We start from the raw sequence: 144,179 nt of genomic DNA on the forward strand, positions 1-144,179 counted from the left end.
TTGGGTGTTTTTCAACTGACATGAGGCAAATAAGTTCGTTTTATATTATTAGATTTTTCTGAGCTATTTTTCTAGTGTTTTTGATTTAGCTGGAAATCTTTAGTATTAAATCTGTCCATATGTAACATTCAAAGACCATTGAATGGAGTTTTGATTCATTTTTGCCAATAGCAACATATTTCCCCACAACTATTACATTTTAGAGGTATTTAGGAGTGCCATGCCTTTAAATATTAGGCCTGTAGTATCAAGAATCTTAAAAATATAGTTCGCAAACAAATGGACAGATCTCTAGGATGAACAAAGACTGAAGATGATTCAAGTAGGCAGAAAATAAGTGAAACAGTAGTTCCACATTTCTAGGCTGAGAAGGGTAAATTATTTTTATTCTTCCTAGATAACACATTTGCTTGCTGAAAGCAGATGTTACCTCTGTTAAGATGTCAAGGCAAGTCAGTTCCAAATTGAACTATTCAAACTCTGATCAATTGGTTAATCTACAGGCCCCAAATATCTCTTTCTCCTCCACAGAGACATGCTAAAGTAGGTTTGAAATTACAGATCAGAATTTTTTGTAAAATACATCAGTCAACATGGTAACAGGGTACTGTCTTCATATTTCTGGGGACTCCAGAGAGACTTTAAAATTAAGTATAAAATGCAGATCCATTCATTTCCTGAGCAAGATTCCTTTCCAATTTGCAAAAGATTGAAAAGTGCAATTTTGTTTTTTATTTGCTTCTCAATTTGAAAGAAAATCATGATGGTTTCCCTCTGCTTTCCCATATGCATTTTAGCTGATTCTAATGAAGATAAATTCTTCTCAATCACAAGTGTCCTGATCATTAAGTGAGACAGATGGCAGCCTTGCCATATTTTCTTAGGATCTAGCCTCTTTAAGTTGGCTGCCTTCTTTATTTAAGTCTATAGGAAATAGCAGGGCTCATTTTTCTGGCGGCAAAAAAAAAAAAGAAGTCAATATTTTGCTTGGGAAAGATGTCAAGTGATCTTCGAACCAGACAAGTCTAAGTGCCTTCCAGAGTTTGAGTAGTAGAGACATATGTTTCTATTAGAGTTTTAAAAAAAATTGGGGGGGGGGGCTAAATTTTGCATCATATTAGGGGAGAGATACATTGGTATAAATTTTTAATGTTTTTATATAGCCATGTCAAAGGCTTCTCTGATCTAGAATGTTTTCTACCCACAGGAAAAAATTCTCAACTTGTTATTTATTCATTTAGGCGTCTCCATCCCTCCAATGCAAATTGTGAAACATTTCATAATTTATTGATATTTATAAAATACAGATCTTATCATATCACTTCTCCTACCAAAAAAAAATCTTCACTGGCCCCTCATTGTTTCTAGGATAAAATAAAAATCCTTGATCTAGCATTTAATGTTCTCTACAAACTTGTTTTTATGAACTTTCCCCAGTTTTATTACATGTTGTGCCAATCCCTCTCTATTCTGTTCAAACTGGCTTTGACATATCCATGACACTCCTTAACCAATCTCTGTGCAGAATGTGTTCTTTCCTTATCCCCATTTCATAGATTTTTGTAAAGTATTGTTGAGCAGTTAATTCATGCACCAGACTTTTTCTGATGCTTCCAGTTCTCTTTTACCTAAATTACTTTTTGTTCACTTACTTGTGTACCTGTCACGTTCCTCTCTACTACAAAGGTAAGTTCTTTGAAGGCAGGGACTATTTCATTTCTTTCTTTTTATCTATCCCTGGCAGAGCACTGTTGCTTAATAAATGCTTGTGGAATTGATTGAATCCTCTTCTCTCTGAATTCCTTGTGATGATTTTGGTTAGAGAGGCAGTTGACAGTAAGGAAAGATAATAATTACAACAACAACAATAATAACAATGGTAATGCAAATAATGCTTTACATCTAGTAAGCACTTTTCAGCTTTTATAAAATATTATCTCTCTTGATATTCACTATAATTCTAAAATCTAGATAAGGCAGCTCTTGTTAGCTGTTGTACAGATAAAGAAATTAAGAGCCATGGAAATTAATTGGCCAGCTTAAAAAATTCATTAGCATACAGACAGAGCCAGGGCTTGATTCCAGGTCTTGTGGTTCCAAGTCAAGTTTTTCTTCTAATTTATAACAGTCCCTTCACTATGAACTGAAAATCAACAACATTCCAGCTTTTCTTAGTCCCAACTCAAAATAACAGGTTTTTAAAAGGAAGCTATTAATGCTAAACATGGAAAGGGAAGGATCCCATTACATAGAAAAGATATCAGATTAGGGTAGTCATAATAGGATATTCAATAGATTTATATTCAATAGATGGCACATAGTAAGTACTTAAAAAAACTTTGTTGTTTTGACTCGACTTGATGGTTCATCTCTTTACATGTAAATTATTGGAAGTAACTGACAGTATTTGTTCTCATGCTGCCTAAACAGCCTGGAAGGAGTGACTTTGGCTTAAATTTGTAGAAGCATTTGTTACCAAGTTCATTGAGAAGAGAATTTTTGACCTTCCTTTCTTACCTTCATTTGCCTAAGATGATGCAGTTCTAAGACTAGCTAGAATTTGCTGAGCTGAAATATCAAATTATATCTCCTATGATTAACTAGTTGGGGATTTTTGGCTTACATTTATTACTTCTATTTTCTTAAAAAGGAAGTATGTTTTATAACTCTGTTGTTAATGGCTAATAAATTTCAGCTCTATTGTATACCAATTTCTTATTTCATGTAACAAAGATTATCTCCTTCTGCTATTTGCTTTTAACAATCATTACTTCCTCCTTCTGTCCTTTATTGTGTCCTTACTAAAACCATCGAAAACCTATGTAATATAACTTAAGACTGCTAATAGGGGCCCACTGGTTTTTGAATTGCCATTGATCTGTGCTCTAAGAATATAATAAACCAGTAGTTATGTTTCTCCATATTGTTAAGAGTAATTAGCGGCAGTACCTATCAATGAATCTTTGGACAATTTTTACATCAAGGGTGAACTTGATTGAATACAAATGCAGGGACTTTGATATCAGAGACACTTTAGTATTTATTGAATTGAATAGAATTTCTCTTTAACTTTCTGACCTTGTAGAATGCAGTGAACATGGCCCATCTGGATCTCTAGTTGGTTAATCCTAATTCTTCCCCCAAATTTTAAAAAATTTCCTTTTTTTAAAGCTTGTGTTCCAATCAAATATAAATTACTCAGGGCTTTTGTATTTGTAGTCCCAGGACTTAGCAGAGTCTAACACATAGTAGGTACTATTATTGGTTGATCTATTGAGTTGGGGTTGTAGATTAGAATTATCCCATAAAAGATCTGGCCTCTGGCAGTGCTGTGTGTGTGTGTGTGTGTGTGTGTGTGTGTGATCCCTGGGGACCGTTTCTGTTACTTTCAAATTCTGTTGAAACAGAGAGTGGAATAAAAAAAGGTTATTTGCAATCATGGGAAGTAAGGGATCTGAATCTAAGACCTGTAGTCCTTCCAAACGGGAAGTTGATGAGAGAGTTCTCAGAGGATAGGGATTTTGAACAGGCAGAAAATGTTGGTTGGTTGGGGGACTGGATTTGAGGGAAGCCTCAAAATGCTAGGATCAGGAGAGTAATATCCTGTCTGTGTTCTTCACAAAGGACAGTCTCATTACCCCTTCGAGTGGTAGAGATGCTAACTTTACTAATACGGACAGTGCAAGTCATCACAATCAAGTACAAGAATTGCTTCAGACTAACAAGTCACAGAGCACAGGTCAAGGGTAAAACAGATCCCGAGGCTACAGTCTTTTGTAGTCAAAGGAATTGGATTTGACTCCCTGGAATTTTGATGTTGGCAAATCACTTAATCTCTCTGCATCTCACTTTCATTATCTATAAATTTAGGGAGATGGACTAGATATGAATCTAGTCCATCTCCTAGATGTAGTCCTATCATCCTTTCTATTTTCACATTAATTATCTTATCATTCAACTTTATTAATTAAATGAAATTAAATGAAACTGCAGTATAAGAAGTAGTTGTTTACTTGGGAAAATTACAGATTAATAGTTACTTATATCTTTCCCAAGTAATTTAAATATCTAGAGGTAATAAGGACCAGACAATCAGGCATGCAACAGCTTTCAATCCTTAACAGACTTCCTTGGAAACAAAGAGTTTTTAAAAATTGATAACTTAAACAAAATAAAACTAAAAGCCATTTCTTTTGCTCACTTTCTTTCATTAGGCTTGTTATAGCACTTGATGTATGAAAGAGAGAGACAGAAAACAAAACTGTGACTCTTTGAGAGCTAAATTCTAACTCTGGTTTTGTCATTAAATAATAAGTCCCTGATATTCTCTGTATCTCAGTTGTACCATTGGGAAAATGAAGGTCAAAACTCAAAGAATATGAAGGTCACTCTCAGCACATTCACAATATCATATATTTTTAGAACTGCCAGGAACCTTAAAGATCATTTGATGTCAGCCCTGATGTCAGTCAGATAATAAAACTAAGTCTCAGAGAAACAAAATGATTTGTCAAGGGTCACATAGCTAGTAAATATCTGGAAAAGGATTAGAATTCTGGGTTTGTCTTATCCTGTCTGGTATTCTTACTATTGTAGAAAGCTGCCTCTTCTCTAAATTCTATTATTCTTCAGCTACAGTGTGTGAATATGAGTGTGTGTGTGTATGTGTGTGTGTGTGTGTGTGTGTGTGTTTTAATAATTATGATGAAAGGAAATTTCCATGACTGTGAAAACTATTTTGTGTTTGGTTGAGTATGGAATAGCAGTGAACTCAAACTAATTGCTGGCAAGGTTTTTTAGAAGTCCACAAATACCTCCCTGTCATTATAATTAACTCACATCCCAAGTAACATCTTCTGAAGTTTGAATTTCTTCGGCTAAACTAAAAATATGGTATATTTAGGCAAGTAGTTAGTGGGCCAAGAAAGTCTGTGATCCAAAAGATACCCTTCCCTCCTGCTTCAGAGATTAAAGATTCCTTTTACATAGGGAATAATAGTTGAAAAGTATGAACTAAGCAAAGGAAAACTAAGATTATTCATGACAGTTCTTTCTACCTCAGGAAATGATTTTTCTAACTCACTTTCTTAGTTATGTTGTCAGAAGCCGGGGAAAGCTATGTATTAAACAGATAATAATTCTTTAGAAGTATTTACAGGAATTTCTCATTATACATACTAAAAGGGTTGTATCCCAAAGAACTTTCAAGATTGTGATTGGCATTGCCTTCAAAACCACATTAGTGGAAGATCGCTTCAGTTTTCTTACCTGTCAAAGAAAAGGGTTGAACCAAATTCCTGATCTATCTTTTCACTGACCAGTGAGTAGAACTAGAACTCAGAGTAGAAAGTGGGCAATTTATAGGTATGTAAGATGTGGCAGCCATGATGTGAAAATATAGTGCCAAATATATTCATTTGACTCTTCTTCATAGATTCATGATTCTTAAACAAAAAACAATTTGAGCAGGAAAAGAGCAAGGAATAATATGAAAATTTGGAACTATAGACTGATGACTATTTGGGGATGGAAATGTCTAAACCAAAAGATTATTTCATGCTATAATAGGGTAGTTTTGACAACATAACCATAGTCACAATGCCTGTTAAGCCATTTTTACACATATGACCTATGTTACAGTGTCTACCCAGCTGCCAATATTCTCCAGATATTCTCTCTGACAGATTCTACTCAACACGGTCCAACCCCATGTCCATTGGGAAATACTGACTTAATATCTTGACAGTACACACATGTAAGTCACTTAGAAGTTGACTGCAGATTCTTTTTGTTTCCATGCCTCACATGAAATATCGTACAAAAAAATTAAAAATTTTTCTTTTTTACAATTTACATGTGTCCATTGAAGATGATGATTTAAAAAATACCCACCTAAGCATCTACAATTTTTCTAGTGACAATGCTAATAATACAAATGCTGTGACTGACGGATTCAGTGACAAGTAGTAAAGGAGAAAGGAACAGTTCAGTCCCCATAAAGAATTCCAGATGTGCTGCATCTTCTGAAGCACTTTCAACTGAGGTGGAAGGGGGCTTCCTTTTGAGATCAACTTCCACAGCTGTAGAATGGAGTCAGTGTTCATTATTTATTTCGACCTGAAACAGAAAATAGGAATTAGTTTAAAGCAAGAAGCTCAACCTTCTTCCTGTTCATTAACTGTCATGAGCCAGTGAGTTCTCCATTGATGGAAGTGTTTTAGCATAGGCTAAATGACATCCCTAGATGTTAAAGAAACCATTCCTACAGTAGATTAGGAAGCTGGAGTAAATAATATTTACAGGCCCTCTTAATTCTAAGATTCCATGGGTAGTACTTTCCTCCCCCAGACTGTGTTTGCTTGATAAAGTCATTGAGTATAAATTTCTATCATTTCTCATATTCAGGTTGAATGAAGACCATATATCTACTGAATTCTTGGGAGAGATACAATAAGTGTAATCACAGCTAAAAAGTGAAGGCAATAGTATAGATATTGGCCCTGGATATGTTACAGGATAGGTCAGTGGTTCCTGATGATTTTTGCTCTGCACATCCTATTCAACAACAACAAAATGTCCCCAGAACAACTAATAAACTAAATATTCATAAGTTTTTTTTTATAATTATTTACTTCTCAATGCACCATTCGAGAATTTTTGCCTTAACTCCTTGGACTATAGTCCATGGTCAACATGGTCAACAGCCGAAATAGGAACCAGAGCTACCTTATATGGCAGGACCATGAGGGCAAGAGAATCAGCAGTCAGAAATGCTATGGTTTTAATTTTCTCACTGATTTCTCTCTGTCTTCATCCATCCCAATCCAGCACCATCAGACTTATTTTTCTTCACTATTACCATGTCCCTCCATTGTTTCATTGCTTTCATCTATTAAGTCTTATGGCATAAAATCTAAACTTCTCTACTGGCTCTTTAAGGAAATTCATAATTTGTCCACATACTACCTAACCCTCTTTATTTCCTCCTCTTTTTCTATATGCATGCTCCTCTTCAATCAGACTGATCTCTTTACAATGCTTACATCTGCTTTTGTTCCTTTCTCATATTGTTCCTTATAGAATTCCCTTCCTTCTCCTCCTCTTCTCAGGCTTGCTGAATAGGACTAATTCTTCAGAGCCTTCCTCATCCAGGAAATGTAATTTATCCTTTCTCTGCAGCTGTAATGCTATCCAACTTGGTATAGAAATATTCTGTAATTCTGTAATTTTATGGGTTGTATGTAATTGGGTTGTCTTTCTAATTAGACACCTTCTTGTGGGCAGATACTAGGCCTGTCATTGGGTTATAATGCTCTGTGTTACCTATACATACTGGATAAATAAGGCATATTCCACAAATAATTGTAAATGAAAACTCAGAAGACAAAGGTTCTTATTTTTGTGTGTGTGTAACATGGATTCCTTGGGCAAGTCAGGTGAACCCTATGGATCCTTTCACAGAATGATTTTTAAAAAATCATAATGGAAAGAAATGCTAAATTTCAGTTAGAGGTTAGTTAAAATAAGATTGTATTTTTTTTTTCTCATTTCACAGATTCCTCAAAAGAGGACATTTTGTCTCCCACAAAGGGCTCCAGATTAACAACTTCTGCCATAGAATATTTTGAGATTTACTAAAATTTATATTTCTATATGTTTATTTGGAAAAGGATATTACAATAATTTCTTAAAAGAAACCTTCCCCAAAAGGTTATTTAACAATACCATGAGTAGAACAGGAAAGTTATGTATATAACTTATTTTGAAAAAAGCATCAAAATTGCTATTATTTATTTCAAGAGCACAGAGTGCTGTACATGAAGCTAGGAAGACCTGAGTTCAAATGCAGTCTCATACCAGCTGTATGAATTGAGAGCAAGTCATTTAATTGATGTCTTGAGCCTCAGTTTTCTTATATTTAAAATGGGGACAATAATTTCATTTACTTTTCAGGATTGTTCTGATGATAAATGATTTAATATGTACGAAGCACTATTCAAGCCTGAAAATGCCATATAAATGCTATTAGTTCTTGCAATTATTCAATCATTGCTCTTGTATAATCTCAGTTGCTCAATGATAGCCCAGTCAAATTGAGACTTAAGCTTCTTTTGATCATCTTTCATCAGAGGCTACAATACTAGTTCTTTAATTCAGGGTTCAGCCAAGATAAAACTGGGAATTAGAATTTTCTGCTTCCTACTGGGGGCATTGCCTTTATTTTCCACTTCAGGTTTCAAGTACTGTCATGTTCTTTGTTTTCATCTCTCCTTCCAAAAATATTTATCAAATCCTTTTTCTAGTACATAAATGATAGTTTATATAATTAATCCCAATATTTGAAGGTATTCACAGTTTAATAAGAACACAAGTTATAAAATAGAGAGTGAATTCTCATGGTATGATTCCAGGGATCAATCAATATAGGTAGAAAGACTTTTTTCAGAGCCTCAGGAACCTCTTGTTCCTAAAAATCACGCCATATGGGTGTTTGCCCATTCCAACTATATGCAATGTTCTGTGTGACTATTTCTTGTGTTAGAGATCAAGATTCGACTAGAATTTTGGAATAGAATAAGAACACATAATTCTGGACAGAATTTCTAAAAATAGCTTAATTGAGAATGGAGGGCTATCTTGTTCTGTGTCCACATTGGCAGGGAGAGTAAGGAGGGAGGGAGAAAAGGGGAGATGCAAAGGGAAAGATAGGATTGTAAATAGAGCTGAATGGGTAGCTGTTACTACATCAATCCATTTCTTTTGAAAAAATGCCAATGGTAATAGATATTTAAATTTGCACTCCACCTGTCCAACACCGTTAGCCACAATCTTGGCTCATAGCATAGCTTACTCCAAAAGTCTTAGTGCAGTTTTAAGCGTTAAAGAGGCAGGAGCAAAATTATAACTAGGAATTTTTGCACTTGGGACAAGCCCCATAAACTATGTCTGAATAAAGTATCAAGAAGGGCATCCAGAGTTGAAAGAAAGGGACTACTCTGTGGGGAGGAAAAAACACCTTAGAATATTAACCCCTGTGGGAGGAAGAATCAGGACATGTTAGACTACTTCCCAGAAGACTTCCCTCTACAATTTCTCTCTTTCTGAGGAACTATACCATTATATAACTAATGATTTTAACTACTAATTCTCAATAACTAGGGAAGGGAGAGGTGAAAGGTAATTCAAATCCAATATTTTCCCTTCAACTCTCCTCCCTCCCCCCAAATCCCCTCAAAGCATCAGGTTAAAACGAATGTGATTATAGGGATAATCTAGTTCTGTTTCTTCAATCTACAGAAGAAAAAGAAGCCAGAGAAAGAAAATAACTTGCTCTCTAACCAGAATTAAAGTTCAGAGATCTCTTCCTGAAATCAAAGTTGAACTAAGGTAGAACAAGTGGAACCCAAATCTCAAGTTTCTTTGACTGTTAGTGTTGGATATGATCTTAGAAACTAACTTCTTCAATCCTCTCATTTAACAGGAGAGAAAAAAAAAGAGGCTGATAGTTTTAGAGCAGGGACTAATATCTAACATTTATATAAAGTTTATAAAGTGCTTTTCATATGTTGACTCATTTGATCCTCACAACAACTCTGTGAAATAGGTGCTATTATTATCTTTATTTTATAAATGAGGAAATGGAGAGGCATTATTAATTAACTTGCCTAGGGAAGAAATTAAGACAGGTTTTGAATTCAGGCTTTCCTGACCCCAAGTCCCAATACAGGTCATTCCCCAACTGATTAAAAAGGCTAACGCATATGAACAAACAGTTTTCAGAAGAAATAAAAGCTACCTATAGCCATATGAAAAAAAATACTCTAAATCACTATTGATTAGAGAACTCTGAGGTACTACCTCATACCTATCAGTTTGGCTAATATGACATAAAAGGAATATGCCAAATATTGGAGGATATGTGGAAAAATAGGGACACTAATGCCCTGTTGGTAGAGTTATGAACTGATCAATCCATTATCCATTAGAACAATTTGGAACAGTGCCCAAAGGACTTGATTCAGCAATATCACTGCTAGGTCTGTTATCTTAAAGAGATGGAAAGAAAAGAAAAGGATCTATTTGTACAAAAATATTTGTAGCAGTTCTTTTTGTGATGGAAACCAAGGGGATATCCATCTGCTGGAGAATGGCTGCACAAGCTGTGGCATATGATTATGATGGAATATTATGGTGCTATAAGAAATTATAAACAGGATGATTTCAGAAAAAAACATGGAAAGTTTTACATGAACATCTGATGCAAGAGCAAATAAGCAGAACTAGGAGAAAGTTGTACACAGTAACAGCAATGTTATACAATGAAGAGCTGTGAATGACTTAGCTATTCTTAGAAAGACAATGATCCAAGACAATTACAAAGAACTCATGATGAACTGTTATCTGCCTTCAGAAAAAGAACTAATATTGTCAGAATACAGATTGGGATATACTGTTTGTTATGATCTTTTTTCTTCCTTCTTTTTTGTTTGAGTCTTCTTGTACAAAATGACTACTTTGGAAATATTTTACATGATTACACATATATGACCTATATCTGATTACTTACCATTTTAGGGAAGGGGGAAGGGAAGGAGGGAGAGATAGAGTTTGGAACTCAACACATTTTTTAAAATGTTTTTTTTTTTCTTCTTCTTCTTCTTGTTTTTTTTTTTTCCTCCTGAGACAATTGGGATTAAGTGACTTGCCTAGGGTCACACAGCCAGAAAGTGTTAAGTGTCTGAGGTCAGATTTGAACTTAGATCCTCCTAATTTCAGGACTGGTATTTTATTCATTACACCAACTAGCTGCCCCCATTTTTTTAATGTTAAAATTGTTTTAACATGTAATAGGGGAAAATAAAACATTATTTAAAAAATACTATATGTGGTAAAGGTTGTAGGGCAGTGGACAGAACACAGGACCTGAAGTCAGAAGACCTGAGTTCAAATGTGGTAAGTCATTTACTCTGTTTGCCTCAGTTTCCTAACCTGTAAAATGAATTGGAGATGGAAATGATGAATCATTCCAGTGTTTTTGCCATGAAAACCCCATATGGGGTCACAAAGCATCAAACAGGACTGAAAAATGATAACAAATATGCAGAAAGTAGCAAAGTTGGAATTTGACTGTGGATTGTCTGAGTCCAAGGCTAGAAGTGCCTTTATATCATTCTCCGCTACATAGTCAAATGGACATTCTTTACATATATTCTGTGGCAAGGCTTTATACATCTTTCTTTTTAGCTACATGTCTCTATATGCTAAACCACATTATGGGCAGATGAACTTTCAGCTACCCAAAAGAATAATACCAGCTCATCCTTGTTTCCTGCTTCTTTGCAACTAGCTATAAATACTATCTATCCTTCATGCCTGGAATGTCCCCCTTATGGAAATCTGTTGAAAGTCTTATACCTCTTGTAAGATTTATCCTAAGCCTACCATAATCCCTTAATATGGTAAACATTTAATATCTTTTTGTTAAAATGATGGATAAATAAATGACACATCCCATTCATAAAGACCTTCCTATTCCCCTTCAGCTGAAATCACTAAATCTCATCTTTCTCAAATATCTCATGACATTCTGTTTCAATGTATAAACATACAATTTTAATTCTAACTCAGTTATCTGTATACATATTAATTTCAGTTTCCTCTTCTCTCTATCTTCTCTCCTAATAGAATGTAAATTCCTGGAAGGTGGAACTAGGACTATATCAGTTTTCATTTTTGTATCCACAGTACCTTGCACATAACTTTATAACTGACTATAAAATAAGGGGCTGAGTTCCAATAATCACATGAAAATCAATCTCAGTTCAATCTTCTTGTTCACATACCACTATAGTGTCCTGAAAAATCATGATTGAGTAATTGTGCCAAAATTAACAGTAGCCAGAGTCAAAGGGAAAGTATTCCAAATAGCCAAATACTGATATAAGCTCTCAATTCATAGGGTATAAGTCAAGCTCATGGGAAGCATTTTATGAATTAACATCTGTAAAATGTTTTTTTTTTTTTTTTTAACAAACATTAAAAACCAATATAAATGCTAGTTCTTGTTAGCTAAGTATTGCAATCTTCAGAAAATATTACTGCTTCAGCATATGGGACTCTCCTGGGAGAGTTAATGAGTCCTTAAGTGACCTTTTTACTTCTAGGGATTGATTTAGACAGCTGGTAATATGCTACTCAATAAAAGATTATGCAGAAATTAATACTGATAATAATATTTAAGTATAAGCAGGCACTACATAGCAAAGAATCAATTTCTCTGTTCAAGTATAAATAGTAAAAACTGAACACAATCTGAAAAAAAGCAGACAGGAATGTCATGTTAGACTCTGGAATCTTGTACTAGTAGAAATAACTGGTAAAAATAACTTTGAAATACTTAAGAACTCTGATCAATTTATTTGAGGAGGACTTCTGGGTCAAGTGACCAAGATGGAGGACTAAATCATTTTTCTAAATCTTAGAACTTCTCAAATCTCTCTAAAGTAAGAATTATATGCAAAATATATAACAAAACAGTTTTAATTGTCTCACCAGTCTAAGATACCAAGTACCCCAATGAGAAAACAATCCAATGAATTAAAGTCTAAGTCTAGAGCAGTTTAATTCCTAATGTTTTCATTCATTACTCTTTTTTCTACTAGCCATTCATTGCCAGGAATATAATCACAAATTGATGCACAGACTTATAAGAGAGCTCAACTCAAACACCTCATTTCCTATGCTAAGAAAAAACCAAAAGGCAAAAACTTGCTTTAACTAGATCTGCAGTAATAATAGTACTCTATGTTGCAGCAATATTGTTCTTTAGAAATGAGGAACAGAAGGAACTGGAGGAAGACATTAATAAGCATGAGATTCTGCCATTTTTAACACAAAAGGACCTGACATTCAACTGGAACAAATTTTATCATCCCTGAAGTCAATTGGAACAGAACTATAAACTGATAAAATGTGAATTGCCCAGTGTTGGAGGGAACTAAAAAAAAAACTTTGAGGTTTAGCCCCTGGAGAAACTTACCTTCAAAGGGGAAGGAGTCAGAAAATGATCAATGGGGAAAGTAAGGGAAAAAAGGACTGAAATTTGAAAGATCTCAAAAGAAAGAAAACTCAATTAAAGATCTTAAGGACTAGCAGATAAACCAATGGAAGTTATTAATATTAACAGGAAAATGGCTTTCAGGTCATCTCAATGAATCCAGATATTTATGAATAACTGTTAAAAGACATAGGAAAATTAACTGGTATTTGATGAAGCGTATAAGATTCTAAGAGTATAGAGATATACCATGATATTCCTAAATAGTTCAAGAGAGAAATAGGCATTATGAAATAAGTATTTTTGACCTATTTAGCAGAAATCAATAGAATAGAAAAAAAATACCAAAATAAAACCCCTTAAACTCATGGTGGCAAATTTCACCAAGAAAACATCAGAAAGAACAACTGATTAGGAATACAAATGCATAAAAGGGAAGGATAATATGAAAGAAGAGAACCAAAAAGAACTGTGATCAATGGTGATCAAACATCATTTCAGAGGACTGATGATGAATGATGATACTCAATTCCAACAGAGAAGTAAGGAAGTCAAGATGCAGAAGAAGAAGCACATTTTTAACAGGATCAGTATGAGAATTTATTTTGCTTTACTATGTATATTTCTTGCAAAACTTTTTTTCTTACTTTTTCTTTCATAGGGGAAAGTGAAGGGTAATTAAAACACTTTAATTAAAAAAAATAAAAAATCAAAGAAAAGAACATAAAAAGAAAAAAAAAAGATAAGGGCAGTTGGAGTTTAGAATTCTGAGTCTTCTTGGCCCTGCTATTAAAATTACTCCCTCAGAGGTCATCCATATCCTCCTTATCTCTCCCCTCTTAATTTAGTTCAATATGTATTTATTGAATTCATATTGTATAAATGGAAAAGTGTATAGAAAGCTGGCCTCAGAGTGAGGGAGACCTGGATTCAAGTCTTGCCTCTGACATTAATTATCTTTGTAACTCTGGCATAAATCCCTTGATCTTTTTGTCCTAAGCAATTCTCATAATTGCAGATGGATTGTCATAATCAGAACTTCAAGTAAGTCTGCACAGCTGAATTGTAAGCTAAATGGAGAGACCAACTGTACAAGAAGACTAGAAAAATAGAAATGAGTTTGTGAAAGTCCTTAAATGTTAAAAAATAAATACACCTGATCCTGGAAGTAATGGAGAGTCATTGGAGTTAATTTAATAGATAGTGTTGTTTTATGGTAAAATTGCATTTTTAGGTTAAAGTCCAGCTCACATCACATGTTAAATGGCAGAGTTGGGATTCTGACATCCTGAGATTCTTGCTAGTAACTAAGTGGAGTGGATATTGCTTGCAACTTTCTGTTACTAACCAGGGTAAAATGGAATCTGCGAGCATGAATAGCCCTATGAAATAAAGAAAATTAATGCAGAATCTTTCCCATTTATGTGGATTATAGATTTTTAGAATTAATAAGTACTATATGGAAAACCTTAAGAAAGGTTAAATATATGGGAAAGGTCCCCTAATGATTATTGTTATGTTATGGATTTCCTAGTGAATTGTCAGCTATATTTAAAGCTAACTGACTTTTCATTTATTTTTATGCTCTACTAAAAGTTATCCTTTTAAAAAATTGAAAAAAATAATAATTAACAGTGGCATGAATTTAAATTTTGGACTGCCAAACAAAAATTTCACAAATTCTAAGATGAAGTAATTATTTCTTCTTGCTACATTTTACCTAGGGTCTCATCATTTTCATTTCAGCAATCAATAGTTCCTTAGTGAAAATCAAATCTACAATAAAAATCCCTTTATCTTGGTAATTTTGACTTTTAAAAAATTACACTATCATTAAGACAAGATAAAGATATTCTTGCCAGAAATTGAACTTTATCATCTGTAGACAATCTTTTTCAATCTGCAAATCTTCCACAAGTATGGCAATATCTTTCGTGAGAACACATATCTTTTCCTTTATTTTTTGTTTATTAGTAATGATCAGAGGATGGTAAGTTTTCTCCATTATGTGTACCAGATAATCTCATATGATATTAATATGGTTATATATCTATACACATACACATGTGTGTACACATATGAAACTCATAGGTAGAGAAATGTTTTAAGAATATAGCTTTTAGATGACATCTAGGGGGTAGTTAAGTGGTACAGTGGACAGAATACTGGTTTTAGAATCAGGAAGACATCTTTAAATCTGGCCTCAGACACTTATTACCTGTGTGAAGTTGGGCAATTCACTTAATTCTGTTTGCCTCCATTTCCTCAACTGTAAAATAAACTGGAGAGGAAAATGGCAATCCATTTCAGTAGCTTTACCAAGAAAACCTCAAACGAGGTCATGAAGAGTCAGACATGACTGAATAACAACAAAAAATCTAGAAGGCATATGGATAGATTTAGAATTAGAGTAAAAAAAAACAAAAAACCTCTGAGTTTAAATCCTGCTCCAGATACCTCCTTGCTGTGTGATCCTGGACAAATCACTTAACCTTTTTGGACATCAATTTCCTTATCTATAAAAGGAAGGGTTTGGATTTAATGGCTTCTAAGGACCTCTCCAGCTTTTCATGTGTGAACCTGTACATTTTGTTCTGCCAAATAAACTTTAAAAAGTCAATAATAATAACAATATCTAACATTTACATAGTGACTACTATGTGCCAAGCACTATGTATTTAAAAAGTATTATCTCATGTGATTCTTACAACCACCATGGGAAATAGGTGCTATTATCATCCTCAGTGATTTTCCCAAGTTTACCCAGCTGGATTTGATCTCAAATATAGATCTGTGGCTGGATTTGAACTCAAATATTTCTATCCACTGCACCATCTAGTTGCCCATAAGCACAGACTTTAAGTACAGTGGGATCTTTCATTTTTAAATATAATCAATCCATCAATCAACATGCATTACTGAGCACTTATGATGTGCCAGGAATGTAAAGAAAGGCAAAAGTACAAAACAATTCCTGCTTTCAGGAATATTATCTAGGGATAATAAGAGGAGGGAGAGGTTGTAGTAGAAATAATATGTGAATAAATAGATGTATACATTATAGAAGGAAAGTGAACAGAGGGAGTGGCTCAATTGTAATAATAATTTTCAATATTATTACTAGTGATTTTTGTGGCAAAACTATGACTTTTATAGTTTCAGGCATGACTCACAGAAACTGATTGAGAAAGTTCCTTAGCCTCTACCAGAATCTGTATTATTTGGTATTATTTTTGATGGATTGTGTCACACATTTAAGTGAATTTTGTCATATAGTTTATCTCACATTGAGTGCATATAGTGACTCACCCATTAGATTTACTTATCACAAATTGCTACTTTATACACAATAAAATGGTGAATTATGTTCAACCCTTTGTTCTTGTATTTTTTTTTTCTTTTAAAGTTGGACAAAGTGTTTTTAAAAATTCTTTCTGAATAAAATATTAAATGAAATCCTTTGGACAAAGAGAAATAGCATGAATAAATAGTATAAGGGTCTTCCTTAAACTAAAACCTTACTCTAGTGCTCAACATGAAAAAGGTGATTTTTAGCTCCATAAAGGCTTTATCACATGGAAATAAGTTCTGATAAGTTCTACAAAGCTAGGAAAAATTCAAATAAGGGCTTATTGATGGATTGTTTTCCGGTTGTTATCTAAAAGCACCAGCTTCAGCAAGTATGAAAATGTTTCAGTATCAGAATATCAGTCTTTAGGGTATATTGCTTTTGCATATCATGAAGCATGAAGAGTTGTGATCTTTGTAGGTGAGAAAAGTAACCATGCCTATAAAATCATGATTTATTCAGATAATACAGTTTTGTCTATGAAGACAGAAGACCTGGGTTCATGATACTGCCTGTTACTTGTCTCTGGTATTTAAACAAGTAAGTCACTTAATCTCTCTGGGCCTCAGTTTCCTCATCTATGAAATAAGAAAGTTGGCCTTTCAGGGGCTTTTTAACTTCAAATCTATTAATCTACAATTTGGCTTGTTCTCATAATCCTAAAATCCCACTTCCCCTTCTGATCCTCCAACAAATTTGACCATTCCCCTTAAAAAAGATGTGTATTTTAATTTCTTCCTAAAAAAAGCAAGTTAAATATGGATTATTTTGTTACTTCAAATGAGTCCTTTCTCTTCTTTCCTCAGATTGTAACCTCTCCCTGCCTTAATGCAAAATCTTAATGAATTTTTTATAGTATACAAATATACATGTACATAAATACATTATAGTACACATACCTATATATACCGACATCATTATTGTGCAGTTCTTTTTGTATCCATTTTTTTCAAAAGGTTAGCCACTAGAATATCTATCAATCTATCCATACCCGTACATGTATAATCTAATTACTGGTCTTTTGAGATATAGATATATAGCTGCACAATAAATTGGTGTATGTATGTGTGTTGGGGGTATATGAATATATATGTATATATGTATATGTATGTATATTATATATATATATATATATATATATATGTATGTATATTATATATGGTGGCTGATCTTTTGATAATCAGCTAGATTTAACTAGGCTAATCCAGGGATGAAAGACACACAATCTGAGTCTGTATGCAGTCTTTTTTAGCTTTGGAGCACCTCATAGGATTTGTGCTCCATCTACAAGACCTTCAACTATTCGGGACCTCTGTTTTGCCATTTTGAGAACCTGAATTAAGACTTTAGGGGAGACGACCATGGAATAACTGTGCTAAATAAGGCTACCTTTCTAATCCCAGTAAAGCTCCCTATTCAGTGGTGCTACCTGCAGGTAAGAAGGAGATTCTCCTGGCCTCATAAGCAAAGACCTAATCTCAGAAAGCCTGGCTTTATGCTTCAAGAAGATTAAAGAGACTTAATAAAAGTTAAAAACCAGTGTTCATTTCCACCTCTGACTATTCAGAACAAAAGATAGGCTTTTCCCTTGAGCTACTGGGTGGCATTATAGCATTACTGGACCATTTACAATTGAGTAAAATAGTAAGTGGCTTATTAAAAGAAACCAAGCAGACAGGCTGATGCAGAATAGATAAATGCTGGCAGGATTTGCATACTGGTGGGTGGCACAGTTCACTGACTAAATTGTTTCCCACCCATTGGCTTTAATTCAGATTTACTTTGATCCTTGAAATTCTTGCTCCCTTCATAGACAAAGGGTATATTCATATTCATTTGACATATAATATACATAATCTGTCAAAACAAAAGCTTGCTTTATTGATTTCCACATCCTGTAGCTGTACACCACCTACAGCTAAGTGGGTGCCTTCCATATCTCAACAATGGATATACTTGTTAAGGAGAATAAGAGAGCTAAATCATAACCTCCTAGGTAACCTTGAGTGGACATTTGATCTCCCCCTAAAACCTCAGGACTGAACAACACCTTAATTATGTCTAATGTGACTCTTTCCTTTTAAAGATGTGTGACTTTTACTTGCAAACAGTACTCTAGGTAAACCTTCTCAGGTAGATGGGTGTTTATTTCCATCAAGCTTTGTAGTGAAAAACATTTCTTCCTTGCTTCATTATTCCCCTTTCATTCCCTTCACTTCCCTTCCATTCCCTTCCCTTTTCACTAGATGTTTCTCTGTCTCACTTTATGATATTTTTCCCATTTCCTATGCATTTGCCAGGGCATATGTACCTGGAATAAATTCTTCCTTATCTCTTCTTGCTAAAATCCTTTTTTCATCTTTTAAGCCTCTCTGCAGATGCTACTCTCTCCATGAAGTCTCTTCAGTTCTCACAGCTGCAAATGAACTCTGATTCCTCATACTTGTTGAAGGAGGATCTTTGTTCCTCTTTGCTCTGATCATATACCACTTTGATTCAGTCTCATTTATGTACATGTCTTATTTCTCCTATTAAATTATAATCTCCTTTAAGGTAGGGACTGTGCCTTTTCATCTTTGTGTCCCTAATGCTTAATAAAGTCTAAGAGGTGAGATGAGATGTGCCCAAATAGCTCTAAGGTACCGAAGAATGTAATGGTACAAAAAATGAGAGACCAAAGTGTTAAGAAAGCTCAGAGCAGTAAGAAATCACTTCTGATATGAAGGATCAGGGAATGATTGATGGCTGATGAGCATAAGATACTCAGGATTGGAGTGGGGTAGAAAGGAGAGGAAAAAAGGGCAGAAGGAATAGCTTGAGAATAGGTAGAAGAGAAGGAGTACATTTAAGAATTATAAGAAATATGATCTAGCAGGAGCATCAATTTTGTGACAGGGGATAGTAGGAAATAACTGGAAAAGTTGTTTAAGGTAAACTGTGGAAGGTCTTGAAAAATTAATTTGGATTTTATTTGGTAGGTAATGAAGAAGCAGGCATCTGTGTAGCTTAGTGGATAGAGTCAAGAAGACCTGAGTACAAATCTGGTCTCACGCACTCGTTAGCTGTAGGATCCTAGACAAGTTTACCTGAATCCATTGGAGAAGGAAATGCAAATTACTCCAATATCTTTAATAAGAAAACCCTATGGACAGAATGGTCCAGTGGGTCACAAAGAGTCCAACCAGACTGATCAACAACAAAAAAGAAGAATCACTGAATGTGTGTGGGAGGCAGAGTAGGTCTGGATAACATAGAATCTTAGTTTCCTGTAATTGCCTGCCATCTTTTCCATGGTGTAATGCTCTAATTTGTAGTGAGCAAAATTCCTGAGCAAAGGTTAATCGATTAATAACATGTTTTAAAATCTAATAAGTGGTTCAGGAGAGTGCAGAGTTAAGATATTCATCCCAGGTTACTTGCTGCCTGTACTTCATGGAGTGTATAGATAAAATGGTTCATAGAACCCCAACTCAAAATCACTGGGCCTGGCATCCTTCTCTGTTGATACATTCATGAGATCAGCCACATAGATTGTTCTTGATTCCTTTGTCCCATCTTTGCCCTTTCATTCAATCACTAAATCAATCAGTGGATAAGCATTAATTGTTTAGTCATGTCCAAGTCTTCCTGACACCTTTTGGAGTTTTCTTGGCAAAGATACTGGAGCAGTTTCCATTTTCTTCTCCAGATTATTTTACATATAAGGAAACTGAGGCAAACTTGCCCAGAGTCACAAGCTAATAAGTGTCTTAGGCTAGTTTTCTAACCCGGGTTTTCCTACTCCAGTCATGGTGTTCTATCCACAGAGTCAGCTAGCTGCCTCCAGTGAGCATGTATCACTGTTTGCTATTTGTCAGGCCTTCAGCACTGTGCTAAGTGCTTTTTGTTATTTGTTCACTTATAGTCAATTTTTCCTCTGAAGTCAGATGTGAACTCAGGAAATAATTCTTCCTCTTGCTCTATCTACTATTCCACCTAAAGGGCTGGTGCCAAGTACTGGGCACACAAAAAAGTGCAAAATCACAAAAAGAATACCTGACTTAGAAGAGATTGCTTGCAAAGTGAGGAGATAATACATAAATAAATCAGTAGGTACAAAATACTTACAAAGAGGAAGCAAGGTAACCTTAGACAGGAAGGGTCAAGTAGATAGGTGGACCAGAAAAGAAATAGGCCTCAATTGGTCTTTCTATTGACCCTGGAAGGAAGCCAGAAATTTCAAACAGTTCTGGGAACAGACCCAACAGACAACACCTTGACTTCTCAACAATTATTGTCTTAGAATCCCTGTGAAGCAGGGAAACTGATGGAGCATCACCAACATATGCCAGAGATGGGACTTTTTCTATATATGAGGAAAATGCTTGTAAACCATTTTCCTGCTGTCAGCCTACAAAATGGACTTCTATATTATGTTTAATGAGGGGAGTGGATCAATGCCTGGTGTAGTATTTAGGAAAGCCATAGGAAATACTTTTGCCCCAAGAAGTCATAGAGAAAACCAGAAGCTGTCCTTTAGCTTAACCATGAAAATCATTTGTAACCCCCAAAATCCTTGAAAAATTTTGCTTCCTATATGTAAGCTTTAAATATGGGATGACCTTCATTCTTGTGGTGACTTATCACAGAATCCCTCTTTTATGATTTGTGTTGCCAAATGATGAGGAAAATAGACAAGAATCCCATCTGGATCCCAAATTTAAGTTAAAACTAAAGAAATTTCAGTTAATTAAGATGTGGGTACCCATAGGCAAATTTGCTGCAACAGTCTAAGAGGAATATATATATATTCATTTGAGCCACTGAGCCATTTATACTCATTGAAAATAGCTAGATATTTTCTGTACTGCATAAATTTAGAAGTGGATAAAACTATGGGATAAGTGGAAATGATATGGCATTGGTAGATATGGATTCCAATCCTGACTCTGCAACTAACTACCAGCATAATGTCGAGCAAGTCCCTTAATGTTTCTGTAAAGTATGTGTAGATCACATTAAGAAAGAAGTTCTTAATCTAAGGTGCTTAAATTTTGTTAATTTGGTAATGGTGTTTCAGTGTAATTTTCCTTGTAATCCTGTTTATTTTATTTTGTGTATTTGCAAACATTATTCTGGAAAGGGGTAGAGAGATTTCATCAGATTCACAAAGTGGTCCATGATATAAAAAAGTCTTCAAATTCTTATTCTGAGTCCATGGGATCATAGAAGTGAGATGACAGAGAATTTAAACATTATGAAATTGAACCCTTTATAGATAAAGAAACCAAGTTACATAATTTACACAGTTACACAATTTGCAAATAGAAAAGCCAAAACTCAAACCTAGGATTTCTTCTAATACCAAATCCATCATCTTTTTCATCATCCCACATATTTGGCTTTCATTTTCTTTTCAATAATTTTTGTTACATACTTCCACATATGAATGTCATTCTCCTTGGCAGAGAAAAAAAAAAAAGAAACAAAATAGGAATTGTTTTCTGTTTTCTGTCATCTTGTCATCATCTTGCCATTATTTTATCTTCACCCCAACCACCCACCCCCATATAGTGTCCCTTTCACTTCTTGGAGTTTCTTCTTGCCCCCAGCATAGCTTTCAAAGGTCATTTATGTGTTTAATATTTTCATTAGTATTCATTGCAAGCCTCATTTCATTTGTGGCTTTGTCACTTCTCACATTATTCTTATAAGATCACTTTTATATTCATACAATTCATCCTTAGTCATCTAGTCTTGCTTCCATATTCTATAAATGTCTTTTTAAAATATGCATTGGTTAATGAGTTCCCTGAGCCACTAAAATGGTCTCTTTAGACAACTCCATCTTTTCTTCTTCATTGGTATCATCTGCATTTATGTCTTCAGATTTTCATTCTTGAAAATCTCTCACTCATCTTGAGCCAACTTCCCTAGCAAAGTTTTGCTACCTATTTTTAACTTGGGTTTTTGATATGCTATCTTAAAAAGTCTACTCTAGGACCAGTTTACTTGTCTACTTATTCACTTACCTTCTTCCCTGCTTCTCCCCCATTTCTCTCTTCTTTCCCTCCTTTCCCCCTGATCTTTTCCATCTCTTTCCTTCCTATTTCTTCCCTTCCCATTCCTTCCCATACCATCCCCTCCTTTCCCAGCCATCCCTTCCTTCTCTTTCCTTCCCATCCTTTTCTATACCATATTATCTGTAACTGAATGGACGGAGTCAGATAAGGTAGGGTGGAAAAATCCTGTCTGTCCCACCTACTGCTCATGTGATCTTGGACAACTCACTCCCTCTCTTCTGGTTTTCACATCTATAAAATGGAAATGTTGCACTAGTTGACTTCTTAGGTCTCTTCTCCTTTAAATCTATGATTCTAAGTATTTCTGTCAGGAAACTAATCACCCCAGGTCTTTATTCTTCCTGTAGTTAAATAAATGATTTAGATAGTGAAATAATAATCTATCCTTTGAAAAATAATACATGCTATATGTGAAATGTCTTGCTTTAATATCAGTGATTATGAGTTAATATAAAAATTAGTAGCAATTTGTCCAAATTCATTCTAGTTCAGGTTAGTTCTGGTCAAGTTAGAAGGATTAAAATTTTTCGGCTCATCACAACCTTACTTACAGGTTTAACAGGCTTTAATTCAACATGATCCTGGGGGGACTGATGGTAGGAGTGTGTGTCAAGTCCACCTATGAAGTCAACTGAAAATATAACAGTCCAATATAAATATGTAGATGGAAATGAAAAGTACACATAAAACTGAAAACTTAAAAAAGAATATACAGAAATAAAAATATCATGTTTGAAATTTATTATAAAATGGGAAAATAAATATTTTTAATACATGACTAAAATCAATAAAGTCAATGAATAAGTAAATGAGTGGTGAAATTTAAGAGATATTCAAAGTATGTAGGAGGTTTTAGCCTGAAAAAAACCCCACCAACATCAAAATATCAATTTACTTATAATGTCCCCAGAATAGACATTTACATATCTTTTCTCCTTATATGCCAAAACCTAGGTTTTTTTTTTTACTACAAATGCCATAATATGCTTTTTCCTAATATGTTTTGTTCATATTTTTAAAAGACTCTCAAGAAGTCTCCTAATAAATCTCTTTTAACTCTTGATAATATTGACCTTAATACATGCCACAAAGGGTTAACTTTGTCTTTAAGATATTCAAGGGAGTTTTCATAACCTACTTAATAAAGTTAGCATATGTTTTACTGCTTCCAGAATTGGAATTTTCCTTCTAAATGTCTGTTCTGGGTCCTCCCTATGTCACTTAAACTTCTTGTCCAATACTCACTTTAACCACTAATTCTAATTGATTTCAACTGCAGCTCAGCTGTACTTATGTTCTCTATCAATTAGCTTGAATTAAGATTATTATATGTACATACGTTATTTAACAGGTATGAAGTCAAAAAGTGCCCCTGCGTATGTCTGAATTAATACCTGTGTGATCTTGGAAAAGTCACTTGTTCTAAGTCTCAGTTTCAATGAATATAAAATGAGAGGGTTGGTCTAAATGATCACTATTTTTCTAACTCTAAATTCCATAAACTCATCATGAATCCCTCAAGTACACAAACCTATTATACACACACACACAATGTGTACAAAGTCAATAATCTATCTGAATGCCAATTACTTAGGTGAATCTCCATTAATAAGATGATTATTAATTATGATTAATAAGATTAATGATCTCCATTAATAAAAATGCAATCAGAGATTAGATTTGGGCTTGGATTTCCCTCAGTTATTCTCTTCTGCTCCAATAATTATGAGTTATTTATTACCATCACAAAATTGTGTAACTGTTTCCTCTGAGCAGATCAAATTCCAAACTAACTATTCTGATTCTCATTAAAATATTAAATACTAATTACAAAAGAAGAGCCACTAAGGAAGGGATTCTAGAGCTGAAGAGATTATACTATAGGGAAAAAAGCACTTTCTTGAATATAATTTTGTACCCAGGGAAACTATCTTGTCTATAGCACAACAGCATCCATGTAATAACAAGGTGCTTTGTTTTATTTCCTTAATAGTATTTTTTTCCTTAGATACATAGAGAAATTTTTTTTTCATTCATTTTTACAAGATTTTAAGTTACAAATTTTTCTCCCTACTCTCCTTTCTTTTAAAGATGGTAGGCAGTTTTGTAAAGCTCACACATGTGCAATCATGTAAAACTTATTTTCATCTTAATCAGAATTGTGAAAGAAGAAACAAAACAAAAGGAAAAAAAAAAACGAGAGTAAAGGAAGTGAAAAAATATGTTTTAGTCCATATTCAAAGCATATAAGTTCTTTATCTGGAAATGGATAGCATTTTCCTTTGTAAGTCCTTTGTACTTGTCTTGGATCATTGTGATGCTGAGAAGAGCCAAATCATTCACAGTTGATCATCACACAATATTGCTGATACTGTGTGCAAGTGTTTTCTTGGTTCTGCTCATGTCATTTTGCATCAGTTCATACAAGTCTTTCCAGGTTTTTCTGAAATCTGTTCATCATTTCTTAATGGACAATCAATATCTTTATAATCATATAACAGAGCTCATTCAGCCAGCCATTTTCCAATAGATAGGCATCCCCTTAATTTCCAATATTTTGCTACCACAGAAAGAGCTGCTACAAATATTTTTACACATGTAGGAATTTTATCCTTTTTATGATCTCTTTGGGATACAAACCTAGTAATGGTATTACTGGGTCAAAGAGTATTCACAGTTTGGTTATTCTTTAGTCCTAGTTCCAAATTGCTTTCCACAATGGTTGGATCAGTTCACAACTCCAACAAAGGTGCATTAATGTCCCAATTTTTCCACATCCTCTCCAAGATTTGTCACTTTTCTTTTTGTCATATTAGCCAATCTGATAGGTGTGAAGTGGTATTTCAGAGTTATTCTAATTTGCACTTCTTTAATCAAAAGTGATTTAGAGCATCTCTTTATATCCTTTGACCATTTATCAATTGGAGCATAACCTATATTCTTACAAATTTGACTCAGTTCGTTATATATTTGAGAAATGAGGCCTTTGTCAAAAGCACTGCTATAAAAATTGTTTTCCAATTTTCTGCTTTTTTCTTTTAATGTTTTCATTGTTATTTTTTATAAAAGCTTTTTAATTTAGTATAATCAAAATTATCTATTTTGCATTTGGTAACACTTTCTATTTCTTTTTGGGTCACAAATCTTTCCCTCTCCATAGATCTGACAAATAAACAATTCCTTGTTCTTATAATTTGATTATATTGTCATCCTTTATGTATAAATCATGTACCCATTTTGACTTTATCTTGATATATGGTATGAAATGTTGCTTTACACCTAGTCTGCATCCTATTGTTTTCCAGTTTTCTATACAGTTTTTGTCAAATAGTGAATTCTTATCCCCAAAGCTGGGGTATTTGGGTTTATCAAACATTAGATTACTATGATTATTGACTATTGTCTCTTGTGTAACAACTCTATTCCATTGATTTGCTACTTTATTTCTTAGCCAGTAAAGTTTTGATGTTTACTGTTTTATAATATAGTTTGAGATTTGGTATTGTTGGACCACTTTTCTTTGTGTTTTTCTTTTCATTAATTCCCTTGTTGTTTTTGACCTTTTGTTCTTCCAGATGAATTTGTTCTTATTTTTCTAGTTCTTTAAGCCAGTTTTTGGTAGTTTGCTTGGCATGGCACTGAATAAGTTTGGACAGAATTGCCATTTTCATTATATTGGTTCATCCTATCGATTAGCAATTGATATTGTCTCACTTGTTTTGATCTTTCTTTGTATAAAGACTATTGTGTAATTTTATTTATGTAGTTTCTGGGTTTGTCTTGGCAGGTTGATTCCAAAGTATTTTATTTTGAGGTTATTTTAAGTCAAATTTCTCTTTCTTTTTTTTAATGCTGGGCTTTATAGGTCATATAAAGAAATGCTAAGGATTTATGTGGAATTATCTTATATCCTGCAACTTTGCTAAAGTTTTTAATTATTTCAAGTAATTTTATAGCTGATGTTCCAGGATTTTCTAAATATATCATGAATATATCATCTGAAAACAGTGATAGTTTTGTTTCCTTATTGCCTATTCTTCATTCAATCTCTTTTTCTTCTCTTGTTGCTCATAATTAACATCTCTAGTACTATATTAAATTATAGTGGTAATATTTAGTATCCTCACTTCACCCTGATCTTATTGAGAAGGCTTTTAGCTTATTCTCACTACAAATAATGCTGGCAGATGATTTTAGATGGATATTTATCTTAAGGAATGCTCTCTTAATTCCAATGCTTTCTAGAATTGAATGCTGTATTTTGCCAAAAGCTTTATATCTATTGAGAAAATCACACGATTTTTGTTGGTTTTGTTATTGATATAGTAAATCATGTTGAGAGTTTTCCTAATATTGAACCAACCCCTAATTCCTGATATAAATCCCACCTGGTCATAGCATATAATCTTTGCTAACATTTGTTTGAAATTTTTGCATCAATATTCATTAGGGAAATTGATCTATAATTTTCTTTGTTTTAGCTTTTCTTGGTTTAGATATCAACACCATATTCATTTCATAAAAGGAGTTTGATAGGACTCCTTCTTTGCCTGTTTTTCCAAATAGTTTATATAGTATTAGAATTAATTATTCTTTAATTGCTTGGTAGAATTCACTCATTAGTTCATTAATGGCTTGTTCAACTTTTGGGGGGCATTATGTAAGTTATCGATTTTTTTGATCTGCTAATCTAGATAATTTATATTTCCATAAATATTCATTAACTTTGTTTAGATTGCCAGACTTAATGGCATATAATTGGGCAAATATTTCCTAATGATTACTTTGATTTCTTCTTCATTGGTGGTGATTTCAATCCTTTGCATTTTTGTTACTAGATATTTGGTTTTCTTCTTTCTTTTTTAAGATCAAATTAGCCAATGGTTTATCTATCTTATTGTTGTTTTACTTCATAAAACCAACTCTTAAGAGTGGGTGATCATCCAAAAAGAATGCATTGAATTTTTTTGCCTTCACCTTTGAGGTTTTTATGTCCTATTACATGGTCTATTTTTGTGTAAATGCTATGTACTGCTGAGAAAAAAACATATTCCTTTCTGTTCCCATTCAGTTTTCTCATAAGGTCTGTAATATATAAATTTTCTAATATTCTGTTTACTTTCTTAGTTTCTTGTTCATTTTTTGACTGGATTTGTTGAGTTTGAGAGACAGTTGAGTTCCTCCACTAGTGTAGTTTTGCTGTTTATTTCTTCCTATAACTAACTTAACTTCTCCTTCAAGAATTTGGATGCCATACCACTTGGTGCATATGTTTGGTAATGATATTACTTCATTGTCCATGGTGTAATTAAATAATAATTTAATAATAAATAATTTGATATTATTTATTTAATATTAAAATTTAATAATAAAAAGTAAGAAAATAAAATTACACAATAGCAAGATATAGTTTCCTTTCTTAGCTCTTATAATTAAGTCTACTTTTGCTTTTACTTTGAAATAAGAATCTCAACCCCTGCTTTTTTTTTTTCACTTCAGTTGAAGCATAAAAGATTCTGCTTCAGTCTCTTGCCTTTACTTTGTGTGTTCTTCTCTGCTTCAAGAGTGTTTATTACAAACAATATATTATAGATTCTGATTTTTGTTCTCCTCTGCTATCTGCTTCTATTTTATGGGAGAATTATTCCATTCACATTCACATACATTTATGATTACTATCTGTGTTCTTTCCTATCCTTTCTCCTGTTTATCCTCTGACCTTGTCTTTTTGCTGGTTCTTCCCTTCCAAGACCTATCTTGGAGCACTATGATGGCCTGGAGGTGAACAATGGGAGAATTACAACAATTCACTGCTCACTCTTCCTGGAAGTAGTTCAGCAAGGTATTTTATAATGAGGCCTAACCATAGTGAAAAATACTATGTCATGTTAATAGAGCAAATTATATGTTCTTAGTTACTGTTTTACTTTTTACATTCCTACTTTTTTCTTCATTTCATCTGGACAAGTGCTTCTAATTCTACCTCCATTTCCACTAATCATATATTCATTATATTTTTAGTTTTTGATAAGTCATTCTTTGAGAGGATACTTGGCAGGCTTTGTGGGGAATGAATAAGGGAAATGACTAAAAAAAGATTGAAACTAAATAATTTAGTGTCAGTTATCTAAAAAAGAAAAGCTGATAATTTAAAATACCCTATTCCTTATCCATTCTAGAAAAGGGAAAAGTTGCATATAAACATTCGTTCAGGAGCCAGAAGAGATCTTTTTTACTTTTTAGATCTTATTTATCTATTTCCTGGGTTAAACTCAAATAGAGCACAAAACTGCCAAGTTACCTCTTAGAAGAAATAATATTTCTTATAATTGAGCCTCTTTGCAATTATCCACTACAATCACCTCAAATTTCTGACAAGGATGCTAACCAAATGAATGGATGGATTGTAATATTTATTATATATTTATAGTGATATCTTGCTGCACAAGAATGTGTTGTGTTTTCTCCTTGTAAAAGATACACAACCACTCAAAACTTTGCTATTTGTCCATAGGAAAGTATAGGTCATAAACTAAAACTTCCTTTGGATAATTCAGTACTGCAGAGCCATATTTAATTCCCCATCCAGTTTTCTCATACCTAGTTTGCTTTATACATAAGCAAAAGAGATCTCAAAGACGATTGATTTCCCCTCTTCCTCCCATGCTGGTCTTCAGGGTAAAAAAAATGTGCAAGGTGAACATAATGAATGCTGCTGATTGCTGACCCTGACAGCTTCACATGACAAATAATTCATCATATGTCCTGTGAACTTATAGGCTTGCACTCCTTGGGAACTAGGAGAGGAATGGCCCACAGCTGAATATTTCTTGGTGTGGTTCAGACCCAATCTAAGTGCTAATGCCTTCCTAGCCCCATGGAAATGAGATTGGTTCTTACTCTACATCTATATCTATCTTACATCTATAAATATGAGAGATCTTTGTAGACTCAATTCTCCATTTCTTTGTTCATTTGCATAGTTCTTCTGTGAGTGAGTCTTCTTCTGCAGTGGATGCACAGAGTAAATATGTGATTTGTGTGAGTGCATGTATGTTTAGGGGAAGTGAACTTATAATGAAACAATCCTATTTTTATTATCTTGGCAATGAGATATCTATACTTTATACTTTTATAAGAGATGGCTATTCTTTATTCTTTAAGAAAAAATTAGGAAGTTCCATTCAATTTGGCTACCTTCAGGATATCTCTGATTAGAAATATGAAAAAAAATTATAAGTGAAAGTATCTTGGAATTTTTGTATTTGCTTTTTAATTTTAATTTATTTGGGAAATTTTATCCAACAGGAAGGCAATTCAGTAAATTTGTACTTAAAGCCTTCCATTAAGGACATTGAGTACTTCACTAATACATCCACAGAAGAGCACTATATTAAGCATTTTCAGGCTGGTGATACATTATGAATTTGTAATCTGAAGGACGGAGTTCAAATTCTGGTTCTGTTACTCATTAGCGATGTGATTTGGGGCAAATTATTTAATTTCTTTGGGTCTTTTCTGTTGCTGTTTTTGTTGAAACTATTCCATCATTTCAGTTGTATCTGACTCTTTGTGACTTCATTTGGGAAGAAATACTGAAATGGTCTACCATTTCCTTTTACAAATAATTTTACAGATAAGAAAACTGAGGCAAACAAGATTAAGTGACTTGCCCATTTGTTTTTTTTTAAAGGAAACTCTGGGGCTTAAGTTTTCATTTTTTGTAAATGAATGGGTTGAAGAAAAGGATCATAGTGACCCTTCAAATTTGAGAGCTTATGATCTAAAGTTTAGGTGAAATTTACTTTTATGAAGCCAATGGTCTGTTAGATAAATATCAAATGTGTCCCAAACAATAAATAATTGCATTAATGAGGTGAAAAAAAAGTGTGGTGTAAGTTTTTGGGAAGGGTGTGTGGGGAAGATCACTTTCACTGGAGTAGAGGGGAAAGAAGGAAAAGAGGTTTCCTCAGGAATTCAACAGGTGAAAAGAGAAAGACAGGATATTCTAGGAAAAAATGAGCAAAGTTTCAAAGATAGGAAAAATGTGGGGTAGGCTTGGGGGGAAGTATCCTAATTTATTTATTTATTTTTAAAAATTTCAATAGCATTTTATTCCAATTACACTTAAAGATAGTTTTCAACATTCGTTTTTTATAAGATTTTGAGTTTCAAATTATTTTTCTCCTTCCTCTTGCCCCAAGATAGCAAACAACTTGATACATTCAACATCCTGGTTTAATTAGAGAGAATAGTATGGATAGAGAGGAATGTGAAATATAGTTGGAAAGGTGAGGTGGTTTCAGATTGTAGAGGACCTTCAATAAATATTTTCAACATGTAGCTATCATAGGAGCATAGATCCTGTGTAAGATCACACTGCTGGCCTCAGTTTCCCCAACTATAAAATGGAGGATCATAATATCACCTCCCTTACAGGGTTGTTGAGAAGATCAAATAAGATAATATTTGTAAAGTACCTTGCAAACCCAAGAGGCCATCTATTTCTAGCCCTAATTTTATGTATGAAGAAATTGAATCTGAGTATATATTTGAACTTAGGTCTTCCTGACAAAATGTGGCAAGCCCTCAAAGGTATGGAAAAGCCAGATCTTCTTATTGTCTTAATGTAGGTTAAGAAGCAATAGTTAGAAACCAATTTGGAACAATTGATTGGTTTAAGATTGGAAAAGTAGTATGACAAGGCTGGATGATTTCACCTTATTTACTTAACTTATATACAGAGTACATCATGCAAAATGCCAGACTGGATGAGTCAAAAATTGGAATTAAGGTTGCCAGGAGAAATAACAATCTCAGATATTCAGATGTTACCACTCTGATGGCAGAAAGTGAAGAATTAAGTATGCACTTAATGAGGATGAAAGAAGAAATGCAAAAGCTGGCTTGAAGCTTGACATTAAACAAACAAACAAACCAAAAAAACCCCCTAAGATCATGGCAACTGATCCCATCACTTCCTTGCAAACAGAAGACGATGAAATGGAAATAGTGTCAGATTTTATATTTTTGAGATCAAAAACACTGCAGATGGTAACTGCAGCCATGAAATTAAAAGATGCTTGCTCCCTGGAAAGAAAATCATGAAAAATCTGGTTGGCATACTAAAAAGCACAGACAACAACTTGTTGATAAGTATATTTAGTCAAAGCTATGGTTTTTCCAGTAGCAGTGAGAGTTAGACTATAAGGAAAGGTGAATGCTGCAGAATTGACACTTTCAAATTGTGGTGCTAAGGAAAGTTTTTGAGAGTCTCTTGGACAGCAAGGAGATCAAATCAGTCAATACTTAAAGAAATTAATTCAAGCCATTCACTGGAAAGGCAAATATTGAAGCTGAAGCTTAACAACTTTGACCACATAATAAGAAGATAGGACTCATTGAAAAAGAACCTAATGTTGAGAAAGATTGAAAAAGAAGGAAAAGGGCATGGCAGAGGATGGCATAGATAGATAGTGCCCCAGAAACAATGAACATGAGCTTGGACAGAGTTTGAGAGATAGAGGAAGAGAAAATGACCTAGCATGCTATGTCCATGGGATCAGAAAGAGTTGGATGTGACCAAGCAACAACAATAACAACAGCTTTCTGACTCTGGGCAAGAGAATTCTATTCACTGGCCTTAACTTATAACTCTCAGAGACAGGATTTAAACCTAGATCTCTGTTAAATAGGATTTAAACACAGTCCTCGGTATATACTATCTGCAAAATCATGCTGACTCTGTTGAGGAAAGCTATCACTGGCATGGTTGCAATTTTCAGAAATGTTGAGTGCAGTAGAACAAGATTGGGAAACAATTAATAATTGAACTTGTCTAGATTGTAGGGCACAAGAAAGGGAATAATATGGGATAAAGAGGGAAAGTTAAATTGGAACCTGGTTATAGAACATTAAAAATCACACTAAGAAGTTTGAGTTTTATCTATTGGTATAAGCAACTCACTGTCATTTGGGTGGAAGGAGTGATGTTGTCAGTACTATTAATTATTGCAATAATTTTGACAGCTAGAACATGTCTGAGGTGAAATTCAAATAATTCCAAAACCAAAGCTATAGAAAAAAGATTTTTATCTAGGGTAGGGAGAGGATTCTGATGTTAGGATTAGAAGGTTACATACTTAGAATTTGCTAGGAAAAGGGCAAAAGAAGTAGGTAGTAATAATAATAGCTAACATGTATATAATGCTTTAAGATTTTCAAGGCTTGTAGAATAATAATACCCTTGTGCTTCTAATTAGAACATTGATATGATGAAACTTTTGCTAATGGCATCTCTTGGGTAATCAGCTCAGGTGATTGTGGTGGGAGAGGGTTGAAACTTATGGGGACCACAGACTTGGATATCCTCATTAAATGCTTAACTAGAATAGAGGTTATTTTTAATCCCCATAGTGTAGAGGTTCTAACCTCTTTTTTTCCCCTCCTTCTTCTTTTTGTGTCATGGACTTCATTGAAAGTCTGGTAAGGCCTGGGGATCCTTTTCTCAGAATAATGTTTAGATTCAGAAAACAAAAAATAGAGATTATAAAAGAAAAGTTATATTGATTAGAGTTAGCACAATGGGGTGATTCAAGGAAATTCCAATAGACTTGTGATGGAAAGTGGCATCCACATCCAGAAAGAGAACTATGAAGACTGAATATGGAAATAGTATTTTCACCTTTTTTCTATTGTTTTTGTTTGCTTATTTTTTCCTTTTCATGGTTTTTTTCCTTTTGATTTTTTTTTTGGTTCATGTCAAATATGGAAATATGTTTAGAAGAACTGCTTAACCTCTATCAGTTTGCTTGCTGTCTTGGGGACTGGGAGGGGGAAGAGAGGTAGAAAAATCTGGAACACAAAGTTTTGCAAAGGTGAATGTTGAAAACTGTCTTTGCATGTATTTGGAAAAATAAAATAACATTAAAAAAAGTAAGTTAGAAAAATATATATTTTTTTAAAGTTCACAGGCTACAGCTAAAGAACCTCTAATTTTGAGGTTATATTCATACTTATTTGTCTCTATACTAAGAAAAAAGCAACAATAACATAATGCTTGTTATTATTTTCTTTTTAAAAAGAAAGAGACTATACTAATAATAGAGACTAATTAGCTTGTGTGTTCCAAGTTCAGTGGAGCTAGTAGAGTGTTCTCATAAGTGCTTATTTTAAAAGTTGCCAACTCTAGAAATAAAGTCTAAAGGAACCATTGTTCATGCTTCTAAGAGCACATACCTATCAAAGCCATTAACATTGCAGTTTAGCTGTTATGTGATATGAAGTCACAAAAAGGAAATGTCAGGTTGAGCTGAGCAGTCAACCAATGTCTTGCAGGGAGGCGCTTAAAAGACTCTGGAGAGAATTTTGCAGCATCCTACTGATAATGAATGACTTCTTACAGAAGAAACCAGTTATTTTATCTGTAGCTGGCAGCTAAAACCTATCGTATTTCTCAAGGAACTGCACTACTCTGCAGGGTCACCTCTTTGGCTGGCTGCTACCCGACCAGTGGAAAATTTTCATTCAAAATGCTTTGCTTGCCCAGTGGGGAAGAGGCACAGTGGCCAGCACTCCTTGCTGTGGACAGGGCATTAAAGATGCTGTTGATTTCTTTTCTGGCAGCTCTGAAGGATGGCGATCCTAGTTTCCCTCAATGGTCAGGCTGTAAAACACTGCTGACTCAAGAAGGTGGTGCTGATGTAAATAATTTTAAGAACTTTCGGAACTGTTCAGGCTGGATAGATGACACCCAAGAGCATGTTTTATTACTTCTCATTTCATTTTTACTCTGATGTGGGGAACTTCAAATCTTTTTCCTGGACCTGGGAAGTTAGGAAAGGTTGAAAAAAAGAGATAGTTTGAAAAGGTCAGATTTTTTGCTTCTGAACAATGGGATAGAGGATCCAGAATTTGAAGGGGCTAGATATATAGTCACCATGGCAGAGGGCTCAGAAAGATAGTGCCATCTGACACGCCTGATTGAACATCAAGAGATTTTGGAGCTAATCCCAGTTCCATCTCTGATTCACTGTTATTGTCGCAAACCATATCCCACCCTTTGTCCAAAGCAGCAGAATTTGTTATAATGAATGAGAGAGGGGGAAGAAGAAGAGACAATAATAGAGGGAATTAGGCAGTGCCTATTTAGACAAGAGATGGAAAATAAGAAAGAGATGAATGAATGTCTGAGTAATTATAAAAGCCAAGCATTGTATAACATGTTGAGGATACAAATGGAAAAACTGAATCTCTGTTCTCAAGGAGTCCACAGCATAACAACTGCTAGTCTTTATATAGTGCTCTAAGGTTTGCAAAGCACTTTCTATATAAACTTCAAATTGCTCTTATGAGGTAGGTGCTATTTTAATTTTCATTTTATAGATGAGAAAACTGAGTTGCCCAGGTTCCCACAAGTAGTGAGTGTTTGAGGCAGAATTTGAACTTGTGTTTTCTTGACACTATCCATTGGGTCTCATAGTTGGAAGAAACAATGGAAGAGAATATTCAGCTGCAGGGTAGATGATAATACCTGGAAATACTAGGGATTCCGGGAAGAGGTGATTCTATAGGATTAAAGATGGTACTGGGGCTCTTTAGGGGAAGAGGCAGGATAGATTGTAAGGCCTGATAAATTTCCATCTCATTGGAAGAAATAGAGCAATGGCACTAACCTCATCTAAGTCATATAACTGGGTGGGTTTGGGGAATCTGGGTTAAAGATGGCTGTGAGGGGAAAGCTAATCCCAGCTCCATTTCTGATTCACTGTTATTGTCACAAACCATATCCCACCCTTTTGACCCACTTGACCCAGTTTGTCTCAGTTTCTACATTTATAAAGTGAGCTAGAGAAGAAAATGGCAAGCCATCCAGTGTTTTTCCCAAGAAAACTCCAAATAGAATCACAAAAAGTCAGATATAACTAAAAAATAACAACAACAACAATTGAGAACTTGACCTCTTTCCTTGAAGGGCCTTTTGTCTTGTTGGAAATTCATAAGTACAATGATTATTCGATTTTTAGAATTTGATCCTTATTATTGAATAGGATCAGGCAAGTGTCCAGAAATGCCCATTAGAGGTTAAATGAACACATAGAGGAAGATATGGCATATAAAATCTATGTGAATACAAAATCATAGAAATACAGAACTTTATAGTTGAAAGGGACTTCAGGTGCTATTGAGTTCAATCTAAATCAGAAAATGTATCTTCTCTACAACATACCCAGAAGAAATCATATAGTTTTTGTATGGGTACATATATGGGTATGTATTCATAGGTCGCATGAATATTTAGATTATATATATACACACATATATATCAAAATACTCAAATGCAAGTGATTCTTGTTCTGGTTTAGATTAGACAAGATGGCCTCTGAGGTTTCTTTCAACTCTGAAATTCTAAGACTATATGATTCTAAATGTACATATTTGATGACTTTCCACTAGTATAGATATGACTATATAGATATAAGTACCACTAATGCATCCCAATATTCAGCTACTAAAGTCATGGGGTGATGAGGAAGGAGGTTGAGGGAAAGGTTGTATACTATGTAGAAGGTAGCAAGGCACTGATATTTGATGTCATTATGTACTTCATGAATATGTGGAGTTGAGAAACATAGAGAAATAATTTCTAAGTGAGTTTTCTATTGTTCTACATCTTTATTTTCACTCCCTTCTCCCCTGTTAATGTTTCTCTCCTTGTAGTATGGGATTTCCATGGCCACATATTACATCCTGCTTCCTTTGGTGTTTCTTATTTTAGAAATAATTATATTATATGGATCTAAGTGTGCTGACTTGATATTTATTTCATTCTTCAAAATTTACTATGTATTAAAAAAGCTTTATTTTTACTTGGCCTCCTTTTATTTTAATTGGGAAGGGGGCATCCATACAAGTAAGTAGAGGGGACAATGGGAAGTTATAAATCTCAACAGTGGTAAACCAGCTTCACAGTTATTTATGGCATTGAATCAGAAAATGATTTTGGATGTCTGGGAGGCAGATAGGTACCCACAGCAGCATCCAGTGGACAAAACAAGGCCAGAGTGGAATATATGTAGTCAGGGTATGAGTAACTACCAAGACTTTAAAACTGTTGACAACAAACCATCTGTGCTAATAAGACATGACAAGATAAAAAGTCTCTGGAGAGAAAACATGAAACATACTTCTCTCACCCCTCCAAAAAAGCACTGAACTTAAAAGCTAGAACATCTGAATTTGAATCCTGTCTTGGCCACATGCTATATGTGTGTTCTAAGTACATGTATACTTAATATTTCTAAGCCTCAGATTCCTAATTTATCAAATAAAAGCTTTTGGTAAGATGACTTCTATTGGCCTTTATTATTATCAATTTATGGTCCCTTCAATTGCTCTAAGATTCAAGGTCCTTAGGTTGAGAAATTGCTCTGGAAGCATGAACTAGGACTGAACTGGGACTGAAACATGAACAGCTGACTTCGTCATATACCACCAGAATGGATGTAATTCTAAATCTTCTTAAGGCTGTACTTTAGAAGCTTTGTATTCTTTGTCACATTCATGAAAACAAATGAGAAATTATTTTGGTTTCTCTAATCTCCCCTGTAAGGGATCAAGAGTGCTGATTTCAAGGTTTACTGAAATATCTACTGTTTTTCTTGATAAAATACAGACAAAAACCAAAAGATCAGATAAGATGAAATTCAGAATTAAATCAAATTGCTGTTGACAAATAAGCCCTAAACTGAATATTAAGAGATCAGTCTGGACTGCATTCAGAAAATTATTTAGTGCTTTCAAGAATTGTAGCGTTCTTGATGCTGCAGTTGGTTTTTAATCATGACCAACACTTTATGCCTCATCTGGGATTTTCTTGGCAAAGCTAGTGGAGTGGATTTGTCATTGCCTTCTCCAGTACAGTTTACAGATGAGGAAACTGAGGCAAACAGGATTAAGAGCCTTGCCCAGCATCACACAGCTAATGGGTGTCTGAAGCCAGCTTTGAACTCAGGAAGATGAGTCTTCCTGATTCCAGTCCTGGAGCTCTATCCACCATACATCTAGCTACTTGATGCTCGAAAAGCCCATCTTTAATACAAAAATTCTTTTAATGAAGGCATACAATCATGAGTGATGAAATAATAGTCTTGTAATCATTAGAACTGTGAATAATCCAAAAGACAATAGAAAGGCATGAATTGAGCAAGTAGGCAGTAGAATACTACCAGAATACTACCAACTATGGTTTGCATATGAGAAAGATTGTGAAAAATATTTGAAAGGCCATGTATAATCAGACACACAAGTGCCTGATTATAAATCAAGAATGAGAGACATCAAAGAGATGTATATTGAGAGGTATATTGGCATATGAAAAAAAAAAAAAACTAAACAGGACAGACTTCTGGTACGTTGGTTAGAGCTCCATAAAGGATTTATGGAAAGAATCACAGAGTATAAAACAGCATGGAACAACTGTGATCTGAACTGCTAGTGGCAAAAGCTTCCACACCATTGAAATCATAGATTCATTAAAATAGGAGAATTGGTTAAACTGAGAAGAAAAATTGACTCTTCTTTCATCCCAGACTTCCTCCACACATTCTTAGCTAAGTCTGTTACTAAATGAGACTAAAATAATTTTATCAGAATATTCTTTTATTTTAGCCTTACAACAACTAGCATAGAGTGAATGGGAGACAGATATTCCATATCTTCTTAGCTTTTGCTCCCATTTCCAGTATGTTTTCATTATATATCAAATGAAATGTGTAATTGGATAAATAAATATAAAATAAATAAAAATAAATAAATATAAACTGGATAAATATAAAATATACATATGTGTAAATATGTGTGTATATATACACACACACATATATATACACATACATATATAAATATATATTTATGAGCTTGGAAGGGAATTTTAGGGAAAACAGTGTTTTATTTTACAGATTTGATATATTTAAAACTGAACTGATGTTTCTCTTTCAAATTGGTTTTAATGGTTCTGGATTTTACAAATCTTTAGCTGGTGGAGTTAGCTACTTAGCTATAAGACTGGATGTGTAAGCAAAGAATTTATGGGAGCACACTCTGGGATATCCATAAAAAGCACTTGCTTGGGGTTGATAACCAAAAGCCAAACCATCATAATAAATAAGACTAATTCTCTTTTTCAATCTGAACTACAGAGAATTGGGCAATCTTAGTTGTAAATGCAGATTCATTCCTGAGAGCCTTTTAAACCAAGATGCCAGGATAGGTATAATAGGTCGCAATGGGAATATTATCTGAGCTGAGATGATCAAACTTCTCCCAAACCTCTCCACCAGTGTATAATCAGGAAAATTTACTGAGCAACCCAATTCTGATCCAAGGCCAGATTAATTAACTTTATAATCTATACTTCTCATTATAGCATCTCATAATGTATTATTACATTGCCATTCCAATCCCATTCATTCTATGTTAAAAACAGTTTTCAAACTTATAAACCACAACTCTTAGAACCCACATAGGGAGATGGGTGATGCTAAGGTCTGTGATTTTTTTCAAGATTCATAAAGACTATATTCAAAGGAATTTCTAGGTACCCAAGAGTATGCAAGTTAATGAGCCTTAAAAAAAGACAGATTCAGCTAATATGTGCTGCTGTTTTCACCACAAACTAGTAAAAAACAATGATCCATTTGTTCAGTAAAAGCCACCTAAAGCAGGATTAAAGCAGAAACATTTGATACCAGCTAAATCCAAGAGCCATTCATTCATCCATAACTCTTGGCAACTGAGTTCTTTGGTGGAAGGAAGCATGGGAGATTCAAACACTGGCTATAGGAACTGGAGTCAGAGAGTGATCATACCAGATATTAGACAGGAATACTAAACTCATAATGAGGAACACAAGTCGAAAAGTTTAGAAATTCAATTCTCACTTGCATCACTACAATTTGGAATTGAGTCCCATGACCTAATATCAAATTCTTAAACATCTCAAAACAGCCTTCTCTGAGGTCAACCTATTCTTCGGCCCTCCCCTTGCCAATTGGGCAGAATGCTGATGATGGGCCATATATGGACTCTTTGGACTTACCAGGTATAGTTACACAGCTCTTGATTTTGCAATGAGTGAGTCTGGGTACGTAAAGCAGAATGCTCAAAATCCCTTTCTTCTTATATCCCTGAGATGGCTTCAGATTTCATCCTTTTCCAACAACCCAGCTCACTGCTATCATTTCTTCTCATTCTAGGGCAGATTGGTGGAGTGTAGCTCAATGGCTTACACAATTTCTTATTGGGATCTTTCAGCAGAACAGAACATTTATCCCATCATACAAACTTCCATTGCACCACGAACACTATATTGGGGTATTTGCTCATCACTGGCAGTTGGTATAAGTAGTTACAGGTCTTGGTTTTTTCAATGGGACAATCAATGTCATTCTAATACTTATCAATCTGAGGGATAGGAAAAGGTATTTTTACCCCCAACACAATGCCCTGCACTAAAGCTGTGTTGTTCTTAGATAATGTATCACTAATTGACAATGTAGGATTCTCCCTTATGCAATTTGCAGGCCTGAGTGGATAGGGGTTCACTTCCAACCCCTGGCCTCCTCCAACCTCAGAGTCACAGTTCATAAAGTAAACTAGCTTGGACAGGTCAGTGACCTGAGGCCCAGGAGCAGTAGCATTGAGCTGAAGGAGCCATAGGCCATTTCCATGGTACAGGAAGAGCAAGGAACCAGAGAAGGTCCTAGTCTATGTGATTTTAATTGAAGACTAAGAATAGAAAGAATTCGTTTGCAGAAGCTAAAAATGAAGGGACAGTATAGTTCTAATGAACCAATACAAAGTTTTCTCACCGTGACTTTAAAAACACAGGATATTTCCTCCAAAAAACAGAAGTCAGGGTCATATAAAGGAGAAAATAAAATATTACCATGGGGAGAAAAGTAAGAAATCGAAAAGTAAGTACAAGTGGAGAAGTTAGAAAGGTGCAAAGTAGAAACAGGTACCCTCTAGGTATTAGATATGATCAAAAAAAGAAACAAAACCTATAAGAGGGAAGCTTTAGCCCAGAGAGATTAATTTAATGAAAGCCAGGGGATAGGATAATATCTATATAAGAGTAGATAAATTTTAAACAGAAAATGTCAGGAGGTGGAAGGTGGCTATTATATCAACTTAGCACATCTAAAGATAGGTTAATAGAATCTGAAAGATTAGCATCAAATCAGCTTATGCAAACAAAAAGCCACATAGAGATGCTGAATATATGAAAAAAGGGAGGTGGCTAACCTTAGTTTAGCTTTATAAAGGTTCTGGGTGAGATTATAGGAGCAAGGATCCAGAAAACTAAAGTTGAGACCAACTAGACAACTGAAATGATGCTGAGAGATGAGATAGACAACTCTTTCATTAAGGATTCTAATTGTCATCACAATCAAAGAAGCAGGGTAATTCGGGTGTCAGAGCTGGAAGGCTGTTGCCACCTTCCAAATATTCTATAGAACGCACCAAGTTCTCTTCCACTTTGAGAATAATGCTTAGGTAGTATTCAATTCCAGACCACCACAATAAAGCAAATATCACAATAAAGTGAGTTACAGGAATTTTCAGGTTGCTCAGTGTATATAAAATTATGTTTATAACCTATTAAATATGCAATAGTATTATATCTAAAATGCACATAATTTAAGTAAAATATTTTATTGCTAAAAATGGTAACTATCACCTGAGCCTTCAGCAAGTGAGAAACTTCTTGCAGATTCAGGGTCTTGTCTCAATGGTGATGATCACTGACTGATTAGAGTGGTGGGGTTGGTGAAGATTGGGTAGCTATGGCAATTCTTAAAACAAGACAACATTGCAGTTTTCTGCGTTGATTGACTATTCCTTTCATTTGAACATCTAATAGGCTATTGCATGGTTATTAATTGGCCTAATTTCAATGTTGTTATGTCTCAGGGAATAGGGAGGACTGAAGAAAGTAAGGTTAGTGAGTGGAGTAGGACGTTTATCAGTTAAGTTTGCCATCCTTATAATAATAATGAAAAAATCGAAATATTGTGAGGATTACCACAATGTGACACAGATATATAATGTGAGCACATGCTGTCAAAAAAATGGTGCCTATAGACTTACTTGACATAGGATTCAGAAACCTTTAATTTATAAAAAATGCAAAATTTGTGAATTACAATAAAGTGCAAAAAAACAAAGTATGCCTGTAGCGAAAGGAAGATAAAGCCTGAATTCCACCATTAGTATTTGTTTTAATTAGCCTTTACACATTAACTATAAAGCTAAAAGGTGGGAAAGCAAAAGAGATATGTGAGACCTCTCTCTGGCAGACCAATGCAACTTTGGGAAGCATAGTAAGCACTTAATGCTTGTTTACTGATTGTTCTTCTATGTTTGGTGCTGCCTTTCTGGAAAGAATATTCTGCATTGGGATATACAGTTAAATGCTTCCTGAGGTCTCAGACACAAGATATTATAAAGAACTGCTCAGCTTGTCACAAAGCCTCTGAAGAATTACAGTGTTATAGAAAGAAAACTCATCATAAAGATCTAGGTTCACTTTTTTCTCTAACATTTATCTGGGGTAAGATCTTGAGTAAGTAAAACAAATGAACAAAACAAAACAAAATCCAACCAGTCTCCATGGACCTTAGTTTTCTTAGATGAAAAATGGGAGAGGATGATGGATTACATGAATTTTCAGGTCTAACATTATATGAGTTTTTAATTCTAAGAATTATAATTTCTGGGTTCTTGTATGTTCTCAGTGGTATAGAAGCTTTGGCAATCAGAGGTTATGGAAGCTCAATGATAACAGAACTGGGCAATCTATTATTTTCATTACATAACCAGTGCTTCTACATAGTCATCCATTCCCTCGCAGGAAACATCTGAGGCCTTTGGTTCCCCATGGAGATGAAATAGTGATTCAGAAGTACTGGGGAAATTCATATAACCTGAGAGTAGAGGTTCCTAATCTGGGGTGTGGGAACTTTTTTTTAAAATTGATTAATATCAATTTTAATTTAATTTCAATATAATGGTTTTCTTTGTATTCTTAAATATTTCATTTGATTCATCAAAAACATTTACAAAATGTGTCCACAGACTTCACTAGATTATTAAAGTAGTCCATGACAGAACCTCATGATCTGAGGGAGGTTATTCATAATGTAACCAAACAGCTCCGGGAACTGCAGAGGGGCATTACCCAGCTTGTGGTAGAACAAGACCATTCCTTTTCTAAGTGATTTGCTCTTAGTTAAGGTAGTTCTGTGGATGATTCACATACAGCAGGAGCGAACACTTATTTTCCTAGGTCAGTGAGACCTGGTTTCTGTGACTTGTGCTGTTCAGTGATTTACCCTTCAGCTTTTAATTTAAATGCTTTCTTCTCTATGAAACCTGCCTTGAATTCCCTCATCAAGAAATGGTTTCTTTTTACCTGTGAATTCTTTGTATCTACACTTAATTAAAATTTAAATAATTATATACAAGTTCATATTATATACAACTATAAAAATGTCATCTACTTTACTATACGATAAATCTTGATGGTAGGAGCCAAGTCATTCATCTTTGGAACCTCAACATCAGCTAGAATAGTGCCTTGGGAGAAGGTAAAGGACAAGTATTTATTAAGCATTTACTGTGTACCCAGGAAATGTGCTAAGTGCTTTACAAATCTTATCTTATTGATCCTCACAACAACTTTGTGAGGTCAGGGCTGTTCTAAACTTCATTTTATAGGTGAGGAAACTGAGCTAGCTAGAGGGTAAGTGGCTTACACAGAATAACACTGCTAGTAAATACCTGAGGCAGGATTTAAACGTTTTCCTGACTGTAGGCTCAGAATGCTATCCTTTGTGACCCTGGGCTACCATTAAATCATAGAATCATAGTTGGAAAGGATCATCAGTCCAGGGATCATCTAGTCCAAATTTGGCCCACATCATGAATCATTGTCTGCAACAATCCACATTAAGTGGACAAAATGTTTGAATCAAAATAATAGGAAAAATGGAATCACAAAAGTAGTTGAATAGTTCTATATGCTCTCTGCCATCTGGTATCATCTGGGTTAAGAAACTTAACAATTTTTTTCTTTTTCAAGGCTTTCTACACATATTTCAAAGTTTTTCCTTTGTTGTTTATGTCTTTTCATTCTTTCCCTATATTGCATATAGAATATCTGTCAATTTAGCCAGTGATAAATCTGATGGGCAAGTCTATACATAAACTTACATTATTCATTGATTATATCCTTGGCACACATTGCTGTTTTGGTTAGAATCTGGCCTAATCTGAGACAATGTGATAGGATGGATAGAACACTGGAGTTGTCAGAAGATTTTAATTCAAATCTTAGATTTTCCACTTATTGGTAATATGGGTAAGTTTATTAATCTTCAGTTTTGGACCTTATCTATAAAAATGGGTGAAGACAAAATCTGACATTTATATTAAACACACATGTGTATCTATCTATCTATCTATCTATCTATCTATATGTATATATAATCTCATTTGATACTACATCATTCTTGGGAGGTAGATCACTAATTGTATTCCAATTCTGTAGATGAGAAAACCTTGGCTCAGACTTGTCTATGTTTGTACAACCAAAAAGTGTTAGAACCTAGCAGTTCAATTATCTTTACACTATATCACACTGGCTACCTCATTTGATTTTTGGCAAGTCCTATTAAAAAAAAAAACCTTAGCTCTTACTATTATTAGTCAGACAAAATTCTTAAATTCATATGTTAGACCCGTTAGCTTATTCTGAGACAAATGTCTTATTTGACCACAGGCTAACTATGGTCAACTATCTTTAAAATGATATATCCAAATCTTGAAAATTTCAGGCACAAGGGAGGGTAGGAGAGAGTTCAGCATAAAGGAATCATTTCTACTGAGGGAAAAATCCAATAAAAAATCCCATCATCCTAATTAAACCAAAGTAATACCAATATCTTGGTAAATATTAGCTTTGAACACTTTGAAGTATCACTTGATAAGGGATTTCAAGGAAAATTTCCCAAGGCTAAACTGAGCCTCATAAGCAGCATCTTATTAGCTGTACATGATAATATGTTCAAGAACATAGGTTTGGATACATAGGTCAGTGGCTTAGGTGGCAGTCTTCAGATGCATTATAACAGCGATAGGTTCACAGATATAATATCTTTTCCTCACAACAACACTTTGAATTAAGTGATTATTACTTTTCAGGAAAGGTAATTGAGACTCAAAAGTTAGGAGACTTGAAGAACTGTGACTATATTAGGTTTTCTGGCTCCATTATATTCACTCTATGATGCTGCCTTTCATATTATGGAATCTCTCAGCTCTGCCATCTATTGCTTGTAAGACCTGGGGCAAGACACTTAAAATCTTGGGGCCTCAGTTTCCTCATCTATAAAATGATTAGATATTTTCTAAAAATTCTTCTCATTCTAAATCTAGAAAACACATGAGAAAGGACAGAAAGAAGAACTTAGCTAATTTTAAAGTTCTACTTTTAGAAAAGGTAGTTTGTAGTAGCAGAAAATGTGCTAGATCTAAAATTAGGAGTCCTGGATTTGAATCTCAGTTCCAGTACTTACCAGCTGTGTGACCACAATGAATTCACTTAAACTTTCTGGGATTCAGTTTCCCACCATGTAAAACTGGGATACTTGTATTACATAGTTTGCAAGGCTGTTTTAAGGAAAGCAATTTGTGAACTTTAAAGTCATATAGAAATGTGAGTTCTGAGTTATTCAGTAGACCTCAAGCATCATTAGCGGCAAGTCAAGATGTTAAAAATGTTTAGATCATCTTCTTTCCTAACTTGTCAATATTTCCTAGTTAATATGAATTAAAAAAGGAGCACTGGGGAATCTATTAGAGTAAATGTGAAATCTGGCAGTCTCCTTCCCCGACGGTCTCTTAAATTTCATCCCTAATAACTCAGAATAAAATTATTACACAAGATACTCATAAAATCCTTATAGCTCATTTTTTCTGAGTATACATTTGGGGTAAGGAGAAATCACTTTTTACATTTTGGCTGTTGCTCCTCCCTCATAATCACATCTGGATCCCAAATCCCTCATCTTCCATTCTGTACCATCTGGATGGTAGTTCATTCATTTTCTTGCCTCTTTTTAGGGACATCCCACACAACCTCTGAATGTAGGGGAGTTAAGAACCCAAATATCCAAGCTCATTGTTTTACATTGGAAATGACTGTAGTTTTGAGATGTAATAACAACAAGGTTATATGTGCCTTTAATAATAGATAGCATTTATTAAATTCTCCTAAGGTGTCCTTCCCTCTCTCCCTTATTCTTTTCCTCTTTTCCTCTTTCTCTCTCTCCCTCCCTCCCTACCAGAGAGGCATTCCTTATAGCAAAGAATAAAAAAGAGGGGGGAAAGTTTGTTAATAATAACATGTTAAGAAATTTAATATTTTATGCAGCAATTCACATTAATAGTTTTCTCCTCCACTACAAAGAAAAGAGGGAGGTCCAACATGCCTTTCACTATTCTACATTTGGTTTCATGAATCAATAACAGTATTATTTAAAAATAATGGTATATCTGTTTGTACAAAGTCCATTTTCTATTATAAACTTGTCTAGAAAACAAATTCCTTATGGGAAAGAGAGTTTCAGAGAATGAACACTTAGGAAAGTAAGTGATACTGATTTTATATACTATGCTTATCCATTGAGCACAGGATCCACTTATCCTCGCAGTTCTGCAAATGCATTAGGAGCCTGGTAATAACAATGTAGTGGCTAGTATATTAGGGATCTTTTAGACAAAAGATATATGTGGGGGGGAGGAGAGGGGAGCTAAGCAGGGAGAGGGATGGATAAGAAGTGAGAGGATGGAAAGATGAGGGAATGGGAGGACAGAGAGAACTTGCTAAAAGTCTCATAGGAAAAGCAGACTCAGGAAAAGAGATTCCTTTAGGAGCCCAAGCTTCATAGATCTAGGCCATATGGTCTTGACAGAGAATGACAGCTGAACTCCACTCCTGGGCAATAAATAAAGGAATCAAACCACACCTAACACCCCATACCAAAATAAGATCAAAAACACCTTATACCAAAATAACGTCAAAATGGATACATGATTTGGATATAAAGGATGATACAATAAACAAATTAGGAAAACAAGGAATAATTTACCTATCAGATCTTTGAAGAAAGGAGGAATTTATGACCAAATTTATGACTTTGATTACATTAAATCAAAAGTTTTTGCACAAACAAAACCAACAGAAACAAGGTTAAAAGGGAAATACAAAAATGTGGAAAAAAATCTTTACAGTCAATATTTCTGATATGTCTCATTTCTAAAATATAAAAATCTGTGTCAACTTTATAATAATACAAGTAATTTCCCAATTGATAAATGGTCAAAGAATATGAATAGACAATTTTCAGATGATAAAATTAAAATCATCTATAGTTATATAAAAAAATGCTCTATATCACGATTGATTAGAGAAATGCAAATTAAAACAACTCTGAGGTACCACCTCACATCTTTCAGATTGGCTAAGACGACAGGAAAAGATAATGATAAATGTTGGAGAGAATGTGGGAAAACTGGGACACTAATGCATTGTTGGTGAAGTTGAGAAATAATCCAGCCATTTTGGAAAGCAATTTGGAACTATGCCCAAAGGGTTATAAAACTGAACATATCCTTTGATCCATCAGTGCCATTACTAGATCTGTATCCCAAGGAAATCATAAAAAAAGGAAAAAATCCACATGTGCAAAAATGTTTGTAGCAGTTCTTTTTGTGGGTAGCAAAGTATTGGAAAATGAATAGACGCTCTGGGGAATAGCTGAACAAGTTATGGTATATGAAAGTAAGGCGTATTATTGCTCTATAAAAATGATCAACAAGCTGATTTTAAAAAGGCCTGGAAATATTTACATGAATTGATGCTGAGTAAAAGAAGCAAAAACAGGAATAGATTGTACACAATAACAGAAAGACCGTGGATGATCAAACATGAAAGACTGAAAGACTTGGTTCTTCTCAGGGTTTTAGTGATCTAAAGCAATCCCAATAGACTTTGGACAGAAAATGCCATCTGTATCCAAAAAAAAGAACTAAAAAGACTGAAAGTAAATCAACAAATATGTTCACTTCTTTTTTTTTTTTTTCTATTTAAAAAAAAAAAATCTCTCTCACGGTTTTTTCCCCTTTTGCCCTGATTTTCTCTCCCAACTTGATTCATAAAGCAATATATTAAAAAAATTAAATTAAATTAAAACACACACACACACATCCTTAAAGGAAAGTACAACTGGGTTGTAAATTCATTTCAGGAAAACCATCTTTGACAGAGAGGAACTCATCAACAGCAAATTAAAACGTCCAGAGACTGAAGTCACTGAGATTTCCAGAAAATTGAAAAAGAAGACTGTTTTGTCAATACGAGGAAACTCTTTTTGGGTAAGAGGCAAACTTTCTGCAAGATAGGCAGTTCCTCAACTAGAGAACTGATTGAGGAAAAAACAAAACTGAGAGTCCTTGCAGCCCTAATAATCTCAATCTATCTCATATAGAATATTTATAATAACCAGATCATAGTTTTTAGAATTGGAAAGAAGCTTAAAGGCTATCATGTTCACACCCTGCCCCCTTATTCTTTACTATATGGATAAGGAAACTGAGGCCCAAAGAACTGAAGGGATACATAAGGATACACAAGTATTAAGTGATTCAATAGTCTTTCTACTGTTCTACTATATCTCCATTTGTCTATCATCCAGTCCAGACAGTATTGAAAAGGCTGATTCCAGAAGCAGGAGATGGAAGAATAAAATTATCCAAGAATATCCAGGTTAATTTTCTGAACATTTATATGAAGGGTGAGGACTTGTTTTAAGACTTCTTTAATTTTTCTCTTTGCAATTTAAAACCTTTTTTTATGCCATTTCTTCCTTATTCTCCTTTTCCCCCTCCTATTCCCTCCACTCTTACCTCCTCTTGTTGTCCTCCCTACCTTTTCCTTTCCTTTTGCAGACCAGTCTCTAATCTATAAATTATAATCTTAAAGAGTTGCCTAGATTGACTAAGAGATTAGATAATGTGCTCAAGGTCACACAGTCAGGGCAAAACAAATCCAGATATTCCTGACTTGAAGAATCATAGATTTAGAATTGAAAAAAGAGTCTAAAAATAATTTTTCTCATTTTACAAATGAACAATTTGAATCAGCACATAGAGATTTAAGTAACTTGCAAAAGGTCACACAATAGGAAGAAGAACAACTTGGTTTAGGCCTCGGGTCTTCTGGTTTCAAATCAAGAATACCTGGCTAGCTTCTATCTACTTTACTGTAATGTCTCTGTGTAAACAGCTGTAAATACTCTTCAATAAAAATATGATTGGGTATCAGTTTAAAAAAACAAAAGGACATGTTCCCCTTGATTCTGGTTATAGGCAAACCTATATAGAATGGGGCAGGGTGATCTCAACAAATAAATCAACAGGGAGAGCTAGCAAATTAAAAAATTTTTAAAAAATCCTAGTGACTATTGTTAGTGGAAGGAAATTGGAGGTTGGGTAAACTCATGATAGGCCTAATAATCCTTATTCTCAAAAAAAAAAAAAAAACAAAGAAACAAACATGTCACTTTTCCCTATTAAGTTTAATAAAGCTTTCAAATCAGCAGACATTATTTCTCCGGAACAAAATAGAGACAAACCCATAAATATGAGTGGGTTAATTCAGTTTTTGAGTAAATATTGTTAGGAATATACTTAGAAAAAAAAGAATAAGAAATAGGACATGTTTACATTTCAGGGACACAAAAACTGTTCCACCTTACTTATAATAAGAAATGGGACAATGAGATGATTCCATTTAAAACATTTTGCAGAAGTCCTTGATTCTGCTTGAGTTATAAGATTTAGGAATGTATTTTATTGTGTAACATCTTGACAGAGATTGTCAATAAAGACATTTAAAAGAAAGAGCTATCCCGCCAAATGCTACATAATTTTTGAAATGTGCCTACAGTCAAGTGAATTCTGATATCATTTCAGGGTCAGCCTGTTGGATTTTTAATCCCTTGGCCTATATCCATTTATAAAAGGAAATGGACAACAATGACTAATTGGGTTTGGATGACTCATCACTGGTAATCTAAGTAAACTGATTAATTCCAATTCCAATATCCAGTGGTAATCTGACATTCAACAAGAATGTGAATTTGGCCATCTATTTTGAATCCTTCTTGTAATGAATTTTTTTGTAATGAGCTATAATTCCAGATGACTGCATTTCAGAAGCATTCATGCATGAGGCAATGATAGTTCTGAAAATACATAATACTTCTTATAAAAAAAGTCATTCATTTAATAAAACCACATAAAATTATACCACCATTCTGTTTGACTAGCGATTTCTCTGACTCATTTCAGTCATGGAAATCTCTAGAGGTGATAAGTACAAATTTTTCTTTCTTTTTAATTGGGTTAAATGTAACAGCAGGAATAAGTAGTCATGGTGTGATTTAAAGGGCAGAACAAGGGTTAACTTGACCCCAAACATGCTGCAATAATCTGTCACTGTGCTCAAAATTCTAGCATTAGAAATTCAGTCCTTTTGCCTAATAAGTATACTTTAAAAAAGAAATATCCTGGATGATTCATGTCTTAGGGAAAATTATTTTAATTAGTTCTTTAAGATCCATAAAATGATAGTATTGATTTAGAAATGGAGAGGAAGAATTCATTTAGCATAAAAGAGGAAGGAGGGAACATTTAGAAATATGGAGATCTGGAGCATTGGGTAGATCTAGTTCAAAGCTTCTAAAATTGTGTAAACAGTTACATAATAATACATAAAAACAGTTACAAAATACACTGTTGTGTAATTGAATGTGGGAATTGTGAAAAATTTGGTAAAAGTAAAAAAAAGTATCAAATATTCTGCCAAGATTTAATTCTTTATGTAAAAGTAAATGAACATATCCATCTCAGTGTGGAAAATTGTCTTTATCTTTAATAAATGGTAAAATTGTACATATAACAAAATTTGTTTAAAATAAATTTCTTTATGATGTATTAGTAGTTAATGTTTGACTTATATACTTTTTAATATATACTTATAAATCCAGGGTCATGTAAAAATTTCTCAGGGAAAAAAGGGTTGTTAGTAAAAAAAAAAAAAGTGAAAGAAGCTCTGACCTAGATGAGGTTCTGCAAAAGGTTACACCTGAGAACAGAAGGGAAGCATTTGATATTCCATACAAGAAGAGTAAAAGGGCACCCCAGGTATGGGAAAGCTCTGAATGAAAAGCAGATGGTAGATCTTCAAAGATAAACTTGCCCTTTTCTATGTTGTCTAGCAGTGAGAAGAAAGTAGAAGACATTATGAAAAGGAAATTATTCAAAATACTTCAAACTTTAAAAAAATATTTCTTGAATGTCACTCAGGATACTTCCCCCCAATATTGCTCCAAACAACCACTACAGTGTAATAGATCACTATTTCCTAGACAAATTATGTTTTTCCTCAAGTCATTGCATCTAGTTGTACTTTTTTTCCTTTTTCCTCCCAGCCTAAACAAATCTTATCTTTCCATCAATTGCAGTTCAAATTCTACTTTCACAAAGACAACTCAAGAATATAAACCAATATTACAAATGCATACACTTGGGTCTAAGTCCTGGGGTATGCTGGTAAATATTTAACAACCAGTTCTCTTGGGGTATAAAAGAAAGTATGTATCACACATTTTTAATTAATTTGTTTTATTAGCATTTTCTTCATCAAGTTCTTAAGTCTCAATAGCAATAAAATAATAAATCAAATTCTGATTTGGAGCATTTACCAATTTCCAACATGTAAAATACACTGACAATTTTAGAACTGGCTTTTATAAACTGATGTAAAGCTGGCTCTAGCACCCCTAGGTCTAATCATATCACTTCTTGGTTCAGTATTTATTGGCTCCCTATGGCCTTTAGGATAACAAACTGCTCTGGTTGACATTTAAATCCATTTTTGGTCTTCTCTAACCTGCTTCCTAGATTGATTACACCATGACTCTTCTTCCCCTGAATGTTTATAATGTTATGTCTATTAGATTATGGACAAGGCTAATGAACTATTATGTTAGAGATATGAAGACACAACAGAATTGATTGATGACATGAAGGAGCTTACAACATTTATTGGCACATTACCTTTTGAATAATTTTTAATCAATTGTTTCTTAATTTGTTTGCATCATTCTCTTGTTTCCATAAGAGTCATAGAATTTCCAGGTTGGAAGAGCCTTTGAGGTCAAGTAGTCTAAACAGGGTGAGACTGAACATCTGAGCAAGACTCCCCTCATTAGCATTCAGGATAAATTGTGGAAGATCTTTAGTAATGGATGATTGACTCCTTTTAAAGCAGTGCATCCTTAACATATGGTGCAATGGATAAAGTGCCTCTCCTGGAGTCAGGAAGACTCATCTTCCTGAGTTCAAATATGGAGAAGGAAATGGCAAGTCATTCTAGAATTTTTGCCAAGAAAACCCTAAATGGGATCATAAACAGTTGGACATGACTAGTTGACTAAACCAAAACAATTGATTTCTTGCCATTCCTCATGCTCTTGATGCACACAAGATTATCAATGATCTTTCTAAAACTTATAATAACACTCTAGCTATGACCTAATCAGGGAAACAACCACTGACGATGCTAAGCAGCTCCGTAATCTTTAGGTTATATATCATTAGTCAAAGCCCAAGTATAGCTCTCAGTCATGGAGGGACTGGACTTTTTAATGAATAAAGGAAGAACAACAAAAACCACATAGAAAAAAAAAGGATTTCCAGAGCAGGTGATATGAGTTAAATCTTTCTATAAATATTTCTTGCATGAGGCTTATTACAATTATGGTCTGTCTACTCCTCCCATAGATGCTCTATGTGTATTTGTGGGAAGGAGTGAAGGAGGTTCTTGGGAGAAAGTTTCGTTTTAACTTTCTTTACCATATTGTCCAAGAATAGTAGTAGCTGGGACCCAATCTGCCAATTCAAACAGAAGTTGGGAGATATGCTGTAATTTCTTTTTCTTCCTTTCCCCCTCCCTCTTTCTCCTCTTTCCTTTGTTTCTCCTCCTCCCTTCCTCTTTTTCTTTGCTCCTCCTCCTCTACTTTCCTCTCTCTCTCCTTTCCTTTTTTCTTCCTCTCTTTTCACCTTTTTGTTGAGTTGAGAAGGATGTGTTTTTCTTCAGATTTGTCAGGCTATTGTTCTCTCTGAGGGCTGTTATTGCTATTGGTATGGGTGTAATCCATAGGAAGAGAACTGAATCACTATGCCTATCTATTTATCCTTGTTGAAAATTTGTATCTAGCAATAGTGGTTTTTAAATTTGTTTTAGAAATATCTCCCTCCTTTTAATATCTTTAGATCCTGCACTTGAATTTGCATGCTCAAGGCATAAAATATTCTCTAGGCCTTCATTCAAAACGTTAAGAAAAACACAAATTGGAACTCATCTGGTAGTCAAGAAAACATTGTATTCCTGCTTCTGACACAGCGGTCCTGCCATCTTATTTGAATCAGTTGACCTCTTGGTGTTCAAGGCTGCTAAGACTGTAAGTTATAGTGATATATACTGTATGTGGCAGGAGTTTTCTCCTCCAGGAGTTCTTTGTATTGATAGAATCACGAACACTGTCTCTGTCCCTATCCCACACTGATTTAATTTCTCTAGATCTTGGCTTTGAATTTGGGGCCAGCATCACTTTGAGGATAAATGCAAGTAAATGCTGTCATTATCTGCTATCTAGACTATAGAGATTTTGTCAAATTCCAGTAAAAATGATAATAACTAGCATTGTAAGGCTTGAAAAACACTTTTTACAAATATTATCTCATTGATCCTGGTAGCAATCCCAGCAAGTACGTTATTCTCCTCATTTTACATATCGGAAAACTGAGGTGGACAGTACTTAAGTGACTTGCCCAGGATCAAACAATTGGTAAATATCTGAGACAAGATTTGATCTCAAGATTTCCTGACTCAAGGCCTGGTGATCTATCCACTGTGTCACCTAGTTGCCTTAACCCATTACTTTATCACTCATATTATTCCTTATGAATCTTCCCTAACTCCTGGTCATAAATTGAGTAAAATTCAAATTTCTTTGCATTAAAAACTCGATATAATCCAGGGATGAGTTACATTCAGTCAATGGGCCTTATAAGGCCTGTGAAAATCATTTGCTAAGGTAACTATAGGTGATGATGAGCTGAAAGTTAGGCAACAATTTCCCACTAGTTGAGTTAAGTTGCTAATTTTGTATGGCCCACAAATAATCTTAGAAATATCCAAATGACTCTTGGCAGAAAAAAGTTATCCACCCCTAATTTATAACTCAACATTATTCTCTTTTCCAAATCTAATCTCAAGCTATTCCCTTCTATAAACTATAGATTCAAGCTGTTTAGAACTGCTTGCTTTCCCTTAAACAGACATTGTGCTTTCTTGCCTTGGTGCCTCTGCTTGTATTCCTTATATCTTGAACATATGTTCCCTCATTTCTTCACTGATTGAATAAAGCTCAACTCAAAACCAACTCATCTATGAATCTTTTCTTTACTTTCTTATTTTTTTAATGACTTTCTCTCATGGGGACCTCACATAGAATTGTATTTGAATTTCTTTAATATGCTTTTAAGACTCAAAGGAATAGCTCCATGGTAGGAAGAGACTCTAGAGACCAACCAGTCTCACTCCTTAATCATATAATTGAGTCAACTGAGGTACAGAGAGATTAGTTAATTTAAACAAGGTCACCACAAGTAATAAGCACCAGAAGTGGGATTTTAAACCCAGGTCTCCTGCACCCATGTCCTGTGCTTTTGTCATTTTTAAAAAAAATTATAGTTATTAGAGTATCATATCCAATATGAGATTCCAAGTTCAAATTGGGCAGAGACACTGATTAATTTTGCATTAATTGAGTAAGTAAGCAACATTTATCAAATGCTTACTTTTTATCAGCCAGGCAACTAGGTGGAGCAGTGGATAAAGCCATGGGCCTGGAGTCAGAAGGACCTGAATTCAAATTTATTATGTGCTATGGTTGCGACTTTTTAGTGAAACAGTCCTTGATCTTAAGAAATTTATATTCTCCAAAAGATATGCACACAAAGAAGTATATAAAGTAAGATCTAAGCAACAAACATGATATGGGGGAGGAGAAATTGAAGTTGGAAAAATTGGGAAAAGTAGAAGGTGAAGTTGAGATAAGTTTTGAAATAATGCGGGCTTCTCAGATACAGAGATGAGGAAGAAGTATATTTGAGGTATAAGAGAAAGTTGGTGCAAATGTGTGGAGACAAGAGATGAAATGTGGTGAACCAAGATTAGCAACAAAATCACTTTGATTGAACCAAAGAATGCTTGAGAATAATAGAGAGTAAGGAATTATATACCATGCCAAACAGAGGCATTTATATTTATCTTCTTGAATATGTAGCCCAGTACTTTGCAGAGTAGGTACTTTTGAAATGTTTATTATATTAATTGAATTGGATGCTTGATACTTGTACTGAAACATAGTAAATTGTAAATAAATATATATTTTTTAATGTAATTGAGATGTTATTTGATTTTAAAGCAAGCAGGGTTTGGGGACAGCCTCTTCTACTTACAAATTCTTAAAATTACCAAAAATGCATCATTCATTTTTAAAAGCCTCAAACTCTTTGTGTTTCATGTAATTTAATAAGTTATTAAACTCTAAATGTAAAATTATATCTAGGTCAATAGACTTGTAATTGAAATGGTTGGTTTATGAGTGGCAAGATAGAATTTCGAAATGAATGGTGACTCATTTATTTTCTGATTTGAGCTTCTGGGCCAAATAGTTAAAAACTAGATTGATTATTAAGGGCTTTTGATAGATTGATAAAGGGGTTTTGTCATTCACTCCTTGGTCCAACCAAACTATCATATTTGGTTTGCTCATTTGGGATACTACACCTCCTATCCTTAATTTTTTTTGGCTTATTTATTTTTATTGGCTGCTTTCTCACACCTTCCTCAGTTAGAATCTTTTATAATCTTTAGTTTCCTCCAAAGCAGTTTAAATGTTATATCCTACTGGAAACCTTTTAAGATTGTCCAGCTGCTACTACCTTTCCTCCTCCAGTACCTTATATTTATCTTGTATGTGTGTATACTTTTTGTCTTCCCAATAGAATAGAGCTCCTTAAAGATGAGGACTGTTTCATTTATGTATTGTTATTCCCAGGGTGTAACACATAGTAAATGCTTAACAAATACTTATTGATTGAATGATTGATCTTCACTTGCCAGAACTAGCATGCATTAGTAAGTGAATGAATTAGCAATGTTGAGTTTGAAGAAGAAAAGATTTAGGGGGATGAATGTGGGACACAATGGTTATTTCCATGTATTTGAAGAGCTATCACATGGAAAAGAGATTTGGGCATCATTGCTATTTCTTTACAGATAGGACTTGAATGTTGTCTGCCATCAAACCAGATTTTTTTGTGTGTTGGTTTTATTCAACTTTTTTTTTTTTACATCATCATGAGGAAGTTTCAGTAGGTGGGTAGGAAGGGTATATTTAGGAATGACTAATAAAACATTATGTATTAATAAAACCATTTTTAAAAAGGTAAAAATGAAAAGGGATTTGACTTACTCTATTTGGGCCCCAGAGTACAGAATTAGGAGCAATAAATACAAATCAAAAAAGGTATATTTAGTCTTGGTGACTTAGAGGATGGTAAATCAGAGGACTGGCTCCAGTCCCTTCCCAAATTGTGGTGGGAAAAAGTCATACTACTTTAGGGACTGGTTGGATAAAACCATAAGGAAACAATAGATGTGGCCAGAAGGAAGTACTGCTGAGACTCTTCCATACATTTGGAGAGTGGGGAAGGAAGGACAGGGCTTCCCAGCAAAATTGTTTCTCTCCTTGTCCACATCTTCTTTTCAGGTTGCAGGTTATCATTGTTGTATCTCCTCCACTTTTCTTCTTTATGGTTGACCTTGATGGTAATTTTTAACCAGCTTTTCCCTTATGTAAAAATGATGATGCAGGTATCCAACTGTGTAATTTCCCTCCTACTCCCCACCCCTGCTGAGTGTAGGAATACTTTAAGGATAACTCTGCTGTTTGCTTCATACCAACAAAGTAAGGCTATATTTAGTTTCATACTATTTATCTATTTATCAAACATAAAATTATGGAGGGAGAGGGACCATATTTTCCTCTGTTTATCACTTTTTTTTTTTCTGAAGCAATTGGAGTTAAGTGACTTGCCCAGGGTCACATAGCTAGGAAGTTTAAGTCTCTGAGAGCAGATTTGAACTCAGGTCCTCCTGACTTCAGGGCTAGTGCTCTATTCACCACACCTCCTATCTGCTCCGGGCCAAACTCTTAATAAGCACAGGTGGGCAAGAGTTTTAATGGCTTGCATGAGGTTGATTGGATGTTTATTGACAGTTCAAGCAGCCAGTGACAGGGATTCAGGAAACCATGGTGATTTAAGGACAAGAAGATGATTACTGGCAGCAATATGCAAAAAGAAAGTAAACCCTGATGCTCTAGAAATGTGAGAGCAATGGACATACTCTGTAATTTCAAATTGTGATTTAGAATCTCCCACAACATGTACACAGCAGGAGTAGGATAGAAGCTACCCTTCTAATTGTTGTTAAGTTGTCCTCAAGTGGGGCACTGTTTCCCAGTTCTCTCATGCTACAATAACCTAGTTCAGGGTCTGCACTAGAATGCTAGATAATGAGTATGCTTTAATCTTAGCTCATACTTCTGGGACCATCATCTTGTGAGTGACTTATCCTGGTCTTTCCCTACTTCCTTTCTAGGATGCAGCACTTGACCCAAGTCCCTCCATTAGACAGTGGGCAAGGGCTAGGAGAACAAAATTCCAATTAGAAAACTTCCTTATTTTTGTGTAGCTCCCCTGAAAGGGTTAGAGAAAATGGAAATTGTTTTTATTTTCAGTTCATATCATTGCCAAGGTAAATGACTTGCCAGGGCCCATCAAATTTATTTGTGGAAAAGCTGGCAAATCCATGAACACTATGCAACAGAAACCTGGGAGGAAGTAGATTTGTAAAATAATTTTCTAATATTCATTCTTCTTCTGAATGCTAAGTTTCCTGAAAATGTCCTGGTTCTTCTTGTAGCAAGGTTCTGACAGTCAGGCAGGAAATCAAGCAGCATTCATTAAGTACTTTACTATAGATCAGGAATTATACTCTATATTTAGGTAACCTAAAAAAAAAAGTCCCTACCACCTATAAATACATATGCTGATGAAGGAGGCAACATGCATCTTAGTGGTACAGTGGATAGTGCACCAGGCTAGGGTCAGGAAAATCTGAATTAAAATCCAGTCTCAGATGCTTATTAGCTGTATGATCTTGGACAAGTCTTAACCCTGTTTTCCTCAGTTTCTTCATCTTTAAAATGAGCAAGAGAAGGAAATGTAAACCACTCCAAAATCTTTGCCAAGAAAATTCCAAATGCAGTGAAGAATCAGACAGCACCTGGGAGAACCAGGAAAGGTCTCTGCAGAAGAAAGATACACCTTGATCTGAATCTTGAAGGAAACTAAGAAAACTGAGAATCAAGGTAAAGAAGCAAATACAGCTATAAAGACAGCAAGTAAAATACCATGGAGGTGGGAAATAGAAAGTTATGTTCAAGAAATAGAAAGGAGGTGTATTGGATCATTAAATGTATAAAGGGGCGTAAAATATAGTAAGACTGGAAAGAGAGGAAAGAGCCAGGTAATGAAGAATTTTGAATAACAAATTTCTATTTAATTCTCTAGGTAACAGGAAGTCATAAGAGCCCCCTGACAGATCATCCTGAAGGCTGAATGGCATATTATCTAGCAATATAAAGAACTAGTGAGTAGCTAGATGATTTGGTACTTGGTACTGTGATAGACTTGGGGACAAGAAAATCTGAGTTCAAATCCCAACTCAGACACTTACTAGCTGTGTGACTCTAGGCGAGCCACTTAACTTCTCTCTGCCTCAGTTTCCTCAAATGTAAAATAGAGATAAGAAAACACCTGACTTTTAGGGTTATTATAGGATGTAATGAGATAATATTTGTAAAGTACTTAACACAATGCCTGGCACATAGTGGCCTCTTTAAAAATATTAGCTATTATTTTATTACTATTGTTCTCTTGATATTTTAGGATGTTGGACTGTGCTTTAGACAGTGCTTAGTTACTGGGATTCGATGTACTTCCCACACCCTGCACAGGGTATGCACTCTCAGACATTCTTCATGAGCTCATATAGAGGCTGTATTTGTGATCTAATACTAGAAAGAGTAATGTTAGCAATTGATCGACCGAGGGAGTCTCACATTAATAACAGTTAATAATTTCTCTTCCCACTATATTTTGCCTCACCTCCATACTCTTCTTTATTAAAGACATTCTTTTTAGTAAGTTTGACAAGTTGGTAACAAGCTCCAGAGTTGGTTTTTAAGAGCAGATGATACACAAACAAGATGGTGACAGGTTTTTATGACTATAGATTTCATAACATCTTGTCTCTCAAAAGCACTTGTACAGATTGATAGAACTACAAAGGAAAAAAAATGGAAAAAAGTGAGAGTATATAAATAGAGTTTTTCATTAGGATGAACAATCCAAAGCATTAACCCTATTCCGGTAATGTGCCTTTCTTTTCAGCGCATTGACCTGCAATCATCTTCTTTATAATAACAGTTAACTATGGGAACAGAAATGTTAAGAAAGAAGTGGAGAAGCAGTTGGGAACTACCTGTTTCCTCAGGCATTCATTACCCTTCAGAAAGTGTCCATCAGCTATAATGTTAATCCCAAAGATCCATTTAAGCAATGCATAGCTGGCAATTGAGTGCCTATATTAATTTTTAAGTCCATCTGACAGGTTTCAGTCCAAGAACAAGGCTTATGCATATGGAATAATACAGTGATTTCATTCATGCCATCTCTTTCATTAGAGTTTGAATCACAATGACCTGAGATGTTTCCTCTGCCAAAATACTATGACATTATAAAACATTTGACATGATTATGAAAATTTGGATTTCTAAAAATATAGAGAAAGAAACTCAGTATACATACAGAAAACAGGAAAGTCATTGCTGCAATTATTTTATATTTATGCTTAAGTACTGGGAAAATGACTCAAAGCACATGTGCTTCTGTCTGCAGGTCAGGAATGCCCTCTTCATATGGAAAGGACAGCTTTAAATTAGTCTGCTTAAAAGCTAACAATTGGTCCAAATTGTCCTCCTCTGTGAGATCATTGCTATTGATAGCAGGAGTCTTTTTTTGCCCACATCCGTCTTCTGGAGGCACCTGAATGATTTAATTATGAAAATGCACTTTGGGTTTCCACTTTTTATTTCCATTTCCTTCAGTAAATTCTGCATTATGACCTTAGCATGAAAAGCACTGAGCAAAAAGATATTTGTTTCTGTTCTTCCTTATCATCCCTTCTCCAGTGGTTAATCATTTCAGGTTTTTCTTGGGCAAACTTATTTTGTTTGGATCATTCCAAGATTTCACTGTTCCTAAATATTTGGATTAATGATTCTGTATCACTAATATATTCAGCTGGTGCCCAGAAGCTTAACAGACCTCATAATAAAATAGCTAGCTAGCAGAGGCTTCAGTACCAGTTAAGTAAGCAGTCTAATCCATTAGCTAGATTAGATATTTCTGTTTGTTGTTTAGTCACTTCAGTTGTTTCCAACTCTTTATGATACCATTTAAGGTGTTTTTTTTTTGGGGGGAGGGCAAAGATATTGGAGTGGTTTGCTATTTCCTTCTCCTGTTCATTTTCCAAGTGAAGGAACTGAGGCAAACAGGATTAAGTGCTTTGCTCAGAGTTACATCATTAGTAAATGTATGAGGTCAGATTTGAATTCATAAAGATGAGTCTTCCTATCTTCAGGCCCTGCTTTAAAATCACTATGCCACCTAAAGGACTTTAAGTCAATGGAAGCTACCAAAATCTGTAGATATCCCCTAATCTATCAGCATCAACACACTGCATAGATTCTGATTGATTCTGATGTTATTACCCTGCAACAATGTCAATTCTGATGTTATTACCCTGTAACAATGTCGATGAAAGGTCAGAGAAAGCCTGATGGATTCAGAAATGGTTTTCTAATTCACTTTTCCTTTTGTTTTATTATAAATCTAAAAGAAATATCATCCGGTTATAGGGCAGTTATATGGAAGAATGACTAAGCTTTTATTCAATGTTCCAGTAATAGAGTAATGCCAAAAACAATGGCATTATGGCAGTAACACTGGTCGCTACAAAGCTTAATTGGAATGTGGAACAGAGAAGATAAATTTGGTGACAAAGTGGTTGATAGATGTAAAGTCAAGAGAAGAGAGTAATGGAGAATTCTAGTCCCAAAGTAATTGCATGGAACACAAGTAGAGAACTTCCCATTTTAAGACATATACATTATGAAGATATTTATCCAAACTAAGACCCCACATGTTACTTATAGAATTTTTAATTCTTAATGATATTTTTTAAAAACTTTTTTTTTTTTGCCAAATAGTAGGAAGGAAAGGTAACAAGACATAGCAGAAACAATAATGGAACTGGTTCATGAGCATATATAGAAGAGCCAAAGTGTTCCTTGGGCATGCTAATATAGTATATCTTGGGATGACTATCTTTGACCCTTAGGAGAAAGGGAAAGGTTTTAAGCACTTCTTAGTTTGGAGTGGGAAGATCTCAGTTTAAACTTTTAGTTTACTCCCTACTACCTATATCATTTTGGGCAAATTAATTTTCCTCTTCCCTTTAAAATAGCATTTCTCAAACTTTTTTGTCCCAATATTCCTTTAAATGTTTAAAATTATTGAAGACAACAAAGAACTTTTGTCTATGTAAGTTTTACTGATTAACATTTACTATATTAAAATCAATTATCCTATTAACATTTGCTATATTAACAAGTATTTTAGTATTATTATAAAAATAGTTTTGGCCTCAAGAACCCCCAGAAAGGGTCTTGGGAATCCTCAGGAGTCCCTAGACCATACTTTCAGAATAGTTAACCATAGCTACATGACAAAAAGGGTAACTAAATGGTACAGTGGATAGAGTGTCCAGACTGGAGTCAAGAAGACTCATCTTCCTGAATTCAAGTCTGGCCTCAAACATTTAATATTTGTGTGACCCTGGGCAAGTCACATAACCCTTTTGCCTCAGTTTCCTCATCTGTAAAGTGATCTAGAAAAGGAAATGACAAACTACTCCAGTAACTTGGCCAAAAAAAACCCAAATGGGTTCATCAAGAGTGGAACACGACTGAAATACAACTGAACAAAATCAAAACAGAATCTGCTCTAAAATGAAGGGATTGGATGAGATGATTTTTCAGACCAGAATCTTTAAGGAGTGTGGAGTAGGAAGGAAACTGTTGAATTGTAGGTACATGAAAACATTTGTGAAGTTGATCCTAATAATCTGAAATATTATTGGCCTTTGGAAAAATCTAATAATGACTTATTTCCCTTCCCCACCCTCCAAGTAAATATAAACATATACAGCACACACATATACAACACACACATACACAACATACACTAAACAAAGACAGAAACTGAAATGGAAGGTGTGTGAGAATGTACTCAAATGACAATAGCTGAATTAGATAACCTAATTTGTTTTATTTATTAAAATACATTTAGAAATGATTCTTGCTTGGGTAATATTAGTAAGCTTAGAAAATCTAAACCTCAAAATGATCTCCAGTTCTTTGAAAAAGAATCGACAAATTAGGATGAAAAAGTTGATCATTATTCTAATAAATTTATTCCCAAATGAATTTTCAACTGATGGAATTTTTTTTAACCAAAAAGTATTATTTATATGGAAAGTACTGTTTGTTTATTCTAAATGGCTAAAGTTGCTTTGCCATTTATTGTGAGAATGTTAAAGTTTTGGGGATAAGTGCATAAGAGTCAAGATGATCATGTAAATGGAGAGGGGAAGGAATAAGTGCAATGCACTGTGCTAATCACTTTATAAATATTATCTTTTAATCTTTTACAACAACTTTGTGAGGTAGTTGCTATAATTATCCCAATTTTTGCAGTTGAGGAAACTGAGGCAGAAGGTAAGTGACTTGCCCAATATCACACAGCTAATAAGTATCTGAAGCCAGATTTAAAGTTTGGAAGAGGAATCTTTCCGACTTAAGGCTTATCGCTCTATCCACCATTCTCTCTTTTTGCCATGTGAGTATGTATGTGTGTGTGTATATGGGGAGAGAGAGAAAGGAAGAGATAGTTTTGCACTTAACCAAAAAAATTCTTGGGGCATGAAGGGTCCTCTTTGGCCCATCTGCATATATATGTGCATATTGACCACTTCCCTTTTGCCTTTCTTTCTAATTTCCTTTTCTCACTTTCCTCTTCCTGCCTGAGTACAATCTCTCTTAGAGCACTCAATAAGTTATAGCGGGGATAGGGGAGAAGAGAGGAACATGAAGCAAATGTATTAAAAACAATTTAATTGTAGAACCTTATCTATCTTTCTGTCTATTTATCTATCAGTACAGTGTTAAAAGCTAATTGTAAATGTGACTCATAATTTTAGTAAAAGACTGCCAGCATATACTTATTCTTATGTAAATTTATAATATAATTATATAAGAGTATGTATATAAGTATATATTTATACAAGAATAAAAGTGGCCAGACTATCAAATTATTTCAATTAAGCACATCTTTCCTTTTCACCATTTGGTTTAGTCTCTATATAATCCCCTAGTTTCACTTATATGGAAGGCCTGGTGGGTAAGGAAATTTTTTTCTATTTCATTTCTCTTTCATCACTCTGTTCCTAACTTTTTCAAGGAAAACAGCATTTTGTGCTTTATAGAGGATAGGGAGTTTTCAATGTTAGGGCTATGGGAAGGGAATTCCTGAGCAATAGCCACAAAATAAGCCCACCTGATAGTAAGCTAAAATTTTGTATTATTTGCAAGTGAACTGTGGAACTATTTCCAAATGTATCTATAAACAGAAGGTACTAACATTTGTGAAATATTTAGCCAAGAAAACCGAGCCTGCATCTTGGTAACATGAATCACCAGAGGGTAATACCCGTTGGGTTGATAAATTGTGTTTTCTCTGACTCTGAAATATCTAGTTATTTGAATAAAAATAAATATTGAACTGCAATAAATTTCTTCATATCCCATCTAGACTTCCATAGAAGTTTGTTGCAACTGGGAAGTTTCCTAAATATAATGTATTTTAAGAGTCAACTATGTGTATTTCTTTCCATGGTTGGCTTTAGGATAAGAACAGTTTCATTTCACCAGTGCTAACTGCTTCTTTTGCACTCCAACTTGGTGAAACCACCATTGATTTAATAGGTTTTCATGATAAATTGGTGATGAGAAGAAGCCATTCTTTTTTCTTGTATTCTCTTCTAATATCAAATGAACCTAATGGAGACAGCATAGTACTGGAGGAAACTCTTGGAATCAAATGATTAGTATCTATATAATCCTGTACAAGTTATTTAACTTCTCTGGACTCAGTTTTTACAACTGGTAAGTGAAGGGCTAGATTTTAAAATCTTGTAAGTTTCCTTGGCTCTAGATCTGTGATATATGGTGATGAGTGTCCAGAGATAAACAGAAACTTCAAAGTGTATTTGAGACAAAGATTTAAGGAAGAGGAGGAGGGAAGGGAGGGAGGGAGGTAGAGCGAGGAAGAAGAAGAAGAGAGAGAGAGAAAGAGAGAGAGAGAGAGAGAGAGAGAGAGAGAGAGAGAGAGAGAGAGAGAGAGACTTGTTTTGATAAAGAGGCTATCTCAAAATTAGACTCTACAAAAGAATTAACTACTTCAATTATTTGCTTTTTTGCACTGATTTTTAAAGCATCAAGTACCTATTTGGTGTTGTTTGGGAAGTTTCACTTAAAACTGATTTGCATGATTCTGTTAAAGTCCTAAAATTACTTCAAATATGGGAAAAAGAGTCATTGTCTATTAGGATCTTATATCTCCATAGTTCAAAGTTACCTTTGCTTCATATTCTGGTAGCTACCTCATAATTTGTTGTGAAGCATTTTTTTTTTTTATTTCCTCTCTTTTTTGGACTTGGCATTGATTTCTCCTTCCCAATTTCCCCATCTCAGGCTGTTAAGTTGTATTTCACTGCTGTCACTTTCTGCTTGGCCCGTAGATCTTTTCAGACAACATATTAAAAGTGTATTTTCCAGGTGTATGTATTGTGACAAATATCCACTGTCCCTTTTTTTTTTTTGCATCCCCCTACTTTTAGTTAATAATGCTTATTATATACAAGTCTCTGTTCTAAGAATACAAATATAAAATGAGATAGTCCTTACATCTACATTCTACTTAGTGGATACAGGTTGGTGGGGTCATTTTTAGATATGTTCTACTCCAAAGATTTTCTTGGCAAAGAAACCATAGTGGTTTGCCATTTCCTTCTCCAGCTCATTGTAGAGATGAGGAAACTAAGGGAAACAGGATTAAGTGACTTGCTCAGAGTCACACAGATAATAAGTGTCTGAGGCCATATTTGAACTCAGAAAAATGGGTCTTCCTGATTTCAAGGCCTGCATTCTATCCACTGTGCCACATACCAGCCCAAATTGCATGTTTGTATGTTAGTAAATACAGGATATATACAAAATTATTTGGTGGGATCATCAATAACTGGGGGTGATCAACTCTATTATTTCTAGATTACCAATGAAAAGGTAATTTTCCTATTTCTTGTAAAAACTTGACTATTAGTCAATGGGACCTATTCAGTACCTATCACAGCACCTTGAACCTAATGGGCACTAAGTGCAGTTATCTGAAAGGACTTGGAACCAGCATTATTCAACACAATATGGTGCATTTCAATACAAACTTTGTATAGTCAACTTTCCACTAGCACATTATGGATCTCTATTTGAATCTTTTTTAATCCCAAGAAAAAAGCAATTTAGTAGCTCAGTAAAAAAAAAAAATAATAACTCTAGGAAAGTGCTTCACTCCTAAAAGCTTCAGAGATCTGAGTGCATTCAATACTTACAGCTGTCCTCTTCCTCCATGAAAACACTGATCACATAACAGGCATACACAAAGCCAATCAACTGTGGAAGAAAAACAAAAAAATGCCTGTCAGAAAGCTGTAGTGAATTTATATAAAGTACCAATCTCAATTACAGCTTGTGCAATTAGCAGATAAAGGATGCCCTGAATTAACTACTACCATTTGATAATAGAAGCCTTCTTGTATTTTTAACTAACAGCTATCATCTTGAAATGCATATTCAATTCCCATTAGTGTTAATAGGATTAGAAAAAGTTACCCAGGTATATCCTGAACAGACTCTTAGGTATTTAATTGAAATCTGATACTATGGTTACTAAACTGTAAATGGCTGGACTTTTCAGAATATTTATTTTGTAATTAACTATTGAAGGAAGTGTACTACTTATCTTACACAGCTGTTGTGAGGATCAATCAGCAGGAATTTAATAACTGAATACAACATTCTATGTATGACTGGTGCTAGGTGATGAAGCTACAAATATTAAAAAAACAAACCAAAATAATCCCTGCACTCAAGTTGAGGGAAGCAACGTTTTCTCATCCATAAATTGAGGGGTTTAACTCAATAATCTCTAAGGTACTTTTTAAATCTAAACCTATGGTCCTATAATCCTGTGTAAACATAAATAAGCACAAAATATAGACAAAGTAAATATAAAATAATTTGGGGGAAAAACCCTGGAAGCTTAGATGTCAGGAAGGGACCTGAACTAATCTTTGAAGAAAGCTAGGAATTCTACAGAGCAGATGTGAGCAGGGACTGCATTCCTGGCATAAGGAAAAGCCTGTACTGTTTTGCATGAGGAACAGCAAGTACCACACTGCTTGACTGAACAAAGGAGTGACACATGTAGGCAACAGCTCAGCATCAAGTTGAAAGAGCCAGGAGGAAGGGGGAGGGAAGAAAAATGGGAAGGAAATCTCTGACTTCTGTGGTTTTCTTTCAGCTTCTTTTCCCTTCAGGGGAATGCTTGTTTCTCTGGCTTAGAGGAAAGTTACAAGTGATACAAACTAGAATTGTGAAGGGATTCAAATGCCAAAAACCAGGACATTTATTATAGAGCTTTTGGGTAGATCTATGATCTGATGATCCTGTGATATCCTAGAGACAATAGGCAGCCAAGGTAGATTTGGGAGGGGGGAGAGTGGTGACATCATCATATCTATACTTTAGAGATATTTCTTTGGCAGATATGGGGAGGATGGATTTTGGAGGGATAAAATTAAGTTTAGAGAAGATTGAGAGACTATTGTTATAGTCTAGGTGAGAAGTAATGAGGGACCAGATTAGGATGGTGGTAACCATGTAACTATGCAAAAAAGAAAATGTAAGAGGTATTGTGGAAATAGAATTGGTCATACTTGCTAATTCTTTGTATATAGGAGGGGAGAAAGAGTGATAAATTCTTGAATATGCCTAGATTTTGAACCTGAGTGATTATAAGAATGATAGTACTTTGAACGAAAACAGAGGCGGTAAGGGAGAATGGTGTTTAAGGGAGGAAAGATTCTGTATTACACATGTTGAGTTTGACAGACCTTTGAGAAATCTTTTTGAGAATGACTAATAGGCAATATAATGTGATTGTCAGGCACCATCTTTTTAAAACAAATGTTCACTTCTGAAATCTTTCTCTTCTGAAGCTTTTATCTTGATTAGAAGCAGTGATAAAACAAAACAAAATAAACAACCCCAAACTCCCACTATCTGTGACCCCAGTGTCTTGCCTAAGACTTCATAATAAATTTGAAGTCAGAAAAACCTGGGTTTGAAGCTTGCCTCTGGCACCTTCTACTTTTGTGATATTTAGCATATCACTTAATGTCTCTGATCTTCATTTTCTTCATTTATAAAAAGGAAAATATTTATATCCACAACCCTGAAAAGTTGTAGAGAGATTTAAATCAATTAACAAGCTTTTTTAAAGTTCTCACTATGGTGTCAGGCATTTTGCTCGCACTAGAGATAAGACAAAAGTGAAATATTTCCTGCCCTCAAGGCGCTAATATTCTAATTGTACATTGTCACATACTATGATCTTAAATAAAGGAGATAATGCATGTAAAGCAATTAGTACATGTTTAAAGATTATTACATAGATGTTAGTTATCTGTTGTTATTCCTAAAGCTGGATTAAAGTTTCCATTAGAAAAAAAGTCTTGACTAATTTAGCTGCCTTGATTGTACAGATTTAGAATTAAGTGATTAAATAATACTTAACTGGGGATGCGAGTGGGAGTGATATTTTGTACATTGGATAACTATTGTACAGTTGTTTTGTTAGTTACTTGATTTTCTCCTCTGCACCAAATTCAGATTGAAGGATTCATTTAGAATGTCAGGAGAACTCTAAAGTCACCATGAGAATTCTAAGCATGCCCCTTATACTGATCTTGGGCTATAAGCAGGAGTACTAAGGGACGATTTATCACAACTGCAGTCACATGGTGTGTTTTTCATTTTGGTGGGAGGGAAATGAAAATACATCAACATGTTTTGGCTATGTGCTAGGGACCTTTTCAATTGGGAGTCCAAGGTCTTGTTAGTACCTTGGTTCTGGGAAGTCTATTAATTTTCTATAGTTCTAGTATAATATAATCTTCAAGTAAAATATAGCCCTCTCTCCTTCACCTTTCTGCTAAGGAGAGTATTTTTAGTGTCCCAGTAAGATGAATTCTTACTCTGTTTTCTTGGCTGTCTCATCATAATTAAATGACAACCAAAGGTACGCAAATGAAGAATTCCTACATTAACTGCATTACTGACTTCTAGTAACTTGCAGAGACCATACAGCATGCAAATGAGCTCCTTTCAAGATCTGAACATTTCTTCAGCAAATCTACCAAATGCAATCAACATTGCAGAATTAGATTCTTAGTGACATGAATGAAGTGTATTCCTTCCTACATTGCTTTTGGAGGAGTATTGAGAAAGAAAAGCAGAAGGTTGATGTAGGGGTCCCCAGAGATGGAACCCAAAAGTGGTTTGCCAACATATTCACATCATGTATCAGTACATACAAGCTGACTCAGAGAGGCACAGATTTTCAAAGTTGCAAAGCACCCCAGAGGCCATCCAATATAACATATACCTGAATAAAAATCTCTTCCACACCCTGCCTGAAAAAATGGTCATACATTCTTCCCTTGAAGATTTCTGATAAGGGAGAACTACTTCAGGGGAACTTGACTTCTAACTTTTAATATTCAAGGGAGTGGCAGTTCTGATTTCATTTGGGGTGATGAGCGGAACATTTGAAAGTACGACTGCTCCTTCACTAAGCTTCTTCCTGACTGGAGGTAACCTTGATTTCTTGAGGCAAGTGGAACTCAAAATTTGACCAAACTAGAAATGCTTCACTATCATTCAAGTACAAGATCATAGAATCAAAAAACTTTAACCCCGGAAGAAATCGCAGTGGCTATTCATCTTATCCAATCTCTACTCTGCAAGGAGCAGAGATTTTGCTTGAAGAAATCTAATTAGAAAGAAACTATTGCCTATAATGGCAGTCCATTCCTCTTTTGGATACCTCTAATTCTTAATCAATTTGCTCCTATGTAATTTTTACTCAGAGCTTTTGGCTATTCCTGGGAGGGTCAAGTTAAATTTTTATTCTACTTTACTACTCTTTAAGCACTTGAAGAAAACTATCATGTCTCAAAGGCAGGTGGGTGGTTCTGGGACTGGAATTAGAAAGACCTGAGTTCAAGTTCAGCCTGAGATGCTTACTAGCTTTGTGACCCTAAGCAAGTCACTTAATCCTGTTTGTCTCAGTTCCTCATTCAAAAATGAGCGAGAAGGAAATGGCCAACCACTCCAGTGTCCTTGCCCAGAAAACCCCAAATGGAGTCACAAAGCATCAGACATGATTGAAATGATCAAACAACAAACACCACAACAAGGAAAATTATACTTGTTCTCTTCTAGAAGCTGGCTAGCATCTCTTCTTCCAGTTGATGCTAACATGGCACAGACTCAAAGTCCTGGTTATTCTATGGTGGATGCTTTTCAACTTGTCAGTGACAACCTAATTTTGAACCATTATCATAAGATTTACCATGAGGTTTTTTTCTTTTGGCTATGAAAATTCATGAAACTTTTTTTTAAAGATGTGAATTGGAGGGATATATTCTACACTAATGGAGAGAAACTCTATGCCAGTGAATCACAGATCTTTTGAAATAAGAAAAAGGCATTGTGGGTGGAAAAAGAAATTGGTAGAACTGTCTATGAATAAGACAAGAGGTACACATTGACATATAGAAAGATACTTTTTCCAGAGGTTTATGTGTGTACACACACACGCACATACACACACACACACACACACACAGAGAGGATTCTTCTAATTTTCCTCTACTACCTTCAAATCTGGTCTCAGACACTTAACACTTTTAGCTGTGTGACCCTGGGCAAGTCACTTAACCCCAAATGCCTCAGCAAAAAAAAAAAAAAAAAAAAAAAATGCATCTCCTTTCCCATACCGAGTGTTTTCCCTCAACAATCCATCCTTCACATAGTTACCAAAGTGGTTTTTTAAAAAGTCTATTTCTAACCATGTAACTCCTAAACTCAATAAACTCTAGAGACTCTTTATGGCTTCTAGATTAGAATAATAATAATACATTTACATAGTTGACTTTTCAAGCTCTTCAAAATCTGGCTCTATCCTATCTTCATAATCCTAATTTATATATCACTCCTTCCCTCAGTCTAATGCAATCAAACTGAATTGTGTTCCCTCATTATGATAGTTCATCTCCTGTGTTTGGGCCTTTTAAATAGGCCTCATCCCTGGAATGAATACACATCTCACCTTAGAATCCTTCATTTTCATCAATACTATTTAAAGTGACTCCTTTGATATTAAAATTTTTCTGACCCTTCCCTCATACCATTACTGCCTCTCTCCCCTAAAATACATTTTGTATTTATTTTGCATATATTTACACTAGCTTCATAGCCATAATATACATATACACAACACACACACATATCTGCATACATACATATGTGTGTTTAAAAAATGATATAGTTTTACATTTATACACATATACTTATTTATTTTAATGTTATATCCCCCTCTGGAATGTAAGCACATTGAAAGCCAAGACATTTCCATTTAATTTTACATCTTCAGTGGTTAGCACATAGTAGGCACTCAAAAAGCATTTGTTGAATAAGTGGTTTTTCCGAAATGACTCATTATTTAGTCTGAGAGGAAGTAGGCAATTTATTTAATTCTTCTTTGTCATAATATGTTATATAAGCAGGGTTATTTGATAGGAGGAAAGTTGTAGCTTTTTTTTGTAGCTTTTTAAAATTACATTGACAGCAGGTAGTTCCTCTCTTTTGTCCTCCCTCTTGTGAACATTTGATATGGAAATTTCTATTGTAAGAAAAATGAAACAATATGGAATTATAGAAGCCTTTAAATTAATACTGTCAGGTACAATGGTTCATTAACGAATGTTGTCTTGAAAAATAATGCACAAAGAATTTTGGCTATGCATCAGGAATGTACAGTAACATTAGAAAAAAACGATAAAACAAAGACTTACCATATTGTAAGTCTTAAATCCAGCTGTCTGCAAGTTCTCAAACTAATTTTCCCTAGTCATAATCTTAATATTATTACAAACAAATTAATTGAAATTTCTGTTTTTATTTTTGTATTATTGATAGGTGCATTAATAAAATATTTATCCTGGCAAATTACTTTTGCTATCTTGATTAACTAAACTGCTATTTAATTAATAATGTTATGCTCATACAAGCCAGTCTAGCCATCATGTTAATCACCAATTTGCTGAGGAATGATTGTTGTGTGGTTCTTGGTTTCTCAGCATCTGAGCTGAAATAGCCCCTGTTGGCCCTCTGCTTGGCGCCAAGAAATAGATTCAGAGACATGTTAGCCAATAGTAAACCCACATGATGTAAATCATCTACGGGATAATTACCCTCATCATCCCCGGTTTTAATAAAACTTTGAGAGAGACATTAATCTTGAAGATATCCTTTTCTTCCCCATTAAATGAAAATGATTATAGCTGTTGTCTTATTCAGGGTGTTTCTCTTCTCTTCCTTTTATTCTATCTTCCCTTAAAAATCTGGGTCTATCAATCCCATCTTCTTTGATATATTTGGGGAATGAAAGGGAAATAACATTAGATACCAGCTCTCCTTCCACTGAGCTATATAGGAGAACATAATTAGATTTTACATGAAGCCTTTGTGGACAGGATTGATTAATTTGCCTGTGGAGTTTGTATATGGGACTGATTAGTTTATTTTCACATTTGCAGATACCAGAACTTGAAAAATAAAGGGCGGGGGGGGGGGGTATTCTGCTATTCAGGATGTGTATTAAGATTGAATTAAGGCAGTGAGTCATGGATGTTATTTTATGAGCCTTAGGGTGGAGCAATATGAGGTTAAATGTAATGAATGAAATTCTCATCCATGCAGGGTTAGATCTATTAATAAACAGATATTTTAGATAAATAGTTTGAGGGAGCAGGGGAAGACACCATTCTCTTCCTGATCCAAATATTTTCCCTTATTTTTTCTGAAGTCCAAAATGTTAAGATCAGTCTTTAAAGACTTTCTTAAGGGATTTATAGTCTAATATGGTTAAAGCATGAAATCAAATGGTAGGGAAAACATATTAGGTGATTAGCATATTGGAACTTTATTAATGGCATATCTATTTTGAAGAGGGGGAGGGGATAAGCATTTATTAATCCCCCTGTGTTAAGAACTTCACAAATTTATTTCATTTGATCTCAATAAAGATTCTGTGATGCATGGGCTATTTTTGTCCCCATTTTAGAGTTCTGGGAACTGAGGCAGACATAGATTAAGTGACTTTGCCCAGAGTCACACAGCTATTATAAGCGACAGACTAGATTTGAATGCTGGCTTTTCAGATTCCAGTTTTAGCTTCTATCCATTGTACTAACTAGCTGCCCAGCAACTTTGAAGCTAATCTTAGATGACGATGATGATTGATGCTATTTGTTTTTACATGATGGTCCTTTCTGAATATATGATTGCTTAATATAGTGTATATAAAATATGGTTTCCTTTTGTTATCTGTGTCATTTACATTGTTGTGGCTATCTGTACTGTCTCATCTAGCTTCTTTTCATTTCCATTCTTTGTCAAATCTTGCTAATTTTGTAGGATGGTATAATGGGAAGAACACTAGTCCCGCTGATGGGTTTCCATTAAATTTCTAGTTCCTTGCCACTACAAAAAGGGCTGCTACAAATATTTTCATACATGTGGGTTCTTTCCCCTATTTTGTGATCTCTTTGGGATAAAGACTCAATAGAGACACTGCTGGGTCAAAGGATGTGCCCAGTTTTATAGCCCTTTGGGCATAATTCTAAATTGTTTTCTAAAATGGTTGGATCAGTTCACAACTCTACTAACAATGTATTGGTGTCCCAGTTTTCCCATATCACCTCTAATATTCATCATCATCTTTTCTTGTTATCTTAGAAAATCTAAGAGGTATGTAGATGGTACCTCAGAGTTGTCTTAATTTGGATTTCTCTAATGAATAATAATTTAGAGGATTTCTTCATATGACTAGAAACTGTTTTAATTTCTTTGTCTGAAAATTATCTGTTCATATCCTTTAACCATTTGTCAACTAAAGAATGGCTTGTATTGTTGTAAATTTGAGTCAATTCTCTCTGTATTTTAGAAATTAGGGCTTTATCAGAACTCTTGACTGTAAAAATTTTCCCCAATTTTCTGTTTCCCTTCTAATCTTGGTTGCATTGGTTTTGTTTGTACAAAACCTCTTTAGTTTAGTATAATCAAATTTATTTTGCGCTTAGTTCTTATTTGGCAATAAATTCCTTACTTCTCCACAGATCTGAGAGGTAGGCTATCCCATGTTCTCCTCATTTGCTTATACTATCACCCTTTATGTCTAAATCATGAACCTGTTTCAACCTTATCTTGGCATAGAGTGTTGTCTATGTCAATGTCTAGGTGAATGTCTAGTTTCTGTCATACTATTTTCCAATTTTCCCAGCAAATATTTGTCAAATAGTGAGTTCTTATCCCAGAAGCTGGAGTCTTTGGGTTTATCAAACACTAGATTACTGTAGTCCTTGACTAGTGTGTCTTGTAAGCATAGGATATTCCAGTGATGAACTACTCTATTTCTTAACCTAGTACCAAATAGTTTTGATGACTGCTGTTTTATAATATAGTTTTAAGTCTGGTACAGCTTGGCCACCTTCATTTGCATTTTTCCATTAATTCCCATCAAATTCTTGCCCTTTTGTTCTTCCAGATGAATTTTGTTATTGTTTTTTTCTAGCTCTGTAATTTCTTGGCAGTTTGATTGGCATGGTACTGAATAAATGGATTAATTTAGGTAGAATTGTCATTTTTATTATATTAGCTCTGCCTTGATATTCTTCCAGTTGTTTAAATCTGATTTTCTTTGTATGGAAAGTGTTTTGTAACTGTGTTCATGTAGTTCCTGACTTTGTCTTGGCAGATAGATTCTTAAATATTTTATATTATCTACAATTATGTTAAATGGAATTTCTCTTTGTATCTCTTGCTGCTGGACTTTGTTGGTAACATACAGAAATGCTAATGATTATTTTGGATTTATTTTGTATCCTGTAACTTTGCTAAAGTTGTTGTTTCTAGTAGTTTTTTAACTGATTCTGTAGGATTCTCTAAGGAAACCATTATATCATTTGCAAACTGTGATAATTTTGTTTCCTTATTCCCTACTCCAATTCCTTTAATTTTTTTTCTTCTCATAAAGCTAACATTTCTAATATAATAATAAATAGTAATGGTGAAAATGGGTAACTTGGTTTCACCCCTGATCTTACTGAAAAGACTTCTAGTTTATCCCCATTACATATGATACTTGCTGATGGTTTTAGATAGATGTTTAGCTTTTTTTTTTTTTAAAGGAAGCTTCTTGAAAAGACCAAAAAAAAGATAGAAAAGTTGGTTTTCAATGACCAGCTAATCCTATGTTTCTGTACTACCCTATAATAGTTTTGATCATGTTAAAAGGTGTAAGAATCAATGAAAATCATCTCAGTCAGAGAAATAATAGACTCTATTTTCTCCCTTATTCTCACCCCATTCTCTCTTTTTCATCATTCAGGGCTTAGAAGCAAAAGTATTTGCAGAAAGATCATCATGAATTTACATGAGTTAACATTAGAGGGTTATAACTTTGCCTCCCCTCTATCCCTTTAGGAAAAAAAAAAGTTTATTTGTTCTGCCTAGAATAAGTTTATATTGACCTTTCCAGAGGGAAGTGTCAGTGTGGTTTTAAAAAATCCAAATAAGCCCCCCAAATAATCTCTACACTAAATAAAATCCATTCACTTTATAGAAGTTGTCTAGGGGCAAGTCTGGCTCTCTGACCTTTCCCAGTCTACTTTGACCCTGCTTTTCTTACATAATGCACACATAATGACCTCAAATCATTCACATTCAACTGGATAGAATTTAGATCTGCTACTGTTTGAGACCCCACATATAACCTTCTTTACACTGAAAAGACTGGTTTTATCAGCCTATAGTTAACACATAAAAAACCTCATACAAAGAGCATCAGTAATGTGATTCCTGGATTCCCTTGATGTAGTCAAAGATGGAGTATTTGATGGGCAAGATATATCACCATCTTTCCTAAATGATAGACCAGCTTGTTTGGCTACTAATTGGTAGGAAGCAGTGACTGGGAAGGGTTTTTTGAGGGCTCTGATTTTTCCCTGAAGAGCCTGAGGTTTGAGAGATCTGTTCCCTTCCTATCTTCTTAAAACCTGCGGATTTTAAAAAACAATGTTCTCAAGCTGTTGTGTAGGTAACCAAGTTCTCTTAGTAGCATCCTTCCAAGGGGAAATTGTAAATCTGTAGAACTGATCTGTGCATTAATATATGCTTGTGTTTCTTAGCAATGGCTTCTTTCAAGGGTATTGGGCTTTTTTCTCTTCTCAACAAAAGAGTCTGCAATTAGGAGCTAAATGAACCTGGGCCTGGATTACTGGCCTGTCCATATTTCTCAGAAGAAGCAGTATAATATAATGGAACGAAATCCCCATGGAAATGAAAATTCTTGAGTCTGAATTCAGACTCAATTAACCATGGTGAACTGAAGTGATTGAGGACATTTCCAGACCAAAATTATATGAAGTTCTCTGGATGGGAAATGAAATTGTGCATTGCATAGGCTCTGAATGAATTTTAAATCAGCAGGAAGAATAACCAGAAAATCTACACCTGATCCTGTGCTGTTGGTTAGGTTCTTATGCTTTCCTGCTTGTCATGTTTAGAATTAAGAGCAATGGAAGGGGATGAACTGATTCATTTCTCCCCCCAATTTCATACAATCTACTTGAATAGATTTCATTCTGACAAGAGAGAATGACCTTAGATCTTGAAATTTGACTGTTTTCCTTGTTCTGCTTGCTGTTACATTCTGCTTTAGTACATATCAAACTTTCCCATTTTTTCTGAATTCTTCATATATATGTATATATATGTTATATTCTTTTTTAATTGAGGAATTATATTCCTATAGCTCAGTTTATTTAGATATTCCCCAATCAATGGGTATTCCCTTTATTTCTATTTCTTTGCTAAAAGTCTTATTATGAATAATTTTTGTTCATACAGATGAAAAATTTCTTTTATTTGAAAGGATACCCAAGAAATATTTTACTTTGATAATTTTTAAATTTGCTACAGTAAGAAGAGCACACAGGATTTAAGACCAAAAGACTTGGGTTCAAATCTAGATAATGCTCTTTTCTGAATGGCATAAGGTATAACATTTAGCTTTTATTAATTGCAGTTTTCTTAGCTATAAAATGAGGGAGTTGGGCTCCATAATCCCTAAGATCTCATTCAACTCTAAATAAGATTCCACAAAAAGGATTAGTTTTCTGATTAGCCCATTACTATCCATTAGAACATAGTAGAAAACACCTGATAGCATATAGAACAAATTGTTTTGATGAAAGGGAGGGGCTTAAAAGAGTGACACAGATGGTCCAAGTAGCCAAGATAGTTGGGATCAAAGTAATAGGTAAGCTTGGACATCAAGGAAAAGTGAAGATATTTTGAACTTGGAGGATCTGTATAAGATAGGAAAATTTGGTGTAAAGCGTGATGAAAGATTTGTGGCAATGAGAAACTTTAAGGAACTCAAAAATTCACCTAGTCTTAGTAACCCTTTGCGTATGGATATCATCCTTTCCCATATCGATTGTATAAAAGAATAGAGAATAGGTAGTGGAAAACCTGCTTGTACTTTTGCAATGTCAGGAGAAGGTAAGGAAGACTATTTGCATATGTGGTGGTCTCTGTGTTAAACACTTGAGAAGACATGGCTGAAAGTTATATAAAATAGTCTGTGATGTATACCAGTGGATGGAACATCCACACCAATGACTCTCCTGAGTTGTGAAAATCTTAAATGAAAAAAATTTCAATTTTAGGGTTGTTGCATGAAAGTATACACTGAAAATCAGAGTAAAGGGAACAAAATCTTTTGGCTTTATATATTTAGCCTCCCGAAGGAGTTCTACCAACTTCCTTTTATGACACCAATATGGTACTGATACCTAAACCAGAAAGAGCCAAAACAGAGAAAGAAAAGTGTAGACCAATTTTCCTTAAGAATATTGTTGCAAAATTTTAAATAAAATATTTGTAAGGAGATTATAATAATATATCGCAAGGACCATATACTATAATCATTAATTAAAGATCTCTTAATATTGGCTTAAATAGGCAAATGGAAAGCCTACATTGTGATTTCTGAAGTTTCCTGATGTAAAATAATAATAAATATTAATAACACACAATTACATATGCAATATATACACTTTTTAAAAGAAAGAAATGACAAGCAGGATTCTCTCAGAATAACTTAGAAAGACTCACATGAGCTGATGCAAAGCAAAATGCACTCTGTGAGAAGCAGTAGTAATATTGTAAGATGATCAGCTGTGAATGACTTATTTTCAGCAAAGGAGGACTATTCATACTTAGAGAATTGATTTTTTTTAGGTTTTCTTTTACAACATGACTAATATAGACTTTTTTTTCACGACTACATGTGTAACCTATATTGAATTGCTTATCTTCTCAATGAGGGGAGATGGGAAGGGGGGAAGGGAGAGAATTTTGATCTCAGATTTTTAAATAGCATTTTGTTTTTCTATGTACATGCAAAGATAGTTTTCAACATTCATTTTTTAAAAACTGTGTTCAAATTTTTCTCCCTTCTTCTCCACCCCTTCCCATAGATAACAAATAATTGAATATAGGTTAAACAAGTGCGATTCTTCTACACACATTTCCATATTCATCATGCTATACAAGAAAAATCAGATCAAAAGGTAAAAGAAAAAAATGAGAGAAAAAAACAAGCAAAAAAACAAAAACCAAAAAAAGGTAAAAATACTATGCTTTGATGGACAATCAGTCTCTATAGTTCTCTCTCTGGATGAGGATGGCTCTTTCCATCAAAGGATTATTGGAACTGCCTTGAATCACCTCATTGTTGGAAGAAAGTCAAGCCCATCATATTTGATGACACATAATCTTCTTATTGCTGTGTACAATATTTTCTTGGTTCTATTCACTTCAATTAGCATCAGTTCATGTGAATTTTTCAGGCTTTTCTGAAATCAGTCTGTTCATCATTTCTTATAGAACAATAATATTCCATAACATACATATACCATAACTTATTGTGCCATTCCCCAGCTGATGGGCATTCATTTAATTTCTAGCTCTTTGCTACTACAAAAAGGGCTGCTACAAACCTTTTTGTACATGTGGATCCTTTCCCCTTTCTTATGATCTTTTTAGAATAAGACTTAGTAGAAATACTGCTGGATCAAAGGATATGTACAGTTTGATAGTTTTTTTGGCATCGTTTTCCAATTATTTAAATCTGATTTTGTTTGTGTGGAAAATGTTTTGTATTGTGTTCTTTATAGTTTCTAGGTTTGTCTTGCAGACAGACTCTCTAATATTTTATAATATCTACAATTATTTTAAATGGAATTTAAATAGAATTTCTATTTCTTCCTGCTGGACCTTGTATGGTAATATATAAAAATGATGATGATTTATGTCCATATATTTTATATCTTGCAATTTTTGCTGAAGTTGTTTTTAATAGTTTTTAGTTGATTATCTAAGATTCTCTAAGTATACCATCATATCATCTGTAAAGAGTGATAGTTTTATTTCCTCATTTCCTATTCTAATTTTTTCAATTTCTTTTTTTTCTGTATTGCTATAACTAACATTTATAACATTATATTGAATAATGGTAGTGATAAGGAGCATCTTCATTTCACTCCGATATTATTTGGAAGGCTTTTAGATTAGCCCCAATTCAGATAATGCTTACTGATGGTTTTAGATACTACATATAATTTTAAGGACCATTCCTTTTATTTCTTTGTTCTCCAGCATTTTTTAAAATAGGAATTGGTGTTGAACTTTGTCAAAAGCTTTTTTTGCTTCTATTGAGATAATCATCTGATTTCTGCTGGATTTATTAGTATATGTGATAGTTGTTATTATGCTGATAGTTTTCCTAATATTGAACCAGCCCTACATTGTATATAGGTGGCATCTGTATATCAGTGCAATTAAACTGATATTGGTTTAGTCTGCTAAAACTAACAAAGTATTTTAAAATAGGCTCTAACAATTTTACTATGAATATTACAATAAACAGAATAAATTTTTAAAAAATCTAGTGACATAAATTACAAAAAGTAGATCATTACAATTACCAGAGTATTACCAGATAATTTGCTTATCTTTTCTTAAAGAGCAATAATATTTTACCACAATAACATAGCACAATTTGTTCCACCACTCCCCAATTGATAGGCATCCCTTCAATTTCTAATTCTTTGCCACCAGAAAAGAGCTGCTATAGGGGCAGCTAGGTGACACAGTGGATAGAGCACCAGCCCTGATGTCAGGAGAACCTGAGTTCAAATTTGGTCTCAGACACTTAACACTTCCTAGCTGTGTGACCCTGGGCAAGTCACTTAACCCCAATTTCCTCAGGAGAAAAAAAAAAGAGCTGCTATAAATATTTTTGTACATATTGACCTTTTTCCCTTTTTTAAAACTCTCTTTTGGAATAACATAGTAATAGTATTGCTAGGTCAAAGGGTGTGCATGGTTTAATATCACTTTGGGCATAGTTCCAAATTGCTCTACAGAATGGGTGAATCAGTTCATGACTCCTATTAGCTAATCTAATTGTTTTGATCTATATTTCTCCAATCAATAATAAATTAGAACATTTTTTCATATGGTTATAGAGAGGCTTAATTACTCCATTTGAAAATTGTTCATATCTTTTTGATCATTTATCAATTTGGGAATGGTTCTTTTATAAAATTTGACTCAGTTCTCTATATGTTTGAAAAATGAGGCCTTTATCAAATAAATTTGCTTCAAATTTTTTTCAATTACTATTGCTAACTGTATTTCCCTCCATCCTATTTCCTGACTGCCCCCCCCCCTTATTCTAGTCTTTCTCTCCTTTCACTCTCTCCTTTCTCAAAAGTGTTTTGCTTCTGACCACCACCTCTCCCAATCTACTCTCCTTTTTGTCATTCCCCTCTATCCCCTACTACTCTTAATTTCTTGAAGAAATCTAAGATAGATTTCTATACCCAATTGTGGGTGTAACTTATTCCCTTTTTGAACCAATTCTGATGAGAGTATCATTCTCTCACTCCCCTGACCCCTTCTTCCCCTCCATTGTAAATGCTTTTTCTTACTTTTTGTGAGATCATTTAACTCATTCTACCTCTCCATTTCCCTTTTTCCCCATTCCTTTCTAACTCCTTAATTTTAATTTTTAGATATCATCTCTTCATATTCAGCTCACATCTCCCTTCCTCCCTCTCTCCTTCCCTTTTTCTGTCTGTCTCCTGTCTCAATTTCTTTTCTTTTTTTCCCCTGAGGCAATTGGGGTTAAGTGACTTACCAGGGTCACACAGCTAGGAAGTGTTAAGTGTCTGAGGCCAGATTTGAACTCAGGTCCTCCTGACTTCAGGTCTGGTGTTTATCCATTGTGCCATCTAGCTGCCCCTCTCTCCTCTTTCTTCTCTCCTTTATCTCTTCTCTTCTCTTCTCTCTCTCTTTCTTTCTTTCTCTGTGTCTGTCTCTTTCTGTTTCTCTGATATTTTTGAATATCTAGAATATGATATATACTTTTATCAAAAATCTTTGAAAATTCTCTATTTTGTTTATTATCCTTTTTCCCTTCTAAAGATTATACTAAATTTTGCTGGGTAAATGATTCTTAGTTGAAATCTTAGTTCCTTTGCTCTCATATTTCAAGTCCTAAGATCCTCTAATGTAGAAGCAGCTAAATCTTGTTTTGACTGTAGCTTCACAATATTTGATTTATTTTATTTTGAAATTCTATTATATTCTCCTTGACCTGGGAATTCTGGAATATGGCTATATTTATCTCTGGGAATTTTAATTTTGGGCTCTCTTTCAGAAGATAATTGGTTAATTCTTTCAATTGCTATATTACTCTATCATTCTAGAATATCAGGGCAGTTTTCTTTGATAATATTTTTAAAAATGAAGATTTTTTTTTTGAGTGGGGACTTCAGGTGATCCACTAATTTTTATTCTTATCTCTTTTCCAGGTCAGTTATTTTTCTAATGAGTCTTCTATTTTTTTCATTCTTTTGGTTTCATTTTATTGGTTCTTGATTTCCCATAAAGTCACTCACTTCCATTTGCTCAATTCTAATTTTTAAGAAATTATTTTCTTCAGTGAGCTTTTGTAACTCCTTTTCCATTTGGCCAATTCTACTTTTTTAAGGAGTTCTTTTTTCTTCAGTGAATTTTTGTTCTCTTTCCATTTGGTTGATGTTTTTTGAGGCATTCTTCTCCTCATTGATTTTTTACACCCCTTTTACCATTTGGCCTATTCTATTTTTAAGATATTATTTTCTTCAGTATATATTTGTACCTCTTTTACCAAGATGTTAACTTATTTTTTCATGATTTTCTTGCCTCACTTTTCTCTTCCAAATTTTCCTTTTCTTTCTCTTAGTTGATTTTCAAAGTCCTTTTTAGTCTTCCAGGGACTAAGACCAATTAATATTTTTTTAGAGGATTAGGGTATAGGAGTATTGACATTTTTATCTTCTTCTGAGTGTGTTTTGATCTTCTTTGTCAGTAAAAGTAACTTATAATCAGAATGTATTTCTATTGTTTGCTCATTTTTTCAGCTTATTACTTGACTTTGTTAAAGTAGGGCTTTGCTACCAAGGTGCAGGGTGTACTGCCTCAAACTTCAAAGATTTTGTACAGATGTTTTCAGAGGTTCTTCTAGGAACCAGTAACTTCAATTCTTCCATGGTAGTAAGATTTAAGAAGAAGTGGGTTGACTACTCTTTTGACCTGTGTTCTTGTGAGTGACCAAAAGCATTTTGTTTTGACTTGGAACTATGATGTAGGTCCCTCCTCCTTGCCCTGGGACTGACATCCAGTATTGTGATTTAGATCCCAGTAGGGGCAAAGCAACAGTGTTTTCCCTTAGTGTTAGCAAAGAGACCCTTATAATCTCCTTCTGATCAGCTGCTTGACCTGCCCTTACCATCTATGGGCTGAGAGCTCAGGAAGTGGTTGCTGCTTTTGTGGCTCCCAAGGCCTCCTCCTCTTTACTAGGGCCAGGTCAGAGCTGGCAAGCCCTGAACTGTCCTAGGTTTCACTCTCCCTCAGGTGTGATAGATCTCTCCTGCTGATCCTCTAAGTTGTCTTTGGCTAGAAAATTATTTCCATCCTGTCCCTTTGTGGGTTCTATTGCTCTTGGAATTGTTTTATGGCATTATTTTAAGGTGTTTAGAGGGGTTTTGGGGAGACCTCTGGTAAGTCACTGCCTGCTTTCCTTCTCCCACTCCTCCTCTGCCTTTGGATAGCTGCAATTTTAAGGAAATTTTTCCTGGCAACAGATATAAATTTACTGCTTTACAATATCTACCCAATATGCACAATTCTGCTTTCCAGATTCAAACAGAATAAATCTAATTCTTCTTTCACATGACAGCCCTTCAACTAAATTTGTCTTTAAAAAACAGTTGATTGAGGATACATTTCATACTGCTTATAGTGGGCCATTTGGTGAATCTTTCTCTAGCCCTAAAATTGCCCCAGTTATAGCTATGACAATGTCATCCACAGGAAGTCTCAGTGTAGCATATTCCTTTGTGCCATATCAGCATGGGGGCCATAGAGTATGGAAGAAGGTTCAATAGTGCTGAGGAGAGAGAGCTTTAAGGGATTAACAGTAACCATCACTCTGTCAGTTGTTCTTTGAGCGGATTAAAATCTTGTACAATTCTTTTAAAGAGTGAAACTCCCCATCCTTTATAGAGGGTGTTTTCTAGCCGTACTTTTAGTCCTACTTTCCAAATAGTTTGCCAGTCCATTCTAGTTTAGGCTAAAGAACAGACAGCAGGTGTGCACTGTCATCAAACAATGCTGTAGCGATACATTTCTTTTTGCATGTCTCCCTGGAGCCTTTTTCGATTGCAACTGTCACCCAAGCCCATCTGTTTTTTCTTGCATGTACAGCAAAGGAGAAATCTGGGACCCACACAATGAAGAGGACCTAAAAGTGACCAATTTCTCATTTATTTTAGGCACAAAGGAAGATAGTGTCAATACCAAAGAATACCCAATTTACTTTAGTCTAAATCAAATTGTTTCTACTTTCCCTTCCAAACTCAACCAGACATAGTTATCACTGCTTATGGAAGGGTCCTATGCCAAGTGAAGCTTGAAATTATTTGAAGACATTTGGTTCACCCTCCTAAGAGTCCCCTTGGCACCCTGGACTCCAAATGAATTAATGAATATGGAAATAAAATTGTTTTTTCAATGATGATCATAAAAATGCACAACAGCAGACAGCATGCCATTTATCCTCAGCCCTGGGGACTTCTTGCCCTAATGCAGACAAGCAGCATTTGTGCAGACAGCTTCAAAATGGAAAACAAATGGTTGGCTTGTTTCTAAAGTCAGATAAGACTTTTTAACCAGGCTCCTTTGTGATGCAGATAGTCTGCAGCCTCATCAGCTCTCCCAGTCTTCTCACAAGGAATCCAAATGCAAACAGATTTCACTAAGAGATTCATTTTCCTTACATTCAGTTAGCCAGGAAAATGCTCTTTTTTTCCTCCAGTGGCAAGTCCTTGGAGAATGGGAATAATTGTTTTTTAAAAAAGAGAGAAGGCGTCTATTAAAATGAATCAGTTCATCTCAGGCTTTATTAAATGTGTATTGTTCAAATACTTGATCATATTTCCATGGAGCTATTGAAATAGCATGTTTAGGAACTGCTAGGTCCATATGTCAAGATGTTTTCAGGTCTTTGGAAGAAAGATGCTGCGTCAGGACAAGATATTACTATTATATTAATATTTGAGACTAAAGTAATCTTTATGAATTATAATACTCTTCCATGTAAACCAAGCCTATGAATTTATGAGATTAGCATAAGCATATTTGGGGAAGAAGGGTTACTTTTTGAATTATCATGTATGTCAAATACATTTAGAATTTAGTTTCTTTGAATGTGATGGACACTCATATCTGTGAGATAGTAAATAATAATGACATTTGACATTTGTACAGCAGTTGATAATTTTCAGAGCTCATTAACACATCTTTTCTTTGATCTTTTTATTTGATCTTTTTTATTTTTAATAAATAGCTTTTTATTTTCAAAATACATGCAGATAGTTTTCAACATTAACCCTTGCTAAATCTTGTGTTTCAGATTTTTCTCCCTCTCTCCCTTTACTTCCTCCTCTAGATAGCAAGTTATCCAATATCCAATAAATTAAACATGTGCAGTTCTTCTAAATATATTTCTATATTTATCATGCTGCACAAGAAAAATCAAAACAAAAAGGGAATAAAATAAGGAAAAAAGCAAGCAAATAACAGCAAAAACAAAAAAGTTAAAAATACTACATTGTTATCCACATTCAGTTCCCATAGTCCTCTTTCTAGATGCAGATGGCTCTCTCGGTCACATGTCTATTGAAATTGGCTTAAATCTCATTGTTGAAAAGAGCAAGTACATTACATAGGCTTCATGTTGCTGTGTACAATGTTCTCTTGGCTCTGCTTACCTCACTTAGCATCAGTTAATGTAAATCTCTCCAGGCCTTTCTAAAATCATTCTCCTGATCATTTTTTAGAACAGTAATCTTCCATAACATCCATATACGATCATTTATTCAGCTATTCTCCAACTGATGAGCATCGGCTCAGTTTCCAGTTTCTTGCCACTACAAAAAGGGCTGCCACAAACATTTTTGCACATGTGGGTCCTTTTTTCCTTTTTTATTATCTCTTTGGGGTGCAGACCTAACAGATCAAAGAATCTGTTGCTGGATCAAAGAATATACATGGTTTGATGTGATCTTTTTAATAGCCTTGTGGGGTAGTCCAAAATCATTTCCATTACACAGATGAAGAAACAAAAGCTTAGAAAGTTTGTGATTTGTCCAGTCACAAAGAGATGAAGTGATAGGTCTGGTCTTAAATTAGTGAGAGTGAAGTTTTACCACCAACCCACTTATTATGCAGTAAGACCTGAAGCCTTGCTAAGGTCAAGAATTGGCGAAGAGGAAGAGGAGAATTCCAGACATGAGGATAGCCACTGAAAATACCGAAAATAGAGTGTATGGTGTAAGGAGTAGCAAGGAAGCCAATGTCTCTGGATCCCAGAGTACTTGGGTAACAGGCAAAAGACATAAGAAGAATGGAAAGGGAGGGAGGGACAAGTTTAGCAATATTTTTAAAAGCTGGACAAATAATTTTATATTTGTTCTGAATAATAATGGGGAGTAATGAGAGATGATTGAATAGAGGTGTGACATGATCAAACTTCCCCTTTTAGAAGATATATTTAATAGCTTAGTGGAAGATGGGCTAGAGTAGGGATGAGACAGGTTGATCAACCAGCAGCCTATTGAAACATCTAAATGTGATGTGGAGAGAACCTATACCAGATACTGTCAGATGCAAGAACAGGACATATAGGGGTTTTGTTATAAAGGTAGAATTGATTAGTCTTGCCAAATGGTTGCATATGAGGAGGTAAGAGTGAGAAATTAAGTTTTGCACTTGGGTTGACTGGGAGGTTCTCTAAAAAAACCCAGAGAATTTTGGAAGAGGAGAGTATTTTGGAGAAAAGATGAGGAGCTTGGTTTGGGATATAATGAGCTGAGTATATCTACAGACTATACAGTTGGAGATGTCCAATAGACAGTTGGAAATATGAGATTGTTAGTTGGAAGAGAAGTTAGAGAAAGACAAATAATAAATCTGAGAATCATCTGCAGTCAGTCAATAAACATTTATTAAAAGCCTAGCATGTACCAGGCCTTCTGCCAAGTGCTAGGGATGCAAAGAAAGCTTGAAGGCAGCCCCTACCCTCAAGGAACTTGAAATGTGATGGGACAGACAACATGTAAACAACTTTGTATAAACGAGCTATCTACCAGACAATAGAATAAAAGCACAAAAATTAAGCAGAATCAGGAAAAAAAATCCTATAAAAGGTGGGATTTTATCTGGGACTTGAAGAAAGATTAAATAAAGTACTTTTTAAAAATGGTGAGTAACTAACTAAAGAGTCCTCACTAGATGAGAAGTATGTGACATAAGCTTTCTTTCTATAATAAATTATACAATTATACACAAAGATCATCATAACAAATGACAAAGGTGATGGCCTAGCTCCAAGTATTGTAAAATCAAATGAGATAATGTACACAAAAGGTTTCATGTGCCAAAGAAGTAACATGTGAGATATTATTATTTTCATGATTTGGCTTTGAATTTAATACATTAATCCTTTTCACTCACTTTTCAGCCTAGGCAAACTGATCTTCTTGCTATTCTTCACAACCTCCCCTCCCTAATCTCCAAATATATTTTAAATCCTCCTTTAAAAATAGATATCTGTTGCCTCTTTTCTCTGGTTTTCCATGACACTACTCTTTTCTGGTTCTCCTACTACCTGTTTTCTTGCTCCTTTCAAGTTATATTTGCTAATTCATCATCTGTATTACATCCTCTACGTTATTTCTCATATTTCCAAAATTATTCCTTAAGTCACCTGCTCTCCTCCCCTCTATATTCTTTATATTGGCACACACACACACACACACACACACATACATTGCATAAACTCTCACCCTCAATGTCTATCTTGGCTCCTTCACTCTAATCTGGCCTTGTATTGGAAGGTCTATCTCATCACACAGCTAAACTCAAACTCTTTTAAGGTCACAGGGATAAGCCTGCTGTAAAAGGATACACTCTCCCTACTGATCACCATAGCTTAAAAGTTTCCACTGGTATGCTTCTATTTTGTACAACTAATATCACAATGATGTTAAATGAAATTTTAAACAATTACTTACTTAACGCTAAGGTGAAAGCAATAATAATGATAATATGACAGGTGCATTTAAGACAAATATAAGAATAATCAGTACATTACAGTACATATATAAATCTGAATCGTGGTCTTCTTGGTAAATTTGTAAGGGAGAATGGGAATATACTTATAAAAACCTGTTGAGAAGATACATGCATGAAGAAAACCCATGGACCTGTATAACTCACAACTCTGGATTTTAAGCCTTAATATCATGAGTCCATTTAGAAATATCTATGGCATCTAAAGTTGCTTTTCTATTAATTACTTTCCTTATGATCCTCACTATTCTTCTGCTAAACAAAGTCTCTTGTTTTCTATACAAATGAATCATCAATGAAACAGTAATCAAAATTTTATGACAATTATCCTTAAAAGGACACAAAAAAAGGGTTTTGCTGCTGTATTGTTTGGTAGTTCCCTTTAAGCCAAAAATCTTCAATGTTTGTCAAATTGGCTGTCCTTGTGCAATGAAGACAAATTCAGTCAGCACTTCATCCAGCCAGATTCTATGTTCGTCCGTCCTTCCTTCCTTCCTTCCTTCCTTCCTTCCTTCCTTCCTTCCTTCCTTCCTTTCATCTACCAATTTATTTATCTATCTACATACCAATTTATTTATTTAACTATCTACCTCTCTATCTATTTAACAATACATATTGCTTCATGGATCATGGTAGGAGAGAAAAATCAGAATAAAAGGAAAAAAAATCATCAGAAAGGAAAAAAAATAGAAAAAAGAAGCAAACATAGCTTGTGTTGATTTACATCCTCCATAGTTCTTTTTCTGAATTCAGATGATATTTTCTATCCAAAGTCTTTGGGATTGCTTGAATTACTGAACCACTGAGAAGAACCAAGTCTTTCATAGTTAATAATCTCACATTCTTGCTGTTATTGTATACAATGTATTCCTGGTTCTGCTTGTTTCACTCACCTCCAGTTCACATAAATCTTTCTAGGCCTTTTAAAAATTAGGTTGTTCATCATTTTTTTTATAGAACAATAATATCCCCTTATCTTCATACACCACAACTTGTTCAGCCATTCCCCAATTGATGAGCAACTACTCATTTTCCAATTCTTTGCTACCACAAAAAGAGCTGCTACAAACATTTTTGCACATATGGGTCCTTTCCCCTCCTTTATGATTTTTTTGGGATGCAGATCCAGTAGTGGCACTCCTGGGTCAAAAAGTATACCCAATTTTATAGCCCATTGGGCATAGTTCCAAATTGCTCTCCAGAATGGTTGGATCAGTTCACAACTCCACCAGAAATGCATTAGTGTTCTAGTTTTTTCATATCATCTCCAACATTTATCATTATCTTTTCCTGTCATCTTAGCCAATCTGAGAGGTGTGAAGTGGTACCTTAGAGTTGTCTTAATTTGCATTTCTCTAATCAATAGTAGAGCCTTTTTTCATATGATTATATATGACTGTAATTTCATCATCTGAAAATTGTCTATTCATAGTCTTTGACATTCATCAATTGGGGAATGACTTGTATTTTTAAAATTTTCATACAGTTCTTTATGTATTTTAGAAATGAGACATTTGTCAGAAACACTGACTGAAAAATTTTTTCTCTAGCTTTGTACTTCTCTTTTAATCTTATTTCTTTTGGTTTTGTTTGTGCAAAAACTTTTACATTTAATGTAATCAAAGTTGTCCATTTTGCCTTTCATAATGTTCTTTAGTTCTTTTTTGCTCATAAATTCCTCCCTTCTCCAAAGGTCTGTCCTAATTTGCTTATGGTGTCACCCTGTATGCCTAAATTATGTACCTATTTTGACCTTATTTTGGTAAGAGGTGTCAGATTCTATATTATATGATCAGCTCATAGCAAACAAAATTCACAATAGAATTCCTTAGGCTTATTCTCCAAGCAGGACAGAGAAGTCCAGCCAGCTCTTCACTCACCTAGATTTTGTTTTTTTCTTGTTAAATCTCAGGATTTGATCTTATAGAGAAGAAATTGCAAAGCCTATCTTTCTTATTTTAATATTCCTTATCAAACCAGGGACACATCAGAAAATAAGTCTCCTTTGAAAGACTTTATCCCTCTCAACATATAAATAGTGTGGAGGGGCAATGGTTACGTTCCAATGAACTTTAGTATTTCTCTAGCTAATAAGCCCTGCTCCAGAAGATGACTTATTCTCTGGTTCTCTGCCTTCTGCATCTTCAACTGAGTTCATTCTCACCAGATTATTTCATTTTCCTCTTGAGGCTTTTTCACCCATTACTCTACTCTTCACTACCTTCAATGGTTTCAATCAGAGCCTCCTGGTACTCAATGATTCATCTTTTCCTTATGAGATTAAAAATTCATACACTCCTGTTTCCTGTGACTTATAAAACCAGTGACCTTTTTCTAATCATCCCATAGTCCCGAAAGAATATTTAATTTATTATTTTTTGAGGTTCTTAAGCCTCAAAACCCATTGCATACAAATGAGTTGAGGAACCACAATTCCCTGTAGTTTCTGATATTCTGAAATCCTCAAAGTGTTTTCTTCTCAGTCTGTGACTCTAAAAATTATTAACATTTATATTTTAAGCTTAAAGTAAACAAATTGTTTTACTGCTCCTTTCAATGACTAAGAAGTTCACACAGAAATGAGAGAGTATCTTATATCCCTTATAAAGTGATATATTGCTTTATTTATGCTATAATTCATGTTCTGCCTTTTTGTAAAACAAATTGCTCATAACTCTTCTGAAAATTATGTTTCCTTATACATAGAGTTTAACATTTTTAATTAAACAAAATCTTTACATGTCCCTTTTAACTACTGCACAGTTCACCAAAGAAAGGAACATTACCTTATACCTTTCTATGGTTGATTTCTTTCCCTTTTTTTAATGCAGAAGTAAATTTTCTTCTCTTGTCAGCAACCAAACACTTTGTGTAATAAAGAGGCAGTACAACACACCCACATGCACACACACACATACATACAAACACATACACAGAGGTATACAGGTATATTTGTTGTCCACAAGGACATATGCACCCATATATTCTTTGTCCTTTTATCTCCAGCATCCAGCATAGTGCCTAGCACATAGTAGATTTGTTTCTTCTCCTTCTCTTCTACAATATCTATTACAGACCAGTACATAAAAAATACTTAATAGATGCTTGTTTGATAAATGGATCAATTAATAATTTTTAAATCAGATGATCTGTCTTAAGAATCAATCCATCAATACTCTCAAAATTATGTCATCCCTTCAACTCCCCTCCCCAGCCCTAACCAGATAAGGACTTCTAGTCCAGATACTCTTCCCATCTTTTTTTTTTCTTAGTATACTTCCTCATGTAGTACATCAGAGACTGTGAGGTTAAACTTCAGATGTTCTGACTTAACTATAATTGATAGAGAAAAAAAAAACTTAAAAGTATTTAAGAAAAATATTTGCAGGGTTCACCCCCTCCCCATTTTGATTGCTTGTTGTTCTCATTTTAGTTTTAGACATAATCGTCCCAAGGATAATCTGGCTTATTTGGGTCTCTCACCAAATTTTGTCTATATCTTATTTTTCTTCCATTGCTCTTGTTTTATGAGTCAGTTTTGCTCATAACCATTTATTATGCTCTCAGATTTGTTAAGCAAGTTTATGTTCTAAAAAGTTGTTGTCTTAGACAGCCAAAGTGATCAAATATTTGATCGAAATGCTTAGGTGACTATTTTGTTTTGTTTTGATTTTTTTTTGTATTTTCATTTTGTCTATATTTTTTAGAGTTCCTTAGGAAATAATAATAATCTTTATTGTAGTTGTTCAGTCATGTGTGACTCTTTGCGACCCCATTTGGGATTTTCTTGGCAAAGATTAATGCATTGGTTTGCCATTTCCTTTTCTATAACATTTTTCAGAGTCACATGATTAATTGATTTACCCTGTATCACATAGCTAGTTAGGGTCTGAAGCTGGATTTGAATTCAGTTCTTCATTACTCAACACCTGGTACTCTATCCACTATGCTACCTAGCTACCTCAATAGCCTTTATAATGAGCCACTATTATTTTCTCTCTTTCCCTTTCTTTTGTTACATCAGCTTGTTAAAATTGCTTCATCTCACCCTGGTCTCACACTGCCACAATTGATAATGATGGATTAAGAAGCAGAGAACCTGGATTTAAACCTTTGCTCTGTACCCAAATATTTGTGAATTTTTTTGCAATTCCCTTCACTTCCAATGTGCTTTAGTTTTTTAAAATGAAGAAGTTGGACTAAAAGTCCCCTAATAGTTCTTTTCAACTCTAAATCTATGATACCATCATCTCCTAATTTCATTATTTAAAAATTTGTATGGTTTTTATACTATATATGAAAGAATTGACGGATCTGATTCTGAAATGATTCCATCACTAACCAATTCTTTTCAGAAGATGTAGGAAAATGAGCATCTTAGCAAGTATCCTGGGAAATAGAAGCTTGGCTTCAAATTTACCAGTTTGGTTGGGAACTCTGAACAGAAAATGTAGATGGTGGAAAAATATCTAGAAGAACTGTGAATATAAATATTATGATTAGCCAAACATTATGATTAGCTGTCTATATAAATATATAGCCAAAAAATCAGGAAGAGAATGTTGGGAAAGGCTATTTCAGCTACAATTAATATCTATTAAAAAGCTGATATTTGCAAAACTTCTACTACAATCTTATTATGAATCTTCATTGTGGCATTGAGCCAGCCCTAATTTCTTAAAAACCCTCAGTAGAATATATACTCTCGTAGATCCTATTAGGCTTGGAAAGATTTGGGGAATAAGCCCATTGTAAGTTCTATGTCTTCTTCTAGGATCTGCTTAGCTAAAGATTGAGAAGCCAAGGCTGGCCACTCTGTTGATGATTTCTTTTTATATCATAGCAAAGAATTGTTTATTTAAGTATAGAGGAGTTTCAATCTACGTCAATCAATCAATATGCCTTTATTAATGCACTGGGAAGTATGAACAAAGATGAAATATCAGTGTTGAAATCTATGTAAAGTATTGCTCATTCCTTGCCCTTGAGGACACAAAATAATATTAATGAGAAAACATACATAAATGATAATGAACATTAATTAACACATGATAAGTAAAAAGGGTAGAGTAAGGATAACCATATGATTCATGGAGATGTTAACTCATATTTCTTCGGGGCTTTACAATTCACAAAGTACTTACTTTACAACAGTGTTTTAAGGTAAGTAATTAAAATGTTATTACTCTTCCTTTATAGATAAAGACACTAAAACTCAGAGAAAAAAAATAACACATATTGAATGCTTTACTTATATTATGTAATTGGAGGCTTCATAGAGCCTTGTGAAGTAGATACTACAATGAATCATCATTCCCATTATTTTTAAACAAGGAAATTGAGAAGTAAAAATGTTAAAGGACTTTCATATGATCACACTTAATATTAGAGAAAAATTGAAACCAAGTCTTCTTGATTTAAAGTGTAGTACTCTACTAAAAAAATTATTTTCAGTGTGAACAGTCCTCTATTTATAAAAAATCTGGGTTCAAGTTCTTAACTGGTAAGTTATAAGCTTTGTGACCTTGCATAAGATATAATCTTTCTGAGACATGGAGTAATCAATTTTCAAAAGAAATTAAGTGACTCACTAAAAGATCAATGGCTAGGAAGGATTTTTTCCTATCTTTCTTCTCTTATGCTTACATTCATTATTACCTTGACACAAGTGGCAACATACAAATGGATCACCTGGGTCTTAAACTCAGACTTTCTAACTTGAAGTCCAATCCTTTCTTTGGTGTGCCAGGTTGTCATTAGCACTTGTGACCTCAGATGTTTAGATATCAATTTGCAGAATATGAATAACAAGTAAATTGTGATCATGACAATGGGGGAGTTTTATCCCTTATATAAAGCAAAGACAAGTAATAGAAAGTGTGACAGAGGGAAACACATTGTAAAAATGTATTTATCTTAGAGGGAAAACATGATAGAGAATATTTAATGAAAGATAAAAGGAGGGGAACAAAAGTGACATCATAAGAGAGAGGGCGTGTTTTATAAAGCAATCTATAAGAAGAAAAGAATTGCTGGAGAATTCTCAATATAGATCATTAATTTGTCATGGAGGTGAGATATAATAATTATGGGGAACTGCAACTATGTAGATGTTATTTTGTCCAAAGCAGAGAAACTGATCAATTGCTGATTTCATCTCTAAGAGAGAGGAAGCAATGAATAGAATTACTTTATTGTATCTTATTTTGATCAATGGGGAGGAAATTTTTGATGAAGTGGGCATAACAAGCTAGGAAAATCATAAAAGAAGGTAACCATGCCATCTTAGAAGTCTGTGACAACCAAGTGGAAAAATACTACATAATTGGATGGGATTAACTTTTTTCTTTTTCTTTTCTTTTTAAAAGGAACATTAAACTAAGAGAACAGAGAGATGCTATAAAAATAGTGTATTAATCTAGTTATCATCTATTAAGTTTCAACTATATATACAGCACTATTATAAGTATTGTGAGTAGAAATGTAGGTAAGACATGGCCCCTTTCCTCATGGTTATTTTGATCTAAAGAGCACTGGATTTAGAGACAAAAGACCTAAATTAAAGTTCATTACCAATTCCATTTAATATATTTATTTGTGGGGGAAAAACCTAAACCCAAAACAAACCTCTTAGTTTCCCTGAATCCCAGTTTTTTTTTTTTGTCAAATGAGCATATTATTAATTATTGTCACAGAATTATTGTAAGACTTAAATGAGATAATGTATGCAGAGTGGTAGGTAAATTAGCATAATCATTAGTCCCTCATTTCCTCTTTTCTTCTTTTCTACCTTTCTTCTCTTATGCTTACATTCATTATTACCTTCACACAAATGGCAAACATCTTTCACTGATTCCTTTTCCTTATGAAAGCAATTTTCATGTCTGGATTTCCTGAAAATGAGTTTTAACATTTTTACTGGAAAACTCAAAGAAATTCTTTGTAAATGTCTGACATCTTCTACTTCACAGTTCTTTGGATTGGAGACCATTTTCCATATAAGTTAAATTATGATAAGTTAAATAAGTTAAAAGCTTTCACTATGTTGATGTTTTATCTTGATAAGAGTAATAGTGAAGAGTTCCAGAGAGAGATTTTATATCTGATGTTTGTGGCATTAACTTTTTGGATCAGAATCTATTTGATCCAAATATCATCATCTACTATAATGCACATTTCTTTCTTAATTACCTAGTGATCTTTAGAGAAAAAATGTCTCTTTCCAAAGGAAGTGATTATAAACTTGACACTATTAATGCTAAATACTGCTATTCATTTATTCAACAAATACCTGCTATATACAAAATATTCTAGTATTGTATCTTCCTAATTTTTTTTGTGTGTGGTATGGACATTTACTCCTGTGGTGCTGTTATTTTCCTGTTTCCTTTCTGAAGTGCAGATGCAGAGGCTGGCAAGAGCTACTGGCTCATTTCCTTCCTGGCACCTATCAAAGAAGCCTCCAGGATAATGAAATTGGGCTGATCCAGCCTCATGGAGGAGAAATGAGAAGGAGAAAAACAAATGGATAGGGGTTAGGAATGTCTTCCAGAACCCCCAAGAATCTTAATGGAAAGTGCTGATCATGTAAGAGGTAGACTGGATGCATAACAGGGTTAAATTCATTTAACAGCCACAGGGAAAAACAGGGACTGAGTTAGGCACAGTGTATACAAAGGGGTTCCATAGCACCTGGCAAGGTCCCCTCTGTAGGATGAAGTGGTAGTTCCTTATGTAAAAGAAACCCTACCATGAGTTACTTGTAGAATCTTCTGACTTCCCATATATTACAGAGAAGATGGGCTGGAACAATAAGCAGAGGATTTCAAACCTTAAAAAGGATTCACAAAGCCATTGAGAAAGAATTAAAAACTATGACTGCAACAACTACAATGTCATTAAGAATCAGAACAATAACTATAGCAAGATTCGTTACTATTGGGAAAAAACTCAGTAAGTCAGAGGAGGAAAAATTCTCCTTGCAAAAGCCTTTTCTATGTGGGTCCTGAGAACCATAGGGATCATGCAGTTCTCTGCATAAGAGGGATGGAAGTGGGAAATAAAAGTTGCATTGAAGGCACAGTCCATTTCATTGTTCGATTAACATTATTCTAGGTCTCATGCCTTGTTTTTTGTGTTTTTTTTACTTGCTACCCAGAAAGAGGACTCAAGTGTGGACCCAAGGACCATATAGTTGAGAGAAATGTTGACTGCCCTTGGGAGAATGATATACTTGGATGTTCCCATATTTCACTTCTCCAAAGGCAAATAAGACAGAGTTAAGAAATCTCTCAATTGTACCACGATATTATATTAGGAAGAATAGTGTGCTACAAGGGTTTCATTATAAAGGTATTACAGAAATGCAAAGTAGTTGCATACCAGAAGTGAACAAATGAACAATAGAACAGTAGCAAGAAATCAAAGAACATGAAGGAGAATGGAGTCAAAGCCAGCATAAAGTTCCCATATAAAGATGACCTCTAGACTAAAATTTCAAGCAAAGAACCCAAAGTTCTTTCCATTTTTTTCCTAGTTGACCCCCAATGAAGCTCTTTATTTCCTTTATTTGTTCTTCAGCTCATTTTTTATATTTTGCCCTTAGGTGAGCCTTTAAATATACATATACTCAGTGATGCTCTGGAACCAGGTAATTTGTAGGAAAATTAATTGTTAAGTTTTCAGTGCAAGTATGTACACTTAAGAAATCAGTAAACTATAAATCAGTGGTTGATTTATTGTTTTATTGGTTTTGTAGAATTAAGAAAGTGATGCAAAAATATTAATAATGAAGATTAAACTTAAAAATGTGTGGTGCAGGTTATTCAAAATTTACTATCATATTCCTACATGTACTACCACCTATCCCTTGCCCTCTACTTTCAACAAAGTTCATGTAGGACATGACTCATTAAAAAAGATGGTCCAATTAAAAACATATATAGCACACAATCTCTTTCCTTCCTTCCTTCCTTCCTTCCTTCCTTCCTTCCTTCCTTCCTTCCTTCCTCCCTCCCTCCCTCCCTTCCTTTCTTCTTTCCTTCCTTCCTTCCTTCTTTCTTTTCTTCCTTCCTTCCTTCCTTCCTTCCTTCCTTCCTTCCTTCCTTCCTTCGTTCTTTCCTTCCCTCCCTCCCTCCTTCCTTCCTTCCTTCCTTCCTCCCTCCCTTCTTCCCTCCTTCTCTTCCTTCTTTCCTTATTCCTTCCTTCCGTCCTTCCTTCTCCTTCCTTCCTTCCTTCCTTCCTTCCTTCCTTCCTTCCTTCCTTCCTTCGTTCCATTCCTCCCTCCCTTACTCTCTCCTGGAGATCAAGGGATTACAATGAAGCAAAAAAGGACATTGAGAACAGAGGGAAAACAAGAAACAAAGAGTAGGAGAAGACAAAAAGGAAAAGGAATGGTTGGCATGGGGGACAGAATGGGTCAGAAAGATTGCTACCTACAGAGGACTTCCATTTAAAGTATGTAATGTTTACTATGTGCTAGACACTATTCTAAGTACTAAGGATTCAAGTACAATTAATGAAGCAATCTCCTCTTTCAAGGAGATTACATTCTACTGATGGAGATAGCAAATGCATGTAAATCTATGTATGTATGTGTAATATAAATAAATATAAAATGAATAAATACAAATAGTTAAATGATTTTTAATAAAAATGAGTTCAGTTTTACACATGTTGAGTTTAAGTTGTTTCCAAGACAAGCAGTTTGAAATACCTAATAGATTACTAATGCTGTGAGACTGAAGCTTAGAAGAAAGTTAAGCTGGGTATAGAGAGTTGTAAGTTATCTATACTCCAAGAAAGAGATTATAGGAGAAGCAAAGAAGAGCCAGTAAAGAACCTTGAGGAACAGCAGTTAGGGGGTATGATATGGATGGTGAGCTGCAATAAAAACATGAGTGTTAAATAGGTGGAGACAAACCAGTATAAAGTGAAAGGTGGTGAGATCTTGAACTAAGAGAGAAGGAAATGGGTACAAAAATAACAAAACGCACTATTCCTCTCCTTAAGGGTATTCCATTTGACTACCAATGTAAGTGAGGAGACAAAACATATAGAACATTGATATAGTTAGGTATTAAGTACCACATTTGTAGCAAAAGATATGAATTCTGAGTGGAATCACAAAGAAAAGGATTAACAGATGTTTGTAAATCAGTGGTGAGTGTGGAGCTGTGGTTAAAGGATATGACTAAGCAAATTATGGTGAAAGGGAGAAGAGAATCTGATGTATTTACAACTTTTGTAGAAGGGATGTCTTTCTAGAGTAGCATATAAATACATCTAATAATATTGTCAGCATTCCTGATGGGGTGACTCCAATTGCACTTGTCTAGCTTGCAGTAAGATCCAGATTTGTATGCAGGATTCAAGCAGAAAATGTTAGATTTCAGAAATATATTTGTGAGAGGGACTTCTAAAGTTGGATAGACAGAAGTGATGGAGTTAGGTTACAGGCTGTTTAAGGACCAACCAAAATTTATCTCATAGCAATGACTTCACTGCTTACTCCTGAACTGGGATTCAGTGTGTATTAGTCCAGATATATAAATAACTACAGCCTGGTGGTCAGGTGTGTTCCCTCCTCCATTACCTTTACCTTCTTCCTTATTTATTCACTTTCTAAAGTGTCCCCCCTCCAGCATCACCATGCAATGTTTCTTCCCTGTATCCTCTGGCAAAAGACTAGGCAAATAGAATTATCACCAACACTTAAGAGTGCTGAGAACACTTTATTTTATGAGAACAATATAACTACACACACACACACACACACACACACACACACACACTTCTGGAGTGTAGGTATAAAAAGAAAGGAAACCCTCTCTCCCCTTAAATACTAATTCTATGAGCTAGGGACATCTAAATGTAGATAAAATGCTGGGCCTTAAGTCACAAAGGAGTGAGTTCAAATGCAACTTCTCACATTGCGATTCCAGACAAATCGCTTAACCTCTACTTATCTCAATTTTCTCAACTGTAAAATCAGGATAAAAATAATACCCACTACTCAGAGTTGCTGTACAGGTCAAATAAGTAATGTTTTAAAAACACTTTCCACAGAACCTAGAACAATAAGTATTTATTTCCTTCCTGCCTCTTTAAAACCAGTTCCACACTGAACAACCACTGGAAGCTTTCCCTGATCTTCCCATTTTCACTCCCAGCCTTCTGTGTGAGAGCTAATCAGAGATGCTGGCAGGGTTGTTAGACATTTTAATAAAGGGAGTTTTCTTGTGTGGGGCTCATTTTAAAGAGCACACAGGAAAGGCCAAGAAGTTTTTCTCTCTGGAAAGGAAAGCATCTTTTTTGGTGTCCTTTCCCATACTAGTCCAGAACCCAATGAGGAATTCAATTGTTAGTTACCCCATACTCCTACTTTTTATGAGACAAGAACCCTTGTAATGGACCCAAGAGAGTTTAATAGTGTCATGCAAAATGAGAAGAGATTGTGTGAATTTTTATTGGTACCATACAAAGTGAGAATAGCCTATGAATTAGTTACTGAGGGATGAATTCCTCTTCTGTTCAAAAGGGCAAATGAGGATTTAATGTCAATGGATTTTCTATTGCTTTTGCATCCCTAGACAGTGGTGAAGTAGTCAGACACTTAGTTAACAAGCATTTATTAAGTGTTTCCTATGTACTATTCACTGTGCTAAGTGCTGGAGATACAAAGAGAGCCAGCCCCACTCCCAAATCCAATCAAACCCAACCAATAAAAAACACCATCCCATAGTCCTCAATCTCAAGGAATGTATCTTTATTAGGAAGACACATAAAACTATTTAGGTACATACACATTATATAATTTGAACGGGGAAAAGTCTAGAAGCCAGGGGACTGTGATAAATTTGAAATCACTGTGGAAAAAAATGTGATCTATTTTTTTCTCCAATCCATAAGAAATTAATCTAGTAATTTTTTGAAAGTTGTTTCTTTTAGTTTCACAGTATTTTATACAAAGTGCCCCTTCTACATTTTGGATTATAGCACGTACGTGGAAATCAAGGCTTTTAAAATAGATTCTAGGAAAAGTATCTTTCATCAAGTAGAAAAAGGAATGATAGGCTATAATTCATTCAAAAGGAATGATTAATCTGAAAATACACATTTTTCCAAGATTATGAACACAGATTTGAATGATGAATGTGCCCAAATAACATAGGCTTATGTGCTGGTGTGGTTATCCAAAGCAGCTAACATAAGGAAAAAGAGAAAGTAAAGTAAAGCTTTTAATATTCTCTGAGTGAGAGAGAGCCAAAGAGACAGTAGGGGGTAGGAGGCAGGAGAGTCTTTTCCACTTCTAACAGAAGGCTACTCTTCAGACTGCCATTAACTAAGTTACAAGAAGAATGTTGCCTTTCAAAGAGGGTTTATTAAAACATTTTTAAAGCTGTTAAAGATCAACTGATTCCAGATGGCGAATGTAGAATACCAATAGCTAGCAATGTCAGTAAAGCTGCAGAGCTATTCAATTGGATAACATGTTTAAATGTATGTTATTTTTATAGTTATTTCTATATACATTATTTTGAAGGCGCTGAATGCACAATAATGCAATATAAGAAGAGCTTCCTAAGTAGGTTTTTAGCTTCTAGTTTTCCCCTGCTCTAATGCATCACCTATACAAATATCAAAAGAATCTTTCTGATCATCATAATAGAATAGCTAACATTTCTATAGCTATGTGAGACTTGCAGAACATTTTGCATGTGTTAACTCATTTGATCTTCATACCCATTTTATAGCTGAGAAAACTGAGGTTGAAGGAAGTTAAATGACTTTGTTGATTTTCATTCTACTTTGTTAAGAATCACACAGATAATGTCTAAATTGAGATGTTAACTCAGGTCTTAGTAAATTTTAGTCAAATATACCATACACTGCATTATTTTGTTATTTCCCTGCTTGAGGATTTTTTGTGAATTCTTGTCTCGAGGAGAAAATATACAATTTTCAGCATGGCAACTAGTTGTAGACTACCTTTGCAGATTTACTTTGTGTGCATGAAATGTCTTACTGTCATTTCTGAAACTGTTCCAGTCAAAATAGACTACAGATACTTACTTCCCTGAGTCCTCTTGCTACAGATCTTTGCATAGACTATCCCTTTTTTCCTTGAAATCCCTCCCCTCATTTCTGCCTCTTAGAATTCTCAGTGTCCATCAAACTCAACCCAGTTCCTTATTATATAAGGTTATTCCAGATCCTTCTAATTGTTAGTGCTGTCTCCTCAAATTATATGTACTTTTTTTTAAATTTAATTTTTTTTAAACCACTCATTTCCTGACCAAGAAACCACATCTGATGGCATAATCTATACTTCTTACCCATAGTCCCATATCTCTAAAAGAAGGGGAGTGAGTTTCATCAGCTATGCTGGACCTGAGGAATTAATCAGAGATTAATGTTTTCAGTTAGTATTATTAAATTATTATATTATATTCAGTTAGTATTGTTTTATTATTATAGCTATTGTGTATTTTGTTTTCCTTATATTACTAACTTTTTACTCTGTATTGATTTATGAAAATTTTTCTCTGAATTCCTCATATTAATAATTTTTATAAAGTAAGAAATATAATACATTTACATTTTACACAATTTGTTCAGCTATTCCTCTGCTAATAGAAACACTTGGTTTCCCATGCTTTTTTTTTCTATTACAAGTAGAGCTGCTGGAAATATTTTGCTACACTTGGGACTTTTATTTTTATCTTTGACTTCCTAATTGTCTAATAGTGGAATTACTGGATCAAAGAATATGAATAATTTAATTGCTTTTTTTGCATAATTCTAAAATTCCCTCTCCCCAATTGATTGAATCAATTTATGATTTTGCCAAGTTATCTTTTAGGGTTCCTTTCTTCCAATTACCTTTCCAGTATTGAATATTTCCATCATTTGAAAATATCTTTGCCACTTAGAAAGGGAAGGGAGGAGGTAGAACATCAGTTGCTCTAATTTACCTTTCACTTATTATTAGTGATTTAAAAGAATCTTTCATATGATTATTAGTGATTTATACGTCTAGAAATTGTTTGTACATATCCTTTGATTAATTAGAGAATGACTCTTGGTAATATAGTTACATAAATTCTATATACATCTTGGGTGTCAGATTTTGATTAGCAATTTTTGAGGCAAAATTTTTTGTTTTTGTTTTCTCCTGCTCAACAATTTATCATCTTCCTAGTTGCACTGATTTTGTTTAAGTAAAAGTTTTTTGTTTTGTTTTGGTCAGTGTATATGATTGAAGTTATTTATTTTATCTTTTGTGTTCACCTTGCTCCTGTTTACTTAAGAATTTTCCCTCTACTCATAATCTGTCCAGGGGTCCTCAAAGTAAGGCCGGTGGGCCAGATGCGGCAGCTGAGGACGATTATCTCCCTCACCCAGGGCTATGAAGTTTCTTTATTTAAAGGCCCACAAAACAAAGTTTTTGTTTTTACTATAGTCAGGCCCTCCAACAGTCTGAGGGACAGTGAACTGGCCCCCTATTTAAAAAGTTTGAGGACCCCTGAAACATTGTCACATTCTATTCTCCTGTATATTCAGTTGGAATTAATTGTAATATGTGGTATAAGTTGCTAAACTATTAGAATGTAGTTAAAAGTTTAGAGACTTAAAGCCAAACTATTTAAGCAAGCCATGTACTTGTACTCCCTGTTTCTGTCTCTCTTGAAGATCTGCTTGCTCCTTTCCACCCTGGACTCCTGCCTTTCAAAATTCCTTTCTCTGTATTGGTTACACTGTCTCCCTAAAGCAAAATTGAGTTCCAAATTACATTTATGTATAGTTACTGAAGATTTTTTTGGCAAAACTAATAAAAATGTAACTCATTAGGATTACAGTAGTTTACACAGCAAGTTCTCTGCACAGAAGTTACCCGTCATCTAGAACAAAATGCAAGAGCTTGCCATGGTCCAGGTCTAAGGAAAAAAATCAAAGCTTTCTTTGAAGAAGAATCTTCTCTTTACTCCAAGGCATTGACCTTATTTAAATTCAAGTGATGAGATATAAACTCTTGATCATAATGATAGGTTTAAAAAATAAATGAATTCTGTATTTTTTTTCAAAAGTGGGGGGATTTTAGGCTTAGTTACAAACAAATTTAAACATTTTCTTGCTTATATGATCTAATGTACCATAGTTGTATTCTTGTTATAACTCCAACTATGTAATAGTGAATTTTCACACACACACACACACACACACACACACACAACACACACACCCCTCTGTATGTTGATGTAGTCATTTTATTATTTTACTAATTTTTAGGGATAAGAAGACAGGAATAGGAATAGAGAATGGAGTTGTGATTTCATTGGTTTAAGTAGCTCCCAGTAAGGAGCTTCCTTTTTCCTTACAATCCTTCCTTGTAACTTAGTTTTAGAGCAGTCTAGAACATGGTGAGGATAACTAGCCCGAAGACATATATTCAGCCATTGTGTTGCCCAAAGGCATACAGCCGTTGTATTTTAGAGGCAGGGTTTGAACTTTATCCTTCAATTTTAATTTTTAAAATTTTGTGTCGTGTGAGGCAATTGGGGTTAAGTGACTTGCCTAGGGTCTCATAGCTAGGAAGTGTTAAGTGTCTGAAGCTGAATTTGAACTCAGATTTTCCTGACTTCAGGGCAGGTGTTCTATCCATTCCACTATCTAGTTGCCCCTTGGTTACTTTTCTAATCACTACACTGCTGCTTTTCTAAATTTTAACTTAGTACAATTTTTATATCATTGTTCATTAGTAAGATATAAATGTTTAATAATTATCTTACTAGGAAAAAAGTATCTATGACACATTTTAAAATTTTATTTATGCTATTTGCATTTCTTTTATCATGCTCTCATGTCTAGACAGTCAACAAAATAAACTCAAGCCCTAGTTTGTAGCAATTGCTTATTTTTGAGTTGTAAATGCTTACACTGAACATTTAACAATCAATTGTCCCAAGCTAATAAGTGTAGATTTCAGTAAACCACTGTTTATAATTCCCTGTGCTTTATGTTTCCCTGGTTTAAGTATAAGAATAATGTTTGATTTGGATGAGAGTTGGGTATTCTGAGATATCTTAGATATTGGGAAACTATGGTTCCCTGTTCTGTAGTTCAGAATCTTTTTTTTTTTTTTTGGCATGCCAGAAGTATAGCTGAGAAAATAATAGGGAAAAAATATAATAATTTAAAAGAATCCCTGTTTTTTTGCTGTTAGAGTGCTAGTTCAGAATATAAAACTATATATATATATATATAATATGTAATATATGTAACATATGTATAATACATATATATATACATGCATACAAATTTACATATGTATGTATATATGCACAAAGAACTATAATAGAAGTCAATTTATGACAAAGCCATAAGAAGAGTGGAATAGAGATGATGTCTTTCTTGGCTGATCATAGCAGGTTTAATACAAGAATTGAGATATGAGCCAGAATATGAAGGGTGGTTTGGAATACTTAAATACAGCAAGGTAGTCTAAGACAGAAATGATGCAAATTAAAAGTCCATGAAGAACTCAAAATTGGAAAGATCAATGTGAGCTAAATTAGTCATAGAAGGTTTTGTAGAGAAGATGGGACTTCAGTGTGTCTTTAAAGGGTAAGTGTGTTTTAGATTTCTCTTTCCATATTTATAAAATGATGAAGTTGATTTAGATAATTTCTAAGATTATTTTTTTACCTCTAATTAATTGTGATCTTGTGATCCTATAATTTGCATCATTCTTTTATATCACTGTTAATATCTTTGTAATAATTCACACAAAGTCTTAGGATTGGAAGGAACTATAGCTAAGTGGTACAGTGAATAGATCTAGACCCCAGGTCAAATCTGGTTTCAGACCAGATTTGTGGTCTGTGACTCTGGCAAATCATTTAACACTGTTTGTCTCAGTTTCCTTATATGTAAAATGAGTTGAAGAAGGAAATGGCAAAGAACTCCAGAATCTTTGCCAGAAAATCCCAAATTGGGTTACAAAGATACAGACATGACTGAAATGACTGAACAAGAGCAATCATTTAATTCAACTCGGAGCTGAATAGGTTTTTCATTTCTATCATCCCTAATGCTATCTCAATCTCTTTTTAAAGACCTTCAGTGTTGGGGAACATTCAGATAGTTCATCAATTTTTTGATTTAAATTCAATTAACAAATAAAAAATTATTATTATTATTTTTGCAGAGGCAATTGGAATTAAGTGACTTGCCCAGGATCATACAGCTAGAAAGTATTAAGTATCAGAAATCCTTCTGACTTCAGGGCTGGTGCTCTATCCACACTTAGCTTTCTCCAAATAAAAAAATTATTAAGCAACAATATTATATGCTAGGAAGTGTGCTATCAGAATTACGACAAAAAAGGAAAGAGATTCTTACCTCAATGAGGTAGGAATTACTTCTCCCTATCCCTATAGGAGAGATGAGTTTCAAAAGGCAAAGATGGTGGGAACATGGGGGAGAAGCATTGGAGGGAGAGGAGAGAGATAGCATGTTACAAAAGAAGTTGAGAGAACTAGGCTGGATTTAAGAAGCATTAGGGTGAATATGGTAGCTGTGTTCACATAGCTAAGATGATGTCATTTAAAAAGAGATTACAGTTGTTTTGCTGGGGGCTAATATTTCATAAATGTTATTGTGTGATTCCATCAAGATTTATAACTATGTATGGGAACTTTTAAATCCATCTTGGTAAAGTGACAATTTGAGCTATCTCAAAATAGATGAATTACCTTGGAAAGTAATGAATATCCTATTCTGGTAGTCTTTATCCTAGAATTTGATGACTATTTTTTGGAACATTGTATGAGAAGTACATGCTTAGGTAGTAGCCAGATTAAATGAGCTCTTAAGAGTCTATTACTCTAAGCTTATAGAGGAGAGGAATTTAACTTTGATAACCAGGTACTTAGGTTGAAGATTTAACTTTAAAACAGTCTTAGAAATTGTTTTTAAAATGGTCTCAGAGAAAAGATAATGAAGCGTGCATACTTCAACATAGATAAGAGAGATTGTTGCATACATTGTCAAATTCAACCACTTGGTTTTGCTTCACTATTTTTCTTTGTTACAAGAGAAAATTCAATTCCAATAAGGTGATATATCTGGAAATTATTATCATATAAAACAAAAGACATTATTAGTAAAAGATTTATTATATCATTTTTAGTTTCTGTTGATACAAGTATTAATATTCCAAAACACTGATTTTTTTCATTTTTGAGAATTGGCTATGTCGGAGGAAGGAAATATCCCATCAATTTGCAGTTCGTATTTAGAAAAAAAAAATAAGGGTACTTAATGCTGACAATAATGAATATTTTTATCCATGATGGTTCATAAATCTGTCTAGTAAGACTTACAAGGGTAAGAATTTCACTCGAGGGAGTGTCCCCAAGATGAAATTATGGATCCTCTGAAGTTCAAAAGATTATTTGGTACCAAGCCTTTCCATTAGTTGTCCCACATTTTTCTATCCTGCTTAAAGGGTATTATGAGTGGGGGACTTGGATTCAACTCCTGGTTTTATAATTAACTAGAAGCAATCATGAAGCATTGAGTAGAGAACTGGCCTTGGAGTCATATAGAGGGGGGTTCAAGGATTGCTTGTAACATACTGGCTGTGTGACTCTGGACAAGTCACTTTAGTCTTTTAAGTGCCACAGGCAGTTACCTAAGGTTTGTATTAGTAAAGAATGTTTCCTTTATGGGAGTTTCTTGAACTAAAGAAATCAGAATTCTAATTTTTAAGAAAGACTAGAAGGTCTGTAAATTGATGTCAGTCTATTATGACATCCTACCTTTTTGTATCTCACTCATACTTTGCAAGGTAACTTGGAAGTTGGGGGCAAGATTTTTTTCTTCCCTACTTATTTATTTTATCTTTTTTTCAAAACACTGAAGCAATTAATTATTTTTCCCCATGTAGTTTTCATTTATGATTTCTTGAAATATAACTCTGAAAAACCAGGTTTTGATAAAATCCACCAAGAATTGAATGGTGCAATTCAACTGTGCATTTAAATCCAAATCACTCTGGTTTTCATGGATTGGCCGATAATAGATCCCAGCCCATGGTTTACTTACTCATTGTTTGGGTTTTGATGACTTGAGTGAGTGTAAATAGTAATTATTTCCATTCCTGCCAGAAACTTTGAGGGTCTTCCCCTCTCAGACGGATTCTTTTGTGAAGACAAACTAGGCCATCTTTGCCTAAGTTCTTACCTAGTTTTTAATTACTCACTAGGTTTTTCCTCAAAGAAACTGAGACTTGGGAGAGGTCTTCTCTTCAAAAGGTCAAGGTCTCCCACTGCATTTAGTGTCATCATCAGTCACTCTAATCTCTGCCTTGCCACTGGATTCCTATCCCACTGGAAGAAAAAGTGAGGCTAATGACTTTGCACAGCCCTGCCTCACTTCAATTCAATTCAGTTGCAAGTCAAGACTTCATCCTCCTACATTGTTCGTCTTTAAGAAAGAAGAATGAACAACAATCTCACTCATAGAATGTCATGGTAAAGTACTTAGCTGTGAATCTGGAGAATAGGGTTCCATTTTTGCCTCTGAAATTAACTGTATGGCATTGGGCAAGTAACTGTAGTTAGTGTTATTCTTGAGCTTAGTTTCCCTGCTTATAAAATGAGGGTTGAACTAGATGATTTTTAAAAAAAATTGTAATGTTAAGGGTCCCTGAGTTCAAAAATCTTTGTAAAGAGAAAGAAATTTTGAAACTTTGTAAAGAGAAAGAAAGAAAGAAAGAAAGAAATTTCCTCTACATCCATGTAGAGGAAAGAAAACAAAATGAAGGAAAAAGGGAAGAATAAGAATGAAAATGACTTAATCAGATAGCATTACATAAAGCTTAATAGGTTTAATAAATATTATCTTATTATAGTTTCACAAAAGTCCTGTGAGTTAGGTACTACAGTTATCATTTTCATTATTTTACAGACGAAAGCCTTAGGTTTCAAGATGATAGATGACATGTCACAGAGAAGCAATGTATGAGAGACATGATTCAACCTCAAATTTTTCTTTAAGTCCAGTGCTTCTTTCCATTCATTATGTTGTCTCTCAGAAAAGTAAAAAATGAAAACAGAACAATTTTTTAAAAAGTTAACACCTATAATCATCATGATAAAATTGCTTTTATTTTTTACATTAGTTTTATTCATTAAAATTTTAACAAATTAATTTTTATTAATTTTGTTCTGAATTTTAGAATTAAAATAAGCATTTCCATAACATTATAGGATAGAAAAAAAGATGATTGAAATTACAAATCTATTATATACAACAATATTCTTTTAAGATATATAATAGTTATCATAACTTTTTTTCTCACTTCCTTTATGTCCTAGCTACCAATAGACACAAATATGTATGTATGTACATGTATATGTATATATGTGTATATGTAAAACCACTTTATACATAATTCTATTTATCATTTCTTTCACTGATGTAACTAACATCTTCCTTTACATGTCTTCTGTAGTTAATTTGGGTATTTATAATAGTAAAAATGACTTATCACTCAAAGTTGCCCTTAAAATTCTTTTTTTTTTTCCTGAGGCAATTGGCGTCAAGTGACTTGCCCAGAGTCACACAGCTAGAACATGTTAAGTGTCTGAGGTCAAATTTGAACTCAGGTCCTCCTGATTTCAGGGCTGGTGCTCTATCCACTGCGCACCATCTAGCTACCCCTGTTCTTAAAATTCTTAAGAATAATTTCTTATTGCACTTCAGAGAGGACTGAAGAAGAGTGTTATAAAACTCTAAATCTTTCTTTTTTTCATTTTTATAGCACCATTTACCCTAATTTTTAATAGAACTCATCCCACTTCTTTTTCTGTTTCATCCTCATTTACCTCCAAGTTTCTAGATGCAATTGCTTTTTTGGTAACTTCCAGTTAGGTCACGAAGGTTTGTCTCAGAACCACATGGTCATTGTCTCTTTAATGATAGTTGTTGGCTTGCTGATATGCTAAAAACTCATTTTATGAATTATTAATTATCTTGGGTATTATGGAGTGAACTCAAAAATCTTGGTATTATTTTAAGCTATTACAGCTATGCCTTTATTTGGGAAAAATATCTTTCATAGCTTTATATCTATATCTATCTATCTATTTCTCATGCCTTCATATATAGCTATATTGTCTTATTAGTGATGTAGCTATCTATATTTTTGGGAGAAACAGAAATACTACCATCAAAGAGTTGGTCAATGATTTGAAATGTTTTTCACAGTTTATTGGAGATTGGTAAAAAATAACAAAGAATAAGCAGATAGCATTATCTTATTAGTTATAAGTGATCAGTTTATTTCATTGGCAAACCAATAAAATATCAGCATTTTATTTCATGTTCTTTGAGCTGAATAAAAATACATCAATAAAAGTACATCAATGCAGGACATGTATTATAATGATCTAATTAGAAAGATATGTGAGATGAATTCAAGTTTTTCATTATCAATTGTTATCACCTACTAACAAGAAAGGTTGGTTCTGTGCACATAACCTAAAATTCCTCAGAATTCAATGTTTCCTATCCTCTGGAGTTTCCATTCAAAGATGACAATGTAGTCAAAATCACCTCAAAAAGAAACATGACCTAGTGGGGCACAACAGAGCTCTGAATTTTCCCTTTTGGTGGTCTTTAAAAATAGAACCATTACTAGCCTATTCAAGATGATTGAATATGCTTTCTAGAAGTGGAAGAAAGATTTCTTAAAGTTCTTTTTCAGATAATAACAAAAAAGTTTGCTAACCTAAGTTAATAAAGTATTTATGAGCTAAAAATAGTAATTGGAATGGAACAGAACTATATTAGGTTAGTCACATTATTTATCATTAGTACTAACTATGCATATATTTCTACTCAATATTTTTTTGCCACATTGGGAGCCTTTAATGTTTTCTATCCTTTTACCTAAATAGCTCACCTATTCTTTTTTTATAGCCTTTTATTATTTGATTGGGGGAAAGAGAGGTGCAGAATCAGAAGGCATTTTGGTCTATTATATCCTAAACTACATTTTGGCAGATTTATCCATCATTTTTATCCATCCATTATTAATATTTCCATAGTTCCTACTCTCTTTCATCTGTCCATATCTTTAGAGATGGAGATCAGGGGGCATTTTTAAAATTACAGGCAAAGGAAAGAAAAACAAAAACAGAGGACAGCTTTTAACTCTTTCACCCTTGCACAGTGCAAAAGTTGATGAGTAAATTTTTTGAGTTCATATAAAACCACAAGTTCATACCTCTCCTTTTCCCCTGAATGTGCTCTGAGAATTAAGCAGGTATAGTTTAATACTCCACTACTGAATGGAATAGTTTTTTCTCCTCAGCATTTTTGCTGAATTTATCTTAAGTGTTTTAATTCACTGTCATTATCTGTTATTCAAAAAGTTATTAACGCCTTACTGTCAGCTTAGAAAGAAGGCTCTAAGGCAGTTTCCCAGAAATCTATCCTTTACCTTATGATGGTTAACATTTTTATCAATGATTAAATGAGAGGCATAGAAGCCATGCAGGAATGCAAGGACTTTAATATAGTAAAGAAGACATATCTATCAAAATTATGGGGAAAACAAAATTAGAATAAATGCTTGACTGATTGGGTATCAGAGGCAGGATCCAAAAAAATTATGGCAAAAAAAATTCTGGGAGGTCTGATATGACTGCCCTTTTACTGAAATCCTATTTTGTTACATATGCTATCAATTCAGGGTTCAAGAGGATACCTACTTTTGTAAAGTCACAGTTTACGTAAAGTATAATATTTGACATATGACTGGGGATCAAAAACCGTTTTACACTGCCAGAAATTATAATGGGGCAGATGCTTAGTTTTAATATTATTTTTCTCACTTTGAGTCCCACAGAGACAAATTCTATTTGTCTAATCAATATTAATAGCAAAATAGAACATTTGCTGTACATACAATATAGGGAATGTAGAAATTTAGTTAGGAAGATAGTAGCTTTTGAATATAAGGAAACAATTGGAGCCCTAAATGTGCCATATGGTTACTAAAATACTCAATTTGTTTCACAAGTTGCACCAAAGAATAGATAAAAGAGTTATTCATGTCAGAATCCCTTTTATACAATTGAGATAAATCGGCTTACTTTATTCTCTGTTCACTTATAGGCCTTTTAGAAGCAGCAGAATAATGCCAACCTGCCCAAGTTTTACCCTGAAGATCTGATACTGACCTAAACATCAAGAAAGTGCTGAATGACTGAGGGCAACATAATGTAATAGCAAATCTGCCAAGGATCTTACTACAATGAGAAATGATAAAATAGCAATAAACTCAATACCATCTGGAAGGAAAGGAAAAATATGTCACAGTCACTAAGCTGGTACCATTTAAATAACATAGTGAACTATCATAATATTTGCAGCCTGATTCAAACTGAAGAAAGACATAAAGGGTATTCTACTGAAGTAATGAGAAGATGTGCCTGTTATTTGTTCTCCAAGTGAATTCATAAATTTATTGGGTGGTTGGATGTCCCGATTCATGAAAGATTTTAGTACTTTGTAGAGGCTGCCACTAGAGTCCTACTATTATGATGTCTTATCACAAAATAGAAGTGATCTTGGGTGCTTGAAACTGATTCTTATAGAATGAAATTTCTGGAAAAATCATACTAAGCTAAAGATGATTTTGAATGTGATCCTGTGACATAGTACATGACTGCCATCTGAAGACCTACCTACAGATGTTTGGAGCTGCTTGTCATTAGAAAATTCATCACTAAATGTTGGATTTATTGAAACACAATTCTAAAATATATTAATGTATAAGATGGATACGCTCTGTATAAGGAGAGAGATTACCTACTTTGTAAAAGTCAAAGATTCTTGAGTTATAGTATAGGCAAGTAATCTGTATTGGTTAATGCAACAAGGATGGATCACTGGGAGATAAGCAGGGAACAACCTTGGAAAAGATGATGGTCTGATAGGGTTATGATAAATATAGTGAACTCTTCTATGACACCTTCTCTTGACTATATATATCAAGTTCCTTCAATTATTACCTATGTGGCCTGAGTTTGAGTTTCTTTCATTATCCTGTTTGCTTTTTTTTTTTAAGCTGCCCTTCAGTTTATCATAGAATATGGTGTTTTGAGGAGGATAAACATTCACTGAGAGTGGTAAAAAATTAGTTGTTTCTTTTTGGGGCCAGAGAATGAGACTTCTGGATGCCTAGGGATGCTATAGATTTGAATTTCTTCCAGGAGGTTGTTATTGTTATTGCTGTTCTTCCTTCAATCTTGAAGAAGACCAGTCACTTGATAGGAAATGTCTTGACTTGTGGATAAATTGGATTTAAATGAGACAGAGTTGAGCAAAGTCATCATCTCTTCTCCAGAGTCATCACAATCAGTGGTCCAAGATGTAGTGGATGATCTTAACTTTTCTGAATTAAGGTTTTCCCAGACTTCAGTTTGTCTAAGGCAATACCCATTCAGTGAATAAGGGTTAGGTAAGAACTGAGACAAGGTTAAATTTCAAGGGGTTAGTCTTCCTGGAATCTTCAAAGTCTCTTTTATTCAAGTCTTCATATCAGGGATCATGTACCCACCTGGGATTGGGACTGCTATTCTGTCAATGATGCCTCTGATATACTAGAACTATATTGATTATATCAAAATTATCAGAAAAAGGACAAATGGGAAGAAAATTTATTATTATTTTTTTAGATTTAAGAAAGTGAAGAAGAAACTGTTTATAATGAAGATTTAGCTTAAAAATATATGTGAGTATTCTGGAGAACAATTTGGAGCTATGCTCAAAAAGTTATCAAACTGTACATACCCTTTGATCTAGCAGTGTTTGTACTGGGATTATATCCCAAAGAGATCTTAAAGGAGGTAAAGGGACCCGCATGTGCAAAAATGTTTGTGGCAGCCATTTTTGAAGTGTCTAGAAACTGGAAACAGAGTGGATGCCCATCAATTGGAGAATGGCTGAATAAGTTATAGTATGTGAATGTTATGGAATATTATTGTTCTATAAGAAACGACCAGCAGGTTGATTTCAGAGAGGCCTGGAGAGACTTACATGAATTAATGCTGAGTAAAATGAACAGAACCAGATCATTGTATATGGCAATAAGACTATACAATGATCAACTCTAACGGACATGGCTCTCTTCAACAATGAAATAACTCAAACCAGTGCCATTTGTTCAGTGATGAAGAAAGCCATCTATACCCAGAGAGAGGCCTGTGGGAACAGAGTGTGGACCCCAACATAGCATTCTCACTCTCTCTGTTGTTGTTTGCTTGCATTTTGTTTTCTTTCTCCAGTTTTTTTTTTCTTTCTTCTTGATCTGATTTTTCTTGTGCAGCAAGATAACTGTATAAATATGTATACATATATTGTATTTAACATATTTTAACATATCTAACATGTATTAGACTAGATAATTGTATAAATATGTATACATATATTGGATTTAACATGTATTTTAACTTATTTAACATGTATTGGACTACCACCCAGCTAGGAGAGGGGATGGGGGGAAAGAGGGGATAATTTGGAACAAAAGGTTTTGCAAGGATCAATGTTGAAAAATTGCTCATGAATATATTTTGTAAATAAAAAGCTTTAATTAAAATATATGTGAGTATATACATACATATATATATATAACATATATATATAATATATATTTCTGGAAAGCCAATTGTTGCACATTTATTACCATAACATTAGGTGAGGAAAATATAGAAGGGAAGGCCAAGGCCAAACATTTTGGATAGAGTCCAGGAGTGAGCAAAATGCAGCAAATATATACATGTGTGTATGTATGTATGTGTGTGTGTGTGTGTGTGTGTGTATAAATATATGGCTTTTGTTTCTTAAAATTAGAATTGCCCCTTCTTACATCTTTGCTAAATCTTGTATCAGTTTTCTAGTTATTAATTTTGAAGTAAAATACATTTGCAATAGCTATTTTAGCTAAGATTTATGCATTTCATACAGTTTATACACTTGCCTGAAGAGTCCATGCTCTTGCTTTTTCTTATTTTTGCTGCTCTTAAAAAAAAAAAAAACTTTTATGTAGTGCTCTACAAAAGTTCTCCTAACTCTGCAAGTATTGCTAGTTTTATCTTACTAATGAGGAAACTGAGGTTTAAAGAGTGAAGTGATTTGCTCCTAGTCATATAGGTAGAACATTATTAATAATATTATATAATTATTATTATAATTATTGTTATTATAATTCAGGAAAAATGAATATTTTCACTATTAAAAGACATGTTTAGACATTTGGTATGACCTATTCTCAAGGGACTATGAGGCCTGAGTATGTGTGTGTAATTAAGAATTACAGATTGGCTTCATTTTACTTTTTAAAATGATGGAGCAAAGAGCAAATAGTGTATTTAGTGAGATAGTAATTTATATCATGAAGAGAGGAGCCAAGAACAAAAGCTGCTAATACTAGCAAAATCTTTTTCTTCTATTAACAATATCTTGCTTTTTTCCCCCTAGTACCATTAATTAACAATCTAATTAATAATTAATTAATGGGTTGTTTTAGTAATGCTTCCCTTGTTTTATTTTCTTAAACTTTCTGGCTAAATCATTTCTTATAGTCAGCATTCTGCATGTCCCATACATTAAAAAAAATCAGTACCCTTTCCATTCCCCCCCCCTTTTTTTTCATGATTCTACATCTTATACCTTTTGAGATAAATATAATAAGGGCTAATAAAAGTAAACATTACATTATTCAGTGAAATAATTTTTTTTGTCTTTCAATGTGTTTTCTTGTCATACTTTTTAGTCTTCAAATCTGCTTTATGTAAATTCACTGTAGCAGTTCTCTGTTTAAATTTTCATAAACAAATCTCAGTGTTTGGTAGCCAATAGTAAATTATCTAAAATAAAAATCTACTTTAATATATTTCTAATTTTCTTGAGGATAAATCAGAACTAGAAGTCAGCTTTATAAGGTTACATAATTATATGGAAGATGAAAATGGAAATAAAGCATTGATTTAATATAATTATAGTTGGAAGAAAGCTTACAGGTTATCAGGTCCAAACTGTAATCATACCCAACCATCTCCTTTATGACATCCTTGACATTTGATCATCTAATGTGTTTTTAACAATTCCAGTGATGGGGAACTCACTACTAGTTCAGGCAGATTACTACATTTTCAAAAAGCACTATTGGTTAAAAAATTTTTTTCCCCTTTGGTAGAAATGATGAGCTGGTGTATTGAGAAAGACTTGGACTTATGACAGAAGGCAGTATGTACCTTAAGAGAAACAGAGGAAAACTGGAAATAAGAATAATACAGACTTGCAAATATGCATATTAATGTACATGTATGTATATATGTGTATGATTATAGATATCTATTTACATGAAGGTATATATGTAGGCATGTATGAGTTCTTGTTTGTCCTTCCTTCTCGAAGAGTACCATGACATTAGGGAAGGGATGCTTGACCTACAAGTGAATTGGATTTAAATGAGGAAGGGCTGGGCAAGGTTACCTGCCTCCCTTTCCCCTCCAGAGCCATCTGGGTCCAATGGCCAGATATAGATCAGGACAACTGGAGATGGCTCCAGATTCAATGGGAGACCTTGGTTTTTTAAAATTAAGGTCTTCAACAGGTCTCATTTTAACTGAGACCTCACCCATTCAGTGATTAAAGCTAGTTGGTAATTGAAGCAAAGAGTCTTCTTTTTCACTAAGTACAAAAAAACCCAAAAAAACCTAACTAACTAACTAAATGAATGAATGAATCTGGAAGGGGAGACCTTCAAAGTTTTTGGCCAAAGCAGAAATGATTGTTATAATATAAATATAAATTCAATCCAAGTCAATCAGTGTATACACACACACACACACACACACACACACACACACCTGCTTAATTTTAGCCTTTTTTGGGGAGGGAGGAAGGGAAAAAAGTTAAAAGTAAAAAATACACAGTAGAGAACAAAAGAAAACCCAAACCCCACAAGGAAGCAAAGAAAACATGGACAGCTCAGAGCATAATGTGTGGTGTTTATCATATAGGCTTTCTTGAAATGGAAATTTATTGTTTTATGTTGTGAATCCTCTCTCATGTTCTGCTGTGCACAGGCAATGGTCTTTTTTCCTTTTCTTATTTTGTATTTAAGTTTGAAATAAAAGATAAAAAGAAAAGTTTTTTTCTTATTTTGGGGCAAATTTTTCTTTTCTGTAATTTCTGTAGAAGTCTAAAAGCTCTTTCATGTAACAATTATTTAAAATTGTTGAAGACAGTTTTTATATCCTTTTTGTATCTTCTTTTCACTAGTCTAAGCATTTCTTGCTCCTTAAAAGGTTCTATATGTGAGTTAAAAAATTCTCCTGCTTTCATTGTTCCTTTTCTGCATACTCCCATTTCTTTAGCAATGCTGAGAACCAGAACTTCATCAGCGATTAAATCTAGCTCAATTCCTATTTCTGGTGATGGGCACTTGTCACTGCATGATACTGGCATGTTTATTCTATTTCAGGAATCAAACATTCTAATATCTTCAGAGGGGATTCAAAAAAACAAGTCCCATTCTCAAAGAATAGCTCTGATTTCATTTCTCATAATTTCCTTCATGTTAAAAAGCTTAACTCTACTTTAAAGATGATCATAAGACTCCTTGTTTTTCCTTGTACTTTATTTTATTTTTTTGATGACTTTTTCTGTGAGTTTGAAGTCACAATATTCCAGGTTTCTTTTGAACTGTTACTTATTCCTTGGTGAATTAAATTAAAGCTCCTCTTTAGATATATTTTTTTTTTACCTATTAAGGTGTACGTTTTTTAAGTATAGGAACTATCCTTTTCTGTTGCTCAGAATAGTGCCTGATATATAAATGATAAGTAAAATGTTCTCCTCTATCTCCTATCTTGTCCAAGAATTTTGTCCTTTTCCAATAAGACATAACATAGGCAAAACCTTTAAATTCATTTTTTCCCTTAATTTGTGTTAATACATCACAAATTGTCTAATGTTAGATCTGAAATAAATGCTATTGTCAGATAAATGCTCTTGCTGGAAACTTTAAGTAAGGAGGACACTCAAGTCAAAAGGTTCAAACTACATCCTTCAGGTCACTGCTTTTCTGCCTGGGCATTGAACATTTATATTTATGCTATAGCTTTTGATGTTGCAATTATTGTAGCTATCATCATTTATTTAGCATTAAAATAACCCAGCATCTTGTAGTTGCAAAGTGGTTCAAATCACTTATTATTGTTAGTTTATAAACCTTTTACATAAAGTCACTGAACCCTAATGAATAATGAGATACTTCTGAAGCTCTCCAACTCCTCTGGCAAATTATTTGTGTGAAGCAGAAAGAGTTTGCATTTATATAGACACTAGAAAGGAAAATCCCAATGCAGAGGTGTGGTATTGATGATTTCTATGTACAGCCTTAGGATATGGTTAACTAGAGACTGGAAGATCAGGGCTTCTACTTACCTATTCAGAAGGAATCATGGATAAAATGTCTTCTAAAGATGGAGTATTCAATATCTAGCTTGTTTTTGTTTTGTTTTGTTTTGTTTTGGAATGTAAGTCTCAGAAGAAAAAGCAAAGTATAATGGAAGACGATATCTAACTGAGAATGAGGGCCCTCTTTCCTTTGTCTTTCAAAGAGAGCTAATGATCATGTCAGTTTCATTGAATTATTAGTTTTCTTCCTATTTTTATATTTGTATTTTTCCTCATATGAAATCAAGGTAAGTTGTATTGAAGCAACCAGGCATTCAGAATGGCAAAGAAATAATTTAGTAGTAAGGATTTGGAGAAATTATCATAGTTATTTCTGGCTTTGGCAATATCATTCCCTAACCATTTGATAATAAGTTCATTGAATCTATCTGCATCTATTCATAATCCGTTTTGGGGCCACTGGAAATTGGAAAGTAGATAAAAATCCTACAAGAATGGGATTTGAACTAATTTGATAAATTATCTCTTTCAAGAGATTTTCTCTCTTTCAAGAAGGAGAAATTTCATACAAGTGAGAGAATAGATAAAGCACTAAAAACAAGGTTGAATTTAGGGAGCTTAATCAATCAAACATTGTGATAGTTTATCTACCCAATATTCAATTTTCCTCTCATTTAACCTTGGCTTCTTAAAGTTCTTTAATAGAATATAAAAAAGTGTAGTTAAAATATAAAGGTTTGAAGAAAAGGAAAAGGAATCTAGGATAAAACACTTAAATTTAAGAGGAGTTTGCCATTTGGTGTACCCTTCCCACCCGTCCTAGAAGGAGAAAATTAAGGCACATAAATCATTTGCCCAAAGCAACATAGATAATACCTAGAGGACTAGAATGGAAACCTATGTCTTGAATTCAATCTAGTGAATTTTTCCTAGTATTCAGATTTCTTGTTTAGGATTTCTGTTTTTTCCCTGACCAGGGGTATGATGTTGGAGCCACTTCTTTGGGTTTGAGAGAATCAACTGTTAAATTTTCAGTGAGACCATCTATACCTCAAAAGTTGGCGAATACCACAATTCAGGGTTTTATTTATTTTTAAAGTGATGGAAAATATTAATAATACAGATTAAACTGTATGTTTATAAGTTTATAAACTTATAAATGTGTTCTATCCATATTTTCTTTGGAAAGTCAGTTGTTATCAGCATACCCTCATCTCTCAAATTCTTAAACATATAAGAACATTAAGGAGAAGGAAAATAAAGTTTTGCTAGGAAAAAAACCCTGTAAAATCTTTGATCTGTGGGAAGAGGGGAAATATGTATAGATATTTCTGGATCCAAGTCCATATCAATAAATCCCCCCCAAAAAATCAGATGAAGTCTTAGCTACTGAGTATAGAATTTTCATCTCCATCAAAAAACTATGGCTCAGCTTCTTACACTGACTTATTTTGAAGCTTATTCTAATATTAAGGGAAAGATTGGGGATGGAAAAGACCTGAAATTAAAAAAAAAATTTAAGGTAATCCTATGACAATTTAGATCCTATGACAATTTTGTGTGAGGCTGAAACATTCAGTGAAGATAATACTTATGAATTTAGACTTTTTGAAGCCGGAGTCATTCATTTCCAAAAGCATTTAAAATTTTGTTCCTAACAAGTAAATTAAAGTATGAGAAATGCTTATTGTTATTTCTTTATAAAACCTGTCCTGCAAGTTCAGGTGTTACTATTCTTGTACAGCTACTAAACAAAGTCCTTTAAATAGATTCATAATATCTCAGAATTGTAAAGGATCTGGGAATCCTTTTTTGTGTGTGTGATTTCATCAGTGTAGGGAATTCCCAATGTGGAAATTAAAATTTTAGAGAAATGAAAATGAAATGAAAAGGTAAGTCACTTTTCCACTGTCACATTTAATCTGTGCCAAAGGTATTTTTTCATTATACCATTCTGAGTTCAATCCAATATATCAGAACATATCTTCCAACATCACCACAGATTTCATCAAGCCTCAACCTGAAGACATTCAGTGTTGGGAACTAATGACTTCTTGAGGCAGTTCATTGCACATTTAGAAATTTTGAATTATTAGGAAATAAGTATTAGCAATATTAGTAATCATAAAACTAAAATAACAGTAATACCCTTATAATTATATGATATCTGGAAGATAAAAAAAAAGCAATTTCTTCACAATAACCAAACTGTAATCTTTTGATAAAGGTAGGAGTTTAAATTATCTTTTTTTATTCTTGTAGGAAAAAGAAGATTATGTGAATGAATATATTTACCTGAGATAAACTTTTTTTTTAATACAGAAAAAACCTCAAGACTTTTTAAAGCAAGAAATTTAGTTATATTTCATGACAAAAAATATTATCTGCCATTGGCTGGTCAGATTACTTGGAAAGCCCTAAATTTAGAGAACTTCTGTATTTCCACTATAATCCTTGAAAAATCCTTGCTTCATTGGTTAAAGACTTTCCTCTGTGGTATTTATCATAGCTCTTTTTATGTGTGTTACCAAAGATTTTAGGATGGTGTTTTTAGATTTGACATTTAAGAGTTGGAGTCTTTCTTATTTAAAACTGATCTTTTTCATATGGAAAAAAGCAAGGCTTTTGAAGCAGAAAATGAAGTCATATTTTATGATAAAATCATTGTTGTCTGTCACTAACCAGTCAGGTTACTTAGAAAGTCTTAAATCTATAGTATTTTTGTATCTTCACTCTGATCCTTGGAAACCTGCTTCTATGATTAAGATTATTTTTTTGTCTGATATTTATCACAGCTTCTTTTATGTGAGTTATAGTAGGAAAGTGATTGAGTTTGTAGAATTGACATTTAAGAATTGGCATCTTTCAGAGTTTGCCTAAAAGGTAGTTTTACATCCTTCTTCCCCTCCCAACAGCCCCTTCCTGCTAGAGATTTTGACTAGTTAAGTTGTAGATTTTCAGTACAGAAAACTCCTGGGGCAAAATGATTTATATTGAAAATCAGCTGAAATGGGGAAGGGAATGATTTTACTTAGGATAAATGTTATAGGCTTTGCTTACTGCTATTTCAGAAGTCTTTCAAGGTCTAGTTCTTGTCCCTCCTCCCCCTTCACAGAGGCAGCTGATGCTATAGTGGATAGAATGCTGGGTTAGCGTCAGGAAGTCCTGAATTCAAATTTGGACTTAGATACTTAGTAGCTCTGTGAATCACAATCCATTAAAAATCACTTAACCTCTGTTTTCTTCAGTTTACTTATCTGTAAAATGTAATAGCCTTATAGGCTACTACCTCATAGGAATGAAGGGTGAAAATTAACTGAGATATTTGTAAAAAAGTGTTTAGCACGATGCTGATAAATAGTAGGGATTATATTAATGCTTATTCCTCCACCCCACCCCCAATCAATGTCTTTCCTCACAGTTGTAAAGTTCAGTTCAATACCATTCATTTTATATGCTACCTGGCCATGTTATTTGACATGAGCACACATCTCCTTTGGAAACAGATTTCAAGTACTTTCCGGGTCCTGAATGTCTGTGATCTATTGATTTAACTCTCCTGCTTTTGATACAAGATCAATTCCAGAGGCACAGAAAGGTACAGAGATCAACTCATTCCAAAAACTAGGTTGCTAAGACAGAAAAATTGGTTGACAGGAAGAAAATAGTCAATCTATCTACCTGTCTTTCTGGAAGGAAAGGACAGCAAACCATCAATAAAACAGAAGGATAAATAGTGATGGTAGCTCACATTTATATAGAAACTTAGGGTTCATAAAATAATTTCCTTTTATATCCCATCTCTCTGTGCCAGCAAAGAACTAGAAATTACAGTAATGGTTATCAACTGAGAAAAGGCTAAACATGTATATCCTTGTGATGGAATACTATTCTGCTATTCTGCTATAAGAAATGATGACCTTGATGATCTCAGAAAAAACATAGATAAACTTACACAAAATAAGGAAGAGTGAAAAAAGCAGAACCAACATAAAATTGTATACAGTAATGGAAATATTATTTTTAAGAACAACTTTGAGCTAATAAGTCATTTTGACTATTATAAATTCTCATATTAGCTACATAGGACATATGGAAGATGCTATCCGCATTCAGAAAAAGAAATGATAAATGTATAGAATGTATATTTTGTATTATACATTGAATGTATAGAATGATTTTACATATACATGTATACATACATATTTGTATCTAATGATAGCAATCTCTAAGGTGGGGGAGAGGAGAAAAATGGAAAAAAATTACATACATTTATTACATATTTAAAGGGAATAGCAGATTGTACATAATATTCAGTTTCATATGCAATTATATTTTTGTTATTAAAATGCTTGTTTTATCCCATAAATTAAAACTAAAATAAACAAAACTTTAAAAAGAAATAAATATCATGATTTCTACATCTTAATTGGGAAAAATGAATTGCAGGAAAGTAACTTGCCTGTAGTGACACATTTAGGAAGGACAGAGATGAGACCCGTTAAAATTTCCTAATTTTAAACTTTTGATCTGTCTGCTATTCCATAGCTATATGGAAGAGATAATTGAGATAACAGAATATCTGATTTTCCTGCATTTATTTATTTTTAGCTTTAAAATGTATCAGATTTTAGACTAGTAAAGTTTTTAAAAATCTTATCTGGGATGGGCAACAGAGGTCTTTCTTCTTTATCTCAGTAAGAAATTTGTGAAAAGGGGAGGATAATAGAAGATGGTGAAATAGGTTGGCAAATTTCAAGCTCTCCAGATTTCCCCCACAAACAAAACAAATTTGTGCCTCAGAGTGAACAGAGACTGGTGAAAAAATCAAGATTTGGGATAGAACAGGGGTCCTTCCAGTATAACCCAAAAAGATTTGAAGAAAGACCTCAGGCCAGGATTAATCCTTGTAAAGTGCACACACCTCTGGGCCAGCTCTGCTGAATTTGGCTGGAGCCTCAGTAGGAATCAAGAGACATTCACCTCCCTAACTGTTTGTCAAGTTGGAGGAGGAGAGAGGACTCGTAGTTCTAAAAACCTTTTGGGACTGGGTTCAATAGGCAATACTACATATATACCATGCAGGATATAGCACCCTCCAAAATCCATAAAGAAATAATGGAGGAGAAATGGGGGGGATGGGGAAGCAAAGAATGAGAGAAGACAAGGGAGGAATCTTTGGATAGGGGGAGGGTAAGTAATAGCAAGGCAGTTAGGAGCAGAATTTAAGCAGTTTCCGCAAGGATAGAAAAGACATGTATGTATGTGAGCTGTGGGGCTATATTCTCTAGAGAACATGGTCTAGATACCTCAGGGAAAGACACACTTCTGCCTCAATTTCCTCATCAGTAAAATGAGGACAATAATAATATCTACCTCCTGGGATTGTCCTAAGGATTAAATGAGATAATATTTATAAAGTGCTTTGCAAACTCTAAAGTGTAGGTGTTTTTATTATTATTCTCTCAAATAAATCAGAAAAAATGAAATGAAGTTTTCAACTTTTAGTGGAGATAGTGCTAAATTCTTCACCTTATTAAGATAAAGAATTAACCAATTTCATAGCACCTCGAATCAATTGTAAGTTTGTGCAGACAGAAACAAGATAACAGTCATTAAATATGCATGTTGGTTCATTATAAGCAATGTCATTAACAAGGTCCTAACACTTGGGGAGCCAGATACTCTTTGCTAATCTTTCTTGATAAAACAAAGATCATATGAATTTTTCAAGAATATCAAATAAAGACATGAATGTATCAGAAAGAAATAAAAGCTACAGTCTAGCTTCTTCCTGCTCTTTCCATTAAGTTGATTTTAATAGATAGCCTTTCCTTTGGTGGAAACTGTATATAGAATGTCTTACATTTTATTTATTAGGAATTTATATTTCAGCCTTCTTGAACTTACTCAGTTGTCTAGATTGCACTTATATAAAATTTGTCAATGTCACAAAAATATAAATCTGGGAGCAACCTTTTACATATTAGGAAATTGAAACTCACAAAGGTTAAATGACAACACCATGGAAGCTCAAATTCCTGATCATCTTTACTACATTTTACTATCTCTTTATGCCTTGATATGTGGACCAACTGTGAACACTTTCCCCTTCCTCCCCACCCACAAGTTCTCAGCTGTCTCTATTATTCTTTGATACAGCACATATTTATTTATTTATTTTTATTATAGCTTTTTATTTACAAGATATATGCATGGGTAATTTTTCACCATTGACCCTTGCAAAACCTTCTGTTCCAACTTTTCTGCTCCCTCCCCTCTCCCAGATGACAGGTAGGTCAATACATGTTAAATATGTTAAAGTATATGTTAAATACAATATATGTATACATAGCCATACAATTATTTTTACAGCAAATATTTATAAAGAACATAACTGTCTCCCAAATTTGTAATTGTACATAGAAAACTTGACTATGTAGGAGTCTAAAAGTAGGAGAAATATCAGAGAAATGAACATCTCTCTTGACCTGGCTCCTGACTTACACTCATACTTTTTTTTTTTTTTTTTTTTTTTTTTGTATTCTGCCTCATGTTTCCAATGGGATAAATCCTGTCATTCCTAGTACTTGATTTTGGCCTGAAATGGTAGCTGAAAATTGCTCAGTTTTTTAGTTCTCTGGAAAGGACTTGGGATTCAACATAACATTTTGTTCAGACAAATATTTTTAGATAGAACAGTTCAATTCACAGTGATTGTTCCTAAATTTTGTTTTATAATTTTCTCTTTCCTTCCTATATTCAGAACCTGTGATGTCGACAGTTTGAGAGAACTACATATGTAGAAATTCCTTCCACTATACTGATTTCAACAAATCTATGATTTGGTAGGTAAATTTTAGATATTTGCTTGAAGCACTTTGAGGTCAAGTTACTCAACAAAACTAACAAGTGTCAGAGTTGAGATTTGAAACTCTTCTTGATATATGGTACACAACTAAATAGTAATATATTAATATAGTTTATGCTCTTCAAATTTTGAAACTGTAAAAAACAATTTATTTGGGGCTAGATAATTTCTTTGATATTTTGACTTTTCAGTGGGGAATCTCCTTCTATTAATGTCAATCAAAATACCTGTTGTACAACTTACAGTCTTTAATGGTAGATTGGGGATACTGAGAAGTTGTGACAGAAAAGAAAGAAAGATCATAGGTAGAATTTAAGTGCAGATCTTCCTGAGACTGACTTTCTATCCATTATGCCACATTGCCTCTCAGGACACAATATCCTCCACATATTCTGATGCCTTATCTTATCATTAAAAATGACTATGGATTCTTGAAGGCCATTTTAAAAGAATATAAGATCTTGGCATATCAAGTCAGAATGCTTCATGGATGTTCTAACAATAACCACATCTTCTTAATGAACCAACCTATCAAAATACAGAAAAATTCATTACCAGAAGGTTGGGGTAACTCATAAAGCAAAAGTACAGAATGATCTTCAGTTTTATTCCATTTTCCATTCCAACTGTTACCATTCTAATTCAGTTCCCTATTATTGGTCACTTTCACTTTCTTATTTATAGTTTTCAAATTGATCTTCTTACCTTTCTTTTATTCTTATTCTCCTTAAATCACATCTGATCATATCACTTTTTTATTTCCTGCATAAAATCTATATATTTTAAACTAGCATTCAAGGATCTCTATCATTTGATTCAAATTTATTTCTAGTCATATTTCGTGTTCAATTCTTTAAGAACTCTATGGTTCCAACTGCATTGGATAACTTTTTATTTACAACAGATTGTCCCTTCTACCTTGAATGTCCTTTGCTATTGATTAAATACGTTGATCATATAATGAAAACACAGGACTCTTTAGAAAAACCTCTGATATTGGGAAAGATTGAAGGCAAAAGAAAAAGGGAATGGCAGAGGACAAAATGGATAGATAGTGTCAAGGAAACAATGAATATGAACCTAGACAAACTTTGAGAGATAATAGAGGATAGAAGGACCTGGTGTGCTCTAGTCCATGGGATCACAAAGAATCAGGTATGACTGAACAATGATTGTTTTGACTATTAAACTCTTGCTCCTCCTTTAAGGCTAAGTTTTACATAAATTCCAATGTTTCTTCCCCAAGCTGCCCAGTACCTAGAAATCCTTTCTCTGTTGTCTCAACTCACACAGAAGGCTGTGCCCCTTTCAGTGCACTTGTAATATTCTATTTTGTATTAAAGTTATTTTATACATTTTCCTTAAGCTCATAAATTCTAGAGAGTAGACACACCTCTCATACTGCTTTCATCTTTTTGTCTTCTATAAGGTTCAGCACAATGATATACAGGAAGCACTCAAGAAATATTTGTTGGATTAATGGATATATGATCTAGTAATGCTTGATTTCTTATGTTGCTGACCTCCTTTAATTCTGTAATAACTGGCTGGGTTAACTTACCTCTGTTCACTTTCATTAGATTATTTGTGCTGACTCTTTGGGGTAAGATAACAAGCACAATATTTTGGGCATAGACAGCTTTGAGAATTAAGAAATGGAGTTTGTACATAGGATTATAGGCATTATTATTAACTAATTCAGAAATTAATTAATTCACTTTTAAACATAGAAAAACAAACTTTATGATAACAAGTAGGAAAAACCCAAAAGGCAAAGGATTTGTAATCACAAAAAGAATATTATATTAATTAATTCTATTGTGATGAATTTGTTTTGGTCTTCTCTCTTTCAACTTATTATGAGTTATTTAGGGAATTTAAAAATCTCACTGTTTAATTCTGTATCAATATTACTTTATTACTTCCAAAGGAGTAGAGTGTCTCAACCAATTCTCCTGAATTTATCAAGTCTGTTTTTTTTTAAATTTCCTGAATGATGCAGGATGCCCTGCTCCTCCCCTATATAAGCTTAATGTGGTCCAGCAAAGCAGGTGGTACAAAGGAACCTTCCCCTATCTCTCCAACCTTTTACCCAATCATCTTTTCTCCTCTTTCTTCCCTGTCTGCAAGCTGACCCCTATCTCCATCCCAACATGGGTCATCCTCAACTTGATATTTAGAACCACTCCTCTCTTTCCTCCCCCTTTCTCCATAAGGATGAGCACATTTGTTCAACCATAATCCTTAGGATAAAACAGGAGAGCATGGGATTTACTATCTACCCTGCCATGTATTTCAAATTCAATGGCATCTTAAAATCTGACTTACCACTATATCTCCTTTAGTTAGACATTGCCATGTAACTGCAGCTATTCCTCCAGACCCTTCATGACTAACGGTAAGACATACTGATATACACTCAGATTCTTTAGGACTTGTCTGTTTTGCTGCTACACCTGGAGGGATGATGAGATCTTTCCTTATATTTTGCCCCTAAATATTTTTTATTTACTATATTTATAGCAAGTAGTCTATATTTACTAAAATTTACTAAAAGTAAAATTACTTTTTATTAATTGTATTCCTAGCACTTAGTGCCTGGAACACTAAGTGCTAGGGATACAATTAATTAAAAGTTCTTCCCTGCCTGCCACCAAAGAGCTCACAATCTAATGGAGGCTGGGAGGGAAGGAGACAGCATACATTTCCTTAGAAGTTGGTGAATTCTTTACTAATAGGTAGTGGCCACCTGTAGGAAAGCTGTAAATCAGATTCAAGATTTGAATAGAACTTGGATTAGATGTTCTCTGAAAACCCTTTTAGGCTAAAGAATCCAAGATTCTATGATTCTGTGACTGTCTCAATTATTTTTTTTATGTGTACTTCCCTCATTTTCCTAGTTCTGATGCAAAGAGGACATCGTATTTCTAATAAACAATGAACAATTTCTAAAAACATAATACCTTTCACATGCAATTGTTCTTTCCAAAACACAGCAGGTATTGAGGAAATTAGGTCTTTGTCCTGGAGTTGGGTTGTTTTGTTCTCTTGAAAACTGAAGTTAGGAGGTTTACTTTTTATAAGTTTGGATGTTTAAAAACAGTTTTTTTAAAAAAATTACTTTGTTTTTATTGAGGAGAGGATATATCACTGGTTTCTCTACACAAATGAAAGGGAATAAGAAAATTCTCTAATCTATTTCTTAGCTAATACCAAATGGTTTTGGTGACTGCTGCTTTAGAATATAATTTTAGATCAGGTACAGCTAGGACACCTTCATTTGATTTTTTTTTCATTAATTCCCTTGAAATTCTCGACCTTTTGTTCTTCCATATGAATTTTGTTGTTATTTTTTTCTAGATCATTAAAATAGTTTCTTGGGAGTCTGATTGGTACAGCACTAAATAAATAGATTAGTTTAGGGATTATTGTCATCTTTATTTGGGGGGCAAGGGGGAGGGGGGAGCTGGATGGTATTACCGAGTTTCCTCTACAGACTGTGCTACAGTGAGGCACTAGCAGGACAGCCATGGTTGCCCTACATCTGCGCTCTGGGACTCTGAGACTCTGAGACAGTGCTAAGATACTCTGGGTGGGTGTGTCCAGATCCCAAAAGACGCTAGCTTTTCGGGGTTATAGTCTTTACCTCCTGTGTTTATTGCTTCTCTGATGGTCTACTGACTTGCTGCCAGGGCAAAGTAGCCAACACTGTAGAAATGCTCTCACTGCAGCTACTTGCCCTCAGCCTGTGCCCAGTCTAACCATCCCTGCCTTCTAGAAAAACAGACCTTTTCTGGCAAATTTCAAGGATGTCTTCTGTTGGTAATTATTTGTGGGTTTTTTTTTTCAGTCAAGCACTAATTCCAAGGCTTGTCATGAAATAATTTCTGAGAGCAAAGGCGGAGATTAAGTAGATGTGTGTGTTTTCTCTGCTATCTTGGCCAGAAGTTCTTCTCTTCCTCTACCTGCCTTATATTAAATGTTAATTATTTGGATAGTATTTTTTTTTTGTTTCACTACTATGCAGAAAATTGTTGGAATAAATAATAGTGCCAGGAAAGATATTAAATTGTGGTATACTAGAAAGAGTACTGACCTTGGATTTAGAAGACCCAGATTCAAATGTTGGCTTTATTACCCATTAGGTTTATGACTATTGGCATTTCACTTAAAAATTTTAAACATTCTTAGTTATAGACCATTAAAAAACGTAGGGGGACATAGTTTACTGATCAGTGGACTAAGTGATCTCTACATTCACTTTGCAGTTTTTATATTTTGATTTTATGCTTTATAGGTCTGTCATGTTTGATGGAGATATTTACATTTTTTTTTGTTTGGTCCCAGAAGTCAGTCACTCTGTTAACCAGCATTTATTAAGAACTTACTCTGTTCTTATGCTAAGCAGTGGGTATACAAAGAAAGGGGAAAAATATAAAAAGTACTTGCTCTTAGGAAGCTCACTGTTTAATAAAATAGACATCTGTGTACTCACAAAAGATAATATGCTGGATAAGTTAGGAATAATCTCAGAAGGAAGATTCTAAGATTAAAGGGGATCAGGAAAGGCTTCTTTCAGAAAGTGAGACAATTTGATGGGAAAAGATGGAAGAGAAGGAAGTCAAGCAGGGATGAGAAGGGAGTGTTCCAGACTTCTGACTTCCAGACAGAATAAGAAAATACTTGGTTGGGGTAAGGAGATAGAATGTGTAGCAGAAAGAACTAGCAGAGAGATAGTGTCACTAGATTGCAGAATACATAGAGAAGAATAAGTTGTAAGAAGATTGATAATTTAGGAAGAGGCCTGATTATAAAGAACCTCAAAAGTTAAAGGAGTTTATATTTGATCCTGGAATTATGAATAGAGGCAAATAATGCTCAGATCTACCTATAATGTAGATCTATTTGGCAGCTGAGTAGAGGATTGATTAGAGAGAGACTTGCACTTGAAATAATGAATGAAAATTGAAGAAAGGCAGATTTTTTTTCTAGAGAAATAAAAGTCTTTATCAATTAGATACTTCAAATAATGAGATCATCTGACTTTATGGATTTCTTATCACTGGGGATTTTCTATCATAGGATGGATGACCCCCTGTTAGAGACATAGTAGAAGGAATTCTTTTTTCTGATAGTTTGGACTAGATGATCTCTGAGGACCCTTCAAATTCAGATTTCACAAGCATTTGTTAAGTACTTACTTCATGCCTAGCACTGTGCCAAGAGGTAAAAACATGGTCTCTTTTCTCAAGGATCCCATATTCTAATGAGAAACCATGCAAATAACTGTACCTACAAGATGTGTGTGTATATATGTATATACACATATACATAATATGTGTATGTATACATATATAATATATACGTATATCTATATCAACACAATGTAAAAGGGAGATAATCTCAGAGGAAAGACACAAGAAAGAGTATGGACTTGGAAAAGAATCATTTAAAAATTTAATCATTTTTATTATATTTTTAAATATATAAGCCACTCTTAAAGGAAAATATACACATGTTCTAAAGTATTTAGAGGAGCTCTCTTTATGGCAAAGAATTCAACTAGGGCATGACTGAACAAATTGTAGTATATGATTGTGATGAAATACTATTGTGCTATAAGAGACAACAAGCTCAATGATCTTAGAAAAACCTGAATATATTTGCACAAAATAATGAAGAATGAAATAAGGAGAACCAAAAGAATACTGTATAAAGTAACAGCAATATTGTTTTAAGAACAACTTTGAGCAAGTTAAGTCATTCCGACTCTTAAAAATATCCAGATTAATTACAAAGGAAATATGAATGAAGAAGCTATGTCTATCCAGAAAAAGAACTGATAAATAGAAATATATATACAATAATTTTACATATATATTTTGTATATACACATATATGTATACACATACATATTTGTGTCTAATAGTAGCCATCTCTAAAGTGGGATGAGGGCATAAAGACATAGAAAAAAGGAAGAAAATTTACATAACTTTAAAATAAAAGTTGTACATAATAGATTTGTATTTTCAAATTCATTTTACACTATGCTGTGGAAATGTTTGTTTTATTCCATAAATTAAAAAAAGAACACACCTTTCATGGGCAGTCAATGGACTGTATTTATCTTTTCAGCTACAATTTACGAACTCCTAATTGAGTCTATGTATGAAGAAAAGTATATGTGTGAATGTATGAAATATGTGACCATGATCTTGCTATAGGCAAAGGTCAGAAGGAAAGAATTTTGGCCAAATGGATGGTTACCATACAGCACACATTTGCTGGAGCTGTGAATTGGTCTAGACCTTCTGGAAAATACTTGAAACTATTACCAAAAGTTAATAAACCATTCATATCTTTTGACCCAGTGATACCACTATTGGGTCCATTTTTTCAAAAAGATGAAGAAAAGAAAAAAAGAATCCATATGAACAAAAATATTTATAGTTGTTTTATGATAAAGACTTGGAAACTGAGAGAATGTCCTTCAGTTGGGGAAATGGCTGAATAAGTTATATAATGGTATATGATTATGATGGGAAACTATTGTTCTGTAAGAAATAATGAAAGGAATGAAATGATTTCAGACAAATCTGTAAAGATTTGTGTGAAATGAAGTGAACATAACTAGGAGAAAAATTTATATAATTACAATATGGTAAAAACAAACAATCTTGAAACATTTAGAAACTCTGGTCGACATAATGACCAATCATAGTTTCACAGGACTTATCCACTTCAGGTAAAGATAGATATCTAAGGTGCCCATTTCACAATGCAGATGGATGTCTATGTTTTATTTTGTGTTAATATGTGGTTAATTCAGGAATTTGTTTTGCTTGACTATACATGTTTATAATGACTTTTAAAATATTTCTTAGAAGGGGTTGGGGGAAATGAAATCAGAGCAGAAAATAAAATGAAATTGAATGAAAAATATTAGCTGGGAAAGGCTGACTGTGCCTATGATTTCTAAGAGTGGCTAGTCTGATCAGAATTGTAAGGCAAATTTCCCCTTCCTCCACCTAGTCTTCATGAATATTTCTTCAAAGTTATATCTTCATTGAGGAGGTTGACCTTCCCCATTAGAAGAGTGTCATTCTTCACTCAAAGGTAAATGAATATCTACACTTCACTAGAATAATTAATGTCAAACACTGATTAAAAGTAGCAGAGAACAGGAGCTGCCTATCAAATTTCCAAATGTGGTTAATAAGACAGTTTCTGCAATAAATATTTTATCTTTCCCAGATAGAAATTTAAATGAATGTAACTCCACATATTTACTTTTAAAAATATTTTTAAAGGGCTGTCATTATAAAAAGTAAATGCCATCTCAAAGGGTAAAATTCTTTTAAATTTTATGTCCAATATTTATCTCCTGGTTGTTCAGTCTTTCTGACCCCATGGACCAAGTTGTACTAAGACTACTGAAGGAGTTTCTTGGCAAAGATATTGGAAAAGCTTGTCACTTCCTTTTGCCTTGGCTAAGGCAAACAGAGATTAAGTGACTTACCCATGATCACTTAGCTAGTAAATGTCTGAGGCTGGATTTAACTCAGGTCTTCCTGACTCTAAGGTATACAGTTCTATCCACTGAGCCACTCAGCTGCCTTACTATGTACCCTACTAGTCCCCATTGCCATTGAAATTACCAGTTGGCACCTCTAACTGGGAAAAAAATAATTTAAGTTATGATACTGTAGACTGTGAAAGCAGTGTTTTTATCATGTATCTTATTAGTAAAACATTTTTGAGCACTCCAACATATGCATATGAATTCATTAATCTTATACATTTATATGTATATACAACTCTAAAATTATATATTCTACACATTATACAACATAAAATACAAATGTAAAATAGATAAATACAAAACAAACATTTTAGAATAAGTTTTATTTTCTTTATTATACACAGAATTAAAAGAAACATATTTGAAAATATTTCATTATTTTTTAAGTTTTGTTTTAATATTTGATGGTTCTTGTAGTTTCTTTTTTTGGTAGTTGGTTTTTAATACTTGTTACAAGCTGACAAAGGTATCTAAAATATCTATTTGATGATTTAAATGGAAGAAGAAAATCATTGGCTAAGCTTACTAAATCGTAATATTCATTTTTAATGCCATCCATCAATTATACAAAGATCTTTGTTGAAATTCAGTAGTGAATTTCCATCTTCAATGATGTCAGTTATTTTTTGTAAACTAGATGCCAAATTTTTATATTTTAAATAAATTGATTAAAATTACTGAAACAAAAATATTTTAAAATAGGTAGGAAAATTATGTTTTCAATTTTTAAGGATATCTATTTGGGAGTTTAAATAGGCAATCTATTTGTATTCCTCAACAACAGTTTCTTGCTAATCATAATGGCTTTAGACAATCAGCTAAAATCTCATTAACTATGAACCTTTGCTTATAATGAAGTTTATTGTTAATGGGAGTGGATGTAAATTCATTTTCCTAATAATGCTCTTGGTAATTTCCATTATTTTTGGCTGACCTGATCAAATTTGATTAGATCACCATAATTTTTATTTGATAATATAGCTAATGAAGAGTACATACTAGGAACAACAGAAGTTTCAATACTTTTGTTGTTGTTTTTATTATTGCTTGTGCTTAGATGAATAGTATTATGCTCAACATGAATTTTTTAAGCCATTTACTCATTTTGCGAAGGATAGTTCAGTTTAAAGAAGGTAATATTATTTATAAATTCACTTAATAGGGCAATATAAACTACAATATCTCACCAATAACCAATAAGAGATATACCACTCAATCAATCCTTGTCAATTTTATGGAGCTCTATCCTTCCCTCTGGTTACTTCATATATCATCCGTAACATGTAATTGTTTGACATACAAATGGAGTGAGGTACCATTATCAGTCTAGATATTTTCTATTAAGAAGATTAAATTTCTCTTTCTTAACTTTTGGAAAGAAATTACTATAGATCAAAATTCTATATCATTTCCTTCCTGCATCTGAATGGATTATCATGTATATACTCTACTTTAGAGACTATCACTGTACTCATTTGATTCTTTTCAAATGACTAAGTAGGCATCCTAGTGAAGGAATGGAAACTGAAGCATAAGTACAAAATTATGTCATTAGAATGAGGATTGTGATGTAAGTATACACAGAGATGCTACTAACCCAATGCTGGGTAGACGTATACTTCTTGGGCAATAATTCTGAGACACTCATACTTTTATACCCATCCTTTCTGGGGTGTCCTGGAACCAGTTTTAACCAGCTTATAAACGAATGTTATATTTTCAGGATGAAAATTTCCCTCTCACAAACTGGCAATTGTAACAAATCAGAGCCAGTTTTATTATTTTGTTGATTTTCTAAATTAAAAAAAATTAATAATTCAGATTAGACTTAAAAGTTTATGTGCATTTTCCCCTCTGGAGTTCCAAGTTGTCAAATATTTCTTAGCATATCCCTTTGCTTATTGTTTTATAAACATTTCTTAAACTCTGCAGAATATAATAGAAGATTCTGGGAATGGAGTTGTTATCAGAATATTATCAGATCTATAGAAGCAACTTTGTGTGCAGTGGTTTGGCATCAGAAAGAACACAAGGTTTGGCATTAGGAAGACTGAATTTAAGATCAAATCCAGACTTAAACATTTACACTTGCTGTGAAATCCTGGGCAATTCACTTCTGTCTAACTCAGTTTCCTAAATTGTAGAAGGTTTATAATAACACCCATCTTACAGTATTTTGTAAGGATAAAACGAGATAGTATTTCTAAGACACTTAGCCCAGTGTCTAGTACATAGTAGGCACTTAATAAATACTTATTCCTTTCCCACTAAGTGCTTTACATTCATTATTTTATTTGACCTTCACAACATACCTATATTCCTTTTGTGGTGAATAATTAATAATAGCTGAGAAAATGATCTGAATCATATTAACAAAATAGGCATAATAAATGAATCAATAGACTCCCCAATCATTCCAAAGACCTTGAATACAGAGACAGATTTTTTTATGTATTAAAAATAATTCATCAAAATAATTAAAAGAAAACAATTATACAGGATACAAAATTAGGCAATCTGATCTCTAATTGAATAAATACTAGAGACTTTGAAAATCAGAAGGGGAAGAACAAAGACATATAATTCCCTGAAAGCAATGAAAGAGACATTCTACTTCCCCAAGTGTCTGTATTCATTCAAAGGAACAAGGAAATAATAATAGATTGACTAGTATGGGACTGCACATATGATACCTCTCTCTTTTGCTTATTTTGTGATGATTATCTTTAGTTTTTAGAAGACATGGTGCACTACCCCTTATTACCATTTAGCAACACTAATAAGATATTAGTATTAAAAAGATGGACCCTGGCTTAATAGGAAACTTGGGATTAGTAAAGAGTTTTTCAATTTCTTGAAAACAATGTAATTTAGCCCATTCTCTTTTCTTCTTTTTAATTTTAGATCATGCTTCATCTAGACTGTCTTAAATATTGTTAGGTCAGTTCTGTAAAGATTTATCTAAATAAATGATGAAATCTGGACAATAGATATTCTTCATTCATATGGCATTTACTTTATGCATGGATAAGCCAAACTTCTTTGAATAATTGTAGTTTTCTCCCAAAAAGGAGCTGCCATATGCAGTAGTTTAATGAAATCAGCATAATATCATCAACTCAAAGGGCCTGATAATCCCTAGGTGATCCTTCCTAGACTCTGTACTGGATTTCCTCCCACAATGACAAATGCACTTGGTGAGTATAGATCTATCTTCCAGTATTTTGTCTTATTTGATACTTAATATCAGAGGGTCATAACATAGTTATATCTATTATTATTCTTTCAAGGAATCTTGACTGATCTTGATACATGGATGAAAGATATTGTAAAAGAGTTTGTAAGATCACATTTTGTTTCATTGAATCAATACATACATAAGTAATAAACTGATAGCACTTTAAGGTTTGGAGTGGTGTATAAATGTCTAATAATTATTATTCCATATTATATGTAAATAATATAATTGCACACACACATTTTGTAGGGCAGTTAGATAGCTAGAGTGACTAATAATTAGCATGTCAGGCCTGAAATAAGGAAGACTTATATTTGTGAGTTTATTACTTGCTATCTGTGTGACCCTGGGCAAATCACTTAACCTTATTTGCCTTAGTTTTCTCATCTGTAAAGTGAGCTGGAGAAGGAATGGTAAACCACTCTAGTATCTCTGCTAAGAAAACCCCAAACGGGGTTATACTTGTCCTTATAATAAGAGAACAAGATCCATTGAAAAAGATCTTGATGTTGGAAACGACTGAAGGCAAAAGGAAAAGGGGACAGCAGAGATGGATGGATAATGTCATTAAAGAGATTTTAAGTGATAATAGAGGATAGAAGGGTTCATTGAGTCATGAAGAGTTAGATATCACTGAATAACTGAACAACAACACAGCAACACATTATGTATTTATGTATTTGTTGGTATGGTTATATCACACAGAGTAATTGAACTGGAATTGGTCTGAGTTAAGAAAAAAAAATTAGATTAGATTGGGGAAGAGAACTGATCATAGCAGAGCAGAGCAATTGCTTCTGATTTAACATGACAGAGAAAACCATGAATTTGAAAACAGAAGACATAATTTTGAGTCTTGGCTCCCTTACTTATTATGTTTATGACTTTGAATAAGTTACTCATAGACACAGTTTTCTCATTACTTAAAAAATTCTAATTCAATACTCTTATTTTATAGATGAGAAAACTGAGGAACATAGAGATTAGATGACTTGCTCAATGTCATAGAAATAGGGAGTAGCAAAAGTGAGTCTAAAAACTCTATTACTCTTCTTTGCTACTGTTGCTCCCCAATGGATCAATGACTCCAAAATTCATACCAAACATGAAAAATGAACAAACAAAAAGTCAACACTCATAAACAAAAACATCATAAGACATATTAAAATTTTAGGTGATCATTCAGAAATTACTTCCCTGCTCTTCTCCACCATAGCACATGCTACTCTCTGGTCATCTTTCTGAAAACAACACTCCCCTATTCCTTTCCAGGGGCCTCACCTTCTGATTGGTAAGAGCTCTCTGACTCAGCTTTACCTTGCTGCTCAATTTCACCTGCAAGTTTTGCCTCCTGTCCTGGGTCCCTGAATAGCAATTAGAGGAAGTTCTCTGAACTTATCAGACCTCCAACTAGCTATATTCCTCCATTCCTTAATGTCACATCTGTGGTCAGTTATATTTTCCCTTTTTCCTCCTTGTCCTCTTTTACCTTTCTTCTACCTTTATCTTTGGTGATTAAAAATAATAACAACATGACCACTCCTAAAAAGGTTCTATAAATCAATTGCCCAGTGGCTACACACATTATTCTTAGGATTTCTCAGAAATCATATATGTATGTATAAACCTACCTACCTACCATTCCTAGATAAGTGCTGTCCTCCATGAATATAATTTAAGTTCTTTAAGGGTAGGAATATCTTGCCTTCTATTTTTGTTTCCATTTTAAAATAAATTTTTAATTATGTCTTCTCTTTTTTGGGAGTGTTTGTTTTTAGATCATTATAGTTATTTCTAGGATTTCTTCTCTTCTTTGTAAAGAGCCATCCCATTTAACAAATGAAAAAAATCAGTGTAACGATGTATGCATTGAAAATGCCTGAAAATGTGCAATATATAACACCTATGGAACTCCAGTCTCCACAAAGTGATGGATTGTACATATGCTCTCATATCTCTTCATTTGAGTCATGCTTGATCTTTATAATTTTATTATATTCATATTTAATTTTACTATGTATGTCGTTTTTGTTTTCGTGTTGTTATTGGATGTGTGATTTTTTGGCTATTCTTACTTCATTCTACATCAGTTCATGTAGGTATTTCTACAATTCTCTATTAACTATGTTTATCATTTTACACAGCAATATTCAATTGCATTGATACATCACAATTTGTTTAGCTATCCCAATCAATGAGTAGCTACTTTGTTTCTAATTATCACAAAAAAGTATTCCTATATATATTTTTATGTATATGGAGATTTTCTTCTTATCAGTGATTTCCTTGGTATATAAGGTCAATGACATAGTCTCTAGTTCAAAAGATATGGACATTTTAGTGACAATTGCATAATTCTAATAATTTCCCCCAAATTATACTATTGTATGCCTTTCATGCCACAACACTATCAACACTGACAATTTCTAATATTTTTACCAATTTGTAGGGTGTAAGGTGAAACTTTAAAGTATTTTATTTTGCTTTTATCTTATTAGTGGTTTGGAGCATTCTTCCATGTGGTTGTGAATACTTTGCAATTCTTTGGATAATTTTTTGTCATATCCTTTGACCATTTATCTAATTGGGGAATACTATTAATAATATATATGTTAATTATTTCTATATTTTGAATAACAAACTCTTATCAGAGAAAGTTGATACAAAGCTTTCCCTCCATACAACTACTTCCTTTTTTTAAATCATAAGGGCATTAATTTTGTCTGTGCTAAAGCTTTTTCAGTATCATATAATCAACATTTTATTTTTGATCTCTTGTAATTGCTTCTCTTTGTTCAAAAATATATCTACTATTGCTATGAAAAGTTTACGATTTTATTCTTTACTAACTTTTTATGGTGTAATAATTAATATTGAAGTAACATTTATTTAGAAAGTACTGAAGAATATGGTGCAAGGTACTGTTTTAAGTCTAGTTTCTGTCACAATTTCCATTTCCCCAGAAATTCTAAAAAAAAATCAAATAAGGAATTTTTTCCTAGATGATTTATGTTTTCCATTTTATCAAACATTGGATTATTAAGTTCATTGTTTCTGGTTCTCCCTGATCTAGTTTGCTCCTTTCTACTTTTAAATCAATATCTATTTTTTAATGATTGCTTTATAAGATAATTTGAGGTCCAGAAGTACTATTGCCCCTTCACCTCTACTTCTCCTTACACTTTCTCTTGATGATATAGATCTTTTCTTTTTTTAATTGAATTTTGTTATTATTTTATAAAATCTTACAAAATGTTCTCATAGTAATTTGATTGAAAGAAATTAGAAGGATAAGTTAACTATAACATTATTATTTTTATTATATTCATATTCTCTTCATTATCCATTCTCTTCCATCTATCTTAGGCCCTTATTCCCTGATTCATGACCCCTATAATTATCTCATTTATCTCTTTCTATTCTTTGTATTCCTAATGGAATAAAAACTTCCAAGGAATCCATTTTAAGCTCTCCCCTCTAGGCAGTTTCTGTCACTGCCTTGTAGACTTTGTCCCATGGATTAATCTTTTCCATTTTGACTCACAACCAGAACAATACTAATTCTTGCAGATATCAGGTACTGCTTCAAGGTATGATGCAGCTCCCTAGCTTTGATTATATAACCAATGACTGATCTATATCTTCCTGTTGGTTACTTCCTCCTTCTCCCCCACCCCATTCCAGTCACCAAAAACCTCTTCTTTAGCTCATGACACTGCCCAAGATGTCAATAATTTCTGGGAATTCTAAGTCTCTCCCTTCCAATGTAATGAGTGAATGATGTTTTCAAATTCTCTAGATAATAGCAAAAAGTTTCCACTCACTTCACAGAGCATTTTTCTTCACTTACACAAACATTCACCAGTGGAACCTCTCCTACCAAAGTCACACTTCCATCTTCTTCCTGCATTCCCCTTTTCAATCTCTTCTCCTTACCCAGTTCCCTGTAGGGGCTTCTCTTTATACAGACCACAGTGGTCAACTTCCTTTTATTGCTATCCCTTGATTTAACCCAGATACATCACACCTTCCCCTCTATGCCCTTGTTTACCTCTCCCTTTCACATACATTCCCATTTTGTAAGGTAGTCCCACAAAAACAAAACAAAATAGAATAAAACGCAATGATTCATTTTGAGGAAAGGAGTTGCAAAATTCTATATATATTAGCCATGGCCCATCTTTGCATTATTATATCCATCTGAATTCCACCTTCATCTCTGTCTCCTTTTGTACATTTAGAAAGTTTTTTTTTGTTTTTTTTGTTTTTACTGATCTCTTTGTTGTCACTTGATTGCTGCTACTTTCTCAGGCTGCTGCATTCATTTACTTAGCATTTCTGTTGTCTAAATTGAAAAGTATATAATTTCTTTAAATCTGGTTTTCTTTCTAAGAATGTTTCCAGTGCCTCCTTATTATTAAAATCCATCTTTTTTCACTTACACTTAATTCCATAGTTGCAGTATAGTTAGTTCACCCTGCATCCTGGGGTTCATTGCTCTTCATACATTAATCTATTCTTTCATATGTTTTCAAGTGGTCTTTTATTGTTTTAATTTTCTTTCCTCTGTTTGAAGGTCCTTTTCCTGGTTACTGTCAGGTAGATAGCAGTTCATTTTAAAGACTTAATTTGAGTTTTAATTGTCCTAGACTATGTAGTTGAAGTTACTTTAACTTTGGTGTATAATTTCTGTTTAGGAAAGATTTAAGAAACTGTGGGGATAAGAGAAAATGTCTAACGTTTCCTCTTTTTGGTCACATGATCTGGAAACATATGTTGCTTTTTGTATTTATATTTCTAGCATAGTTCCTGGCACATAGTTAGAACTTAATAAATCCCTTTCTTCCTTCCTTCCTTCCTGCCTTCTTTCATTCTTTTTTCATGGTAACATGATGTAGTAGACAAAACATTATCCCCATTTAGGAAAACCTGGTTTCAAATCCAGCCTCAGTCACCTACTAATTATGTGTCCCTGGGAAAATTATACACCTTTTCTCAATTACCTTTTTAATACTAAAATTATAAATTATCTGTAGAATCAAAGTTTTCACATCAGAAGCTTCTATACCAGTGAAATCATGGTTTCTGACCCTCTCAAAAAATCTAAACCTCAATATAATGGCAACTTTATCATATTTAGTAATAAAGCTATTTTTCTCATTCATCTTTCAGTTTATGTTTAGCATTTTAATACTGTGATGTGTGTGCCTGGCCCTGTGCTTAAAAATATCACAACCATCTCAGTCTAGGAACATTATCTTGCGATTTGCACAGTGTTTGCAATCTGCTTCAGTACACAAATGTAATTGTTACTGCAGCAGTGAAATGAATTCTTGAAGTACATGTCTGTTCACATAAATGTATGGTTTTATCACATTTATACACATTATCAGAGTTATTTTCAGAAGTTATTTCATGGTGCACTGATAAATTATAGTCTACATTTATATGGAATTTTAATATTTACAATATACTTTTTAGATAAATGCAAATGATGTCTCCTTTTTACCTATGAGGCTTTGTTGTTGTTGTTGTTCAATCATTTCAGTAATATCTGAATTTTTTAATGAAATTTAAGGTTTTCTTGGCAAAAATACTGGAATGATTTGCCATTTCCTTCTCCAACTCATTTTACAGATGAGGAAGCTGAGGCAAAGAGGGTTAAGTGACTTACTCAAGTTCACCTAGATAGTAGCTATTCTGAGGCTAGATTTGAATTCTTAAGGATGATTCTTTCTGACTCTAGGCCTTATGTTCTATCCATTGTACCACCTAAGACCCCACATAAGCCTTAAAAAATTAAATGACTTGCCCTAGTCACACAATCAGAAAGTATTAAAGTTAGAACTGAAATTCAAAATTTAAAATAATATGAAAATTAGGACAAGGAATTAAATAAGGTACTAAACTCCTAGGATTCTTCTTTAAACAATAAATCAATCGACAATCTAGGACTATGGTAGACATGATGAATATAAAAACAAAGATGAAATAGCTATGATATTCAAGAAGCTTATAATTGCACAGGTGAGACAACAGTATGCAATTACTCATAGATAAAATACATATAAAGCAAATATGATCTAACCCCAGGTGGTTGAAGAACTGATATCTAAGGAGACCATAAAGTACCTCCTGCAGAAGCTAGCATGTTTTAAAAGAAACCAGAAATTACAAGGTTTATTGCTGGCTTGCATAAAATGATATCTAGTTTGCGGAAGAGTCGGGTATTGGCAAATTGAAAACATTGTCCATGCTCATTTCAATCTATGAGTCTGACTTAGGTATGTAGCTCTGTACATTAGCTCTGAGATCAATTTGGGGATTCAGATATTCAGCTTTATTCTTTTTCTTAAACTTATAAAAGAGCAAATTGAGTTCAATAATTCAGTCTGCTTTAAAGAGATTTATTTTCTTAAATTTGATGCAATCCATCAGCTGGGAAAAATCTTAGATATTCCTTTTGTCCTTCATTAAACAAGTTGAATATTGGCTAACATATTATTCATCTCATATTAAGTTGAAATTTTCCTAAAGGATTCCACTACCCCAAACTTGCCATATCTGTTTTTACTCCTTATAACAGTATTTTTTCTTGGAAGCATTCTATTCAAAACTCCTCAACTTTTCCTTTTCAACCTCAGGGAAGAAAATAAAAGGTAACCCATCATCCAGAGGATAACATCAGCAATAGAACAATCATTGTAGTTCAGTTGATGCGTTTTCCTTTTCACAATCTGTGGAGTTTTGATAACAGAAACAGTTGGCCACCTTGCTCAAAACAATTTTAACCTCACATTGTGTCATAAGCTACTGATGAGAGTCTGGCTTTTCATAATTATACCCTGGAGGTAAGTTTTTCAAGCTCTAACTCTTTTGCTTTTGTGTTTGGCCTTTATTGGATATCTTCCAATAGCCATGCCCAAAGGGTAGCATGGAGAAGAGAAATGCAATGTACACTCACACACACACACACACACACACACACACATCATTTGTCTATCTATATCTATCTATTTTTCTATCTATCTATTTATCTATCTATCTATCTGGTGTCTTCCTCCCCACTAAAGCAGTTTATCTTTTTATGCATTACCCACCTTTTTAATGTGTAGCTTTTGTATTTGAAGACTTAGCAGTTATTAAGGGGAAGGCTAAAGTGACACACTGGGCTTGAGAGGAACCTCTTGCCTTTGTTCTTCTATAGGAAAGATCAGGATGGAAAAATCAGTTGAAATTTTGTATAAGCTATCATATTATGCTTTCTATCTTTTCACCAACTTGATATGGTAGAAATTTCAAGTATTCACACTTAAGAAGTAGAGTAGAAAAATAGATTTATGTGCCTTTGGAATGCATATAGAGTGTTGGACTTGAATTAAAGAAGACCTGGCTTCAAATTCTACTTCAGATACTCATTGGCTATGTAATTCTGAACAAATCATTTAACTTCTGGGGGGGGGGGTGTCTCAATTTTCATTTAAGATGTGCGGTTTGCATTTAAATACCTTCCTTCTGTTTTAAATTTATGAACCTATGAATGCCTGATCTGAGAATCCTCTGCTACTTAAAAATAATTCAAGATACTCTGAGGTAAAATGAAGCCATGAGAACTGAGAAATTTTTCTGTTTCTCTCATCTTATATCCTCTTTAGTTATTCCCCATTCCTTATTTTGTGGTGTCATTGCACAAACATTACATGTTAAACTGAAATGATTGCTATTTGCAATCACTCTGAATCAATCAGGACCCAAACAATGACCAAATGAGAGGTGGCCTGGGACCTATTGTTGGCCAACAAATGAGAGTGAGAGAGAGTGGTTTGGTTTAAGGCATGATTCTTAAGAAAGAAATATCATGGGAGGGTTCATTGATTTAAAAAAAAAAAGTTTTTTAAGAGCATCTGCGAGTAAAGGTGTTATACCCTATATAAAACAAAGGGAGGGAGGGAAGAAGAGAGGAAGAGAAGGAAGGAAAGAATGAAGGGAAGGAGGGAAAGGAAGGAATGGAGGGAAGGAGGAGGGTCTTCCCTTCTCAGATTTATTTATTTATTTAGATTTGTTTTTGATTAGGTGAAAGAGGCCATTCTTTGTTTGCCTCAATTGTTACCTAGCCTTAATCACACAATGGGTGGGGCCTCAGTTAATCTCGACTTGTTAAAGAGCTAAACTTAAAAAGACCAAGGTCTTGCACTCCATCCAGACCATCTCCAATTGTCCTGATTTATATTTCTAGCCACTGAACCTAAATAGTTCTGGAGGAGAAAGTGAGACAGGTGATCTTGTACAGCCCTCCCTCACTTAAATCCAGTTTACTTGCATGTCATGGCACCACCTCCTTAATGTCATGATTATCTTTAAGAATGAAGGACAAACAACAGCACCATATAATAGAATAATATAAAGCACCTGACTTAGATGAGTTGGGCTATTTTTTTCTGTGTGTTTTTGTCCTTTCTGCCTCGGTGTCTCTTATTGCTTGGCTATCTTGAACTTTTACTTTTTCATTTATAGTTTAAAGGAAATATAATCATCTCCTAATATATTCCTCCCTTCCTCCATTAAGCCCTCCTTTGAAATAAATCATTCAGTAAATAAACATATTTTGCCAGTCATTTTGCATATCTTGGAAATATAAAGAAAGGTACAAGACACTTTCTGCCCTTAGGAAACTCACAAAATAGAACCAAGTAAAACAGATCAATAAAGCAATCATGTACAACAAAACAAGCAATATTTCAGACCACTATCCCCTCATCTTTCTACCAAAAGGAAGGCTATATGTTCTATGCTTTTTCTTGAAGGTACAGGATATAGTTGAATGTTTATATCTGAAAAGGTTTCCACTTAGCCAGGATCTGGAGTATAAGAAAAAAAAAACACCTGCTTTCTTTTGGGTTCTGCTAAATTGTCAACTACAAACAGTCTAAGAGGATCCAAAGAAAGGGAAAATTTAAAACCAAAGTAGTCACTATCTTAACCCTTAACTTTACTTTAAATGTGAGAATTTGAAGATTTGCTATAGATAATAATCTGCTTTGTAGTTCATTGGCTGGGAGATAATTTAGAGCTGACACTACTGAATCCATAATGAACCTCAGCAGTTCCCAACAAAAGCCAGCCCAGAGATATGCCATAGCAAAACAATGGTAGGTTATTATTCCTACCTCAGCTCTCATTTAGTAGAAAACTAAGAAATACACCCCACAGCTCAAATGCCTCGGATCAGATCATTATTACAGAGAAGATAATTAGGTTTTACATTTTGCAGGTGGCATAGAGTAAACTGCAATCAGCATTAATTAAAAATATTCTTGCTTGTAATTGTGCATATGATGGCTTCAGGATAATGTTAACCGCTGTTGAAATGAATGTTGCAAAAGATTTTTAACCTGATGAAAATCATAACATTCTAGCATAACTACTCATTATTTAGCTAATGGTATGCTTTCATTTTCATAGTTGAGTACTTCTGAGTTTCTTACTTGGGTGTCATATCTGTCCTGTAAGTCTTTATTTCTTGTTATGTTATTTACTTTTGGATGGAAAATTCACATTTCTAAGCATGTGTACTTCACATTTCTGTGTTGGCTGGAATGGATATGAAAGAGTAATAAGAAGAGTTTAACAGAATGGCTTTTTTCATTCCTAGCCCAATGGATAATAGAGACATAGAATCTAGTGTCTAAGAGGGAATTCTCTAGTGATTCCCTATTGTCTCTAAGATT

At 34.0% G+C, this 144,179-nt stretch overlaps 1 long non-coding RNA gene across 1 annotated transcript; it reads right to left on the reverse strand.

The window, feature by feature from the left end:
* Positions 1-4,787: 4,787 nt before the first annotated feature.
* LOC116420572 lies at positions 4,788-65,769 on the reverse strand. The gene is made up of 3 exons (XR_004230931.1): positions 65,649-65,769; positions 23,020-23,099; positions 4,788-6,117 (listed from the first exon to the last, which is right to left on the reverse strand). It is a non-coding gene; the product is annotated as an uncharacterized LOC116420572 (long non-coding RNA).
* Positions 65,770-144,179: the final 78,410 nt, after the last annotated feature.

The sequence above is a fragment of the Sarcophilus harrisii genome, chromosome 1, assembly GCF_902635505.1.
Source record: "Sarcophilus harrisii chromosome 1, mSarHar1.11, whole genome shotgun sequence".
Lineage (NCBI taxonomy): Eukaryota > Metazoa > Chordata > Mammalia > Dasyuromorphia > Dasyuridae > Sarcophilus > Sarcophilus harrisii.